The sequence below is a fragment of the Cololabis saira genome, chromosome 6 (genome assembly GCF_033807715.1).
Source record: "Cololabis saira isolate AMF1-May2022 chromosome 6, fColSai1.1, whole genome shotgun sequence".
NCBI lineage: Eukaryota > Metazoa > Chordata > Actinopteri > Beloniformes > Belonidae > Cololabis > Cololabis saira.
In genome coordinates, this window is record NC_084592.1 from 18,674,875 (window position 1) to 18,819,053 (window position 144,179).

At 40.5% G+C, this 144,179-nt stretch overlaps 3 protein-coding genes across 7 annotated transcripts in view; all 3 read left to right on the forward strand.

Moving 5' to 3' along the window:
* Positions 1-53,595: 53,595 nt before the first annotated feature.
* atp5mc3a (ATP synthase membrane subunit c locus 3a) lies at positions 53,596-88,726 on the forward strand. 3 transcript variants are annotated; one of them, XM_061723497.1, is made up of 5 exons: positions 53,596-53,606; positions 86,845-86,926; positions 87,632-87,706; positions 88,147-88,337; positions 88,427-88,726. In XM_061723497.1, exons 2-5 carry the CDS (start codon positions 86,888-86,890, stop codon positions 88,539-88,541), a joined length of 420 nt encoding a protein of 139 aa, XP_061579481.1. In that variant the 5' UTR covers positions 53,596-53,606; positions 86,845-86,887; the 3' UTR covers positions 88,542-88,726. The 3 variants fall into 3 exon arrangements, with proteins under 3 accessions (XP_061579481.1, XP_061579478.1, XP_061579479.1); XM_061723494.1 differs by lacking the exon at positions 53,596-53,606 and adding an exon at positions 86,590-86,658 and having other exon boundaries at positions 86,846-86,926; XM_061723495.1 differs by lacking the exon at positions 53,596-53,606 and adding an exon at positions 86,618-86,737 and having other exon boundaries at positions 86,846-86,926.
* A 235-nt stretch (positions 88,727-88,961) lies between these two features.
* Positions 88,962-110,167, forward strand: atf2 (activating transcription factor 2). Of its 3 annotated transcripts, none has more exons than XM_061723491.1 (12): positions 88,962-89,869; positions 91,442-91,514; positions 92,535-92,631; positions 92,714-92,832; positions 92,929-93,054; positions 93,407-93,585; positions 95,346-95,460; positions 97,482-97,574; positions 101,303-101,536; positions 101,634-101,840; positions 104,236-104,341; positions 108,236-110,167. In XM_061723491.1, the coding sequence occupies exons 1-12, from the start codon at positions 89,820-89,822 to the stop codon at positions 108,472-108,474; spliced, it is 1,638 nt and encodes a 545-aa protein (XP_061579475.1). In that variant the 5' UTR covers positions 88,962-89,819; the 3' UTR covers positions 108,475-110,167. The 3 variants fall into 3 exon arrangements, with proteins under 3 accessions (XP_061579475.1, XP_061579476.1, XP_061579477.1); XM_061723492.1 differs by having other exon boundaries at positions 88,962-89,656; XM_061723493.1 differs by lacking the exon at positions 97,482-97,574.
* Positions 110,168-136,212: 26,045 nt separating this feature from the next.
* chn1 (chimerin 1) overlaps positions 136,213-144,179 on the forward strand; it is an 8,062-nt gene continuing 95 nt past the window's right edge. Inside the window, exons 1-7 of the mRNA XM_061723502.1 lie at positions 136,213-137,003; positions 138,121-138,205; positions 140,710-140,883; positions 141,478-141,555; positions 142,261-142,398; positions 143,198-143,303; positions 143,445-144,179. The exon at positions 143,445-144,179 is cut by the window's right edge and continues 95 nt beyond it. Coding sequence (XP_061579486.1) covers positions 136,752-137,003; positions 138,121-138,205; positions 140,710-140,883; positions 141,478-141,555; positions 142,261-142,398; positions 143,198-143,303; positions 143,445-143,616 — 1,005 coding nt within the window. The 5' untranslated portion in view covers positions 136,213-136,751 and the 3' untranslated portion in view covers positions 143,617-144,179. The remainder of the gene's footprint in view (positions 137,004-138,120; positions 138,206-140,709; positions 140,884-141,477; positions 141,556-142,260; positions 142,399-143,197; positions 143,304-143,444) is intronic.

Sequence of the window (144,179 nt, forward strand, 5' to 3'; positions counted from 1 at the left end):
ACTCACATCTTTTTCATGCATGCACGTTTATGCTGAAAAGGACCATAGAATTTTTTGAAATGTAAAGATCTAATTATACATCAAATTCAAAAAGCAAGACCAGACACTACAAGGAATTAAAATGATTGTATCTTTCCGGTAGACCTAAAATCCCACGTTGTATGTTATCACGCCACCATTCCTCACCCTGTTAAACACACAAGCTGCTGAGCAAACAAGCGCTATTTTGGTTTATTGATATGCAGGAATTAAATTGTCATCATGGTTCAAATGCATCTAATTTCAGGCGAGGGTTTTTATGTGAAATTTATAGGGTTGTGGGAAGGTCGGGTCATATCTTGACCCAACAATATCACACAGCTGCTAGAAAATTAAGAGGAGATTGAAAGCCCCTGATGTCTTGTAATTACTGTTTTATGTTGTGTAGGCTCACTTACCAGCAGCAGTGCTCGCTGATAAATGGGCAGTAAAAGCAACAATGGAGTGAAGACTATTCAGAAGAGCTGAGGTGGAAAGTCATCCTTTTTATATTAAAGGTTGACGTCAGGCACAAACAAAACAGTTGTGTGTCAGCCCGCAAATGAAATTATCCTTTGTCCCGTCCCCCTCCAAGCGGCGGTAAGTGCAGTAGAATTACATGGTTAAATCTGGTGAGACCGCCGTCGCGCATTAGCACAATTAACTACACAATTTTGGCGGTGTAACAGCATGTTCAGCAAAGGAAATGTTCCGCCCAGCGTGTTTCAGGCTGTGATCCAGAGAGGAGGAGCTGAATTCAAAACAGACCGCTCTGTCTGATATCAGCTGGTTAATCCTCTCCTTTTAGTGGCTTTATTGGTTCATTCAAGAGGGTCTGTTGACATTCCCCCTGCCCTGTTAAAAGGCGACTGCATCTCAAGTGAAATCTGGAGTGTTCTTTACACAAGCGGGGAGCCCCATGTGGCTCCTGCCTCCCAGTGGGCCTGTGATTTTCCTGCTTTAAGTGTCTACTGTCAACACTAATTTGTCCCACTCCTCCTCCGCCCCCCTCCTGAGAGGGACGCTCTCCCAAAGTTTTAATAAAAGATCAGCTATAACTCCCTGTTTTCTGAGGGTGAGACAACAGCTTTAAAAGCCACAGAGGCAATAAGATGCCAGGTAATGATTACAAGGCTTGAGCAGAAGCAGTTACCAATACCACATACTGTTTTACACAGCTCGCTGCTTTAGTGTGCGGTGCAGCTACGGGCTGCCGTTTTTCCACAACTCATCCACTCATCATACCTGTAATCTGAGTCTTTAACTGCAACTGTGTTTATTTTGTTGCTTTGTTTTTGTAGGAAACATGATACAAGATATTCTGTGCTTTTTCCAGGCAATCAGGAACTATTATAAAGTGCTATGTTTTTGTTGTTCTTTTAAAACATTTGTTTGGATTTCAATATTTTTTTTTTTTCCAATTAAGAAACTCACCAATAAAGACACCAGAAACACTAGGAACTTTGCTTAAAAGTTATTCTTTTACTTTTATGTCATTTCCTGTGTGACTTCAAGTGTTTCTCTTCACTATTTATGGCTTATTACAACTGAAAATGTGCTGCTGCCCATTTAATCCCTTTGCGTGTTTTCATCTATCCGTTTTTCTTTACGATTAATAAGAGCAACATGATTGCAAATAATAGTTTCTGACATGTTTTGCCTGAATACCATTTCAGAGCCCGATAAAGTTAATTGCTCCATTTCATTTATCTGCCTTTGATGTCTAAAGGAAAATCAATGAAAAAAGGTAATTTCTCACCTGCCATTTAACCAAATTCCAATCTACCTGAATGATAGGTCCCAGGGAAAGCAGTCAGGAGACTTTCTTTTCAATTATGCCTGACTTGTTTTCATAGTGTTTTGTGCACTGGACAAGATGTGAACATACAAATCTCATATGGGTTCTGCTGTTATAAAGAAAGCTTAATGCAATTTCACATCTAAGGTAGGCAAGAACCATGTAGGAAATTGTTCAATATCTCAGTCGAAGCCCAATTTTCACTGCATTGTTTTGTCGCACAGCGTATTGTAGTGTTATGGTAATGTAATATGCATAATTCATACACCTTGGGCCCCCTCCTCATTTTTGATTCTGCTGGCCTGCCTGTTCATCTGAAGCTGAATTAATGCTACATTGTCCATTAGGTGGCCATAAGATAGGGCAATACTGTCACACATTGTGGTTGAACTGAAATTCCCTTGAGACAAATGGTATTCGTCATTTTTCCATTTTTGTATACAGGCTATAGAGGAATTGCTTTGCAAAACACCACATTTCTCATTTTGGGTCCGGACTGATACGCTTTAGACTGAGACTGAGATAATAATTCTGCGTAGTAATTGAAAATGTCATTTTCACAAACAAACGTTTTGTTTTTTGGGTTTTTTTTTTCCCCGTGCCGTCCAGAGATAGAATTTTGCTTTGCTTTGTGCTAACTGTGTTTTAGCTTGCTCTATTCTCAGGTGAATTAGTAGCTGTGAGAACACAAAGAAAGCGTTAGATGTGGCTTGTTATCCTCTCCAGGGTTCACTTAGAGAGCCCCACACTGCCGCAGTTGTGACCTTCAGAAGACACTATCTGCCTGCTGGGAACACACACTCACACACACACACTGACGCACTCACACATACAACACTGAGCACATCCACTCCACAGCCGGTACTCATTGGGTCATCATGGGGCTAAGCAGCCCCATTAAAGCATCCTCATCTAGGCTGGAATCACGTGCACGAAGCGTAGAGATGGACTCCAGCACAGAGGTCTTGGGCCTGTGCTTTCTTTTCAGTCTACAACAAGTGAACCACACTTACAGCTGCAGGAAGAACTGTTTCAGCCCTATAAGATACAGTAAATTCATGTTTGTTGCATCTATGTCAACTTTTTCTCAGGATACCAGTTTTGTGATGTTTCAGGCTGAGTTCGGAGTATTATAAATCCATTTTTTGGACATGCGGTGGTCAGTTTAATGATCATTATGTGGCTCAGATGGAAAAACAAGGGAATATGGTGAATCGATGATCGATTTTGCAACGTGACTTGATTCATGGGTAGTTGCTGTGATAAATGACCATCTTGCCCCCGGGGTAACCGTTGTGAAATAAATTTGTATGTAGCGAGAGGGCGCTCATAAGACTATACTTTTCGTCTCGAGCTGGTCAGTTTTCAACACTCATGGCTGAATTTAGAGTAATTCAGAAGAGTATATTGTGTCTGCTAATGGGAAATGATTCAGAAGTATTCATATGATATTGCTGCTGCAGCCATGCCCTTCAAAATCTTAAATGCACTGACACTACCCCCCCAATATTTCCTCTTCATTTTGTTTCATTAGTGAAATGAGAGACAGAATTGCCCTTCCTCACTGTTACCGTAGCTCCCGTACCAGCTCGGTAAGACGATGGGCATGTAGAATATCAAGCAAGGGATCTGTCTTTGATTCTGGCTGATGGCTGGGCAAGTTTCACCTAAAGGTATTGAAGCAAAGAAATAATGGTATACTACATTGCTTGTGAAGAGCAATAGGAGAACAGAGGGGGGTTCACATTAAAAGTGTCTCTCTAGGTAGCTGGCATGACGCGACTAGTCAGACGTAAATAATGACAGACGGAAACTATCATGAGGTCTGTGAAGCATCCGCGTGCTGCCATCATTTTCTGTCTAACCTTGCATTGCCAGCAGCTCACCATCTCTGAATCATTTAAAAGGCAGACTAATGATGCTGCCAGACCGACGAACAGCAGTCACGTGGATTTGCCTGAGTTTATATCCGTTAAATGGATTTTTTTTTTTTATTTAAGCAATAGCGTATTTCTTTCCAAACTAACACCTTTCACCTTGATTTTCTATCTTTTGGATTCACATATAATTTACCATTATTCATGCAAAATGTAGTTTTCATTCACACAGTGGTGAATGATTTCATTTTTCCATTTTAGAGGGGACGTGAGTGAGCATTGCTTTTCTGTTACATGCATGTTTGCCAAACTACTGCTGATGAGGCAAATAAGGCTCATTTTTTCTCTTTAAGTGGATATGTCACTTTTTGAGTGAGGGCAAAATTATGATGCAAGAGGACTAAAAGTTAATATCAATTCATTGAATGACCTGGTGCCTCCACCGGTTGGCTTGTTAATTATATTCTGTTCACATGACACACAGTTGCCTTACTACCTGTAAATCAAATTTAAATCACGTACCATGAAGGCTGAAATTGAGAAAGATGGGCTTAATTCTATAATGTTTATTTTTGCATTGCATTAAAAGAGATGAGCAAAGTCGTTTCACATGGCCAGAAGGCGTTTCTTCACGCTGATGCACCAACCTACAACACGTGTTAAATAACATTCCTATAATTGCTCTATGGCTCCGATACCTTTATACTGTTTTGTATTTCTGATTAGGTAATTTATTTGCAGCTTCAATCAGTAACCACATGTCCATAATTCATTCAAAGTGCATACAGGATGCGTTGCATTTAAGTGATATAAATAATTTGAGAATCTGCATGCTCTCATTTATTGTCCCTACTTACTGGTTTCTTACTGGAGGACGATAACAATGCGAAACAGGAACCCATTCTGCTATATAATTAAAATCATCTTTGGGGACATGTTTTACGCTGCAGATTTGAGACTTAAAAAATGGCACAGTATCGTATTTGCATAATACACAATGAGTCCCACTCAACAAATTTATTAGTCTCGATTCTCACAAAGCCGTGGCAAAGCAACTTGGGTTCCATAATTGGCATCTTGTGGTTTGCTTTCCTGAGGAGAAAGTGAATTTCATACGCTTTCATAATAAATAGCATATTTAAGCACCCAGGAAATCACTGCGAGACATCCATCCTACGTCGTTTCATTTATTCAAGTGTGTTTAATTAAAGCTGGGAAACTACATGCAATGTGTCTGAACAGTGTTTAATGCGTAGGACTGGTTATTAGATATTAAATTGATGCATAATTCAGGCAATTAAGAAAGTAATCACACAAAGTAATGTAATGGAAGTTAATTATTACTGCATAAGCAAACAGTTCATCAATGCTAGTTAACGCTGCGACTGCATCACTAATATGCTCACCGAGCACGGAAATTCCTCTCCCTCAATGTTTGATGCGCTGATTAAACATTGTAGCAGCAGATTACAGAGGACAGGAAGTGGGACTGTCTCACCTCTATCTATCTATCTATCTATCTATCTATCTATCTATCTATCTATCTATCTATCTATCTATCTATCTATCTATCTATCTATGAATATATGCAGCCTGTGTGCAAGTTGTTTTCTCTGTGTAGAGGAAAGCTCAGTGACAACACAGCCCTTTGCTCTGTGGGTTCAAAGATCCAAAATCACGTAAAACCAACAATTGGGCAGCCAGACACTCACTCCCTCTCTTTTGAAGACATCCGATAAAACAAGACCTTCCAGCCTCGGGTTGTTTTCCTGAGTAAACATGCGTGTCACAGTTGACCTTTCCCGGGGTCAGGCTGCTTTTATATTGGCTGACATGTTTCCAACTTAATAGAACTGTTTAGCACAGATCCCCTGGGCCCCCATATTTATTAAGCTGCAATGAGTTGCATCTGTCCGGATGAATCAAGAGGAGCAATCAGTTGAGGTCAGACACATAGTAGCAGAGAAATATAGACATGCGCTAACACACCAGCACGCGCTTAATGTGGGCAGCACACACACACACACACACACTAAAGATGCAGATGTGTGCAGCCTGCCGCTTGCACATGTAGAAGCAATTACGAGCTGACCTTACGAGAAGCTTATTTCATGCTCTGAAATTGCTATTGTGTTAATTTCAGCCCCCTTGTTGCATAAGTATACGCGTAGCTGTGAATTGTACGTGAGGGATTGTTACGTAGCGGTAGATTGCATGTGAGGGATTGTTAGAGGCGGAACAGCATGTGGCCCAACGTGACACGCTTTTGTCTTGTTTTCTAAGCACTTTCAGAGGTGTATTGATTTATCTTTGTTCAGCCATTGTACAACATCCCATAATGCTGGTCATTTTCTTAGACTGATTTTAAGCCCCTGTCTGGTAATCAGGGATAATTGTCAATTATCACAGGGAGCCATCAGATCAATTACTGCTAAATCAATGCAGCCACTTGGCCTGCACTGCTTCTTGTCTTCCTGCAGAACGAGCACCTGGAATGGTAAAGAAGCTGAACCCAAAGACGCATATAAAACATGTTTCAAAAAACACCTTGGTATTGTTTTGTGTTGCTGGAGAATAATTGGGAGTTAGTGTTTTATAGTCATGTTTTTGAAATAGCGAAGGCATCAGATGCAGGTTGTGTTGCCATTGTTTTTTTTATCCCCCTAATAGAGACAAAACTATTGTTACCTCTTAAACTCAGGGCTGTGTATTATATCTTTTTCCTCTTTTTTTTTTATGAGCCTGCCTGAAAGAGCCTCTATTTCTGGTGGATGAGATGACTTTTGTGATGAAAGTTAATGTTGGGTAGTCTTGATGTTCTTATTTTCCTCTCAGAGACAAGATCCCACTTTCACCTCATGAAGGAAAGACGTTATTCTCTGAATGGCTTCCTCCGTGTATGGAAACAAATGTGCCGCTGTAATGAAATAGCCCGGTCAGCAGCCCTAATGTATTATCTCCTTCTCAACGTATTTATTTACACTCAACTACTCCACAAATTGTCTTGTCATCTAAATGGGCGAGGATTAATCTGTTGCCATGCCGGGTTAGGTGAATGAAAGAGATTGACTTTTTCTTTTTCCAAAGTTTGTGAGCCCAGAGGGTTATTAGTTCATGAACAAAGTTAACACTTTAATGTCCACCCTCTAAGATGCTGTAAAGGGATGTTTATTCTGCAGTTTTGTTCCTGTACCAAAGGCAAGTAAATTGAGTTAATACTTAGAAGGCATATGTTAAACTATTATTAATAGGTTATAATAACTTGAAGATTTGCATTTAATATTTATGGCCTCTTTCACTGTAGTCAAAAAACTCTTGTGCTCAAGGACAAAGCTTAGAATTAATCGATGAGGAAGGACAAGCTATATAAAGATAAATGGTAAGGTCATCATTAAATATATTGCGGTATCTGTATAGTTTAATACAGAGTAGATTATTTTTATCTATTAGATGTTGGATCCTTGTTTAAGACGGCGACACAATCATGTTGTCCATTTTGATATATGTCATTTGTGCTATAATCGTTTTCAGTGAATCTTGCAGAGATTGGCATTTACGCAGTGTCCAAACTGCTCATATTTCATCCTCACCTGAAAGAGGCTGCCATTGAATATAATCACACACACACCCACTGCATCAGACCAAGAGAAAACAGAGTGTGCACTTTGTGCACAGCTATTTATATCAATAAGTCCCGTGCTGAGAGGCACAAAATGAGCGTTTAAGCTGCAAGGCCCAGAGAGCTCAGTAGCAGGTGGGCAGGCTGCTTTTGAGGTGCCTGGGCGGAGGGGGTATTCACTCTTTTACAGGTGTTGCCCATCTCGCTGTGTATCCGCGGTTCTGGAAAGGTTTAGGTCTGGGGAGGCGGGTGGGACAGCTGCAGCTGCAGGCGTTGGGGAGACAGAAAAAGAGCCTCCTCTCACTGTCGGGGCCTCCGCAGGTCAGTGCCTCTACCCAAAGGGACGGCAGAGCGAAACGCCATCAATTCACAAACAAAGGAGCCACTTCACCCGCCACAAAGGAAACATATGTGATGGAGTCGACTCCCGAGCCGCAGCTCACTTTAACATGTCAGCCTCTCCTAATTAGCTTTGTTAACTCCCTCCGCTGTCTGCCCAACTGAGGCCTCTTCCCAGTCACATGGCGGCTTTGTGTTTACAAGGGCAAATGCTTTGGACCTGCTCCCGAAGCAGACATTTCCTTTAATGATACACTGAATTGTTTAATCATTCTTAAAATGAGACACTCGGAGACCATCAACCAAACGACCGCCCTGTTATAGATGGCTCCTATCGACGCAGTATTGATATATTGATCACTGCACAAACAAGCAGAACCTCATAACCCTTTTTAAGGTTTTACTACAGCGCTTTTACACTCGCTTTTTTGTGTGAGTTGTTTCAGATGAAAACATCTGTTCCTCAGCCTTTATCTGGATATTTTGCAGTCAGTAATGATCAGCCCCTCAGACTATGGTCTGCCATGCAGACGTGTTGCAGTCCTCACTGAGGCTCATGTGACCCCTGCTGCTTATCCACTGGCAGTGCACTTTAACCAGGCTGATGACATGCAGCATGACACCCCGCGGAGGAGTGTCCCTCGCTCGGGTCTTCGTCCACCAACCTCAGGATATCTTGCTGACCTCTCTGGAGGACAAATCAATGCCCCCCCACCCCCTACCCCCTCCTTTGATTCAAGAGGAATGTGTTTGCCTTGTGTCATTTTTCATAATATTGACTCCATGAATTGCAGATACGCTTCTTTAAATACTGGGCTTGTGTTAGCAGTAGGGGAGTAAATCAGAAACTTCCTCAACTTAGAGAAATGAAGGGGGTATCTTGTATACATACAGCAGATCATGCTGTGAATGAATTTCATTAACATAAGTTAGAAGTCAGCCATAACTGCATGTCTGCGGCTTGAACGCTAGGTGAGTCTGACAGCTGACACGGCTGCAATATTTATTTCTTCCCTGTGCTTACACTTTGTTATTTTTTGGGTGTTTTTTTTTTTTCACCCCCATTCTGCTTGCCTCCCATCAGGTGGATCTTTTTTTTTTATTTTAGGAAAAAAATAATGAAAAATAGCACACAGCGAGCCTCGATGCCTTCGCACACAGTTTGGTGTATGTTGTTATTCATGAAGCGGATTACGTACGCATTAACATGTAACGAAAAAGCTTGTGAGGTTCCGTCTCCGGCCCTGCTCACTGCCAGGGAGTCCAGCACTTGGGAAGCACTCGGCACATAGCCGTATGACTGTTGCTGACTGAGTGTCGTGATCCCCGACATCTCTTGCTCTCTCTTTTGACAGGAAGGTTTGAAATTCCTGGGTTAAAAGTTCTCTGAGATTATATCTCAAAAGTGAGTCTGCGGCCATGATTCGTGACAGGTTTTGCTTCAAGTGTGGGAGGAAATTCATCAAACTGAGAAGTTTATCGATTAAAAAAAGAAATTGAGAGATTTATTGTTAATCAAATTTTGATAAGGATTAAATATTGATGAAAATTAGGGTTTGGTTTTGCTAAAAGTGTCTTCTGATAGTATCTATAAATGACGAGGTATTTAAGATGGATTTCTCTGAGATAATCATTGCATGTTCCTCTAAGGGATTACTCACAAAGTAGATTAACATCCTCACGAATTTCAGAGTATAAAGTATATATTCATACAATTATGATGGATCTGTTTATAAGTGCACACAAACCCTGTGTCAATCTCAAAAAGTTAAATATTTTTCTGTCCTTTTTAATTAGCAGATTAATTTAAAGCTGCTTTCAGCTCTCTCTTTTCTGCTATCTGGACTTCCAGATTCCTTAAAGGAGTGAGAAAAAGAATATTTACCAAGCAAATGTGAATCAAAATATGCTATTATTCTCTGATAGGTGAAGCATATACTTTGACATGCCTCAGCAACCCAATGTATTCTACACACTCACTGCCTGCCATGACAGCAGGCAGCCTTTTTGTTCTTTTTCTTCTCTTTTCCTGAACACTTAGAATAAAAATCACAAGTACTGTTGTGGAGGAATACCAAGGTAACAGTCTGAAGATGTCTGGCCAAAAGGGATTTGTTCCTCTAGGTACAAGGTAGGGGATAGGATGCCCTACTATTTTGCATTTCTGAATTGCATAGCTGCCCAAGCATGCCTTATGTGGGCCGGGCTCCTGAAGTGTGTCATGGTGTTCTATGACCGCTGTACTGTATGGAAAGCTTGCTGTTGGACTTTACCCAACAAATATGGATTATGTTAAAGCGGGCTGTGAATTGACGAGGATATGCTAATGTGTCCCAGATGGGTATGCGAGAAGCGACGGCGGGGACATGCAGACAGTGTATGGCAGAGCCAGTGTTTGGCAGGTCCATCATTCCGTCATTAAAGGCCACATTATTACTAACAACGAGGCTTGCATGACAATTGCTGGAATAAATGCAGTCCCTCTGAGAGTAGCCTGTTGTGTCCTTCAGCGTCTATATGCTTTTCCTCCCTTATTTGCTTTCTTCGTCTTTGCAAGTGCGCTCTCAGCTGCTGATGCTGTGGATCTCGGTGCTGCGTAAGGTGGTTTGTGCTTACCTTGTTCAAACATCAATAAGACAAGCTATTACTAGCTGAGGCCATTCATTAATATAATGAGATGGTTTTGCTTTAATTGATAACCGATTGGTGCTGATGAGACATTATGCACTTGTGGATACAATATTTCACCACATTTTTCCTAAGCTGAACTGAAGCACCTGCATATTTGTTTTAGAGAGGCAGGTCTTCCTTTGGAGCTATTATTCTGTTGTGCAGTGAGCTACCAATGAGCTGTCCCCTCTGCATTATTATTGAACTAAGGCATTAGGTTTGCTGCTGCACAAGCAGAAAGATAATTGTGGCTTATATGTAAGTGTGCATTTGGGACAGCCTTTGTCTTTTTGATATAAACAGCCACATAAGTGACAGGATTAAACGGAGCTGGGAAATGATGAAAGCTATGATGCTCCACTGAGATAGACACATAATTCAACTAAAATTGCATTAAATCCATTTATCAAAAGGCAGACGTATTCAGAAAAATAATTAATTGTTAAGCAAAATGACCAAAAGTTTGCTGATTTGTCATTTTTTGTAGGCTTCCATGATCGCGAAGTGAAATAGTTTCACCTCAAGTAAAATTTAAATGGTTATCACAAGGATTTATAAAGCAAATGTATACTGAAAATGCTATTAAAAAATGTTTTTGCCGTAACTTTTTTTCATGCGTTGAAAGGTCAAATTGGGTAAGGTTTCTTAGATTTTCGTTATTATTGTTGTTTTATCGGTCTACAGTCAAGACTTTTGTGCCCCACAGGCTCGCGTGGACCAAATGGCAACTGACATCACATCCAGGCACATCAAGGATTATCATCGCAAAAATGAAAGAATTAAAGATGTCAAGATTGACTTTGAAGCTCTCTCAGGAGACGGAGCTGGGTGGGTAGAGCAGGAGGGGGTGCAGGGGGGTGCTGACATTTGTTATACACTTCCACATGTTGTATTTGCTGGGGGCATTGTTAGCACACACCGCCTCCAGCTCAGGATTTAGGCAGGCCCCCAGCAGATGCACACTGGCCTGTATATATGTACACACACACACACACACACACACACACACACACACACACACACACACACACACACTGAGATGGTCTCTCGGTGCTCCCATCTCACCCCGAGAAGATGAGGAGTAGACACCCTGGGGCAATTCAGCTAGTGTGGATCACTTCAGATGAGGCACATTAAGTGGCTAGTGATAAATTTGGCATGACAATTGCAAACACCATCGCTTTTGTCTGTAATTAATTCCATTGGTGCCTGAGGCCTTCCTGGTGTTACTACTGGTGTGGGCCAGCAGTGTTTTCCTAACGAGGACACATTACAGCCAGGATTATAGCCCAGATGAAGGTACTCTTGGAAGTCAGTTTTAGAATGCAGAAACAGAATCACCAAGCTGGAATCAGACAGAAGGGCTATTTTATTCCAATGCTTAGATTACTTATCATCTAAGTTCATACACTGCCTTCAGCAACTTACAGTAAAGGCAGCCTTGGAGTAATTATATTTTATGATGCTCTACATGATAATTGCAGTGAATCCAAGAGAATCAGGATGGCACAAGTCTTGAGTAAAAGAAAAAAAAAAAACGTGATGCTGTTACAAGGTTTCACTGTTTTATAACTTGAGCACAGGGACATACAGTATCTTTGCTGCTGAGATGATAAATTAGCACAAAGTAGTGGAAATTATGAGCCTACAGATTGCACCTTTAATATTTGGTCCAATGGGCCCAACAACTCTGTTATTTTCGTGCAGTGGTAATGTGGAGGCATTAATTAACGGCTTGTACTTCTGAGTAGTTTTATCACAGCTAATGCCCCTCATTAAGTGAAATATAGTTACTCAAGGACATAAAAGAACTCCTCAGCAGCTCCATTAATCTTGATTTCACTTGTGATGGTACTTGGATATCTTCTGAAACTTCCTCTCAAATGCGAGCGCTGCGGTTCTGGCTCAGGCATCCTCGCCGTGTTTACCATCTCCTCTGTTGCCTTCGGCAGGGGGAAGCTGAACACACCACCAATCTGTGTCATTACTCTGTCATTGCATCAAATCACATGATTAGCTTCATGGGGCAGTGGAGGAGGCCCGGTTGGAGCGGCTGGCCGTGTCCGTCCCTGGGTAATGGTCCGGTGGCACCGTGATGGAAGGTTGTGTGCTGTCCCCCATGCAGGGCCAAGGATGCACCATCATTCAGCCTGCTGGAGATGGCCTCAGGGTGAATTGTCTTTTTTATTGTTCAGCCCTTTCGCTAATGTCAGATTGTAGCACTGCACTTCCCTCCTAGAAAATATTGTTTATTGGTATCAGCTCTTTTCTCGGACACACACCGTCATAAATGTGGGGAGTGAGTTATCTGGAAAAGAGGCTGTGTTGTGAATCATTTGCTTGGTTCTTGCCACATGCAGAAAAGCAAGCCTCTTTACAGCAGACGTTAAAATAAATAACCAAACAATTAAATGGGTTAAGGAGTAACCTAAGAGTACCTAGCAGGGCTAGAAGCCTCTGCAGAAGGCTAATCCGACAGTTTGTCGATGCAGCCTTTTATAATGCAAAGGCTTATAATTATCTCACGCTCGCTCATTTCACACTGACATATCGCTTTCCTAAATGTCAGAAGGAACAGCCAGCACACTTCTCTACCCCCCCCCCCCCCCCCGCCTTTAACTCAGGAGAGCTCTCTCTGCACCCTGCACACAGCCATGATGATGGTGGTGCTTTAGCCCTGAATGTGCAGCCCTCCGCCGGGGAATTGCGGTTCAGGCATCACAGATTGTTGACCTGGACTATTGTTGTTTGTGATACTTACTGGTAAACTTTAGCAATCAATACAACATCAGCCAGGAGAGCCCCTGGGAATGAAAACCTGAAACAGCGCACTTAATCTTGGAGCCGGCCCCTGCTCCCTGCTCTGCCGCTAAACTAGGTAGTTGGCCTACTTGATGCGGCATTATTGCCGCAGAGGTCAGATGTGAACTGTCTTACACAGCGTCTGATGAATGGCTGTTTTTGATAAAGCGCCTCTCCCATCCAACAAGAGACATTTAATAATGATGGACCATAACTGCACACAAAAAAAAATCCATGTCGAAAAAAAAAGGAGAGAAGGAAAAAAAAAATCCCCACTACTCCTGCCTTTTCCCTTTTCAGACAGTGAGCAGCTAGCTGTACTGAGGGCTCTTCTGGGCTTTTGAACAGGAGAACAAGAGCACTGTGAAATGTAACGCTGCTCAGTGTGATTTGCACATATATATATGTACAAATAGACAACAGAGTCACATTTCATGCCTTTTTTTCTTAGATCTATTGGTTTAAGTAAGTACACAATTCCTTTACAACTTTAAACTAGTAAATATTAAAGAATATTAAACTGTTATTGCTCCAATATTTCCTCCAGGAAAGGGTTGCACTGCAAAATATCGGTGTGTAGTGGTCTGTTTTATATTGGAAAGTATTCACAAAGGTAACAATGCTAAATGGTAGCATTATGTCCGCAATCATCCAATTTGGCATCCACTCAGGCAGCACAATCTTCCTCTCAACACTCATCTCTGGAGAAGCACATGGAATAATTGAATGTCTTTTAAACTGTGGATGATCATTTAACTAGCTCAGTGGTCAAGGTAACAGCTAGCAATTTTGCAATCTGCCATTGTGATGAGCAATCAAATCAACGCGTATTAAGTGTTAAGTGTGTCTAAGTAAAACATACACCTTTTAAATGGGTACAGTTTGGAAAGTACGTGTCGGAATTAAATGCCATTCTCCAGAAAACAAAGCCCAAAGCGCTGTGACAGTTTTGACATAGACAACGCCTTTAGTGACAAGAACAACAAATTAATTGGAACCGTAACACATTCTCTCTAAAGGTGAGGTAAACACACCTGACTGTATATTTTTCACCATCAGTGAAATCTCAATTGAATCTAAAAATAAACCCCAAGACATTGAACAGTTTAATGGATTTTGACGTCTCCGCATTACGCTGTCACTCCAGTATAAATGAATCATAACTTTGCTCTGCACCAAGGAATTACCATGCATTTTGAGAAAATGCATTGTGCGCCAAGCTGTGAATTATGATGCGAGATCAAAATAAATGTGTAATGACTTTGGAGATGCCCAGAGTAATTTATTGGGTGGAGATAGTTCCATATTGAAAAGAGAGCCTAAGTGGGATACAGAAGCTCCGCTCGCTGACACTGCCCTGCATGTGTGTGGATTTTCTGAAATGTCAGCGGCAGATAGGCAAAGAATCAAGCCTGTTTACTGAAGCTTGGTAAATGAGGGCTTCATTTGAGATGCAGCAGTATTCAATTATATGGTTATTTATTGATCAGAAACAATATACGTCTGTCTGCAGCATGTAAAGATGAATTCAGAGGATAAAAAGGAAGTGTCAGTGAAATTGGCCGATGAAGGATTGCATTTGATCCTGCTGGGAATTCAAGAACGGAGGAAGAATACCCCGGTGTTAAAAAAAAATACGGTCAAGGAGTGTACTTGCAATTAAAGTTCCCAACAAAGAACTGTCAAGTTGAATTTAAACTAAAAGCAAAAAAAGTTGAACAATAGTATGACAAAATATACCAATGGGAGAAACAAGTTTATGAAAAGAGAAAGAAAAAAAGGCTGATCTGCAATAACAAATGTTTTATTAATTTGGTTAGTAAAAAAAAAACATTATTTTCACCTAACTGAAGTAGAAATATTTAGGTTACTTGGCTTCTATTTTATTCATACTGATGCAAATTTGGGTCTATTATTAAACCTAATTAGTGACAAAGTAGTTAAAGAATAACGGCTGCATATTTTGTTTTCAAGACATTTTTTTGAATTGATGATTCAGTCAACATACAACTAATTGGAAGCCATTTTGACAATTAATTACTTATTTTTTCCAAGTTTGATGATCTGGTTGAAGTTTCGCTAATGTGAGTTATCTTCCTTTTTCCGTGTGAAATTGGGAAGATCTCAGAATAACATCTGGAATGTGCGATAACAGATCAGATAACCAGATGGGAACGAGAAAACCGTCTACTTAGTTAAATTAACTTTGTATTTTTGGCTTTAGGATACTATAACTTGTATTTTTCTGTTATGTTCACACATTCGAGCCATCGAGACATCCAAAAGAGCAATCAGCGGATTCACTTTTAATAAAAGTTTGACCCAATGGATGTAATGATCTGCGGAATACTACTTCCAACAAGCACCAGTAATAATAATATTAATAACAATAGTATTTTTTCACCCTGTGATGGTCATCTTTGACCGTCGTGGGCCGTCCCTGAGCTTTTTAGTTGAGTAAAGTATGAAACTTTACATCTCCTGCCCCTCTGTTGGCTCATTTACAGGGCTCAGCTGAAGTGTGCTGGGGTGTGTGATGCACCGGCGCTCTCACTTTACATTCTCACTGTAAACACTGTCTATTACTTTATTCACAACGGTGTCCTCCAGAGAGATGGATCCCGGCGAGGCCCCTCTGAATATGGAACACCGGCTATTGTGCTTACCTGCTGCCCCATATCAGTGAGGCCCGCGGTGCCCCTTAGATGGTTCTCGTTCAGATCTCCTTAGCTGGACTGGAGGGTAATCCCTGGGCAGCCAAGGCTTCTCTGTTGTCTCCTGGTTGTTTTCTGTGTAGTTCATAAATTATAGATGGGCCATGTCGAGGGCCATCATGCTGCCTGATCCCTGTCTGTGCTGACAGCTGTATGATGCGCACTGAGTGCAGCAGATTGGGAGCTCAGAGTTTCATCAATAAATATCACTCTGACCCTCACACTTGGCCTCGTGTCAGCGGTCAAGGTAATGGCTTTTTATTATCGTGAAGGGCAGCCCAGCGTGGGGTAGTCTTAAGGCTGCTCGTCCATCTCAGGTCTGGAGACGCAAAGACAGACAGCGAGTGAGAGGGGGAGAGAGGAGAGGAGAAGCTGGACCAAAGTTTAAATGGACTCGCCTGTTATTATGTGAAGCCTGAGGATGAATGTGGACGTGTTGTGCGTCTGACAGTGAACAGCGGGGAGCTTTTGTGTGCTGCTCTTGAGGAAATAGTGATTTTCATGGACACATTATTGGATTAAATTAACCTTATTAACCAGCCGTGATGAATTCTATTGAGCTCACTGCTTCCCTCAGATCTCCAAAGAAGCTACTTGTGTGAATGCGTAACGAAAGAAATAAAAAAAATAGAAAAAAATCTGTGCACCTGTTTCCATTTTTGTGTGATTGTGTCTGATATGTGGAACCTATCTGTCTGAGTGTGCACGCATGTGTGTGTGTGATAGCTGATGGTTAGCTCTAACTGCCTGGCTCACAGATGACAGGGCTTGAAATGCCATGATAGCGTACTGAAAGCTCAGGCAGCCGTACATGCTGCATGATGTCTTCAGAATACAGCTTTTTAGACAAAACAATATAGAACAGAACATCATTTTGTCTAAAGTTCATTCATCAAAAAAAGCTGCATATTTTGAAAAGGGTAAAAGCCCCACGCAGCCCTGTCAGGGAAGCACAAAGGCTAGATACTATAGATTACTTTAATCCCCTGCCAGATATAAAAAGGATAATTACATATTTGTGGTGGAGGCTTTGTGGTGAAAAAATCAATACAGCCTTTTTTTGTATGACACTTCATTAGTGTGAAAAAATCTTGGAGCTGAGAAGAACTGCACTGCAATTAAATGGTTCTGCTACCTTAGACTTTGTAATGGCTCTATATTATTATCCAGTTTATTTGAAATAGTGGTTGCACTTGTGGAGTAATTGGAAACCATTGATTATGTACTTTTATGTCTACACTCTTGCACATCATTATGGAGAGAAGCAATAGTTAGTTAGCCTCTCTAATGAAGCACTAATTGCACTAAGTAGGTTAAGATGTTAGTCAAACTGCACTCAACTGAAATCATAACACAAAGACTCCCAATTAATCTACATGCTTTGACTAGCAGATGTTGCTTTGGACTGCTTTCAAAGTTTGTTTGCTTTATGTCTGCTTCTGTTGCATTAGTAGAAACTGTACTTGTATCTCTCCATCGGCAGCAGATTAAATTGATTGGAAAGAGGGGAATAAAGGGGAGGCCGGGGAGGAAAATCTAAGATGATGGAATATAAAGTGGCCACTTTGCTGCTGCTTTAAAAAAAAAAAAAAAAAAAAAAAGGAGGACCATTTGTAATGTAGGTTTCCTCCTGATAATGTCAACGGTGTATCACCGGCTGGTAATTGTACTGGCACGTCTGTTAACTCGGACCAACTGTGTTAACATTTATTTAAGGATGTGAGACCCCTTGCACTTAGTTTAGCCCCCGAGCGTGCCCGGATGTTCGGCAGCGTAATGTATGTCTGTTTATAAGAGAGTATAAAAAAAACAGTGATAACACAGTTTGTCATTTTAACAGGCTCACAGATAAACAGAGACTCACATTAGAGTGAGGACGGCGAGAGGAAGAGGGGGATGATACGCAACACGGGCCACAAGCTAGACCTGAAACCACAACATCACAAAAAACATGATTTGTCCCTTTGTTTACCACGGTGCCCTGCACAGTCTTCTTTCTTGTGTTTACTTATTTATATATTTTTCCTTTTACATCATTTAATAACTACACTAAACTCTGCTACCTCTTCTCTTGGAGATGACTACATGATGCAGGAGAGAAGATGTGAATCTCTCACAGTTTTATTCTGCCGCTCGTTCAATGCGACTCTGAACACCATGAAGCAGATCTGATTTCATCAGTGGAGCTCCTTCTTTCTTATTTCAACAATTTTACGTAACATTTTACATTTGCCACAACATGTTTTCAGCTTAATGCGAAGCTGCTTTTCATTATAAGCTAAATATCACACCGTTTGGCCTGTAGACTTGCTTCGCTGTGAACTCGGTATTTGGATATTAACAGTGCATTTTTATAAATGAATTATCCTGTCAGAGCAGGTCTGTGGCACGGAGACAACTGAGGTCATTACGGGAGATGCAGGGCTGCTGCCGGCTCTCTGCAGAGCTGATAGTATTGGGTCCAGGAGTCCACATGGACTGCCCACACACTGTCCCCCCCATCATGGTCCTCTGTAGAGGGGAGTGACGCTGACAGCACACTCGTGGCAATCAGTCAGCTCGCCACCCACCACTATGCGCCATCTGAGATGTGGAGAGCGGGGTCTGTGCCGGTTACAGCTTAAACCCAGCAGCAGCAGGAGGACTTGCCGCCTTTGATCTTTTTTCTTTCAAAGGGCTCAAACGCTCACGCTATTGTACGCTTGAGAGACACTTCAGCCTTCACTACTCAGGAAGGGGAAAAAAATTTTAAAAAAGTGCCGCTTGTTAGAAACACAGAATAATTCAAACCAAGAAAAAAATAATCAAAAAGCTAAACGTCATTAAAATTCACAATATTGACGAGTGGTTTAATGGGAACCATCTGTTGAAAAGGTGTAAACTGGTGTATGAAATGTGGGGTGGAGACCTCTATCAGGACCTCTTATTAAGAGAAGCTTGTTCTTGGAGGGATCTTAAGAAATCTCCGGGCTTTATATGGCTGTCTGGGGAGAGGGTCAAACCCTGTAAGCTGTCATTGCACATGAAAGGATTAATGTCATCTTATAAGAAGGGGGGGGGCAAAGCCGTCTTATAGTTATTTATTCTGTTTCATTCACATTCTGCTGGCTCTGTAAAAGAAAAAGGCTAATGTCAGGTCTAATTTGTAGCCCTTTAAATTCCAGACAGAGATTCTTTACATATCTCTGGAGCTCATAGCTCCTCTCGGCGCAGCCCCTCTCCTCGTCTTCTTCTGGGATTCCTCTTAAACCCGACCAATTTACTATCTGAAGCAAAGTGAAGATTTACATGAGTTTGTACTTGAATGGCTCCAACTCCAGCTTCATGCACTAAACACTCCCACTGTAATTACCATTCGTGGATCTTGCTCTCCGATACCTCTCTCCCTCTTCCCTGCACCTAGGCCAATTGAAGGGGAGAGAAAAGGAAAATACTTATTCCCCAATGCTGATTCTTAGTGCTCCTTGTTCAGGATCTGTAATTGGATCTGTGTTTTCGACTCCCTGCTAATAAGCAGCTTACTTTGGCTCCCTCTAGACTTGACCCACCACATTTTATTTTATGAATTTTAGAAGGGGATTTTAATAGATGCTTTAGGCTATGCAAAACATAGGCTGAAGGGGGAGGCATAATGTGGGAGCCTTGACATAGAGTACGCCTGAGCGGCTGCTTATCATGGCGGACAGGTCTCATAACTTTCATTAAGATTGATGGAAGACAAAAGGGAATGTGAGGGAAGAGGGACATGAAAGAATATTAACCTGTGCTCCTGTAACTAACTATAATTGTTTTGCATCCAGTCTCTCCGCAGGCAGCCGCACTCATTATCCTTTCCCGTACATGACGGCACAACTGATTTTGGTAGCTGAGCTTGTTAGAGGAGATTGGAGGTCAGGGCGAACTGTAATCTACCCTGCGCTATTTTTACAGCAACGTGCGATGACCAAGGGGTTGAAGTGGCGGTCTACTTTACAAACCTTTCATTTTACGGCAGTGCAAAATTGTTCAACCTAAAAAAGTTCACCGCTCGCGGTCGGAGCTGGTTTGAATTTTTGATTTTGCAACTATATTTGTTTCGTCTTTTTTTAAATTATTTTGAGAATTAAATAAAAAAAAAATTGGTCTTTTTTAAAATCTCAAATGATAAAAAGTGGGAGACACTGGGATGCGGTTTACGTCTCTCCAGCTCATGTAGAGTCCACCGTTAGTCTGGCGCTCATTTGGCACAGACAGAATGACAGCATCGTCCATAAAGGGTCACGGAAATGAGAGGAATGAAACAGTGTTAAGACAACTGCTGACCCGCAGCCTCCCCACTGCTTCTTCAATCATTAAAATACTTCCAGAAACCGTGAATGATTCCATAGGACATTATAGCTCCTAGTGTTTAAGTGATTTTTTTGGGGGGTGATTTTTTTCATCATGCCTGTCTACATCTCAACATGAAGCCATTTCATTTGTCTTAAAAAGAAAGAGAAAATTACAGAACGTCTCCAACGTATCAGGATAAATGAGGAAGGTGCGGTCACGGAGGTGAATATTTCTGTGAAGAGGAAACTTTCCTGAAAGGTACTAACTAAGATACTCTGTTGGGTATAAGAACACTAATGACCAACACAATCACCTATCTTGACATGAATACCAAAGATAACAAGGAGAGGTGGGAATAGGTGTGATGCTTTCTTTCATCCTCTCCTCCATTCCTTCTCTCTCTACGGGAATCCACCAAGCGGGCTTTTTTTCTTCATCACAAAACTAACGTGGCATAGAACTTTTAAAACTCGCTTCGGCTTTTGTATCCACCCCCCCCCCCCGCCTTCCATCCACCCGGCCCACCCCTCGCTGGTCCGCACCTCTTCCCTCTCTATCTCTCTCTTCTGGTTGGTAATTCTCCCATCTGGAGAATGTTTGAAAGAAACAAAGAAACAATAAAAGGAAGTTGGGAGAGGGGGTGTCAGGCTGTCAGTAATCTGACAGCTATGGTAACTACCCTCTAATCCAGACGGCTCCAGCCACGCTCCGGCCTGACACCCGTGCCTCTGACTGACAGCTGAAGACCGGGCACATTCCACAGGCAGAAGTGACATCCAGTCTATTAAGGCAGACAAGCACAAAGCAGAGATTTGCCCTGACTGCCTGGTACTGAAGCCGACTATGGGGGTGATTGGAGAGGTCCTGGAGAAGGTGTCAGACTCAAGCTCAGATGATAACCATATTGTAATGATGCTGCTGGACAATGAAGTGCCATGATTGCCCATGCTGACAGCGGAAGTTTATGTCTGGATATTCCACACAACCCCCCCCCCCTCCGTCTGCATTCGTAGGCAGCTCACAACACACACATACACACACATACACACACACACACACATACAGTCTCCAGGTCCCAACTGCCAGTCAAAAGCCTGGCCGCAAACGGGTGCACTTCTTATTCCAGCACAAGAGTGCACCAAACAGTGATCTCTAATGGACTGACCCGAGGCATGCTGTGCTGACAGGGAGAGCGCTATAATTGTTGTTTATCTTCCTCCTCTTTAGATATCTCTCTGAGCATAAAGGGACTTCTCAGCGTCCATTTGTTGCTACAGAATAGCCCAGAATGCTCTACTTAGTTTCTTCATCAGCAAAAACATTGCTGGAGAAAGCCATACATGATTGCTTTTGGAGACTGTCGCCATGGCAGAAAAGTATGTAATTGGTTTCACTTAAGGTTAATTATTTGCACTGGCAGGTCACATTGTTGTAAGGCGTTCATTAGAATACACATTCAACACATGGAGCAAATGAGATGAGCTGGCTTTGCTTTATTGTAGGTTTTGCCTGTAAAGAGTCCCAGAACCAAGGCGAATCTTAATGAAACTCTCAGCAGCCTCTAATGGAACAAGTTTACATAAATTAGACCGAGGAGCTGCATTGGCATGAGACAGCCTGGACTATTTGTATTCAAATAGTTGAGTTAATTCAGATTAGAAAGAAATGGAGTCAAATAAGTGCTCTGTTTCATATCGGGTTCAGAATATCTGCTGCATATATAAAACATTTTCCTCTCGCTTTCCCGTATCAAATGCCTTTGGTTTCAGCTTTATTTTCACACGAAGCCTGATGGTTTAAGAAGCAGATGATTTGATTTCCTCTCCCTGCAATGTATTTTTTGCAATGCCGATGCATGGTAGGAGATTTAAACGGGGAAAAGATGAGCCAGAATAGGGATTTTCCTATGAATGCCTCAAGTATGAAGTAAATCCTTCAAGCGGCCAGACCCGGCATTTCTACAATAGAAATTATATTAACTGTGTGAAGGACACACACTTTGTATCCTCTCACCCTTAGCACAACATTCAAATAAGTCTGAGAGATTTTGGTCCCAGGCGAGTTCACCAAAGGTGGCATTTCCGTCTCTTTTCCAGCCAAAGCCTGCTCGTCTTCCATCTTACTTAGCTCGTCTTGATGGAGGCTCAGGGTGCATGCCTTGCTAAGTGACAGGGAGTTAAGTATACATTCACACCATCCTGGACTGCTGGTTAACTTGACAGAGAGGTTTTGCGACCAGACGGTCAACGTGGAGCTCATTCACACTTCAATCACGCCAATGATAGAGAAAAAGGGGCAGTTTTAGGATTGCACTTACAATTTTGTATTAAAGTGTTTATTTGTTTATCACAATTTTGGTTGTTTCCAAGTAATCAGCGCATGTTCGTGCATGAAGTTGAGACTATGATGAATTACACCCAATCCCATGAAGTGCTTTAATGTTTAAAAAAAGACAAAAAAACAAACAATCTTTGGAAACTTGTTTTTGTGGCTCATCGTCTCTGCTCTTTGTACACGCAGGCCATAATGAGACAGATAATAGTAGATTTTTATTTTATTTATTTATTTATTTATTTCTGTGGCTAGTTAATTGGTTGCCACCAGTGTCCCAGTGAAAGTTAGAGTTATGGTAACATGTCACTAATTACAATACCAGCTGCTTTTGTTCATCAGGAAGAAAAAAAAAATGTAGAAAAAAAAATCATGGCAAAAAGTCAATTTTTTTCTTCTTCTTTTTTGGCGACAAATGACAGGCTGGACAAGAACACGTTACAGCACCATGCACTGCATGTTGTATTTTCTCACAGCCTCTCACAGTTTGGGCTGTGCATAATCTCTGCTCCTCGAGTGTAGAATCAATGTGTGCATAATCAAATTCCTATTGACAGCACTCATATCCTTCTCCCTGTGGCAGAAAAGAAGATCTGAAGTGGGGAAGGATGAATGCATTAACATCCTCTCAGTCAGTCTAGCAGATAACAAAGCTCCTTGCCTCTGTGTTAACACTGCAGATTAGGTCAAGTTTTTACCCCTCTGAGTTTCTCTCCTGTAAATGACGAGATTTGATGTGAAACAAGCAACATGTCAAGGCGAGTTGAAAGATGTAGGCATTTTCTGCCATGTCACAATGACAGGCCGCTGAATATTTGGGCCATTAGGGGCTTATTAGTGAATAAATGACCAGATGGTTCAGTGATGCACAGAGATGGACAGAACTGGATGCTACTAATCAGCAGTGCCTGTAGCTCGGTGTCAAATCACACGACATGGTAACCCATGGCAACGGAATAAAAGTTAACATTAGCAAGTCAATTTGAGATCTGGGTGCTGTAAACAGGGTTTCGAGTAGCCCTGCTTTGGTTGCTTAAAAAAAGGAGAACGTCTGTGTTTCCAGACGGCGAATTGCACCTGAAACAGCTGAGATGTATCTTTTTCTATTTCCACTTTTACGCTCATGCACCGGTATATTCTTATTTGCTCATCTCAGCAGCATACTCTTTTGTTTTGTAAAACAAATACTTAATTATTACTCTTCTTTCTTCCAGTCGTCTAGACGTTACCAGTAAAATCAGTGTTGAATTTTCAAATGATCGAGAGAAAAAAAAGGAAGATTTTCTTTATATTTTTTTTTCAAACCCATTGCAAACACTCATATTTAAAACACAAGCACAATAGGATGTCTCCAAAACATCTAACATTTATTTATTTCCGACGCACCTCGCTTGTGTCTGTTGTCAATAAATTCATTCAGTTTCCACTTTTGAGGTGCTTTGATTAGTTTGATTCCGAGATGCCCCACCATCTTCTTTACAGGAGGTAACCAACAAATTTAAAAAATGGTCGTGTCTGTTGGTTCGGTATAATTGGTGATGGGTTGTTTTGTGACAGATGTGAAAACTAAAAGAAAAAAAAAAGAAAGAGAAAGAAAGAAAGAAACGTTGTGTGCGCTGCATTAGACGAAACACAATACAAGATGCTGCGCGTTGGAGCTGCATATGAATGTGTGTGTGCGTAAACATGCGGGGTCTCTTTAATTGTATGGTTTTCTTCCAGACCCACAGCTGACACAAACAGGCAGCCTGTTTAATGGATGAGAAGAGCCGTTTGAAGACGGTCTGTCACTTCTGATTGCTCTGCCTCTGTTCTACAGCATAATTGATCACTTGTCTACTAATACCCCTCACTTTAACTTGAGTTTCTTGTGCCATTATCCCCAAAAAGATCATATATGAACTAGGGAAATCTATAAGTTGTGGGTAAAGGTAAAAAAAAAGAAAAAAAAAACAAACCACTTGACCCATTTAAATAATAAGATTTGCCAACAGGACTTTGATGTTGCAACTTACAAGTGGTAGATTCCAATATTGGAACAATTAGATCAAGTGTGACTGCGATTGTCATGAAATATAATTACACTAGTCAGGCTTTCTGCAGATAAAGCACTTAGATTTATTACTGTTGCGATATTTCTTGATAAACATTAATTTGAATAATTTATTCACATGCGCTGCGTCCCACTCCATTATACCTATGCACAACAGCGTGGCCCATAAAACACAGATATTGTGAGTTTTATGAACGGTTGAAACAGTGGGATTCCATGTTATTATCCTAACCCCCCCCCCATTACATTGAATGGGTGTGCATTGTTATTATTTGTCATCATATGCTAATTACACATCATTAATGTTAGACCTTAATGGCCCCAAGAGTGGGTAATAGGCTGTAAGGCTGAGCTGGCTGCTTGCAGGGAATCTGGGTGTTTTGAGGGGGGGGGGGGGGGGCATGCTAATGAAGCTGAGACCTTTTATCTTTGCAGATTAAAAGGGAAAAGATCACAACCCTCAAAATATGCGTTTTGACATCTGTAATTGGAAGAGACAACAAGCTTTTGTTCCATTATAGGGAGCAGGAGGCATCAGACTGGGTGTATAAATCTCTCCGGCAAGCTTTACTCCCTCAGTGCCTTCAGTCAGTTAGCCAAATGAAATCTCACCGCTGCTTTCATGCTTTTAGCTGCAGTTAGACAGAAGATGGAGTGCTGCTGCTTCCAAAGCAGTGCGGCGCCTGTGATCAAGCTGCGTACATGCACGAACATGGTAGCTTAGCCTTTCCAAATTAATGGACGCCCATTCTAAGTGGAATGGGAACGCGGAACAACGATTGTGTCGGTTGTTGGACAATATGAGGAGCTACGTTCGCATTCTGGGCTCGTCTGCAGCTGTCCATGATCGTAACATGGCTCCTCGCTTGCTGCAATGATCTTAGCCAAATAATGCCAAAGCCTCGTGGGTCAGGAGTGAGACCCGTGTTGTAGCGAGATGTAGAGGAGTGACTGGGTGTGCGCATCTGGCCTCTTCCAGCAGGGCTGGCTCAGAGCTGGGGCGAGCAGCAAAGCGACAGCTGGTCCAGCATGGCTCCATGTTTGACCCCCAGCACCATGTGCAGTCCTGGGCAGCCTGCAACCACTCCATACCCTGAAGACATGTATGCCACCACGGACACCTGGTGGGAGGGAGCCCACCTCATAGCCTAGGGTCTGGTCGTGCTTGCACCGGGTTAGGGAGGAAGATGAAGAGCGCGAGACTCGATTTTCAAGGTCCGCGACCCTGACACCTCTTCCTCTGACACCTCGCCAGCCCAAAAGGCCCCGAAAGCAGGGAGCCCGCTGACTTGCCCATTTGCTCTGTCTCTGAGGTCCAAGCCCCACAATTCCTGTCATCTCAAAGTGCTTCAGCTGTAGGTCATAGGTGTAATAACTTACATCTATCCTTATATAGCCATACAGCATATGGCATCATCATTCGAACTAACCTTCACAAACTGCTGTAGCACTTAATATCACAGCTCTGAACTCATCTTGTTTATGAGAAAAACCTTTTTTTTCGTTTTAAATCTGCTTTACTCTTTTCAGTGACACTACAGTTAGAAATGTGGCGCTGAGAAACTCTGCTCTTTAATTTATGAAATCCTCATTTTGATAGTCCCACGACTTTTCCCCCTCGTATCTGTTTATGATGATGTTTTATGCATGAAAGCAGAAAATGTTGATCAGGGAAATTGTATGGAATTTGTCTCCATTATGCATGCTTATCATAATCACGGCGAGATTATGCAGTAACAAAGCAACAATGGCGATACAATAAATCTCTTTGATAAAAACAAAAAACAACTAAAGGATTAAATTATGGTATGTTTCGGTAATAAGCAATAGTCACAAAACCTCGCCTTCTGACAGTTTCCCTCTTAAAGAAAAACGTCTGTACAAATCTAGCTTTTATTATCACCGCTCTCCTGCATGTTGACCCCCCCCCCACCCCACCCCCACACACAATAACAGGGAAAATGGTGGTACTAAAATGTCAGTTTGTTTAATTATTGCTAGTTATCACAATTACCTTCTCTTTTACTTAAGCATGTATGTAATATGAATGTTTCTGAGAGCCTCAGAGAAAATGTGAAAGGTCAGGTGTCAATTTTAATACGACTAGAGCACCTCTAATGAAACACTGTTGCAATATGTGTTGAATACGAATGCATTAATTTCTTAAATGTCTTTCATATTTGCCGGCGCCTCAGCCTTTTTAACTGGGATAATTTGACAGCAGCCCCCTGCCTTCCTCTGACAGCTCTGAGGAGCTGGGGCTCAGCACCTGCGTCCACCCAAGCATTAAACCTCAGATCCTGAACTCTCCTCACAAATGAACTGTCAGATCATTACGGCGCGTGATGCAATATAATCTGTCTCAGAATTAGCATTTGGCCAAGTCCACACAGGGTTTTTTTTTTCACCTATCTCTCCCTGTAACCCCCCCCCCCCCCTCCTCCTTAGAATGTGCTGGTTTGAATATGCATCTCTTCACATTTCCATGAGGGACCCACGGGAAGTACAGGCAGAGAGCAGCTTTCCACATTAGCATGTCAGGAGGGAAGGGTCCTTTTCGTTCAGGGTCCCACTGCAGATGCTCTGCCTCACTTGTTCATTACAATTGCATTTCATCAGCTTGATGATGTCCACATGTCAATTGAGTGTGAGGATTTTGCACACAAAGGAGCCTCTGGGAAAAGGACTTCGCTGGCTAATCAGCTGATTATCATACCTCAAATGGGGCTGTAGTACTCACAGTGCGAACGCCAGCCAGAGAACGCGAGGTCCAGTCGGCAGACATGCGATGGGTGAGTCCAGATAGGAAGACAGCGAGCAAAGCTGATTAAACAAGCGCTCTCATGAACGCACACGGAGGAATGCAAAGTAAGCAACCAAAACACAACCCAAGCAGGAAAAAGTAGATAGCGTTGGAATATTTATTGTTGTCATACTTTTTTTCCGCCTCTTATGGGACCAAGGTCCGAAAGGGTGAAATTTGAATGCGATTGCTATAATTGAACATATAATTTATTCAGAGAAATGAAAAATGAGCAAAAAACTGGCCATTTTGTTTGGATTTTCCAGGTTCCCATCATAGTTTGGTTCGTAAACTTCCTTGTTGAGCTACAGCAGAGAGGACCCGCCTCGATGAATACCGGATGATCGTCTTAGTCGTCATATAGGTCCAGTGTCATGATGAGAACAAGCTAAGTTAATGATTTCCCAGCTCTTAGTGTTTGGGCTCATGTAGAGAATGAGGTTGAAAGCTAAGTGGGTTTGATTAGGTGGAAAGGCCCAACTGAGCTGAAACCAGCAACAAACGATGTATTAAAAATTATACGGCCAATTTTGCTGATGCTCACATCTACAGACCAAACATCACTTTACTGAGGATGTTTAGATTTGTGACGAACAAAAGACTGGAATCTTATTAATTATGCCAGTTATTGATTGATTTGAAGATGGATTAGTGGATAAACAAAGATACCAAACAGAGACACTGTTAATTTAAAGCATAAAGAACACATGAAGAAACCAACTGATTTCGATCATTTTTCATTTAAATAAAGCAGTAAAAAAGTAATTTATCCATCCAAATATAAAATAATATGCAATCCAAATTTTGCTGCCTTAAATATATTGACACCAGTGTAGGATGAATGAAACTGACCAATTTTTCAATTGCATGCTGGTGCAGGAAACCAGAAACGGGCCTCGAATCTGATTTGTGGTAGATTTTTTTATTTTTTTGTGCGCACTGGATTGGTTGAGCAAAGTGGAGTTTTACAGCTTACATGTACCTTTTTTTCCTGAGCTATCCTGCACACAAATAAGGCTGCCTGATGTAAGCGTGTTCAGACATGGGGCTTCCAGTGTGTAAAGGTGCTTTTTGAAAATTGGAGTTTGGATACCGTGACTCGCACCTTCAAAACAACTTTTTCTGTCAAATCATCACAATGATCGAAGATAGTCGACATCAGTCGACCTAAGACTAACGAATATGGACAGAATTTCCATTAATCAGTGACCATATCAACTTAATTGGATTAAAGGATTTTTTTCTTTTGAAAATGTCCCAAAGAATTTAGATAAAACCGATCAACACTGCAGTTTTGAAAATAAGTGTTTGTCATCATGGTGCAAGACACCGTATGAATTTATGCAAACAGTAAGTGTAAATGATAATATTACTCTTCTTCAGTGTATCATTTGTTTAGGGTTCTCATTGAGATGCTTATTGATTTATTTTATTTGAGATACATAACGCTTCCTTGAGTGAACCAATACTGCTGGAATTTTTTTTTTTCTTCAGAATATCTAATTGGATGTAAAGCTTTATTATCTTTTTCAGTGGGGTAGTTTTCAGCCCTCCAGTTTTGATTTTTATCATAATCCATAACATCCTCTTCATTCCATGAGCTCAGCGGGAAAGTCTTTTTGTTATCGGCTTTTTTGTTTGAATGGAGCTCACCAGCCATACAGAGTCAAAGTGAAGTCACAAGTGACCTGAAAGCCCAATTATAAAGTCTGCAATCTGCATTGTTCTTGGAGCGAAAAACAATCAATGTGCTGAAGGCATATCCCCATCAGAAGACCTAATGATGTCTTTCTGGACCACAGCCTTGCACACTGCATAGTAATCTTCTGCTAATTAGGTTTATAATGCCTAGGCAGGCCTCCGCATCAGCACAATTCCAGGGAGGACAGTGAACTTATTTATTTATCTTACTGTGGCTCATTGTTATGTTGGCTATAATTAAAGCAAAATTATTTAGATAGGGAAAGGGCTCACTGGTATCGGTGTTGCACGTTGTAAACATGCACTTCAGATGGTTTTTCAATCATCAAGACAGGCCATCTCAGATACCTTGTCCTAGTAGCAAAACCGATTAAAAGAAAGACTTTCAGGATATTAGTTGGGTTTTTTTAAGTTATTATTCATGCAAATGCTATCCATTATGTACATCATTTTTCAGATCTATACATTACTAAAGTGCATGGCTGCCTTTCCCTGGTCTTTTCCTGTTGTCATCATCAGCCTCTACAAACATCCCAGCATCTTTGATTAATAACTGTGATATATAAAACCATCTTGTACTGTATTGTGGTCTGGGGAGCTGCTCTTCACTACACTGTTTGAGAAACAGGAAAGATACTTTCACTTAGCACTTTAAATAATTGTCTTACTCTTCAAATCCAAGCACTTTAAATAGTATATTTAAATTGATGTACTGATCATTATGCTCAAAAGAGCCACCGTGTTCCCTGGGATGTTTTTTGCATTCTCCAACCAGCAGATAAAAAAAAAAAACAGAAAAAAACTCAAAAACTCATCCATGCTCCTCAAAAGTTAACTTTCTTTCTTCAGAAAAAGGCCAAGAATGGGCCGTTTTTCAATATTATATGTTCCAAGATTAAACTTGTGTGCTGGATATTTCATTTTTGTCAAGTTAAGCTCAGGACAATGCACTGTGGAGAGTTGAGAGATGCAGCTCAATGTTTGTGCTTCATGAATGCTTGGGTACACCAAAACATCACAGCTTAGCTAGAGGCTCCCTACATCTCTGAAAAAAGAGAAATAATCTCAGATTGGCTCTATCTTGAGTCCACAAACTGAGAAATGGAAGAACAACATTGTCGCATCAAAACATCATTAAACTACATTCCATTACACAACAGTGGTATTTTGAAGCTGTAACCTCTAATGTTGAACTTTCTCCTCAACCATAACTGCTCCTCGATGATGGAAGATGCACACGGAAGTACTTTACCTTCTCAAGTGCACACAAGTCTCAACTGAATGCATCCTGGACAAATCCGGTAGAGCCAGAACAACTTTCCAGAATGACTTTCAACCATGCTTGGCCAAAATGACTATTGACATTTCTGAACTCCAAAAGTAAAGACAATTAAAGCTGCAAGCAGCGATAAACCGGGCCTCGCGCGTGCAATTTTCACCAATAAAAGTCAAGGACTCAAAACTAAGTCCGATGACACCACCCATGACCCTTTATGTCAAACCATTCAAAAGTTATGGCAGAAAATAGGAACTATCAAATATCAATCAATCAGAAGAAAGGGTGGGGCTAATTTGCACCAATCATGCTCAAGGACTCAAAACCGAGTCCGATGACACCAGCCACGACTCTTTATGTCAAACCATTCAAAAGTTATGGCAGAAAGTAGGAACTATCAAATATCGACCAATCAGATGAAGGGGGGGTGCGCTTTTTGGCGTCTATCGTCGCCACGGTAACGCTTTTGACTGAGAAAAGTAATGCCCATCGTCTCAGGATCGAGACGCACATTTTGATGTATAACACACCTGGGTGCACGTTACGGTTCGGGCCGCATTAACGGCCAAAGAAATGGCATGAATTACACCAAAATGACACGATTAATTCAAAATGGCCGACTTCCTGTTTGGTTTCAGCCATGGCGCCAAGAGACTTTTCTTTAAGTTGCGAAATGATACAGGTGTGTACCAATTTTCGTGCATGTACGTCAAACCGTATTGTGGGGCTTGAGGCACGAAGTTTTCTAGGGGGCGCTGTTGAGCCATTAGGCCACGCCCATTAATGCAAACCATTAAATATCAAATTTTTCGCCAGGCCTGGCTTGCGTGCAAAATTTGGTGACTTTTGGGGCACGTTTAGGAGGACAAAAAGGCCTTAATTTCTTCGGAAGAAAAACGAGAAAAAAAAAATCCTACAGATACAATAGTGCTCAGGCCCTAATAATGGACATTAAGAGATACCAATAGCCATAGAATTATTTTAATATGAGTCTATATCTTTTTCGTCGTCCAAAAGTGAGATATGACGATGCTGATCCTCCCCCACTTACATCCCTGCCCACCAGCAGATGTTACTGGGCTGCCCAGTCTCCTCCAACTTTATAACACTGCAATGATCATTTCTGATTTTAAGGTCATAACTTTATGTTGCTTTCATATGCTCCTTTCCCTTGACATTTAGCTGGTAAAACAAAACTACTGTTATCTTGGCCTCGTTTTATTCCATCCATCTATCCATTTTCTTTGCATCATCCGAGGTCAGGTCGCGGGGGCAGTAGCGTAAGCAGGGACGCCCAGACGTGCCTCTCCCCTGCCACTTCTTCCAATTCATATGGGGGGATCCCAAGATGTTCCCAGGACAGCCAAAGGACAAAGCCCCTCCAGCGTCTTGTGGGTCTTCCTCACGGTGTCCTCCCAGTGGGACATGCCTGGAAAACCTCACCAGGGAGGCTTTCAGGAAAAATCTTCACCAGATGCCCGAGCCACCTCATCTGGCTCCTTTCGATGTGGAGGTGCAGTGGCTCTACCCTGAGCCGCTCCCGGATGACCGAGCTTCAGACACCGAGCCCGGACACCCGGCGGAGGAAACTCAATTCCACCCCTCTTACTTGTGATATTGTTCTTTCGCTCACTACCCACAGCTCCTGACCTTAGGTGAGGGTCGGAACGCAGACCGACTGGTAAATCAAGAGCTTTGCTTTGAGAGCCCCGCTTTCACAAACACTCACAGGGACTGAAGAGACACAGGTGTGAACAATCAGGAGAGATGAGACGCATAGAAGTTTAAGAAAGAAATATACTTTTAAACTAAAACAGGAAGTAAGGCTGGGCGATTTTGGACAAAAATAAAATCCCGATTTTTCTCTCTGAAAACCCGATTTTCGATTTCGATTTTTTTGGTAAAACTACAAAAGACTATGGAATAAATTGTTTAAAATATTTTATCTTTATTTTTAAAGAAAAATAGCAAACAAATTTCCCTATTGGGAATGAAGTGCAATTGAAAAATACTGTAAATCCTCCTTGAGTTTAGTAAAGTGACAACATTTACAATTTTCTTGACCAAACAAAGATAACTAGACGAGCTCTGTCTGTAATGCAGCCAGCTGCAAAAAAGGAAAATCGATTTTCCGATTTTCCTTTTTTAACATCGATTTTGATTAATAAATCCGATTTAGATTTAAAATCGATTAATCGCACAGCCCTAACAGGAAGTATGCAACACAAGGACACAAATAAACAGGATTAAATCAGGAGAAGTAAGAGAAAAGAACCATATCATTAGGACCGTAAGCTCACACATGAAAAGCTTGAACTCATTAGATTTCCACATCAGAACCAGTGCCTGCTTGTCCTCAGTCCATTTGTAGCTCGATGCAGGCAGGCACCAGGCAGGCAGGGTGGGAAAACATCCGGTTTGCCATCTGCACAAGACAAGCTTAACACCTGAACTACCGTCTCCTTGCTTTTGTTTTTGTTTTAACCCAGCTTCTGCTCACTTCTGCTTACAGATTAACCCAGCTTCATTTCATTGGCTCCTCACAACGCATGCAAATTAATTATAAATCTTTGCCATGTAAGCAGTCAGGCTCGGTCTCTCCATGCTCCCGCCTGGAACATACAAGGTTTCTGACCTTGACCTTCTGACACTGAGTGGTGCTCTGCAGATTCAGTGCAGAAATTCACAGCGGCTGCATTGATGGCTGATTTTGCTAATAATTTATGGTAATATTAACAAACCATGAAAAGTTGATTTATCTCTGAAAAGGGAAGCTGCATCATAAATATGCTTATATATTTCACACCAAATCTCAAGGATTAAATCTATTTACAACTCATGTAAAACTAATAAAGCTTAAACTAAAATGTTATATCTTCATACATTTAATTGAAGTTTAATTGATTTGAATATGTTTTGACATGAGGATTTGAGTTGATTTAAAGTGCACAGATCCCAAACCCATTAATCCCAGCACTGCTTCCACAAATAACTGAAATTAGGGAAAAACTGTTTTAAAATGAAATGCTATGTCTACATGTTTGCTCAAAGGAAACATATTGCAAACAGAGTTGCAAAGTTTGGTTTGGATTGATTTATTTTCTTTTTACCAAATGTTTTCATTGATATTTCTTTTCTATTGGATACAAAAAAAAAAAAATATATATATATATATATATATATATATATATATATATATATATATATATATATATATATATATATATATATATATAAAATGAAGATGAAGACGTTTTATCCAATAACCCCATCGCACATTCACTGGTCACTTTATTTAGCATTTATTAAAGGGGAAAATCATGACACTGAGTGTCTTTTTCTTTTTTTTTGACATTTTTTGCATTGCAATTTGTTGAGAATGATATCTTTGAATATTAAATCGCATGTGAAAAATCAGCATCAGTTTAAACTCTAGATGCCAAAACGTTACAGGATGGGTCAACAAGCAGTCAACATCTGTGTGTCACTCACCTGGTGTATACAGAAGCCTTTTGCATGCGTCACAAAACCAGTGCAAAGTGTCTTTGTTGATTGCTGGTTTTCAGATCCTTCTTCAGCTCGATAAAAAGATGATAAAACATAAAATGAAAACCTTAATTATTAATATAATGTTAATTATCACTCATTTACCTTATTGTGGATGCAAACTGATTGACTTAGTGAGTTGAGTACGTGACAATGTCGTCGTAGTCGGGTATAGTTTGGTCATTTTGTGTTTAGAGCCTAAAAAGCTGATTATAGACTTCAATTTTATTTGTTAAAAAAAAAAAGTTTAAATTAAAAAAAATAGGACATATAATGACATATTATGCCTAAGAACAAGTGGGCATATAAACATTGAGTCAACTAGACCAACTTTTGCTCTTGAAGGCTTCTCCTTTTATTCCCTGAGGGGAGGATTAGTCTCCACCCCTCTTTCCTTAAACCCTTCCCTCACTAGAGCATTTGTATCTGTGTAATACAGATTCCCCTTGGGCAGTTTCCGCAAACTTATTTCTTACTGCTGTATTACTTATGCGGATCCCACATGTCAGTTTTCTGTTAGTTACAGACTGACATAAGATGCCATTTAAAAGAGGAAAAAATAAACAGACACACACACAAAGAAATATTACATACAAGCATCGTCTTCAGGTGAGAATCTCAATGATAATAATGATACTTTCAAACTGATCAAAGCTGTTTTCCTCGATATGGCTGAGAAAGAAAATATATACGACTGATAAGGTTATTAACTTATTCTATTACCTTAGGCCTTTTTCACATTTTTCACATTTTTGTCCAGTTAGCCAGTCCTCAAGTTTGTAGACTGACTGGAGGCACATTGAAGAGAGGTTTCTGGATGCCTGCTGGCACTCAGATGTTATGTGTGAACAACTCAAAGACATATCAAAGATAATGAAGGCCACAAAGTCAAACCATCTCCAACTGCCAGTGAGTATCTAGCATGCTAGATATCTGGAGCCGGAGAGACTCCATCTGGAGAGAGTAAGGCCTGGGTTGGTGTCAGTGACGTGCGGTGAGATTCATGGATGGTGAGCATTGGTGGACAGTAACGGAGTAAATTTACTTGAGTACTGTACTTAAGTACATATCCAGAGGATTTGTACTTTACTTGAGTATTAGATTTCTTTGGTACTTATTACTCTTATTTGAATACATTTCTAAGACAAATATTTTTACTTTTACTCGAGTACAATTCTAGGAAGGCTGAAAAGTACTCGTTACTTTCAGGTCTGCTCTTTTTTCTTCTTCCCTAAAATCCTGTTGGACACAAGCTGTTTTTGTCAAAGGAGGAGACCTATCACAGTGCACGCTCTCCACTGGGATGTACGTAAAGCGGAAATACGTCAAGCCTCCTCAAAACGATACCGCCAAAGTAGCCTGCGTTTGTCAAGACATAGCCGCAACAATGGCTACGCCTGCGTCAGGAGAAGAAAGTTAATAAACTCTGCATCATCTGCTGTCCTCTTATGATCCCATTCATTTGATTTGTTTTTGGTGTTTCTGCAGGTTTTATATAACATTGTGGTTCTAAAAGCAGCACATCAGTACAGCTGGTTTCAAAGAGTTAATTCTCAGAAACAACAGTTAAAAGATCCTTAAATTAATTTAGAAAAAATATAGTCATTTACTGATGTGGAAAATAAGAAATTTACTCTTACTTTTACTTAAAGTAAATTTAAAAGCATTTACTTTTGGATACTTAAGTACCTTTAAAAGCAAGTACTTTTCTACTCTTACTCGAGTAATATTTTGACAGAGCTACTTTTACTTGTAACGGAGTAAATTTTGACCAGTAGTATTTGTACTCTTACTCAAGTACTGGGGTCGAGTACTCTGTCCACCTCTGATGGGGAGGCACTGACTTCATCCGTCAGATTTACAAGCATATGAACCCTCCAGAGCAACTTATTCACCATTTGAATGGCAGCAGTTAACTGGTTATGTTTAAAACCTCCTATCGTCATTCACATACAAATGCTTTACACATACAAACTGTAGCGCACAAAAAGCACATTTAATTAAAAAAAAAGTTTTTATGGTCTTACCTTTACTGAAGTCCATGCGCCGCTCCTTCTTATTCTGCAGCCAATGAGTCGCAAGAAGAATCCCTGAGCTCACTAGTGCCCCCTACAGTGAGGCAGGAGAAGTGCGTGCCTCACCCCGTGCCTCTTTTCAGCCGTTTTATGATTTGGCGATTTTGAAGAAAAAATCATCTAAAAATAGTGAAGTTAAATGGAAAATTACTTCATAGTACAAATCAATTGATAAATATAATTTTTTTTTTTTCATTTTACATTTCTTTCTTTCCATGATGGCAGGTGAGGCACAGCATCCCCTGCCTCCCCTGACCGCACGTCACTGGTTGGTGTCAACGTGAGGCAGAGAACTCTTGCAAGACCAGAAATTGCGTAATTTATTTTATTACAGTTTATTTAAAGCCAAACTACTAGCGGTCCACAATTTTTGTCTTTTCATTTTTATTAGAGCTCTGAACAAGTTGTAGTGTAAAGAGTTTGCATTGCTCATTCATCCATTAAACAATTTTTAGTTTTGTGTGTAGTGTTTCTTAATTTCTCGCATGTTTTGCTGACAAAAGGTGGTTTGCAGACCAGTTGGTTAAAGTTGGGTGAGATGGTATAGATTGTGTGACATTGATGTGTTGATTTGTCACACCGTGTGAACGTTTTAAAAGTCCTAATTTCCAGACAGCGAGTTGTGTAGTCTGAACAGCACAGCAACTGGCTGATGCTGAAAGTTGTAGTCTCGTAGAAACCTTTTTGGATTTGAACTTACACGCTTTGATCGGTGTGAAACACATGAAACATCAGATAGATATTTGATGATCATACTATCTGGCAACTGGGTAGATAACTGGGAAGAATAATACTTATCTAAACTTACCTGACATCAGCATTGTTTGACAGAAAATTCCTGCTTCTGCTAGAGACGACACACATTCAATGCATTTTTTAAAATCTTTTTTATTGCTGTGACCTGCAGCCTTAATAATAATAATAATAATAATAATAATAATAATAATAATAATAATAATAATAATAATAATAATAATACTGATGATAATAATAATAATGATAATAATAATAATAATATTAATAATAACAAAAATAATAATAACAATTATAATAATAATAATAATAATAATAATAATAATAATAATAATAATACTGATGATAATAATAATAATGATAATATTAATAATAACAAAAATAATAATAATAACAATAATAAAAATAATAATAATAATAATAATAATAATAATAATAATAATAATAATAATAATGATAATAATAATAATAATATTAATAATAACAAAAATAATAATAATAACAATAATAATAATAAAAAAAAAAAATAATAATAATAATAATAATAATAATACACAGGCAGCCATTCAATTATCATTCTTTCATCAAATAAAATTGAGATACATAAATATAGAGTTAGTGCCCCCCTCATCCTTGTAAAAGAGCTCTGACCCATGAACACGGTGTCCCGTGGTGTCTGGCACAGGAACATTGGCAGTGGATGCAAGTGGATGCAAGGTGGGACCTACATGGACCGGGCATGCTCTGGCGCATACAACGGGTTGTTTCATATGAAAGGGATGTGGTGACCTTGAGGGCCGGGTTAATGTCTTGGCTCTTGTTCTGTTTGAGCTCTTCCAAAACATTTGTATGGCGTTCCAGGCTGTATTATAGTGTCGGGTGAAAACAGCATTCCCCTTTGAACTGGGACGAGTGGGCCGAGTTCAGTCCTGACACCAGAATTATCATTGGCCTCTGTCATATATCCGTTCTTATTATTTCCGCTGACAGGAGAAGTGCTGAATTGATGTTAAATATTTTCTTATTTTTTCATTTTCTCTTACTAACACAGCTGGATAAGATAAAAAATGGCTCAATTTATCCCACCCTCCCCTAATGTGCTTATACTTCAATGAGGTTTGGAAGGTCTAACATGTTGAAATTGATAGACATAGCATTTCATTTCATTGTATATATATATATATATATATATATATATATATATATATATATATATATATATATATATATATATATATATATATATATATACACATGAATGCCTCATTGATAGACATAGCATTTCATTTCATTGATATATATATATATATATATATATATATATATATATATATATATATATATATATATATATATATATATATATATATATATATATATATATATATATATATATATATATATATATATATATATATACATGGGATGTGTTTAAATGGTTTAAATGTGTTTAAATGGATGACTTTTTTGTCACAATAATTGTTGAACTGTTCATGTAGGCATGCCACTGTAATCAGTTTTTGCATTGTGCATAAAAAAGCAATTCATTTAAGAGTTTGCAGCGAGACAATGATGTTAATTTCACTTAGAAAACTCCAAACTTTCTTACAAGCCTTGCAACTTGCTGTTGGTCTTTGTCTTTTCTCTGTGAGGTTAGTAGCTGTCCACCTTCTCCTGGCAAACTGTTAACTGACAAGCTTCAAGCATTTGGCAAGATGTTATCCAGCAGCAGAGCTCATCTAGCTCTGACAGGCCGCAGCAACCTGCCAAAGGATCTTCATACCTTCACTATCTGCGGTGAGTGAGCCACGCTCAACGCTGAGGGAACTGTTTCAGTCTCCCTTATGTTGGAATTTTTCGGCTTGTTCCTGCGTTTCCTTTATCTTTGATTAGACAGAGGAAGTCTGGAGATACTTTCATGGATAATGAGACACTAGACAGAGGTTTTATTTGTTTCCCAACCTAAGGTCTCCATTGCTCTCTTGGCAGACTGACTGAGTCCAGAATGGTAGACATACTGTCATCGTCTTGCTTTTCTAATAACTACATGCTGATTGTTAATGTGGCTATATTGTGTTTTCACTTTGACAAAAAACTGAACAAAAAAAAGTACCTCTGCACAGCTATAGGTGTTTTTTTCACCCTCAAATGATCCTCACTTGTTTTATCTTTCTCTTTTGACTGATGCAAGCTGGATACAGCTGAGGAGGTAGATGAGAAGACTTTAATTTGCTCTCCTTTTTACTTCAGTGGCTGCAAACTTAAGGTCTTATGTCTAATGCTGTCGTGACCATGATGGATAAGCCTGCATAAGTCTACAAATCTAGCTTCAATGCGTTTGAGATTAGCACATCTTCTCTATCTGGAGCTCTGACAGAAATGGGGACAACGCCGGCCCTGGCAGCAGGACAGCTGGACATAAAAGTCCCTTAGAATCCAGGCAGTTCCTCATAAGAGCTGGTGCCATAATTAGAGCCATAATAGCATCTGAATGCAGTGCAGGTTAATGAAACTCTGTCTCTGCAAGGGAACCAGGGGCTTTTGGGTAAAGAAAACAGCAGGGTTCTGCCACAAGCCCGATGATGGCAATTTGCAGAGTGAGTTATGTCCCACAGCCTAGAAGCAGCAAGTACTTTGAGCATGTTCTCTTCTTAAATGGGGTATAGTTTTCCATTTCCCTCCCATTAATATGCATAGAACAGCTAATGAGGCTGAACCAACTAAGATAATAAGATTCTGAGGCTGCAGCACCGCTGACTGCATTAATGGTGTATGACTTTGTGGTGAGGCATTTGTCTCAGGATGCCTTTGGACATAAGCACAAAATGGAAACTTAAAGAAACTGCGTTCAGCAGCACATGAATACTGGGAGGTTTTGATCTGAAATTTAACGTTAATTCCCAGTTGAAATGTCACTGAAACCGAGGCTTTTTTCCATTGAGTTTACCTTTTAATGAGTATTAAAGGACTCATTTCAATATTTCTTTTATTTTAATTCGTGCACTGCTTATGATCTGTAGAACCTGTTGTTGTGAATTAAAGTTCTTTGTGAATTGGGACATTTTTCACATTGTAATCATCATTGTGAGTCGTTCAGCTTGATAAATGTTAAGTTTAAATAATTAAACAGTGTTAAACATTGATACCTCAGCTCTAACGCTTTGTATTTGAACCTGCATCGAGAGCTACTGTTGAGGCTGTCTGGGAGTATATTCACTTACAGTGGGATCTTATTAAACATAGCTATAAATATAAAGAAGTGGAACGTCTTCATGGAGGGAAAACCAACGATTTTTGCCCTCTTCCTGTCAGCAGTTTTCTGCAACGGTGTGTTACTGTTGTCTCCTCTCAGTAAATAATGTGTCCTCATTCAGTCACAGTGAAGAGAAAGAGCATTTGACTACAATGGGCTATTATTGGCTATAATAGGGATGAAGCAGACTCTCAGGAGAGACTGGGAGTCTTGTGAACTGGAAATGTCTGCTGTTCATCACAGCGTTTTACAGCCAACGTTTTCTCTGCAAGAGCAGCATCACTGCCCCAGGATGGCTTACACTGATGCCTCACTTCATTTACACTGAGCAGTTTTGCCTCTGCTTGAGCAGGAACTGCTGTTATGTGCGGGAAAAACTGGACAACATGACCAGCAGACCAGCCTCCTCAGTAGATCCATTGGTACTGGTGAATAGAAACCCGTCTAGCTGCCTCTGAATTTGAACCATCCATCTTTATGAATGAGGAGCCTCGTCACTGTCTCACACCGACCGGGCCATTTTCTTCCTATTTTTCCGCAGTTTAACCCAGGAAGTGTTCTCCTCCTTTCTTATATCTTCTTCAAGTGTGGCACACCCACCCAGAAAGTTTACACCCACCCTCCCCCTTTTAATCAGTGTGTTCTTCCAATCTTACACGCTCTTGCGCTTTATTATCACTGACTGCGTTTACATGCATCAATAACCCTTTTAAAACCCGAATATTGGCAATAACCCGAATTTGCACGGCCATGTAAACACCAATAACCCCTTTGAATAACACGAATTTGCTCATATTCTGGCTTTTAAAAACCTGAATATGACCCCTGGGTTACTCCTTTTAAAACCCGAATATTCGGCCATGTAAACGCCAAACGGAATATCCCCATCAAACGGAACATGGATTTGTTTCCTGCGCATGCTCTGTTCACAAGGAATCCTGGTCTTTTGAGTCCAGGAAGTTCTTATAAACACGGCCAAACGCAAGACCACGCCACACTTTTGGAGTGAGGAGGATATGAACATTTTGGCATTTGTAGATGGTAGAAAGTACCGGGATAGCGGGATTTACAAGAAGGTGAGCGAAAAGTTGCGCGAAGCAGCATTTGTTTTGAATTTGGATACAGAAAGAAGAAGTGGAAATGAAGGGAATTGCGTCATCACGTTCTCCGTGCGTCGCTGGTTTGATCCAGATATCCCGAATGATTAATCACCATGTATACAGGGATAACCTTGTTTGCTCACGCATGTAAACCAAATATTCCGAATGTTTCAGTAACCGGAATATTAGCTATAACCCGAATTTTGACTGCCTGTAAACGTAGTCAGTAACACTGCTCACTATTGCACCCTCTTTAGTTATATCTCACGCCTATCTGCTTTGAAATACCCCCCTCCGCTCCTCTTCCTCCAATACACACACACTCACACACACACACACACACCTCCCCTTCCAGACAACCCCCCCATACTGACCCTCCAGTCTCCACCCCCATGGCTGGACCCCTCTCTCTGGTGCAGGGCCTGGCTGTCAGGCCCTCTCCTGTGAGTGCGGCTGCTGTGATTTCCTCTGGGCTATCAGGTGGGCTGCTGCTAACTAGCCAAGCCTGAGACAGGGTGACCTCAAGCCTCAACATGATGGGTCTGAATCAACAATGTGTTCGCCTAAACAGGGAGAGAGAGACCAAACAACTTAGAGGGCTGCCTGCCAGCAAGCGAATCAATATTGCGGCGTCTCAAACTTATCTACATGCAGAAATTATTTTTGGTGCAAGTAAGCATTTAATTCCTTTCCCTAAAAGTGCCTGTTGGGTTGAACTTATGTCTTTTTAATCTCTACTAAACTGCTTTGGTTTGAGTGTGTTTGCTGCAGTGATTTTCACAGTGGTGCCTCGCAGTAGGTGTATTGTAAATCAACTGGATGCTGCGTGAACTGTCATTATAGTGATCATTAACACTCGTGATATCATCAGCGCATGGCAGATACTTAATTATCGGATCCCTTCTTCTGTTTCAGAGGCCCTGGTGTATTTTTCTCTTTCAGAACAATTTCTGATGTCTGCAAAATCCGTATAAGCCTGTCTGATTATAACAAGCACAGTTTAATGAGTTTCTCCTGTGCCACTATTTCAGATGGATCTCATTAAGGGTAATCATAATGTAGTATGAGTTCTAAGGAGGACTTTATACACAAGCCTAGGCTATCTAAATTGATTTTCCTTCTCAGTGTTGAGTATTTAACAAGTGTAATTTTGTTGCTTATAAGAAAAATGTCCTTGTGCTCATCCGATATAAAGAGTGATCAAGTAAATCTTTCTGTCAAATTCCACCGCGCTGTCACTATACAGAACATTTGCCAGCATTTAGGTAATGATCAAATTTAATGATGGCACTACTGAATAGCTGAGTCTTCCTGCAGTCACTCTTCTCTCTCCTGGGTCCTCCTCTGCTCCTCAAAATGTTTCAAACTTTTTCTCTTCCACAATTCCCCAGAGCTAACCTCCCATCATATCTGAAATGCGCTTACAGCAGTGGCCGTCTTTTGCTTGAGAGCTCTTTGCCTTATGCTTCCATCAGAGGAGACTGAGTCTCACAGATGCACTGCTTAACAATGCCATCCCCTGCTCCCATCAGAGGGGGGAAGGTTGCGGAGCTGCGCCCCGCAGAATAAGGGGGGCAGGTCCCCTGTGATTGGCGAGAGCTGAACATCGATGCCAGCTTCCATCTGTCATGATAGCCTATCTCTGAACCTTCAATCTGTCAAAAGCTTGCTGCCTAGCTGAAGGCTCCAGGAGATTTGGCGTGCTAAACAGATTTGACAACAGGCATTATCACTGTGAGGGGCCCAGCGAAAAACGCCATCAACGTGTTAATTGTGGCTGGAGATGTAAACTGTCACTTCCCATCTCATTTAACAATTTTTTTCCCCTCTCTCTTTCATCCTTTTCTCCATCCTAGTCAAAACATATGGAAAAGTTTGGATTGGCACTTATCATAAAAGGGATATTTACTTCAGGAGCTTCACTTGTGGTTAATTCCTGTAGTAAAACTCATGCCTTTTAGTCAAATTATGATGAACATTTGGAGTGTTCATCCACAGACCTCCAGTCTGAATGCTGCAGCGATGAGCTGCTCTGATCAGCCACTAAATGTGACTAATGGCTGCAGCTTATTTGAGCGAAGCTAGAATCAGATTGCACATATCCATTAACAATCAAGTGAGCCCATTCTTAACCATTAGCATCTAATCACTATAGTTAGAAATAATGATCAAAGAAGGCTGCTCATTTTCACGATGTGTAAAATATTAACAAAGTTTTAGAGGTTTAACACACATGTAGATAACAAATTAGTCAATTAATTAGGAAAAAAAATAACAGTTTTGATTACTGGTATCACTTTAAAAGGTGAAATGATACACATCCTCTATGTGCTCCTTTCTTCTTTGTAGGTGATGCTAAACTGTGTATTTTGTACATTTATTTTGCCCCCCAAAATTATAAAATAATAATAAAAAGATTATATAATATTCTATTGTTTGTTAATAAAAACAAGATTCAGGCTACTAATAAAATGCTGTCGTTTTTTTGATTATATTTTTCTCCTCTCTGGTATATCTCAAAATGTCAAGCCTCCTCCTATTATCACTAATTGATTATCCTCTATCAAAGCACCTAATTATTTGTGAGTTGTAGCGATCAGCCCTATTATTTGTGGGCTTTCCCCTGACAGGCCTTTAATGGTGATGGTTGGTTTAACCCCCAGGCCTTGCTAATAGGATTTAGCAGCAGGTGACTGGTAACACAGACACACACACCCCTCTAACCCCTTCACCCTCAGGAATACGAGACCCTCCCACTGCCTGTTCCCTGAAAGGACACACAAACACAGCACTGGTACAACCGCGTCACTCCGCCTCAAGCCGATTGCGTCCACATGCGGCGCAGCATCGCGGGAGCGGAGTTCTCCGTCTTTTGCTTTCTTGCTCTGTGGAGTTGCGTAAAGCAGCGCAGACGTATGCAAAAAGCCAATGCAAATAAAGCTGAGGCAAACATGGCGCCATCTTAGAGATGACAGACGACAGCCAGACGAAAAGGCCACGGCCCTTACACTCTGCTTGCTTCCTGACAGTGATGTTCTTACAAGCCACAATCCTTGCGGCGTCTTGCAGAGTGGATTTTAATGTGCTGGAAGCTGTGAAAGAAGCTGTGAAAGAGTTAACAGTAAATGGATTTTTTTCCAGGCATAATTTTATTCATGGTAAATAAGGAATAATTTTGTAGACGTACACAGAAATATCTCATCTGAATCTTTCATCTCCGTGTATATGTGGCTAACTGGAGTGTCAGAAGTGCTAGTTTATCCAGGTGAAGCCTCAGTGTCATTATAATGCCCCTGTCCATCAAGATCACACCTGCTAACGGAGTCAGGGTCATTCTCCCAGCTTTTATCACTTTATTTGATGTCCATTCCTCCATTTCCTTCAGACAGCAGTGTGGGCCATTCGTTTTTACCCCAACGCTGATGGGAAGGAAGAGCGCAGGAAGCCTGGGAGGTGGAGGCGGCGGCTGAAGAGGGATAGTTGAACGTGAGGAGAGCAGGACAATGAGGCGCGGGGAGGGGATGGGTTTGTTATCCTGGTAATTAAAGACAGAGTGGCTTCCTCGCCTGGTGTGCAGACAGAATGTGGCAAATTACTTGAATCTTTGTGAGGAAAAGCTGCTCCCTCTCTGCTCCGTCCGTTCTCAAGGGACCTCATCATCTTCTCTAACAGTCAGGATGGGATTTTGTACCCTCCATTCCCTCATCTACCCTTTCCCTCTTTCTGTCTCCCCGTTCATTTCCTTTCACTTCTCTCTGTCACTCTGAGACTCACCTAAAGTAAGTCTAAGGTGACATTGCAGCTTTGCGATGCTGCATTTGTATGCTTATAGTCCACTTCATGGCAAAAGGAAACTTTGGCAGGTATTTGTGAACTGTTTTCCCTTAAATCTTGTTTTCAAAGAGCCTTGTATTTTCCTTTTTTTTTTTTTAAAGAAAATAAAACTGTGATCATATTCACTGAGCTAGCATTCCTGCCATCATGAGACAGATTTTGATAATTAGCTTTGTGTTGCAGGAGGTAATTCTCCTGACACACAGCGAAGGATAAAGAAACAGACAAACCGTAAACAGCAGTTTATGTACATTCTCTCTGTGATACTATGTGAGTCTTTTACTGACAGCAGGGAAAAAAAAGAAAGGTGTTTTGCTACTTTGGTGTCATTGTATAATTTAGGGGGAAAAGAGGATAGTGTGCCTTTGTTTCTCTTGACGTTTTGCTTCGGGACCTCCAAGCTGTGGAGCTCAGGTGGGGCCAAGAAAACAGTGGCGCTCACAACGACACGATACGGTAGCAGCAGCAGCAGCCGCATGGCAAGACAGCTAGAGAACACTCTGGGGTTTAAAAGTACCCAAAGCATCCTGGGTAATTAGCCATTACAGCGCTGTCACAGAGGGTTCTGCAGTCAATACAGAGATAATTTGGGCAATGGTGAATGACAGTGCTGTCCAGGCTTTTGGGATGATCAAGGACAGATCCAGCTGCACCAGGCATCTGTCAGGCCCATGAATCACTCCTCCAGCCAGCAGCTGGGTGAGTGGAGCAGAGAGAATCGCTGGAGAAGCATGTGCAGACACACAAATAAACATGTTCCCCCTCTCTCCCCTCGCCACACCGGGAAATGGCTATTAAAGGTCTGCCGTTACAGAGCACCGAGTGGAAAAGGCTTGTTACCTTCAGTGGCAAATGAATGACATTGGGAATAAGGTGAGGAATAAAAGTCGGACCAAGGGGACATTTTTCATAGTTATTTCAGCTGTGTAGCAAAAACAGAGGAATGTGTTTAGTATGCCAACATGGATCATCTAGTTTATAATGTGTATCATTGTTATCAGTACATATTGTAAACAATCAGAAACACCAAAGTTGTGTGTCACATTCAACAGTCTGGGAACAGTTTTATTTTGTTTTTCTGCAGGCAGCTACGTTCTAGATTTGAATTAAGACCAATACACTATAAGTACAAAAAAAAAAAAATCTAAAAAATTAGTTACCAGTGTTTGAATCATATTTTTCAGCTGTTAAGAACAATAGCGGAAAACATTTTTGATCTCCACCTCAAAATGTTGCTTCAAGGGTACGATGATGCTGCCAAAGTTTGATTGTATAAATTAGAGGTGAATTTCATGCATTATAATCACCTGCTCAGTCCTGCATGGGACACAACATTCAACGAGACTCGTCAGCATCAGCTTCACGTGTCTGCTCATGAGGACAATTATTTCTGATATAATTCTGTAATTCATATAATTCACAATCGTGCCATTGTGTGGTTTGCTAATTAATTGAAATCTAAAAAAGTAATCTCATTTTCATTGATGAATATTTAATCGTTGTGTTGTATCATAATGTAAGCAAGTACACACCTCTTCACTTGGAAATGCTAAATTTTGAACAATTAAAAATGACACAGAGCCTTGTTGCTGTTTTGACATGTTCTGTAAGTATTTCTCAAATAATTTGTATTTGTGGTTTAAAATCAATTGAAAATTTGAATTTTGGGTTTTTTCACATCATATTGAGCACTTTGTGGGTCCTTATCCTCATCTGAATAGTTTTTTCTGATCTTCCTTTGACTGGGAAAAAAAAGATTAGTAATAAAAGAATAAGACAAATACACTATTGGAATTAAATGTCTTATTTACAACTAAAGCTGCAGTAATGCTACTTTTTCTTTTTAGTGGCCAAAATTCAAATGATCTAGAATAAAATCTTTTTCGCCTTTTGAATCTGGGAGTTTAGTTTTCATCAGACTACATGTAGCTCACCATTACATGCAAGCCAAGCAGAAAACTAACACCACGGCTGTGACAGTGGCTGCAGATAACAGTAGCTGCTTCAGGAAGGCTGTGACCAAACGTGGGATGCATTTGACAGTCCGCATTTAAAACAACACTTCAGCAACCTCAAGCAAATGAACAGCGGCGTTCCAGTTATCTGATTATGTTAGGTTCTGGTAGAGCTGCAGAAACCACACCTCCCAACGAGTCTGTCTTAACCCTAGCTCAGATCTTGAGCTCATATTTCTGGAACCCCCCCCCCCCCCCTCTAGAAGTGAGCATAATATTCCATAAATCTAGAAAAATGTTCCTGTTTTAAGCAAAAATATCTTTGTACATGTGGGTTGAACATTTTTCTTGACTTGAGCTCTCAAATAGTCTAAAATAGTCTCCTAATTTTCTTGAAATACATTTTATTCTTGCTTAGTAATGAGGTTTTGCAGTGTATTTCTGCAAGAAGGGACAGAGTGTTGTAACTTCACATCAGCCAGTTCTTTATTTCCATTCCTGAGACAGTGTACAGGGTTAACAACATTAAAGCCCCTTTTAGACATGAGGTTTCAGACATGGTCACTTCTCTATTAATGTTCCTCGTGTTTTATTCAGACTTGGCTGTCAAAGTGCCAGTGAGAGGAACTGTATGCACAGGATATTTCTCCCGTGTGAGATTGGACAGTACTGAGGTATAATAATACAGTCTTCATAGACCCTTAGTCTTCCCACAAAATCAAGTCGTATTGCCATAAAAATTTAGCAACACGCCAAGTATGCTGTAGTTGTATAAATTACATCGGTGGAGGATGGAATCAGCTGAAAGCATCACTTTTCTAGACGTTCAAGCTCATTGACCAGAACGTATGATTTTACAGACAGTGGTGGAGACATCCAGGTCATGGTAACTCTCAAAGAAGGCAGCTGGACCGCTTTTTCTTTTGTTCTTGAAGACGTTTCACCGACCATCCAGAAGGCATCTTTCGTTCATCGTCGGTTTTAAAACTCTGGTTTGTTATTTGCTGGGAATCAGTTGCACTGCTGTAAAAGCTTGATCGTCACCGGAGGTCTCCGCCGTCAACGGCGTATGAGAAGCTGCACAACCACACAGCTCTGTAAGTTAACAAATAAAGTTCACTAGATCCTTCTTGTTGTCTTCTCCACTCACATCATCACCATTCTGGTAGTTATAGTTTAAGGATCCACCTGCTTCTTTAATTCCTCCAGCCTCACCTGCACCTTCTTGCCCTAGACCAGGGGTCGGCAACCCGCGGCTCTTTAGCGCCGCCCTAGTGGTTCCCTGGAGCTTTTTCAAAAATGTTTGACCTTTTTTTTCTTTTTTTCTTCTTTTTTTCATTTTTTTCTCTTTTTTTCCTTTTTTCTCCTTTTTTCCTTTTTTTTCTCTTTTTCTTCTTTTTTTTCTTTTCTTTTTTTTCTTCTTTTTTTCTCTTTTTTTCTTCCCTTTTCCTTTCCTTTTTAATTTCGACATTTCGACTTTTTTCATGAAATTTTGACTTTCCTTGACATTTTGACTTTTTTCTGGACATTTAGACTTTTTTCACGAAATTTTTACTATTTCCTCGACATTTTGACTTTTTTCTCGACATTTTGACTATTTTCTCGAAATTGTACTTCAACATTAATCTCGACATTTCGACTTTTTTTTCTCGAAATTTCGAACTTTTACTCGACATTTCGACTTTTTTCTCAAAGTGCATAATGAAAAAAAAATCTTCCCCCAGTTATAACTAATATAGAAACATGCAGCATGTGTTGCCTTCATTATAAGGCTTATAAAACACTTTTCATTTTTTGCGGCTCCAGACATATTTGTTTTTTGTGTTTTTGATCCAATACGGCTCTTTCAACATTTTGGGTTGCCGACCCCTGCCCTAGACAAACCTTTTTATTAATTGTAACACAGTCCCAAGTCACAACATCCAGTGTTGTGCTCACCCCGTCTTTATCCTTCTTAAGTGGTGCCCAGAACTCACAGGAGCCATCTACGATAGTCTGTGCCTCTACACAAGGCAAGGCAGGTTTATTTGTGTAGCAAAATTCAACAACAAGGTGATTCAAAGTGTTTTACAAAGACATCACATAGCAGAAAATAAAAAGCATGATTTAAAATTTAAACAAAAAGAAATAAAGAACAGAACACCAGATAAAAACAGTAGTTAAAATATACGTTTTGAGACTCGAGCTTAAACGTACCAGTGCAGGTTTGGAGCTTTATTCAAATGCAGCTGAGAACAGGTGTCCTCAACCTGGATTTAAACAAAGTGTGTTTCAGCTGATCTGAGGCTTTCTGGGAGTTTGTTCCAGACATGTGGAGCATAGAAGCTGAACGCTCCATGTCTGGTTCTGACTCTGGAAACTGGTGAAAAGCAAAAACAGATCCAGATGACCTGAGGGGTCTGGAGTGTTCATACCGGGTCAGGACGTCCATTCAGAGCTTTATAGACCAGCATCAGAACAATAAAGTCTATCGTCTGACCGACAAGCAGCCAGTGTAGAGACCTGAGAGCTGGACTGATGTGGTCCACGTTTTTGGTCTTAGTGAGGGCTGGAGCAGCAGAGTTCTGAGTGAGCTGCAGTTGTCTAACTGACCTTTTAGGTTAACCTGTAAAGATGCTGTTTCAATAATCAAGCCATACTAAAGATGAATGCATGGACTAGTTTTTCAAGGTCCTGCTGAGACATCAGATCATTTAACCTTGATATATATCCTTAAGATGACAGTAGGCTGACTTTGTTATTGCTTTAATCTGTTTGTCTAAATTCAGGTCTGAGTCCATCACTACAACCAGACTTCTGGCCTGGTTGGTGGTATTTAGGTTTATAGATTGAAGCTCTGTGGTGACCTGTGATCGTTTCTCTTTGGCTCCAAAGATAATTACTATAAGTTTTGTTTTAGTTTAACTGGAGAAAGTTGTGGCACACCAGTCATTAATCTCCTCAATGCATTTACCAAGAGCCTGTACAGGGCCTTGTTCTCCTGGTGACATAGTAATATATATCTGCATGTCATCTGCATAGCTATGGTACTTTATTTAGTTGTTCTTTATAATCTGTGCCAATGGGAGCATAAACAGAAGAGGTCCCAGGGTGGAATCTTGGGGAGCTCCATGTGTGATTCTTGTCTGCTCATATGTAGAGTTCCCTATTGACATGAACCAGTTTAGTACAGTTCTGGAAAGACCTGCCCAGTTCTCCAGTTGTTTGAGTAAAATATTGTGGTCAACGGTATCAAATGCAGGATTGAGATGCAGTAAAACTAAGACCGACATTTTTCCACTGTCTGTATTCAAGCCTATTTTGTTGTGTAAAAACAACATAGTAACATGTATGTAAAAAGTCTGTATACTTTTTATTCTTATTTTATTATTTATACAGGAGAAGCTCTACAATTTCGTTATACAATGTATAATGACAATAAAAGGCATTCAAATCAATTCAATTCAATTCTATGTCATTAAAAACATTGGTCAGAGCAGTCTTGGTGATGTGGTGCTGTCTGAAACCTGACTGGAAGACATCATAGAAGTGGTTTTGTGTTAAAAAGTCATTTAGAAAACACCTTTTCAATTATCTTAGTTAAAAATTGAAGATTTGAGATGAGCCTGTAGCTGCTCATTTGTGTCTTGTCCTTTTTCAGCAGAGGTTTAATTACAACTGTTTTCAGTGGCTCTGGAAACACACCTGACGTTTAAAGCCGAGGACACACCAACCCGACGTCGCCCGCTGTCGGCCGACTGCTGTGTCGCCTCGCGTCGCCTGTGTCGGGCTGGGTCGGGCTCAAAAAGAAGCACTTGAACACACCGCAAAGACGACACCCAACGGCAACTAGCACGCACGTTCTGCGCATGCGTGAGAGGTAATTCCCCTCCATACCATTAGGCAGTGGTAGTCTGTATTCACTCAAAAACAAGGGAAAACCGGAAGCTCTGGGAAGCCGTAAACAAAACAAATAGGCTTCATATTCACACCTCATTTCCACACCACTCTCGCTACCACAATGCGTAAGAATAAAGAATCACTGGCGTTGTCAGCCCTCGGCCTTCAGCTTGTGGAAGAAGGAAAGAGCTTTTCTTTCTTAGCTTTGCTTTCTTAGCTTCGCTTTCTTAGCTTAGCTTTGCTTTCGTCACTTCCGTTTCTTCGCTACCTGAACAGCCAATCACAGAGTGAGCTGTTTGACCGACGGCCGACGCCGATTCGACATGTCGAATCGGCTGAAAAGCTGCCGACGGGCGGCCGACCTGTGGCGACGTGTCGGACACACCGGGGAAACTAGGCCGACAGACGCGCACCGACGCTCATCGACGGCCCGACGGCCGACAGTCGGCTTGGTGTGTCAGGGCCTTAAAACAAGTTCACGATCTGTAATAGGTCTGACACCGAAATCTTTGAAACTTTTTGTAAAAGGTAGCATGGAGGAGACACTGCTTCTACAAAATACGGGGAACACTTGATCAAACGGGGTTAGTATTCCTGAACACCCAAAGTTTACAGTTTGAGACCTGACTGAGCCAAGATAAGTCAATAGAAAGTGAATAATGGAAGGATGTATAAAATTGTGATTCAGATTTTGATCACTTTCATTTCTAATCTTGAAAAATTGAAAATGTAAAAAAGCCACAGTTACAGCATACTAAAGGCTGAATTTGTCCCAGTATATATTAGTCTACGTGTGACATTCTTTATTCATATTATTAATAGGTTCATGTTTTTTTATGCATTTATGCATATTGGAATCATCTCAGCTGTCATATTTACCTCACACAAGTGACAAAAAGAAAAATAAATAACATGGTATAGGCACAGTAGTGAAGCCATCCAATACTTGCTTTTAAGTTAAGGAATATTTAGCAAATGTTTCACATCAAAAGTGTAGCCACAGAGAGTTTTTTCAACAGCATGAGAAAGACATTATAAGACCTAGAAATGTTATACACTCTCATACGGCATTAGTGCCAGAGCGAATTTGCTGCATATAAAGGCTTCGGTCTGAGATATAAGTTCTAACTTTAATCATCGCTGTGGAAACTCCACCTTGGGACTAGAGCTTTTTCTTATCATGTTTTAATCAATATCGCTCTCACTATGCTAAGACAAAGCAATTGTCTCCTCGCAGTGGAGGTGTAGTGGCCTTAAATGGCTGATAAATCTCTGGGAGAAAAAAAATGGAAATGAAATATCATCCTATTAACTGTACAAATACTATTTAATTTTATTTGTCTGCAATAACATTCTAATTAAGATGAGACACTTTTAAACTTGTGTTTAACAACAACAATTTCTTTATCTAGCTCGTGCACAGAGCATTGTTTGCTTCATTTTTTCACAACTTCCATGGCGTAATGAGTAATAAGAAAAGTACTAACATATTATTATAAAGGAAAACACTTATGTTCAATATTCTTCATTTAAGAATAGATTAACTTCATGATAGACAATAAAATTACCTTTTTGGTTCTTTTAGGTTCTTTTTGGTATTTATGGTACAAGACTGATAGTCAATTAAAAATGAAAAATATTGTATCCCCCACCTTTTGGTGTAATATTCAATTTCACATGTGTGCCATAAATACTCCTCATGATTTTACACCAGTTCTGCCATTTGTCTTTTTTCCATCTTTTTTTTCTTAAGTGGATGAATGTAGCATCTCAGTGTTTACCTGCTTTTTATCAGTGATGGTAGCTCCTTGGTGACAGTTGTAAGACCACATTTGAGCGTTCCTGCGGGGACCATTACCGTATATGTGTCTATAAAGGGAATTTGCAGAGAGCAAAGTGAACATGTTCTGCCGGTCATTTGCTGTGCAAGGATATTTTCCTTCAAACTGCGTTTTAAATGCCGTGTTTCTCCCCATTACTAGTCGCTGAAAAACATTTAAATGCCCTTTAATTAGTGTGTCCTTTCCCTCTATCGATAGGCCACTGGTAATCACTCAGAGGACTAATGACTCCTAATTGAATTGCTTTGAAGTGAAACACAATGGGTCCTGTAATCAATACCCAAGCAGAAACATTTGGGAGCAAATCCAAAAACGCAGGTTATTTTGTTAAGCGTTTCACTAATTGAAGTTAGATATTTTTCCACGCAGGCAGAGAAAAAAGCCTGATGTTGCCGTGGCGATGTCAGATCATATTCTCTCAATACAGCTCTGGAAGGAGTAACTGGATGGGGGTGGCTTGCGGATCATAAAAAATCTCAGTAGATATTGATTTGATCTTTTCATATTGTCAAGGAGAAATCTAATCATAATAGAGCAACATAGCATGATATCTCCCTTTTAACAGCTATTGCAGCTTATTATCCTGTTTGCCTGCACCATGATGCTCCGCTGCAGCTTTAAACACTCTACTCTTGTCCTTTTCTTCCACGTGCCACCGTAGCGTTCATCCCTGATACCAGCATTTCAACATGAGCAGTAAGTAAAGCTGGGCAGTCGCCGACAAGGATGAGACGGAAGTCGTGTATTTCTCTGGCAGGTCAAACCGGTAATCATGCAAAATATATTCACAGGTAGTTATAAAGACTGTTACCTACATCCTGACATTTCTCTGAAACAGAGGTAAGGGCTGCACCTTGAGTTGAGCGGAACTTGGTCGTAATGAAATGAAAAGTTGTAATGAAAAGAGTGAACTGGACGAACAGTTTTATATAGATACGCTGTACGGGGATTTCATATAGGACTTAATGATCCTATTTCCTGTAGAGTGTCATTGGCATCGCAGAAACTTTCTGTCCTAATTATCCATTTCAGTCTGTCTGTTTCACATCTCTGCAGTCCCTCATTATCCCCACAGCCACCTCACAGTCTGCTCAGTGTTACATTAGTATAATAGAGCTTTTGATTTGTCCTCAACAGCACAGACGTTTGAGAAACAGGGAAGAAAATGAGAGTGGAAAAGTGAAGCTGAGACAGGGTAGCGAAAAGCAGAGAAAAGTCCTCTGTCTCAGCTCGGAAGTGGCCTTGTAGCGTTGAATACATTGACCACGTCACCCTCCAGTTTTTAGAGGGGAAACTAAATTCATGCCCACACGAGGGATTTGATGCATCACAGACATAATAGGGTATATTTTGGTTTGCTCTCTGAAGTATGAGAAACATTTTTCTCTCCTCTTCTGATGTAGGAAGTGTGAATTGCCAGAGGGCATTTGTAAAACAAAATACTTTACTTGACTGAAGGAACAACGAATGCCCGCACCCCCCCGTGGCTGTAATGATGCAGTGAAAACCAATCCAGTTGTTCTTTAAACAAAAACTGTCGTTTTTGTTGTTTTTTTTTCCAGAGCCACCCACATGCTTGATACATTATGGTATGTTGTTCAACTAAACCAGGGGTCGGCAACCTAAAATGTTGAAAGAGCCGTATTGGACCAAAAACGCAAAAAACAAATGTGTCTGGAGCCACAAAAAATGAAAAGTCTTGTATCAGCCTTAGAATGAAGGCAACACATGCTGCATGTTTCTATATTAGTTAGAACTGGGGGGAGATTTTTTTTTTCATTATGCACTTCGAGAAAAAAGTCGAAATGTTGAGAAAAAAGTCGAAATTTTGAGGAAAAAAATCAAAATTTCGAGAAAAAAGTCGAAATGTTGAGAAAAAAGTTGAAATGTTGAGAAAAAAGTCAAAATTTCGAGAAAAAAGTTGAAATGTCGCGATTAAAAAGGAAAGGGAAAAAGGAAGAAAAAAGGGAAAAAAGAAGAAAAAAAAAAGAAAAAAAAGGTCAAACATTTTTGAAAAAGCTGTAGGAGCCACTAGGGTGGCTCTAAAGAGCCGCATGCGGCTCTAGAGCCGCGGGTTGCCGACCCCTGAGCTAAACCAAGATAAACTGCAGAAAACTGTCTCTGGACTATGTTTGTGCTGCACGACTTGATAAGACATAACGTCAGATTTGTCAAAGCACACCCTGGACATTTCTGGCCATGTTTCAGCAGGAAGATGACAGCGATAAGAACCTGATCATGTCGGGTCACTCCGTTCAGAAGCTGCTCCTGTCTTTCCTTCCCTTAATTACACCCACACAGCGCCTCTTTCATCTTTGCATATTCCACGCCCGGGACATTGATACTCATTATTTCTTAAGTCTAAACAGTCTAAGACTGTGTCAAGAATGCATCTATCACCAAGCGGGCTGCTGAGACTCAGCATAAATATTTCCACCCTGTCAGCAAATTTAGCCGTTTTGCAGTTTTCTTACCGGTGTTGTGGCGTGTTTTTTTTTTTTTTTATCACCTAAATGACTTTCAAATGCAGAGATCATGAGGACGCTGGCTTGTTAGTATTGCTTTCCAGCCCCTGCTTTAATGACAGTAATTAACAGGCCATATTAGAGAGCCACCTCAGGAAGCCTCTGACTGTTCATTTGCATGGCGTTAAAACAGGAGGATGCCGTGCTGTGAAAGGCTCGGCACGAGTGCAGCAGTGCAACTCTGCCTGTTTGGCAAGCCCTCCTGTTCTTAACAGCACCAGGGCCTGTTCTCCCATTCATTATGTGCCTAAAGCTTGAGTTATCCTCTCCTTGGTACAGGGATGAATGTTATTAAAGGCATAGCTGGCTGACACAACTCTAATGAAAAATAGGATGTTTCTGAAGGTTATGTTGCCGGCAAGCTCAGAAATGCCTGCTTCATTTTTCCCATCCCAGCACAGGGCAGCGTAATTCCCACCTCCTGATAGATATTTCTTTTAAGTTGTTTTTTTTGTGTGTGTGCTTCTGTGTGCAGGAGCCTCATCATAAAGAGACCTTTATTAGTCCTGCTTCTTTCTCAGTAGATGCTCAACAAAGGGCGAGACTGGACTTTTTGGCAGATCATACACTCGTGAAAAACTGCACCCGTGCTTTCTAAAGCAGTCGATGCTGCCCCCGGGGTTAAATTAAAAGGCATAGGAATGTTTTTATCCAACCTTGGATGTCCTATTTTGGTTCATTTGCATTGCATAACCAGATTCTTTTCTTCTTGTCTTTTTATTTTTACCTGAATTTCAACCAAACTCATAATAATTAACAAGCTGATGTCTTACAAGTGGAATGTATAGACACTAAAAAACAGAATCATGAGATGGTCATAGGAGGTCTCCATTTAGATGACGCAGACTTGTGACAGTGAGGGACAACTGCTCAGCTCTGGGGTCGGACTGCACTTTTCACAGCTCCGTGAGAGGTGGCAGGTCACGCTGCAGATGACCCGGCTCGCCCACACTGACGGATTCCAGCTCTGGCCTTATGAGTAAGTGCTCCCCTCCCCTCACCCCCTGCCCCATTCTGGCCTTGCCAGTCCCTAACAGCCCCATCAGAGCCACACGGGAGGCCCTGACAGCCTCGCAATATACCAGGCTGATCCACTTTACCCCAATATTTGAATAAAAGACTTGTCCGCGACGTGGTTGCGTCGACATCTTTCTTTCAATCGGGCTCGATGGTCCATTTCCACGAGCCGACGAAACATTGAAGATGTTGCAGAAACGATCCTTCACCTCCAGATATTTATTGTGTTTTTGCGGTCGTGACTCACGATAACACATGAAAAGTGCATCAGTTGGACATTTTTATCTGGTGGAAGTGGAACTATTTCTTTGATCTTGTCACTGAACGGGAGCATGAGTAAATATCTTTAGCCAGAGACATGAAAAATAAATATAACTATTATTCAATTAATAACCTGTTAAAAAACTAAATGTATACTTAAATAAATTCAACATTAAATTTAAAAAGGAAAAGAAAACCGACATACTTGCATGTTTCCTAGCACTTTGATTGGTGATAACATTTAATTAATAATTATCCAAGTTGATTAAGTTATTCTTACTATTATTATTATTTAAGAGAAACCATTATGATGTTTTCATAGAAATATTAGTTGAAGGAAACAGAAATACTTTTCTCAAGAACTTTGACAAATTCATTTAACTCCCAATTTAGATTATGTGTCACTGGACAAAATTTCAACTGCAAATAAATAAGTCTGCTCTAAATGTATAACATTATTCCTTTTCTCATTTAATAAAGAATAAAGAAAATATGAATATAAAACACATCTATGTTTTGAGGTTAATTTCTTCTTCAGTCAACACACCTTGACTGCAGGTGTCGGATGAATAATTTATTTCTGCATTAGAATTAGAGGCAGAAAGTGTCAAGAAAAATAAAATCTCTTAGAAAATGTTCTTCCTTGATTGTTTTTCTTTTTTTTTTTTCCTTTAACAAAATACAACTCAGATACAGTCCCAGGCTGAATAATGTGACTCTCAACAGTTATACTCTCAAAGTCTTTTATTGTCTTGTGTTTTTTTCTGGATAAACATCCCATTATTACCGGCCACTTGCTGCAGCACAAAGCAAATATTCTTCAGTTGTGGAGGCTCGATCATCTTCCTGCTGCTCCGCATGCTGTGTAATCAGCAGATGTTTCACTGAAAGCCAGCAAGACCTCTGACAACTGGTCACCACGTCATACGGTGTGTAAATCACTGCAAAAGTCAGTGTCCCCAACATCCACGAGTACAGGAGTGTTCCCCTTACGCAAAAAAAACCCCCCCAACAACATGAATAACAGGCTGACGGTGGTGCAAGATCACTTAATTGTTCATGCTTACATTTTTGGGCTGGTGACCCATCCCTTTTAAAACTCTGCGCACGAGCTGGCATTCATGAAATATATGATTGTTGGGCTAATCTTTGATTATTACCAGTTTTTATGAAAAACAGAAACACAAAGAGTTTCATTTTGTCCCCAAAAAGACACCGCTCTAATTGAATTAGACTAATATGGCGACTTGATCACCTGTGGCACATTTAAAAACATGCAACCATTGTCGTTGCTGTCTGGATTCGTGGTTTGTTAGGGCTGTTTTTGAAGCAGCGACTCGCCGTGTCAGATTATGCCACATATCCATTTGACTTTCATGGGCTGTTTACGCTTCAGAAATTGTGGCAATGGCTTCTCTCTTGTGCAAAAGCTTTTACATATGTTGTGTGTCTCAGAAAATGCTGCCCCAGTTATAGCTATCATTCTGAAAAAACAAACCCCACAAGGTTACATGAGGCTTGTCATTTTTGCGTTTTCTGTTGTTATTTGCATCTCGGTTGCAGCTCGAACAAAGCATGCATGGATCATTTGGGCGCAGAAAGAATACTAAAATGAAAGGAGTAATGCACTGCTTTGTTGAGCCGTAAAGAATTTATTTCACCTTATAACTATAAACCTAAAGGGAGCCCCATTATTTCCTCTTTACTATGGAAAACTGGAGCTATCCGTTTATTTCTCCGGGTGTATTTATGGCTTATGTTTTACAGAGAGCTCACTAATAATGAATTTAATGTGAACAATATTGCTTACACATGGACTCTTATTAGTGAGTGGTAGTCTGGTCTCAGGATCAGTGGCAGCATCCTTAAGGGATAGCCTCTCTTAGGAGGAGGATGAAACAAGTGCGTGTATTGAAAGAAAAAAAAAAACCCACCATGAGTCCTTTTCAAAGACACAGACGAGTTCTGACTGGATTAACATTTATTGACCACTCAAGCTTCCTTTTTTCCCACCCCCCCAACCCCTTTTTTTTATTTTCCTTTTTCTTTTTTTCCTCCAGGACAAAGATTCAAACTTAATTGCAGTGGCTGTTCCACCAACTGATCACCAATGTGCCAACAAAAGCCTCCCTAATAGGCGCTTCATTAAGGATTAGAAAGTCTCTATTACAAAACAAATTAAGCATGCTCTGATCTTAACCTATAGGTCGAACAGCATTACAGCAAAGTTTAAGCTGTTAGATGGCTGAAAAACTTATTACGGGTTAGCGCTGAGGTAGCAGTTTGGTATTGATTTTACGATAGCTAGGTATGATGATTTATGGAGTGCTTGTGTCAGTATAACAAGCTGAAGGACACACAATATCATCTCCAACATCATTAAAATTCAGAGGTCTCCAGAGCTAGCTCATCAAGTACTGTTCACCACCTTGGAATTTCATACAGACGTGCACACGCACACTCTCACACAGACACACACACACATACATATATATACATAGATATATATGAGTTCTGAGATAAGGCTTTACTTGGGCTTTTCACCCTTTTTGTGCCGTTTTGATGCAGAGTTTCATTACATCATCAGCACAATTATATTTGTTTTTGCTATAATTACATTGTTTTGCACATTAATTTGCACATTACAGCCTGTTTATATTGTGATTCCTGCATAAGCTTTGTTAATGTTTGCATCAATCGTATAACACGGTGGTTCAAAAGGTCTACCCTCAACACAATCAGTAGCTGTGGTCTCTGAGCTGCAGTTAACGGACTCCGGGCAGTAAAATCTGTGGTACACTAGAGCCCCCTGTGGGCACATGCACGTAATACCACCTAGTGGTAATGAGACCTACTTATTTCTATATGGTTGACGATTTATTGTTGAGAATTTGCCCCAAAGCTGATGATTACCGTTATCTTTCTGTTGCACGTTACAGTTCAGCTTTAGTCGGGCGCCCTTGCGCGTCATGAGTATTCAAGGAATCTTTTTTTTTTTCTTTGTGTGCAAGGAATCACTTATTTCACTAATGATGCAAATATTTTAACACTCTTAGCGTATGTAGTACAAAGTTATGTTTGGATTTAGAATCACATTTGCATAAGTAAGTTACTTTATGTTCTGTCTTATTTTTTTGGATACATTTGAGTTTCCAGGTATTAAGCCTTTAATGTCATTCTCAATTTTAGTTAAGAATTTAAGAGCAACAGGATAAATGTTAAACATCTCTGATAAAAAGAAAAAAAAAGCCTGTAGAATGCTGAGTGCATTAAAGAGGTGGGGAGTGATAATATCATACCGAGCAAATCTCAGCTGCCATTTCACACTAACACCCTTCCTGCTACCCCCCTAATAAACCCGACAAGGAGATTCAGACTACCATATCAGGTCGGGCTGTCCGAGGCTCGGCTTGTGGGATGGAGGCAAAGCTTCCGGGCTTCTGTTTGTTTTTCCCTCAGATTCCTCTGGATCCACCCCCCTCCTAGATCCCAGATTCTCTCCATCATCTCCTCCAACCGTGAGGTCTAACCGGCAGGGCAGGGGCGTGTGGGCGGACATGCTGGGTGCTGGCAGCGTGCTCCTTCTGCTAGTGAGCAATGTGAGTGCAGAGAGGACCCCACACACACACACCCCCCCCCAAACACACACACTCACACACACCTCACACTCCAAAAAGAGAGGGGCCATAGACGGAGAGGCAGGCACTCCTGCTGTGACTTGGCGCACCCCACTGGACAGCTGGAGACTTCAGGAAAGGAGATACTGCCAAAGTAGCCTGACAGAGCACGGCAGCGCTGCTGCGTGGCTGGGCGAGGCCTAAGGTGGCTCCCATACCTGCAGCTGATCACTAGCCCATCATCTGTAATTAACTGCACTTATATACCAGTGAGACAAATGGAAGGATGCTGAACACACACACGCTCCCCTATATCACACACATACAGGCATCTCACACCGCATTACCGATGACCGGCCACTGGAAGCCTTGGATGCCGATATAAATCCAAATAATTATGGTACTCTGATGAGAAAATGCTATTTTCTGACTATTTTGCTTTATTTACTTGTAAATGTGCGATAATCATGATGAGCATCTTTGTTGTTTAACTAATTCTGGTTGAAGTGTGTAATAAAAGCTGGTTTCTCTGAAACTGAAAACTATATCTAAAACTAAATCCAAGACAGCAGTGACATCTATTCGAGCCTCATAACTTGTACCTATTGTGGCTTTGCAACTGAATCGGTGGGGACTTGGTGCTGGAACTTATATTTGCAATCAATCTGCAAATTAATGATGCTTAAGACAAAAATAGTTGGAAAAATAGTCAGAGTAACCTTGCCATCCGATTGATATAAAACAGGCTGCATGAACTAAGATTCTAAAGATATCAGATATTTTGATAAGGGATGCTTAAATCTATAGGATGCCACAGATTTGACTAAACCTCCTCATAATGATGCTGCAAAGCTGGAGCTACTTTACACACTGGAGATGTGCCGTTGGAAAGATCCCTCTCGGTAAAGAATAACACCACTTTCATATTATGAATATTAAGCCGAGCCCTTCCGACATAGCCGTGGCCCATTTTCTCCTGCTTCGTTCTCAATCTAGCTGCCTAATCTTGATTCATCAGTTACCGCATCTTATTACGGAGCCCTGACAGCATGCTCTCGTTGGTGATAAATGACACTGCTCAGGCCAGATTCAGAATGTGAGGCTCAAGTGCCAATTATCCATGCGGACCCGGTTAATAAGGGGATCTCTTGTTAACTATCTGATCTCAGCATGAGCATCATTTGTCAAGAGGGTCCGTGTTTACCTCAGAGACAGGGGTTCCCGAGACCTCCCCATGCCTAACATATGTAAAACCTGGATCTTTGTTCCTTTAATAACCTTTTATTAACAGCCTGACATTATGATTAAGTTTGGCCCAAAACACATGCACAATGAGGTACACAATTACCCTCACCCACTCACAGAGCCGCAGCAGATCACAGTTGGAGAGAATAATGGATATTGAGCTGACGTTTGATCCATTCCACGTCGAAAAGCCCAATTTGCTGGAGCACCTGGAGCTGTGCCACCGCATGCAGTTTTTTGAGGTGATGATGGATACTCATGGGAGCTGATTTCCATGTGCACATCTTCTCCTGATTTGTAAAGATGATAAGTGTTTTGACCTTAACTCATCATTACAGCTCATTAAAGCTTTTGTTTGTTCCACCTTGGAAGAAGAAGCTGTTTTTAAATCAGCCCACAAAGCAGTATGGTTCTTGACTGTTAAGAAGTTGGAGGTGCAGTGTGTCTCTGCTGTATTTTTTTCCTTGCTTTTTTTTTCTTCTTTTTTTCTTTAACTTAGCAACTTCTTTGAAGTCTCAAGGTCTCAGATTAATAAACACTCGCTGTGGTCAAAAGTGCAAAAAACCCATCCTAGAGAGGTGAGACGCCCCCGTGCTCTTTGAAACCGAGCGTTGCTCCTCGCTCTCCTGTCAGTCACATCATGACGTCTGGCTCACAGGTCCGCTGCTTCATCTTAATATGTATTCATTTCCTGGGAAAGAAGCAAATAAAACATTTTTTCAAGGCTGGCTAGCTCAGGGGACTTTTGTCTTCCATCAAGAAACACCTCCAGCTCGTAAGCACAGAAGTTGTAAATACTTCCAGACATTGCTTGGAACATTCCTTTTAACCTTAGTTGTCCGGCACGAGATATAGAACAAACAATTCTCAGAAATGAATAATTAATCAGTGTGTTTTCTATTATTGCTCAGATATGGAGTCGGTAGGAAGCCAGGTGGGGCGATCAGATCTTCTCAGCAGCCCCACTTCCTGTCCCCCCACAGAACGCTAGACTGTCTAAGCAGCATCTGCCGAGGAAAATAAAAACCCTTTTCCTTCTCATGTAGGGAAGATCATTTGCATAATATCCCTCTCTGTAAGGTGAAAACAGAATAATAATTGGTTTGCCCTTTTCTCTGTGTGTGTTGTAAAACAGTTAGGAATTAATTTGAGGATAACTGTGCAATTAATTCTAAATGCTAAAGACGGCATTGGGTGGGGGGGGGTGCTTTGATTCAAAGGAGGGGAAAGGATATACAGACGGAGGTCACGAAACAAAGACTGAGTTTCCGATGCTGCCAGAAGTTACTCCACCACATTATATGGGTGCATATGGGGATTTGAAATGTCTGGGTGAGAAACAAGGACACGCATTTACCCCTCCACTTTTAATATTGCTATTCCAGTTTAGTCTCAACACACTGTATATAGCATGTTTGGAAATTCTTAACGATGACTAATAGTGCTGCGGGATGTGCTGCATAAATATTACAGCTCATGAGCCTGTTGTAACCTTGTTCCACAATGCTGTAAATTCAACATTCATTCCCATTACAGCTAATGAGCAGCACTGTAATCAGTACTGTGTTTATAGTGAGGGAGCGGGCTCCGGCTTCCTCGGGCAGATGCCAATAACGAGCCCTGCGTGCACACAACTGACATCAAAAAAGGGGTTGTACGACATGACAACAGACGTGGCTTGAAATTAAACTTGGAAGGATTGGACATATGCACATGTCTGTTGACTACCCGTTCGGGCCAGGACTGTGACATTAGTGGGTTGTATTATTACTGTAGCAGTAGGTCTGGACACGTCTCCCACCGTGGCTCGTTCTGTTAGCGAGTCGCAGCTTCATCCCTGAGACTTCCACACCGGACAAAGAACATGCCTCACCATGAGCCCCAATTACACCTAATGATAGGGAAAGGATGGCACATATGCAGATCGCTCTGCAGTTTCTTTGTCAGGCCAGGCACAGGCAATAATCATTTATCACAGCAGTCATCTCTTCCACTCCTCCCTGAGCAGAGACTGTGAATCCCAGCACATATCGCCGACGTTGTTATTTCTGGTTAACGTCCAAGAAAAGGAAAATAAAAGCCCATTTAAAAGACGTTAGAAGAACACGGCCGCGTTCTGTAAGCAAATGTGTGAGTCGGGGAGGAAATGCAAGTTCTCAGAATAGATCCATGTGGACAAAGTCTACAAATACAGACAACCGCCATATGCCTTGAGCTTAGATTATTTGGTTTGGTAATCAATCTTGGCTTTGAAATCCAAATGAGGAGCGTGTAAGGTGTATGTGTTACATGTTGCAAGGCGGGGTAGAGCTTAGTGTGAGATTTGGGCGGTGCTGAGTGAGCGTTGGTGCTGCTGCAGCAGAGAGGCGGCTCTGCGCTTGTCAGTGGCTTTCCGCGTAATCCGGGCCTGATCTTTGTGTTTGATCCACAGTGTGGTCCTGAGACAGCATGAACAGCAGCTATTGCTGTAATTTAAAGTCAATATTGTACTCATGATCCCTCTCCCTGGGCTAACTGAACAGCCTCTCACCGCTATGGAGAAAGTCATCTGTGCTGCTTTAAAGGAAATCCTCAGCTTGAGTAGTTCTCTAGTCTCAGATTCTCAAAAGAAACCTGGTTTGTGGGTTGTGTTTGTTCTTAGGAAAGAACAAACACAAAGAAAAAAACATTTTTTTTTCCTTTTTGCTTGGACAACCTGTTCAAGCTCAAGCTGAGAAGGTCAATGATGTGAAAAACATTAGACCTAATTCATTAAATGTTCATAAAACTGTATTTTTGCACATAAAATGCCCTCTTTCTAAAATCCTACTCCATATTCACACACACCACCTAAAACTTAGATTAGATTGTGAGAACATGCGTATGCTCACGAATGCCAATCAATCACAAATTGCCAGCCTGCTTTGATGGGTCATAAATTAGCATAAATCCCCACCCAGGGATCCCCATTTACATGGGGGATAATTACTATATCAAAGTGCATCCTGTATGTCCACCTGTGGACATGATGCATGTTTTTTAAAAAAAGGAAAAAAAGCAGAAAAAATAACATTTCAGACACAGTAATGGAGGTCATTTCAACTGAAGTGGAGCAAAAGTACACATATTTTATTTTACGGGTGTCAGAGCACCCGCCTAGAAAGGGGTCACTAATATAGTTAACGCTGTGTCTAAACAACAAAGCATTCAAGAGGAAAGGAAAATTGGTTTGACGTGAGGTTGGATGGAAGCGTTTCTCTACATAGGTTTGTCTATGTAGAGGAACGCTTCCATCCAACCTCTTTACTGCAGTCAGAAGGGAGACATCCCAAAATAAACTCACTGTTCTAGACCAGAATCAGTGATATTCCTCCTCAGGAGTCACCGGCGAACTCCCAATGCAAACTTATGCTTGTTATTTGATGAATTGCATCAATCTGTGTTGTGGCAGCCACTTAGCTTTTAACATTTTAGGAAACATAGTCAGAATCATAAATATGAGAAATTCCTATCAATTCAGATCAATATTTTATATTTCAAATTTATTTTATCCTTATATTTAAAACACATTTTTTTATGGTATCTGTATAATGTGGAAACAACATAGAGTACCATTCAATAGGTTAATGTTATTACATTTTAATTATAATTAGTATGTATGTGCACCCCTGCACGTGATCGGAGAAAAGTTAGATTTTGTTTGTATCTATGAAATGTTTTGGACTACTAAACTAAACTACTAAACACCGGAAACATGTACACAATGTGCACAAATTCATTCTGCTCATGTTTTAGGAGAGTGCCTTTTTTCCAATTCCTAAAAAAAAACAACACAATTTGCAAACTATAACACAGTTTCCATAATCTTGGATCCATAAACTCAAATCGAACAGATAGGGGGCAGCGTGGCACCCCAAACCGTGTTCGTTTTTAGATTGGATCCCGCTAAAATCGCTGATTAACGTTTTGGGTAACGTAAACGCAAGGCGTATTATTTGCCACCTCGGGCCTGAAGGTAAGTGAAGCGAGGGAAGTTGAGTCGGGTTAAATTACGGTAACCTGTGTGTTTTTGTCGTTTTGTGGGCACTTGTTCAAATTTGTTGTTCAAATTTAAACAAATAAACTTTGCTCCAGCCAACCACCAACGGGAGGAGGGCTTGTGCTCTTCCACGTTAGGGAGGACGGGGACTTGTTTATAACGGGGTGGGATCTCTCAAGGGAGGATGGGACACCCAATTCTGTGTGTTTTGTTGATGTTTTGTTTCATCCAGAAATCCCTTACTGTGCCTTTATTAAGTACAGACTATATGTCCAAGTAAGTGAGGAAGAAAGTACCTCCCTGTTCCAATTTGTTTGCCATCATAGGGTAAATGTTTGAGTTGCCATGATTTACATGCTTCAGAAAACCCATTTTTATTATTGCAAACAAATCTGGAAGATTTCACCGCAGTTTACTAAATGGAAAGACTGCTTGTCTTTCAGTCAAGTGTGGTCAGCAGTACGGGAACAATGCAAGGGACTGTTTTCTTGCCCTCTCTATTCACTTTGTCCACCTCAGACTTCACTGTTAAAACTTGATTGAAGTTGAAAAATTTTAGTTTTTACATAAAAAAACAGAAGAGTTTACTTCTCGAGGAAGCTTAGGTCTTCTAGTTTTGCAGAATAATCTTGTATAATTACAGTATGTGGTGGTGGAGTGTAATTTTACCTGATGTCATGTGCAGAGCTGCAACATCACTCACAGAAGCTGAACATTACGGACAATACTACACATCTGCTGCACAACGCAGTGGTTAAATGACTTTTTCAGATCTGCAGAAAAACAAACAAGTAAAGAAGGTCATTTTTTCCCACAAAAATATGAATTTAAACCAGAATGATTTGTTCTTGCTGGTATGATTTATTCTGTTTTATTTCTGTTTTTTTTTTTCTTCTTGTTTTTTCTTTCCTCTAACAACTAATTTTCTTACTTGATATTTTACTGCATTAATATATTTCCTTTTGTGGAGTAGTAAAGTATTGTTCAGTTTAACATACCCAATTTCATTCCACATTAACCTCAAGTTTAAGGGGTTAAAGTTACAGGTTTACGTTTTATCTGAATAATTTATCAATGAGGTCTCCTCATCTTTGAGAAGCAAATTTTAAATAAAGCTGGTAGGTACATGCTCATTTGGCATATATTTCTTATTAAAGACTATAATTGTATATTAAAAAATAAGTTGATGAATAAAATCTAGTCTGTGACCGTTTTCACTAACCACAACAGAAATTGTTATTGACTCCAGGATCCAACTAACAAGCCTTCAGTGACATCGACAGCTTTCATGATTCATTTGGAAGCACTTTAATAGATCTAAGATTAGAAATGCCAGTCTCATCCACAAATCTTCTCCTGTGTTATTATACCCAGAGCTCAGATATTTATCCTGTATGAACGACGTAAGATATATAAGGGGGACTCAAGGGCCCATTAAATCCATATGTGTCATGATGAGCAGTGTGTTACACTAAAACTTTCTACAAAATGCATTGTTGACAAACACTTTGATAGAGGCTACGCAGAGCTGTAAATTTAAGAGCCAGGGTCAGGGAACGCTTTTTAGAAGGAGGTGAAAAGTCAAAAATTGATTCCTTTGGCAATTTATTCTGCTATAGTGTAAACCTTTTATTGTGAGGTTGTTTCAGAGGGGTTGTCTTTCTTGCAGGTTTGGTTCCAGTTGACACTGCTCCTCACATACAGAAGGTAACCCATATAACCTGATGGCTAAATGAATAATCAGTTTAATTTGGGGTAATAAATTGAAATTTAAGCTGCAAGCAGCGATGAACGGCCCCTCGCGTGTGCAATTTTCACCAATAAAGGTCAAGGACTCAAAACCGAGTCCGATGACACCACCCACGACTCTTTATGTCAAACCATTGAAAAGTTATTGCAGAAAGTAGGAACTATCAAATATGGACCAATCCGATGAAGGGAGGGCGTGCTTTTTAGCGTCGCCACGGTAACGCATTTGACTGAGAAAAGTAATGCCCATCGTCGCAGGATGGAGACGCACATTTTGATGTATAACACACCTGGGTGCACGTTACGGTTCAGGCCGCATTAATGGCCAAAGAAATGGCATAAATTGCGCCAAATTTACACGATTAATTCAAAATGGCCGACTTTCTGTTCGGTTTCGGCCATGGCGCCAAGAGACTTTTCTTTAAGTTGCGACATGATACAGGTGTGTGACGATTTGCGTGCATGTACGTCAAACCATATTGTGGGGCTTGAGGCACGAAGTTTTCTAGGGGGCGCTGTTGAGCCATTAGGCCACGCCCATTAATGCAAACCATTAAATATCAAATTTTTCGCTAGGCCTGGCTTGCGTGCAAAATTTGGTGACTTTTGGGGCACGTTTAGGGCGGCAAAAAGGCCTCATTTCGTCGGAAGAAGGAAGAAAAAAAAACGAAGAAAAAAAAAAATTCCTACAGATACAATGGGGCCTTCGCACAGTCAGTGCTCGGGCCCTAATTAGGAGGAAGGAAAGGTCCTGATGCGTTTCTAATATCATCCTTGTGATCTTGGATTTCGTCACAGCACTTAAGTAAATAAGTTGTGTGACAAGTCTCCAAGATAAAGTTCCACCTTAAAAAGTAATCTCCATCATTCTGTTGGGTAGGGTGGTGTGTTGGCTTGATGCTGGCTAGTACATCCTGGTGTGTGAGGGGATGCTGTCTGGCTTTCCTGGTGTTGCCTATCGGGTTGGGTACTAGTGGTGGGCGGAGGGCGGTGGCCGTCTTGGCCCTTCTAGTATTGGTTGGGTTGCACTTGTTCTTCCATCCGTCCGTCTGTCCCTCTCTGCTGTCTTCTTCTCCTTTCATCTGCTGGCGTGGCAGGAATGGTGCTGGTCTGGTCTGTTGGGTTAGTTCAGAGGTCGGTAACCCGCGGCTCTAGAGCCACATGCGGCTCTTTAGCGCCGCCCTAGTGGCTCCCTGGAGCTTTTTCAAAAATGTTTGACCTTTTTTTCCCTTTTTTTCTTTTTTCTTTTTTTTCCTTTTTCTTCTTTTTTTTCTTCTTTTTTTCTCTTTTTTTCTTCCTTTTTCCTTTCCTTTTTAATCTCGACATTTCGACTTTTTTCACGAAATTCTGACTTTTTTCTCGACATTTCGACTTTGTTCTCAACATTTCGACTTTTTTCTCGAAATTTTGACCTTTTTCTCAACATTGACTTTTTTCTCGACATTTCGACTTTTTCTCAACATTGTACTTCAACATTAATCTTGACATTTCAACTTTTTTCTTGAAATTTCGACTTTCTTCCTCGACATTTCAAATTTTTTCTCAACATTTCGACTTTGTTCTCGACATTTCGACTTTTTTCTCGAGATTGTACTTCAACAATAAACTCGACATTTCGAATGTTTTTCTCAAAATTTTGACTTTTTTTCGACATTTCGACTTTTTTCTTGACATTTCGCCTTTCGCCATTTCGCCTTCATTCTAAGGCTTATACATACAAGACTTTTCATTTTTTGCGTTTTTTGCATTTTTACATATTTGTTTTTGTGTTTTTGGTCCAATACGGCTCTTTCAACATTTTGGGTTGCCGACCCCTGGGTTAGTTGCTCTTGGTAGCGCCGGTCCTGTGGACCGGGACGCAGCGGTCTGGGGAGGTTTGGGACGGGGCTACCAGGTTGCGGGGCCTCCTGTCGGTGCGGGGTGCAGTCCTCGTGGGGGTGGTGGCCCAAGTGTTGGCAGTGAGGATGACAACTACTCCTATTATTGTTTGTAGTACTACTACTAATTATAATACCAGCAATAATGATACAAGGATTGTTAATATTATTAATGGCCTTATTGTTGTTGTTGCTCTCAATGTCTCTATTTTCACAACTATTTTTAATATCACAAGTGCATATTTGTAATAAAACTGAAAAAGACAAACTGAATAGGAACTGGTATGGTATGTGGTATCGTGAGCTTTGGTTGTGGCCACATCCCCAACAGTGCTCTGGACTGTGGGGTCAACTTGACTGTAGTGTGTTCTTGTCATATAAAAAAAAAACAGTCTGAGTGACTTTGAGCTTTGTAATGTGACACGTTATTCTAACGGAATACGGCATCTGAAGATGTTTATGTTGTCGTTACAAAAAAAAGACATGGTCAGCAACAACACTCAATTGTTTGAACAATCTTCCTGTATGAAGGGGCCCCAACACCATCACATCACTGACACTAACTAAAACTGCCATGTAACTGACTATTTAGGTATTTGCATCATGGAGCATTTGAACAGGTACTTGAATGAGTCCATCCATCCATCCATCCATCCATCCATCCATCCATCCATCCATCCATCCATCCATCCATCCATCCATCCATCCATCCTTTTATTTATACTAGTATAACCACCAGTTGAATGTTACATAACCTACTACACAGATAAAAAATAAAGCACATATTCTTCAACAGGATGAACAAATCAAGCTCACAGCCCGCAGTCGTCCTTCTGTGTTTTCATGTATGACCTAAACCGTGCAGTGACTATGAAGCTGTTCATCAAGGCTGACTTAAAACCATTCTTGAATTTATATAGTTGTGGTATTTTCAGTTTTTGATTGCATTCAGAGGCATTTTGCATCAGAAGCACTGACACCCTCATATCTGCTACCTGTTATGAGATTTTACAGTTAATTATAAGTGCCATGTAATTTATGTCAACACTTTTCATTCTCTGTTATTTTGACTTTGATTTGAAAAAAAAAATCGTTATGAAATAAGATTCACTCATTCGTCACTTAAACCAAACCGTTCCTTTGTCAGATACCTCTTTTCTTTCGTGTTTTTTTTTTAACTTTATCCTCGTATATGTTGTAGCATCCTGTTGTACTTTTAAAATCAGTTGCGCATTTTTGATTAGTTTCCTCTTTTCTTAAATAATACTGCCTTTTTCTTCTTTTTCAAACTGTGATTTTTGAGGCAGTTATCTTTTGTTCAAATCAATTATGCAATCCACTTTCTGTACGAGTCAGCATTAGTCTTATCCTTTAGTAGTAACTTGATTTAATCGCCCGTGTGGCCTCAGAGTACATTTTAAATCTAACGCTCACTCACTTAGCTCAAAAGAAGACCACGATATCTAGGAAGACTGAGTGAAGTTAATGCACCATTTGGCTTAATTCCTCTCTGAGTACACAGACATATGCTGTTGCCCCACTTATACACTACCTTAAATGACTAGTTTAGTTAACCTTCCTGCTTAAATCTAACATATTGTTATGACAGTAATAGTGAACTGTATAATTTCCACAGCATTAGCATCAGTCATGGCTCGGCCTGCTATAAATACACCTGACAGAATAACGCTTTCAGATATGCTCTCCGCACAAGACTCCAGAGGTGAGCTACTGCGATAGCAGAGCTCATGAAATATTTGCTGACTTCTGGATCACTTGTGGGACTGCTGTTCTGATGGAGCCAATGATATGTGCCCCCATTACTCTCTAAGGATTTTTTCCTAGCCCACTTTCACCCGATCTGTGCCAATTAAGTAGTAGAATAATGTATATTAGCTGGAGTCACTCGTACATCCATGCAGAGGAATGTGCGTATGGGAAGGATGACAGAGGGAGACCGTTGAATAATTACAGTGAATTTTCAAAGTTCTGGAAGCTCAATCATATGCTGGCATGTACTAACTATTTTTAACCTGTACTTTTCTCCTCTTATAGCCTTTTTTAAACATATATACTGTTGCGGAAGTGAAAAAGCAAAAATAACTCCCTGTGCACACTGCTGTTAATTTCCCTTATGATACTTAATAAAAAACTTGAGATGAAAACTGTCTCATAGAAATAAAAAAATCAAACACAAAAAAGTTTTCTTAAAGGACACATGCAATAATAACAACAAAAACAATCTAATTTCCTCTGCTTTAGAGCCTAAATGTGTCTCAAGTGAGAACTAAGTCTGAAGATGCATCAACTCAATTTAAATGTAAAGGTGTTGTGACATCACTGATATAAATGATAGCATCTCCATCCACAACTTCTCCTCTTGCAACAGTATGTCAGAACAGAAGTAGGTAGCGTGAAGCTATTCGGACGAAAGAGTGAGCTTGTCAAGGACATTTTTATCACCGGTTTGGGAAATTCTTTCAACATTACACATCTCCCTGAAGTTACCTTACTTTAATCACGTATGAATACAAGAACAACTTACATTCTCATGCCTAACTCTCATTTCCCTCCATCAGTGATATGTAAATGGATCCCCAAAAAAGTTACGCTTGAAAAAACATTAATTGAGCCCCTCATGGTTTCCTCATTATGTCACGCTTGGCCTGCCATCCATACAATGTTCACAGAAATTGCTCCTCAGTCTTCTCCCTGCCGCCGGGTGGTTTCTGGAAGAACGGTGTCACCCGCGGACCTCTCCTCCTCACGCAGACTTCCCACAGTTATCAGCATCCTAATGACTCGGCGCCGCCATCCCGGGGTGTTTATTTTTAAAAGATAGGGAGATTGATGAGACGCTTATATCATCCTTAACCACCAACTAATTAACTAATTAGGACATTCAGATGAAGACTTGCTCTTGATGATGCAGTGCGGCTTGGTCATGGGCAAACAGCTCTTGATTCTGACTGACACAGCGAGGAGGAGGTTCACAATCATGGATCATGGGCTCTTGGCCATGTTTGCCTCATTGGTCCCTAATAGCTCTGCTGCATTATTGATGAGGCCAGGTATTGATCAGACAAAATGGTGCTACATCGGTTTGACCGAGGCGGCAGCCATGACACCGATGTTATCAACAGAACATCTTTTATATTCATGTATTCATATACTAATCAGGGCGTGTGTATCATTTCTCACAGGGGTTTACGTGCAGAGGCCACGTCTTGATCACCGGAGGACCATCAAACCCCGACCGATCCTGACACCTTCGCTGTCTGAAACGCTCCTTTTTTATTTCGGCCCAAGATTTCCAATGATTTTCAATCACGGATCATTTAGGCTGACTTTGAACTTTGAACCGGCTACCTCTGGAGGAGAAAAATCCTTGAAAGTTTGCCGTGATGAAAATCATCATCCGCATGATAATGAGTTTCTCTTGTTTCCTCAACCTTTCACCTTGCTCTCACCATATTTAGATCCTTTCTGTATCGTTATCCATCTATTTGCACTGATTGTTAGCCTACGAGGCATAGCGTGTCAGCATTTTGTAGCGTTTAATTAGGAGATGTGGATGATGGCTCACTGCTGATGTAAGTAGGCTATGGTTTTTGAAAAGCACGTAGCGCAGCCATGAACCCGTCTGACCAGCCCTGGAGTCCTCTGAGTTTGATCCAAACAAGACATCTCTTTTGCCCTTTCTTTTTTTTTAAAAGGAAATAGTTTTGACGCTAGCTCTTAAGATTTTAATCCTGTATGGCTGCATTTTAAATGTTAATAATCCTTTTAATTAAAGGATAAGCCCAGTATTGAGCACAACATGTAATCACCAAAGAATTATAGTAAGATGTATATATATCCCGAGCAATTAGTCCAATAATTAAGGCTTTAGGGCTGGACAGAGATGAGAGAGCTATGGTGATGTTCCATGAAATTCAAAGAGTTGTCAGGGTTGCAGCTTTACAACAGCAAGCCTGCACATGCACACCGGAGGTGCTGGTGAAACATGGCGTCCCACCGGATGGAGCAGCAACAGCTGTTCTCACCTCAACCCGGTGTTTTGCACAATATGATCGCTCCATCAGCAAAGCCCACCCTCCTAATAGCCGCATCTGCATTCATCAGACACACTTATCAATAAGCAGCGGCCGTGGTACAATAAATGATCTCTGAGCGGAACAGAATAGCAGGACTGGAAAAAAATGTCAGGCGTACGCTTTAATCACCGATGTAGTTAATCAATAAAGCAGCTTCATATCTTTGAATTAAAGTCTTATCCACAGCAAACCGGTTGCAGGTTCTGTCTGCATGGCTTTTGTTTTTTTTTTCTCCATTAATGGGACCGGTTGGGCCTGCGGGGAGTGGAGGTGGCAGCTGCTGATGACCAGTCACGGTGGGGCACTTGTGTTTGTAATTGCCTTTTGTCACCTACAGAGGGTGTTAAGGATCCTTGTTAAAAGCTGGGGGAAATCTCACAGTAACAATTATTGTCGAGCAAATTACCAGGTAGGCAATATCTGAGCTGTCAGGAAAGGTTAGGAGAAATGAGCGGAAAAAGATGGACTATTCAGACATTCATCATGGCTATAGTGGCCACTTCCAAATTGAAAATTGGAAGGAATGCATCCTTCATTTTCTCAAAATCTGAATGAGTTAGCTCTGATTATTGCTGTGATTGACAGAAGGGCCTGGATAAATAAATAGGATGGTAATTCATTTCAGTGCTTGTGTCTCAGATCCATTCCCACACATCACCCTTTCAGGGTTTTGGCATCAACAATGAATGATGAGCGAGATTCGGCCACGCGAGCACCGAGATCAGGCTGCCCACATGGACGTATATGTGAACAGGAACATGATAGATTCACATGAACATGTACTAATAGATCTAATCTGGCTTTAGATGGTTTGGGGAGGATTTTTGCTCTTTTTTTTCTTCCTTGGCACTGGCTGCAGTGGTACCATTGCACACTGCTGCCACATGAGATTTTCACACCACCATCTGTCTCTTTCAACTCTGTATATTGCATTTACACCACATGCTTGGAAATGTAGCTTTTTCGTTTTAATGGGAATGTGAGGCAAGCGTAAAATAAATATTCTCCCTTTCCGCCAGCGTTGCAGGGTTGCCAAAAGCATTGTTGGTGTTCATTTGCAGCAGCACTGTCCTTTGAATTCCATTTATGGCGAGCCATAAATTGAATTATTGAAAAGCTATTGTTTGTTGCATGAAATCGGTGAAGCAACAAAGGGTTTAAAGTCAAAGAGTTATAAAAACAATAAGCAAGGGCATGAAAAAAAATCCACTCCAATCAGGACTGGGTCAATATTTAGCCCCTCACCATAACGCAGACTTTAATAGGACATGCTCCATATGTATTTATAGATTGCAGACATTGGCTGAAAATGGAAAAAGCTTTAGGTAGTATTGATTCTGGGTTTTTAAAAGTTTTGCTCACTAACACACAGGTAACTAAGTTTTGGGGGGTATATTTTGGGACATGATCTAATTTGGTTGGGAAAGGTGGACTTGAATGTGTAAAAAAAATCCTGTGGGCATTTAGTTGACAGGCTGAGTTTTGCTTGCTCTGTTAAAGTTTGAAGCAATGTATTCATCGCCTCCTCGGTCTGCACTACACTGTATGTGCAGGGTGGATCTGAAGCAAATTAGCTGAGGAGCCAGCTATTAAATTGCCACGTAATCGGTGACTGTTTTATTGGCCGTTTAATTTTAGCTTTTGGTCTGACAGACGGAAAGCACTCTAACATGTTCACCTGTACTTTCAGAAAAAGAATTATAGACATTTCTGCACCATTTTGCATTTTATGGACCAAAATAATCAGTACATTAGCTGACAGTTAAAGACTTCCAGTACAAGAAGGAGTCTAATAGACCTGCCTCGGCTCTCATCATCGTGTCTTAGGCGTTTGCAGGCTGAGCCCATTGTTGATTCAAGGTGAGACCTGATATTATTGCCTTATAGGCTTGTGTTTTTATTGTTGTTATCTTCAAGAATGGGCCCATTTTGTCATTTAATTGAGGCTCATGGGCTCGGCTGTGAGACGGCACACAGGGGAATAAGACATCAAGCGGCTGAATTTCCACAACCATTAACTGTTCCACACTCAATTAGAATGCATAGGATCCTGACATTTCATAACTTATTGGTCTCCAGGCTGATATAAGCTCCTCTATAAAAGAAGCCCCAGTCTGAAGAGCCATTGCCAGAAACGTACATCCTCTTTAGGGTTTCAGCCAATAGCTCTGTGAATTTTTTTGCAGCGCAAAATCAAGACTCCTTGATTGCATGATGTGATAAAAGCCTTCCCGCTCTGTTCAAGCTGCTATTTGTGGTGTAAATATATCAGAAGGAAAGCCACAAATCGCTGCGGAGAAGCTGTTTCATCTCTAACTATCAATGAGATCCAGCTTCATCCCACCCCTTCTGCCTTTTTGCATGTTTAATAAATTGAGCTGCATACCAGCAAAACTAATGCAGGACATACATGTCAAGGCTGTAATACGCCGTAAATATGAAATACAGACGGCAGAAAATTGAACCGCTTAATAAAAAGAAAGGTTTGTTATGCTGCTGTGAGCCATTTCTGCAAAGGTGATGCTGACAATCAGAATTATGATGATAGAAATGTACTTTGATTGCTGTTTAATTTTCTTTCGTGATCTCTCGCCACCACTATAACTCAGTTTGAAAACAGACAGGTTCCATTTGCCAGGTAATTAATAACAAGCCGCTGAGGCAGGGTTTAGCTATTATTTCTAATATGGGGTGTGATTGTAAAAACTACCTTTTCCAATGGTACGATTGCATCCATTTATATCTTGTTATTTTGTAAATGCTTTTCCAAAGCTTTAATTTATACAAAGTGAAGGCAACTTTTCAGCGCAGCTATCAGTAATCTAATTTAAAGCAGAACTGTTGATATCTGAAGAGTTTCCATTTAATTCAAATCGAAATGCCTGGATAATATGTTACAAAGAGCAGTATTAAGCTTTCATTACATGGAGCATAACTGGTTCATCCTTTGAGGGTTTTTTTTACTCATATTTACTCATAACACCTTGATATAAGTCTGACCCTTAATAAAGCCAATCAGTGAATTGCAGAGGTAATGAGTCCTAAGAGACTAACGGCCGAACAAGAAGTCCCGAACACTGGATCAAGACAAAAGCAGAGATTTTATGCCAGAGATTGAGCAATAGATCACGCTTTCATTGGGCTCTCTGTTGGTGGCAAAGCAATAAACTTAAAATAGGTGAGGCCCTCTGTCCCAAACAACAAAGCGCCATCAGCAGTACCTCCAAGGTAGAGCCTCCTATAGGTCACCGCTGCCGTGACTCTTGACAGTATGACAGATTTAAGACAGCAGGTTGAGCCCTGTACTTTAGGCCGCCCACAATCTCAATTATGTCTGTCTTAATGTACACTGAACAGCCCCGATTGCAGGGCCATGGACAGGGTAAACACACTTGCAGGAAGCAGACTAGTGACAGGATAATAAAGTGCCATGATTGATTCAGCTCGCTGTGTGCCAGATCGGTTTATTGTGTGGGCGGAGTGGTACCAGATTGTGTAGGTTTCTGTGATGAGCTATTATTGTCGGGGTGCGAGAGCGCAGCTGAAGCTGGAACACTAAAGCGATGTATCTGCATAGATTTAGTTTCCTATTACCGTCATGTGCTATCACCTGAGGAGTTTTGTTTCCGTGCTTGACCTGGCATAATATTTGCACCCAACAGAAAATGGTCCCATTTGAGAACAAGTATTGTTTTAGTCTGACTATTTTGTTTTATTTTTTTTTTGGGGGGGGGGGGGGGGGGTATATTGTTTAATTACCTCAACTCTCCAAAATCGACCTTTAAAGTACAGTAGAGTAAAAGTGCAAAGTAGCATGAAGTAGAACTCTTAAACTAAGTGTCCTTGGTATCTTTTGTAGCCAAAAATTTTTTTTTGGGTGGTTTTGGTTGTTTTTTTTCATAGAAAGAGTAAAATATCCCCAACCTGCCTGACATGTTGCCAGCAGCAACTGTTTGTCTGTCCCTTTGCCCTGAAAAGAGAGTTAATGCATATTAATGGCACCTATAAAAGCAACTAATTGAGCATTCCGGATCTTGCTGAGTTGGGCATCTGTGAGTGACATTGCGCAGCTCCTGGACCTACACCACAGCGCCTTTATTAGCTCTCTGAACTGGGATGTAGGTCAGGCCATTAAAAGCAGGAAGGGCTCCTTCACTAAATACTGTTGTGACAGCCTCAACCCTGACACCCCGGTCTGTAAGCGGTGGTGTGTTCAGCGGACGCACGGAAGATGCCCGTGCGCACCAAGAGTTTATATAATGGATTGTTGCTACGAAAAGTTAATCCTAGTTTAAAGCGATTTAATTGAGCTCTATAAAACGCGGCCATATGCTTCCCATAAAAATCAACAGTGTTCCATATGAGCGCTAAGTAAACACGCTGGGAAAAAATCAGCTTATGAGTTAACAAGACTCATATCCACTGTTGTTTGCGTAATTTTGTTAATGATTGAAACCAAATCTGCATAAATGTTTACTTGTACAGGGATTTTCAGGCATATTACCATCAGTTAGAGAGTTGTTTCTTAAGAGAAAACAAGCTCGGGGTGGAGTATTATGAACCAATCATTATTCTGAAATACTCATTTGTTTTACTTAGCCAAAGGCTTTGTCAGAACATCACTTTATTCAGGTAAGGATGTATTTAACGGTGAAATGTTCATTAAATCAAAACGTAGTTTGATGCAGTTAAATTTCAGAGTGACAACTGAAATGAACGAAACTATACCACCACAATAAATCACCTTCTTTAAACAGTAAGCAGCAGACAAGTCATATTTCAATAGGGGACGCCCAACTGCCATTTCAGATTGACCTTTAAATCATATTTAATTGCTGTTTTGTGTAGTAGACTTAAACTGCAGCTCGACTGGAGCTTGAGATGCACAGTAGTTCCTAGCTGCTACACTGTGTGCACCATATAGTGTCTGTCGATCAAATCCGTTCTCCATATGTGCTCCTTAACAACCTTCTGTCTGCTAAAGCTATCATGTATACTGTATGTATGTTGCAATCAACAAAAAAAAAAAAGGGAAAAAGGGAAACAACTGCACATCACAGTCATGGACCACAGCGTTAGGTCAAGCAGATTCCTCTAAAGTGGCCGGCTGCTTTTCCCTTCCTGTCATCAGTTTTCGGTGGCTTTCACTAAAGTGTCATAAGCCATTCGATTGTAAATCTCAGCGACCTCCAAGTCACTAGAGAAAGCAGAGATCCGTAAACCAATCATCGCACGGCTGCCCCTGTCAGCCACGCTCCTGTTCACACAACTGCTGACTGAATTTCCTGATGTTGAACAGAAAGAGGGAAGAAGATTAAAGCTGGCCTCGTGCTGGTATTCGTGAGAACAAAATGTCAGTTTTTAAACACTATTTAAATTCCGGCCAACGTCTGCTTCACGAAACCTCAGCTGAGGAATTATTTGATAAAATCCCTGTTCAGCTCCATACTGAATGGCTGTCCAAGAAGATATAGACGGGTAGCAGACTTGGCTAATATAGGCAAGATAAAGACTCATGATACTGCAGGCTTCTACATGTCTTAGAGAGGACTTTCACAAGCAGCAACACAAACATCAGCATTGTTATGGATTCACCAAAAATATCAATTCTATGCTAATATATGCATTCATGTATGTATGGATGGATAGATAGATAAATGGTTGGATACTTTCAATGCATAAACAATTTGATAAAGTGGTATTTGCTAGATGTGCGGATATATAGTGAAATATCGATATTTCCAATACCAGATCTTTATGCTCTAAAATCGATTCTCAAACTAAAATATCGATACTTTTGATACTTCAGTCATTTGTGGTAATGTATATCGTTAACAGGAATACGGTGGAAAGTAACTAAACTATTCAGATTTTGTCTAAATGACATGCTGCTGGTAGGAACTACTTTTTTTCATTTTCCTTTTTATAACAGTTCTTATTTTTGGTTATTGTTTTCTTATTTATTTTAATGGTTTTATTATTTTTACCTCTTTTTTAGTGACGGAAACACCTTTTTCAAACTGGTTTTTCTGTTGTTGTAACAGCTTGGCTGTATTGTTAATGGGGTCGCTACCTCAGTATACTTCTGACTCTGATGTCTTTTATTCTTATACTTAAATACGCAATTTTTTTTAGATTTTCCAGGCACATTAGGTGTATTTGCACAATGTATTAGTATCGAATTGGTATCGCTGATACCAGCCTGAATTTTACTCAATATCGGATCAGAAAGGAAATCATTAATATTTGCAAGACGACTTTCTTCTTGTGGGTGTTTTAACCCAGATGATCTGTCTTTAGTGCCTAGTGTCTAGAAAGAGCCTCTTTCTGTTAGTGGTCATCAAAAATAATAGTTGCAATCGTAGTTATCAAAATTCCCCAGCTGAGTTCAATTATTTGGTTCATGGTTTAAATGAAAGTATTTTGGTAATCTATGATTTGGGAAGAAAAGGACAATTTCTCTCCATGAATCAGAGATGATGAATTGATGTGCATCAAGTTTTCTGCCAAAAACAATGAATACACATGGTGCAGTTGAAGCTAGTTGTGGGGTCTTTCTTTGTTTGCATGAATGCGCTTCGAATGGCTTTCAGGCTTGAGTTAGGAATGAAAGATAGAGGATGGATGAATAGCAGTCCTACACACTGTGCAACCCTGGTTTTGACAAAAAAAAAAAGGAACCTGTGTAGTTTTGTGCAGCACCCAGGAAAGGAGATTAGCATGGCACCATCAGCAGCGTTGCAGTCCCTCCCTTATCTGCTTCTGCTGTCAGACCGCCGCCTCCCTGCTTGTCAGAAGCTCCAACGAGGAGCTGTAAAAACCTTTTCCCCTCTCCTTAACAACTGCAAAACAACACGCACACACCTCAGCTGAGGTGCCTGCTTTTCTGAGGCCTCTGACAGGACGTGCTGCAGGCACAAATTGTAATTCATAAAGGTTAAGGGGGTCAATGCCTTTTATTACCAGTCTGAGTGCATCCAGCTTGATGGGGCGGGCATGCAAATGGAATGTCTCACAGTGTTCTATGCAAGAACTCAGACAGCGAGTGCGTGCCGCCGAACGGGAGGAAGTGGAAGGCGAGGAAAAGGTGGCAGGGTGTGTGGGACTGGCTGCTCTCTCCACCTCCCAGAGCCATGTAGGACCACACAGCCGCTGCCCAGTTAATTAGACAGTGTGACATTGACCTCAGGTAGTTAACGGCCACTTTGATATGTGCTGTCTTGCAATTTATGTATTGTAAATGGTCATGTTTTATTACTTGATTAGCTCTGACCTATAAGTTGCAGCTCTGCACTCGGAGCCTTGTGTTTGCTCTTTCATTTTACATTGTGCATTAGCAGAAATTCTGTGTCACTAGTGGGGGAATTAAATATATCATCCGGTAATTCTGGTTCTGAAAGCTCACTCATGCATAATGCACATACATGATAAAGCAATGTAGGTGACTGGACCAAACCAGGCACTGTATTGCAAAACTGTTTTCCCTGTAGGTGACGTATATACAATTGTTTTATAAAAAAAAAGAGAGAGAGAAATTATTTTCTATTTAGTTCACTTTGAATGTGGTTAAAAAATTCTATAAAAAATTGTGCTTTTTCTCCTTTGTGCAGTTACCATGACCCAAGCAACAAAGGCTGTGCTCACCTCAGACCCGACTGCTCCCTCTGCTGGATGTTTAAGGGAAAGATCTGTCTCCTCCCTCCTCAGGCTGAATCAGGCGGCACCGCTGGCCACTTGAGAGACCAACAAGGTTGGGATTTGTGCTCATGAAATTTGTTATACACAGTGCACTATTTTTTGCAGGATTATATGTATATATTTTTTTATTGTTATTATGGTGCCTTTTTTTTTCTATTTTGATTTGGTGTTTTTGTTTTGTTATTCAATGCAGTCAATTGAAGGGATTTTGAATGGAATTACTTTCAGTCTGGCTTTGGGTTCAAACTCAAATTAACTATAAAGGGAAAAAAATGGACCGAAATGTCTCTGAACTGTGCTGGCATGGCTGTGGTGAGACATCTACTATGGTTCTGCCCAGTAGTCCAACAATTCTGGTCTGAAGTCATTGACATTTTAAAAGCTATTTTGAATATTCATATCCCTCAATGTCCTGTTGTATGTTTATTGGGGAGTGCAGTGGAAAACATACATGGAAAAATTATGCAACGTATCATTGCTCTCGCCTTTCTGTCTGTGAAGAGGTCAATACTTATGAACTGGAAGATTCGCAAACCAAACTGCTTTCACAAATACAATTGGCTGAGGGACTTTATGGATTTATTGTCAATGGAAAAGGCAACCGCAATCCACAAAGACAATGAAAATGACCAATTTGCCCCATGGACTGTCATTAGACAACAGTTGAGAATAATGTAATAATAATATGACCTGTTGTGTTGGTCACATGCTTCTTATTTTATTTGACTTATTCCTCTTTTAGAGCTGGACCTGAACTGACGCTAGAGGCACCATCATTCCTAAAGTTTATCTGTACCAACCCTTCCCTTCCACCCCCTTGTCTTTTTTTTTTTTTTTTTTTTTTTTTGTTATTGTAATGTTTCTTTTTTTTGATTATGTGAAATGTGGTGTTGTTAACCTTTTTTTTTTATTGTCCCTGTCTTCATTTTATAAGGGAACGAAACAGAGACAATTAGAGCAGAAGTTGACAACAAATTAAAGACTAGATGGAATGGAGTTCAGTCGGTTATACATATTATGATGAATCTATATTGAAATGGATCCAAATAGAGGCAGCACAGTGGATTAGTGGTTAGAACTGTTGCTTCACAGCAAGAAGGATCCTCGTTCGACTCCCTGGCCTGGCGGGGTTTGCATGTTCTCCCTGTGCTTGCGTGTGTTCCCTCCAGATACTCCGGCTCCCTCCCACAGTCCAAAAACATGCATACTAGGTTAATTGAGAAGTCTAAATTGCCCGTAGATGTGACTGTGAGTGTGCATGGTCTGTATATGTGGCCCTGTGATAGACTGGTGACCCGTCCAGGGGGTACCGCTGCCTCTCGCTTGCAATGAGCTGGGATAGGCTCCAGCCCTGTGACCCTGCAAAGGATAAAGAAAATAGATGGATGGATCCGAACAGAGAGAAAACCCAAAGTCCAGAAAGGCTTTTTCAAGTTGCTTCAAAAATGTTGTGTGAATATCATGCAATTTTTTTTTTTTTTTTAAAAAGCCTAAAACACCAGGAAAGGATTACTGTACGCAGGTGTCAACATTTCCCAAAGCAGAATTGTAGTGATGCAATTAAATGAACTATAGCACTAACAATGAATATCTCAAAATTAGTTATTTTTTTCTCACTAGTTTAGGAAGCTTTATTGTTCATTGGTTACTATGACAACATGCACATCCATCTATTGGAGAGGCTCTGATGTGATTAAACACACTTCTCAAGTGCAACTAAAACAGAGACACCACTGTTTAGTCTCTTGGAAATCTATTAACTAATAGCATAAATATTCATCATTTTGAAGCTGCAAATGTCTCCAGTGGAACATTTAAGAATAGAGAATTAAAAAAATAGAATAAACCAGAATGAACTGAAGACGACCAAAGCAGAGCAGAGTAGAATAAAACAGAATTACATTCAGACATTGTTTGCTTTCTTAATACATAAGATCTGTCAGTGTCTTCTGCAGTATTTTTCTGGTACATTTATGATGTAGTGGCTGATTCTGCTCACTGCTTATGAGGCCAGACATCTGTGGCTCCATGTTCGTTGTGAAACTGAAAAGATCATACCTGAGGAGCCGCTGGGACTGTTCTCCCTTTAAACCAGCATGGAGCAAAGCCAGGCTCCCTTTGCTCATTACCTTTCCATCACAGACCAGCTGCTGTGGAGTCATTCATCACGATTACAATCCCGTCTGGTGCCGGTAGCTTGCAGTCCCACCATCAACCTGCGAGACGCTAAGACCGAGCCTTGAGCAATCAGCCCCTCTGGACAGGGTGTTAAATTCACACCCCAACAGGTGATGGTGGTGGACAGAGGAAGGCAGGGTTTGGTATGAGAGAAAAACTAATGCTGAAAGACATGCCGAATTTTGCCTCCACCTGTAAATGTGGTCCACTCTGTGCAGGGAAAATTTTATATTTGTTTTCTTTAAAATAAATGAAGAAAAATAAAAAAGAACAGGTATCTAGAATCATTCAAAGGTTTTTTCTACTTCATCTTCCCTATATACTTTTTTTTTTAGTATTATCTGTCAAATATCATATTATCTCTCTCTTTATTATCTCTATGTGTTGGACTTTAATGTGTTGCTCTACTCAGTGGACTTCACTGTGTTACTAATACATACATACATACATACATACATACATACATACATACATACATACATACATACATACATACATACATACATACATACATACATACATACATACATACATACATACATACATACATACATACATACATACATACATACATACATACATACATACATACATACATACATACATACATACATACATACATACATACATACATACATACATACATACATACATACATACATACATACATACATACATACATACATACATACATACATACATACATACATACATACATATTTCCTAAAAACTTGATGCTACAAATGATCTAGTGATAGCGATACACAGTGGCTAGATGTTTTCACTAGTTGGAAAAATAAGCTGAACTGAAAGCTGAAATATGCTTTTGTTTTTGCAATTTTTACTCAAATTACAAAAATAAAAGAACATCATTTTCTTGAAAGGAGATTTAAACTCAGTGATAGATCTGAATCAGAAAACCTAGTTGACTTGGGACCCAGGATCAAAGAATAGACTCTTCATTGGCATGTTGAACTTTAAGTAGGCATAAACCCTCATCTGGACCAAATTACCATCAACCGCGGTCATATACAAGGCATTTTATCACAGAAGGAGCCTCCAACATTGTCAGGGACAAAATCCTGCACACAACATCTTTAAACTTTAAACTTTTCCCTTCAGGTGGAAGGTACAGGTCGTTATACATCACAGGACTGAACCGCCTCATCGTAAAAGCTGCAGTCTTTGCACTATGATTGTGTTTTGTCCATCAAAGTGTTTCAAAACAATTTTGGTTGTGTTGCTGCTCTACATATTCACTGCACATAGTTTACATTTCTGAGGAGGCTATCTAGATCAGTGTTTCCCAACCCTGGTCCTCGGGACCCCCTGCCTGCATGTTTTAGATGTTGCCTTGCATCAACACAACTGATTCTAATTAATGGTCATCACCATGGCTAAACCAAGAAATTGCCAGGGTTAATTAAATAAATAAATGCTATAAAACTTGCTATCTAATCTGCTCATGGGTCCACTTATCCATGTTTAGTTTAGTTTAGTTTAGTTTAGTTTAGTTTAGTTTTATTTATTTTGTTGGTCCATTAGTAAATCAAAACATGCACCACAGTAAAGCTGGATATATAAATAAATGAACCAAAAAAGGTGTAGACTGAAGCCGTAGCTTATATGATGCCTATACCCTTTTTTACATCACATCACAACAAATCAAAATAAAAAGTATTACACAGATCAATTACAACAAAAGCAGGTGATATAGAGGATTTACAGGAGAAGCTGCTCTTGGTCATAGTTTATATTTATCAATTGCCCTAAGTTTAAATTTTTTTTTGAATTTGCAGAGAGAACTACACATTTTTAGCTCATTACAGAGACTATTCCACAAGTTTACCCCTTTAACAGAAACACATCTACTTCTAAAATTTGTCCTTACCTTTATTTTTTTAAACATAGAAGTTCCCCTGAGTTCATACCGACTTTCTCTGGGTGAAAACATTTCCTGAATGCAGTAAGGAAGTAGGTTGTTGTGTGCCTTATACATTATAATAGAAGTCCTTAGCTCAACTAGATCTACAAATTTTAAGGTATTTAGTTTAATGAAGAGTGGGTTCATTGGGTCGCAGTATTTTGAATTATTTACAATTCTTATGGCTCTCTTTTGTAATTTAATTATTGGATCAATGTTTGTTATGTAAGTATTTCCCAATTTCTCCATACAGTAAGTAATGTATGGAACAATGAGTGAACAGTACAGTATGTAAGTGGATTTCTGATTTAAAAGTTATTTTGTCTTGTATAGGATTGCAATGGTTTTGGACAATTTAGATTTAATATTGTTTATATGTGTTTTCCAATCAAGTTTATCATCAATTATCACGCCCAAGAATTTATTTTCACATACTCTTTCAATTTCGACATCATTCATTTTGAGCTTAACTTTACAATTTACTTTTCGGTTACCAAAGATTATAAATTTTGTTTTACTTAAATTCAGTGATAATTTATTGATATCAAACCAACTTTTAAGAACTTGCAACTCTTTTTCCACTGCACTCAAAAGCTGTTCCAAATGTTTACCAGAGCAATATATACTGGTATCGTCGGCTAACAACACAAATTTTAACAGTTTCGACATATTACAAATATCATTAATATACAAAATAAACAGTATGGGACCCAGCACAGATCCTTGTGGAACACCATATGTAACTTTTATCACTGTAACTTTTCATGTAAACTTTTCTTTCAACCAATAGTCAAACCGACAGGAGTTATGAGTTTCAAATTAACTGATATCAAAATCAGAATCAGAATCAGGTTTATTTGGCCAAGTCAGATCAAACAAGACAGAGAATTTGACTCTGGTTGTTTCGCTCACTGTACAGTAAATAGACAAATGACAGCTCTTGTTAAGAGTATAAATTTGTTTCATAATAAATGAAAAAAATAACAAAAATCCTTCTCCTGTTACATAAATCTAAATTGATCATGTTAGGCCTTACTATATGTCTTCTTATATCTCGTGAATCTTAAACAAGAACCCATCTAATTTTCAACTGAGGCCGTTATATCGAACTAATCTGGATCTGAGTAAATCTAATCTGCTCATGGGTCCACTTTTCCATGTTAACTTTTCTTTCAACCAATAACTCTTCCGGACCAGTGCTACCACTTTTTACTCTTTGTGTGTTTTTTTTAATCTATTTTATTTATCCTTTATTTATCCAGGAAAGTCCCATTGAGATACATTATCTCTTCTGCCAGGGAGTCCTGGTCAAGATGGCAGCAGAAAAATAAATTCAATTTCATATAAAAGAAAATACATAGGCCTACAAGGACAAGTAACTTTACAAAAAAATAAAAACATATCAAAACAAGAAACAAACAAACATAAAACATACAAGGATCAGAAAGCTAAAAAGAATTCATGACAAAGAATGACACTTGATTAAAAACAATGACATTGTTCTGTGAAAAATGATTTACTATTGTGTTTAATTGTTTGTTTCACTGTGATTGTATGTGCTTGATTCTTTGTGCTGCCTCTTGCCCTGGTCGTTATTGTAAATGAGAAACTGTTGTCAACTGATTTACCTGGTGAAATAAAGGTTAAATAAAAATGAATAAAAAAAGTCAAACCGACAGGAGTTTAGTTATCAGTTTCAAATAAACTGATATGTTAACAATATATATGTGTTCGTAATAAATGAAAAAAATAACAAAAAAAATGTTTGTGAAGAAATACTTAACTGTAATCCTTTTTAAATAAAGTTTTCATTCCCTGAAATGACCTTCTGTCGTCATCCGGGTCTCTACATACATCCCAACGCGCAGGCGCACTCTTCCACTGTGGTTCGTCCTCTGCAGTCGGTGAGTGTGTAATGGCAGCTTGAGTTTCTCTGCAAATCCCTCTTCATCCTCTCTTGTAGCGTCGCGCTGCAGTGTGCAAGTGAGAACATGGTGTAGAATGGGTTTGAATGTGCATATGAGTGTCTTCATTTTCTGCCTGGAGGATTTTTACACCCGTTTGACCTTAATTCTCCTCCTTCTTCCTCAGACAGTCCCGGGCTTCTTCCAGAAATCTACCCCAAAGTAGAAAATGTACGCCTGCGCAAAGTTCGTTTCCACGCCGGCTCTGGTGAGTTTCTGCTCATTTCTGCGTTTCCAGGTTGCAAGTCCGAGTCCTGAGCGGTTAAAATGACAACTTTGGTGGGAAGGGCCTGCGATTGAACTTGACAAGGGTGAGCAGGCCTGCAGCTTGGCCTCCTGCAGCTAATGCTACAGCACCAAACCCTGCTTAAATGTGCAGATTTACACGGATTTGTGCGGAATAAACGCATGCAAACTGAAGTGGAAGCTCCAGTGTCATTGATTCAGCCATTAGCGGACATTAGCTAAGGTCATTGATACCCTCTGCCTGCTCATAATCCAGGACAAAAAGCTTCCCTCATGTCCTTCAGGTTTATACTCTAATGTTCTCCTTTTACCTTTTGGACCTGGGTAACTTAGAAATGTCCATTCTGTCCTGTTAGCTGCCAAGGTCACATTGCCTTTTGTAGATGGGTGTTTTTCCAGGCTAACTAGCACAGACTGACATTAAGATACATGTTAACCAGCTTTCTTTTAATATTTGAGTACAAGCAATGTATTTGAAGAGCAATAAAGCCTATAATGAATGTATTTGGTGAAGTAAACTCAACTGACAACCATCACAGGTATTCAACTCTGACATGGTTGTGTTGGGAGGAGGAAAATTGGGAAAAGCTCAAAATGATATTAAATGAAATGCTCAAAATGATATTAAATGAAATGCTGATATTTTGTGTTTGTTCTCTTGCTGCAGGTCCGTGCTGGTTCCCGGGCTCTTTACAGACCCCTGTCTGCCTCTGTCCTGTCCAGGCCTGAAGCCAATACAGAGGTGAGAAGAAATGCAAGCTTGGCACACAAACTTCAGGGTTATATATTTGTAGTATAATGAAACTTTGCACAACATGGTGTGTATCATTTATTTTTTTCAGTAGTTTTTGAAATTTATTGTCAACTAAAGCTTTGACCTGATGACCTAATGAGAAGTCACCACTAGCGGCACAATATCTTAACAAGCAGGAAAAATGATTCATCTCCTAAGTGTATTTTTGTTATTAAAATCTGAAATCTTTTATAATTTATTCCCCTTACCGAAAGAAATCAGATTTTTGTTTAATACTGGGATATATTCATCTAACTTAAAAGTTGAAGCCTTTGCTTCAAGCTTGGTTCCCTTGTTCCCAACTATTTCATGTGTCAGCTCTTAGGTGTATTGGATTTAGCTATTTTAATCAAAGGTGAATGCTTACAGTGTGTATTTTGTTTCTCCAGAGCACTCTTGCTGTGATGCCCCAAAGCCCCCTCAGCCAGGTCACACTGAGAGGCTTCCAGACCAGTGCTGTCAGCAGGGACATCGACACTGCTGCTAAGTTCATTGGTGCTGGCGCTGCCACAGTCGGAGTCGCTGGATCTGGTGCTGGAATCGGAACAGTGTTTGGTAGTCTCATCATTGGCTATGCCAGGTTTGTTTAAAATCTTTCTTAAATATATTTGCAAAACTATATTGATGTTGCTTTTCTTTTTTGTTTAATCGCGTGCCTCTTGTTTGCAGGAACCCATCCTTGAAGCAGCAGCTGTTCTCATATGCCATCCTGGGATTTGCCCTGTCTGAAGCTATGGGACTGTTCTGTTTGATGGTCGCTTTCCTTATCCTGTTTGCTATGTAAAACTGCCCTCACACTTTCATTACAGATGTGACTACATGTTTATTGTGGCTACCAAAATTGTTCGGTGTTGGTGTCATGGAAATGTACATTTTTCAAGTCTTTCAGACACTGTCAAAATAAGCAAAACATGTATTGTACAAATATAAGAATTTATGTGATTAAAATACATGTATTTGACTATTTAACCATGGCGGAAACTTATCTCTGGACAAAATGCTAACAGAAAGCAGTGGGCTTTCGTGAATGTCATCTTTTCAGTAAAACAGGTGCTCAGACTTGCCATGAATCAGCCTTGTTTTCTCTGAGCTTTTTGGGGTCCACCTTTTTATGTTAATTCAGCTGCAGTTTAGTTCTGTGATTTAGGCAGCAAGTGAGAACTTGCTTTTGTAAATTGCACTGAATAAAACTAGATTACATCGAGTTAAATAATGGGTTTCTATATTTTCTTGCACCCCTGCAAGTTTAAAAAGACGTAAGTAGTGATAATTAGACATTTTTGTATGATACCTACTATCCTCGGCTCAACTTTTTAACGCTCAAAAGTGGAGATGGCTTCAGCAGCAATGGTTAATATCTCCTGTTAGGACTTAAGTCCTGGTTTTGAATACATTTAGGTGCCGATTGAACTACTGATTTTTCTTTTAAGCAAAAGTCTTCAGCTTTGCATTGGTTCCAGATGAAAATGTAGTTAAAGATTAACAAGATGTACATTGATAAAGTCCACGTGATAAAAAAAAAAAATCTATATTGTGTTACTAATAAATCCAATATGTTAATGAGAAATAACGGTAAGAACGCTTTAAGATCTATATTCAAGATCTTTGCTAGATTGGTCACAAAGTCCCTTCATAGTGTGCTGAAATAAAGCTACCAGTTTAGCTTTTTTTTTTTTAAAAGCAATAATTTAAGAAGTTAGTTATATAAGCTCAAGCTGAAACCATAACACGTATACACGTGTCGATCATTTCCCCAAAAAGTCGGGTAAGGGTTTTATTTATAATCAGATTTGACTTCTGCCCGAGAACACGTGACGTCCCCGGAAGACGAGCGAGGAGTCGCTCTCGCGATACTTGAGTGCGGGATTTTGTACATCAAGGGTTGTGGCTGAGAGAGAGGTAAGTGAGCACCTAAACTGATGGCGAAATGTGTGCGAAGATGTGTTAAAAGGCAGCATTTGTAGGACTGAGGTACTCCAGATCCAAGCAATAAATATACCTAGAAATATACGTTCATCCTCATTCCGTTTGCGATGATATTTAGGTCCTAATATGGCGACGGATGTATGTTAACGCAGGGCTCGGGCTATTGCATGGAGGAGACTGGAACAGGTGATGTTGGCGTGTAGAACTGCGGTGGTTTTAATGTCTTTAGTTTTATTCACGCACCAAAAACTGGCAGCGGGAAAAGTCAACAAAAGCCACCTTGTGATGTTTGTTTCAGTGTTTGGATCAAAGATATCTGGACGTTTTCTGTGACGGTAGTAAGGTGTAAACAAGCTGAGCAGCCGCCCCACGTCCACAGGCTTTTGTCCAAATCTGTCACCTCAGGGTTTCACCTTTACTGTGCTCTTCAAAAACCTGCACTTCATTATCAGCTCTAAGCGATTCCGATAATATGTTTGGTTAAAGCTATAAAAGGTTTACATTCAGAGGGACCAGCAGGAAAATTCACAACACACATACGTGTGTGTGTGTGTGTGTGTGTGTGTGTGTGTGTGTGTGTGTGTGTGTGTGTGTGTGTGTGTGTGTGTGTGTGTGTGTGTGTGTGTGTATACAGGACTGTCTCAGAAAATTAGAATATTGTGATACATTTCTTTATTTTCTGTAATGCAAAAACAAAAATGTCATACATTCTGGATTCATTACAAATCAACTGAAATATTGCAAGCCTTTTTTATTTTAATATTGCTGATTATGGCTTACAGTTTAAGATTAAGATTCCCAGAATATTCAAATTTTTTGAGACAGTCCTGTGTATATGTAACAGAGTCAATTTTCCATTTGTGTATATGTATTTATTTTATAGTTTATAATCACCAAAATCTGTTAATTTAGTATACCTGACATGTCAAACCTCCAGAAACATGTGGAACCTTTGTGTTTTAGTTGGTTTTCCCCCCTACGGACATTTATGTGACCCCCCCCACCTGTATAAATGATTTCTCCCGCCTTTACCTCTCCCTTTTGTTACTGATGTCAATGGGAGAGGTGAGTGATGTGAAGTCTAATAGACCACAGTTTGGGTTTCCCTTGTAGCATGTTAATTTTCTTTGTTATTATCTGTGTAGGGGCTCAACTCGATGCATGTTTTGACTGGAGGTTTTGTTGTTTTATTTCCTTGTCAGGAAATAAATGGAGATCGCCTCCAAAAGAGTCCTGCTGGTCTGAGTCCCGTCTGTTATGAAACACAACGCAGACCACTATAGATCCCACCGGTTACATATATACAGGACTGTCTCAGAAAATTAGAATATAGTGATTTTCTGTAATGCAATTACAAAAACAAAAATGTAATACATTCTGGATTCATTACAAATCAACTGAAATATTGCAAGCCTTTTATTATTTTAATATTGCTGATCATGGTTTACAGCTTAAGAAAACTCAAATATCCTATCTAAAAAAAATAGAATATTCTGGGAATATTAATCTTAAACTGTAAGCCATAATCAGCAATATTAGAATAAAAAAGGCTTGCAATATTTCAGTTGATTTGTAATGAATCCAGAATGTATGACATTTTTGTTTTTGTAATTGCATTACAGAAAATCACTATATTCTAATTTTCTGAGACAGTCCTGTATGTATGTGTATGTATATATATATATATATATATATATATATATATATCCACCCACGTTTGTAGTTTATGTATTTATTTGTTTTTTTGTTTTACTTAAGGGCGAAGAAACAGGAATTTCTTAATATGAGTGATGATAAACCTTTCCAATGTACTGCTCCAGGATGTGGACAGGTAAGTTGTCACTGTTTGAAAATGTCATGAGGAGAAACAAAAAATATTTAAACTGCTCATGTAATATTTGTAAGTTCAGCGGTGTTACACATGTTATCATAGATTAGTGTACATCATGTGCTAGACATATTTAGATTTGATATACCGGTATTCATAATACACTCTTTTCAGGTGTTTATTAGTGCTAAACTGTTATTATCAGCCTGAAAGCTAATTTCACATCCAGAACATTATTATTATTATTTTGTATTTTATTTTTAATTCATATCTCCAAACTCTCTCCCAAAACACAGTAGTTTCTTATTGAAATGGAGAGAGTAGGTGTGTGCAGATGTTTTCACTGGTATACTGTTTGTATGCTCACTGGCTAGTAAGGTATTTACTTTGTTGCTGCAATAAAAACAAAAATAGTATTGCTAAAAGTCATAGTCTCACAAAATTATGAATTTAGGTTTATTTGAAATAATGAAAAAAAAAATTCTGATCTGATTCCAACGAAAAATATACCTTCTGATATAGAAGAAATAAGATATACCTCCTGATAACCGAAAGGGATTTGGATATGGGAAGGGGGTTGCTCTTGTTGTTATTTGTTCTATTTTCAGTAAACTGCACAGAGGTCTCTAAATTCTCCTTTTAGCTTGAGGCGGTTTCAAAGTCAAGTTTCCTATCAGACCACAATTACACTCTCAAAGTATATGACCTTCTTTAACAGGAATTGTTTGTTGTCTAGGCTGTCTTAAAAAAAAAAAAAAAAAGAATTGGCCACAATATTAAATACAGCTTAATTTATCCATGTATTTATTTTGGTTTACACTCTTCTGAAAGGTTGAATTAATGCAGCAACAGACAATGTTCCTTAAATTTAAATAATCTGAGGGATTAAAGGGATTTAAAAACAGTTCACCCAGTAATTAAAATACATTTTGTTTTTGGCACCAAGTGGAAATGTTTCGGTGTAAAGTTTTGGCACAGATCATGTCTCATCATCCTTCCTGAATCCTTTTTGATCTTGCATAGAGATTCACAAATGAAGACCACTTGGCCGTCCACAGACACAAACATGAGATGACACTGAAGTTTGGTCCAGCAAGGACTGACAACCTTGTAATTGCAGGTGAGTCTTCTTGTCAAGCTCTTTGAATTTGATCGATGTTTTACACATTAGTCATTTTCCTGAATGCTTTCTCCTGTTGCAGACCAAACTCCTACACCTACTCGCTTTTTGAAAAACTGCGAGGAAGTCGGCCTCTTCAATGAACTTGCGAGTCCTTTTGACCACGACTTCAAAAGAGCAACTGAAGATGACATTAAAAAGGTTGTATAAAGTATACAATAAGGTATTGTCAGATCACTTGACCCGTGTTTATACTTGGTGCTTTGCTCATGCTGTTTTTTCTACTCCATTTTCTAGTTACCCCTGGATTTGTCACCTCTTGCTACGCCTGTCATACGCAACAAAACTGGGGAATCTCCTGCTATAGATGTACATCGGGGCAGCCCTCTGCCTCATCCCGAGTCCACTACAAACGACGATAAGGTAAATGTTTCAAACGAGCTTGGCGTTGTGTTTTTGCTTAACAATGACAAGCTTGTGATGTCAGATGTTTCCTTCTTTGTGTGATTAGTAAATTACATCCAAGGTGCTGGTCTTAATCTTCATGTTTGAAATTTGAGGACATTGGAATATAATTTTTACACTTCTAATACGATACTAATCTGTGATTTCGTTTGGAAACAAAAACAGTAGAAAAATAGTAACAGCACTGCACAAAAGAAGGATTGTAACCCTCATCAGGACAAAGTAAAGTAGCGGCATCATCTGATAGTAATGAAGTGATCTGGTGTTGATGAAACGGTCTTGCAGCTAAGGTCTTGTATGATGTTTTCAGGACTTATCTTTGCAGCCAGCCTCACTGCCAACATCCACTATAGTCCATCCTGCATCCCTCCAAGTTCCCAATGTACTTCTAGCAACCACAGAGGCTAATGTTGTAATACAGCAAGCGCTCCCATCGCCAACATCTAGCTCTGTTATTACCCAGGTCCCATCCACTAATAGGCCTATAGTGTAAGTAACATAATGCGTTTAATTTTTAAGATAAAATCTTAGTTTTAGTGAATCATGGTTTCTTTTTCAAAATCATTTCTGTGCAGTTTTGTCGTGGTGAGTTCATATTTTATGAGGCATGTGCTTGTTTCTTTTTTATTTATTTATTTATTTATTTATTTATGCTGGAGGAAGTTTTCCACGTGCATTTCACCCTTACAAAAATATCAGTGTTGCTCAAGTAAAATGCTCATTTGACATGTATTTGGTGAAGAAACTAAATTGCTCTTTTACGTAATCATCCCTTTCAGTGCTCTAACTTCATTACCTTATTTTGGCCTTTTGGAAAATGAATAATCATTTAACATCAAGCTCCTGCATTTTTCCTGATTCTTCATCAGAGTTGTAAAATTAAATCGTACCGGGAGCTTTAATGGCTAAACACTACATTTATTATTCCACCTGGCTGAACCACAGAGTTGGTCACATATAACTTTCATGCAGACAGCAGTTTAACTTTACAATATGGACAGAAAATTGAACTACTTGAATCAAAGGGACATTTCCAGAGTTAAAACAACCCTAGGTCTATTATAAGGCAGTCAGGAATGTAAGGAATGTTTCATTAGGGACCAAAACAACATGAATTAAGCAGTTTTGAGTTTGAACAGAATGTGTTTCCCGGGAAAAAAGGGAAGTCATGTCTGAGTGGTAGCGTGGATATTGTCCCCACAGACGAACCAAGGTCATTTTTACTGTGACTGTGTATGAATCAGACATCTCCATCTCAGTAACCACCACATTGTCATGGGTTCGTACAATTGTCTTATCAGCGTCAAAAGGAGGAGAGTTCACGGCCTCTGCTTTGATAGAACGGTATTGATACGTACATATTTACCACCCAAAGGCCTGTAATGGAGTCATAAACCATTAACTCTCTTACTTTTGTCTCTATCTACAGTATTTTCTGCGACATTGGTAGTAGTATTGTACGGCCTTTCGATGCACTTTTGTGTGCACATACAAAGTTAGTTATTCCTTCTTATCTCTATTGTTTGTAGGGACTCTATCTACACTATCACTTAAGCAGAGTGACATCTTTGAGTCACGTCAGAGGCTTAAAAAGTATTTTATTTCATAGTAGATCAACTGCCTCCTGTGCTAATATTAAGTATGTTAATTATAACTCAAAACTGCTTAGATTCAAATTTTTTTGGTCCCTAACGAACGTTTAAGCTCCTCCATAAATCAATAGACCCAGGTTTGTTTTATTTTCTGAATGTTTCTTTAAAATTGTGTATTTTTGCGGTATTTTAAACCAGCAAATTGATCAACTTCTTTTATCCTGTTAGTTCAGGGGATTCTGCTTGAAAGAACCGTTGAATTCATTGCAAGAGAACTTTATATTGGTCTAAATATTCAATATTTAATTGAATACTTGAAGAACCTGACATTAATCATGAAGTATATGCCTTCCTTACATTAAAATCACTTCGCTTCAAGAAAAATAAATTTTTATGGGCAATACTGATATCATTTAATAGAAGAATAATAATCTTTAACTGTCTGTTGTAATAAGTGTTTTAATTTATGTTTGTTCTTTTCTTTTTGGTATTTGGGCTTTTGTCTTTGTTAAACTTTTATCTCCAGTAGTTGTTGTTGTTTGAACATGAAATGATGTTAGAATATGTGTGTTCCCAGTGTTTGTAGTATTTATTATAACAGTTTTGTGTGTTAGTCACAAAGTTGCTTGTTGTGATTTCTTTTCTCTCCTCTTTCAGCCCGGTGTCCGGCACCTTCCCCGTGCTCTTACAGCTGCCTAACGGCCAGACCATGCCTGTTGCTATACCTGCGTCTATTACAAGCTCAAGTGTACATATTCCCACTACAATCCCTGTGAGTGCTCTGCCTGACGTGCGTTTCACATGTTTACTCTCTTTTACAACAAGAACATTTTAACCACGATTTTATTGTAAAAGTCAATGTAATGGCTGATATGGTGTTGTTAACCGCCCCCCCCCCCCCAACCATATAGTTTGTCTCGATATTGACTGATGTTTCCAAAGTTATGAATGACATAATCAAAACTTAAAGGAGCTGTATGTAAGAGCAATAATAAAACGAATCATAAAATGACCCCGATTTGTCAACAGACATTTAAAAATCATGTTCATTTCAAATACTTATGTCACTGACAACAGCACTCAAGCCAGGATATTCCAGTTTAAAAAGAGGAGTTGCAGCCCTCAACTGATGTTTATGTTGTCATTTTTTGTTTTGGCCTGAAGCTCCACCCTCCACCTATCTCCCAATCACCAAGTCAGTATTGTTTCTGAAGCTCCACCCTCCACCTATCTCCCAATCACCAAGTCAGTATTGTTTCTGAAGCTCCACCCTCCACCTATCTCCCAATCACCAAGTCAGTATTGTTTCTGAAGCTCCACCCTCCACCTATCTCCCAATCACCAAGTCAGTATTGTTTCTGAAGCTCCACCCTCCACCTATCTCCCAATCACCAAGTCAGTATTGTTTCTGAAGCTCCACCCTCCACCTATCTCCCAATCATGAAGTCAGTATTGTTTCTGAAGCTCCACCCTCCACCTATCTCCCAATCACCAAGTCAGTATTGTTTCTGAAGCTCCACCCTCCACCTATCTCCCAATCACCAAGTCAGTATTGTTTCTGAAGCTCCACCCTCCACCTATCTCCCAATCACCAAGTCAGTATTGTTTCGGCATCTGGGTTGCCAGCTCGGCTCTAATTATGGCAGCCATGGCAGCCTACGTTCCTGCTGCATTCTGCAGCATACCTGGCAACCTCTGGTCGGGGGAGGAGGGGGAGGGTACACGCCGCTCAACAATATTTTGAAAGTGACTGCAGTACCAGTTTTGGCCATTTCTTACAGACGGCTCCTTTAATCTGATGTTTGGTTCTGCAGCTGAGTAAAACTGAAATTCTGTGATAGTTGTTTCCCACTAAAACTCTCAGGAAACATCAGCAAGGAAACATCAGCGTCACACTTTGCTTTAGTTGGACAGACACGCCGTCTAACTTTGGCCGTCACCTCGAAACGGAGGAGAGGTTTATTGAAATAATGGACTTGCAAGTACATCTTTGTGTCACTGAGCCAAAGATGCAGGGATTGGCTGCGGGACAGCAGGCTCCAAGCCAAAATGCTCTACAGCTATTTGTTGTGGTACAATTAAAAATTGAGGCTCTTTGGCAGAGTTGTTGGTTGATACTACTCGCCTGTCTGGCACGCTGCGAAGCCCATGACGGGTTCTCATGAAAGAAATGTAATTTTTAAATGAAGGTACGGCTGATATTTGCTGGACTCCCCCAGGTAGAAGCTTGTCTGATTGTTCACTACGTGGAACGGTGAGCAGCAGATGATCATCTCCTGATGGCAGCACAGCAGGGAAAACCCTCCATCCTCCAAGTCCGCGAGGACAGGGAAGGCCGCTGACAAGGAGAGGAGAGCAGAAGTAGATGGAGAGCACGAGCCACCAGTGGGCCTCCTTTCACTCGATCATTTCCTCCCCCCCTCTCCTCTCTAACCACCCCCCCTCCTCCTGCATCTCATGTCAGCAGCTTTGAGAAGAGGCCCAAGCCTGGCCTTCTGACTCATGTCTCTCCATCCTCTCCTCAGCTTCCCTATCCATATGCTCTCACTCAGGCGGGCAGAGGTTCATTAGTGTGCACACTGCATCTCCATGTGGCGCTGCCTCCACAAAATAACAGGCCATCCAACCTAATGAGGCTGAGATATGGGGAGAGTCGAGGAGCCTGCCATGACTGTGTGTGTGTTTGCAGGGTTGGGCGGGCGGAGGGGGGCGCGAGGGGGGCGATGTCTTGCCTTTTTACTGCCAAAGACTAATTTTCTCCGTGCTGATCTGCGTCTGTATCTCTGCTGTCAGCTTGTCAGACCTGTCACCGTAGTGCCTAGCGTCCCTGGAATCCCCGGACCTCCCTCGCCACAGCCGCCGCCCGCCCAGACAGAAGCAACACTGGTATTTATGATCTTTTTGTGGATTATCATCAAATGTAATTTACATGTTACATGCTGCTTCCCTCCCGAGAAAAGTGATAACGGCCAAAGTGATGAGAGGACCCAACAATAAGGGAATAATTACAGGATGCCTTTTTACCCGTTAAGATTTTAATCATGGTTTTCATTAATCAAGTTTTCATCTGGATCTTGAGTTAATTTGTTCGGTTAATGAAAAAAGATCTCTTAAAAGGCAACACCGGGCTTATGTAAATGTGACTTCAAAATGAAAATACCAATAAAAACAGTTGTTTGCTGTCGATAACGCTTTAAAATTAAATACTAATAAACCTGGTTTTTGATCAGGTGTTTTTCTTAGATACACTAGGGCGTTATTCAATATTTTTGACACTTAATGGAAACACGATGGGTCAATCAATTGAGGAAAATGGTCAACGACTACCAGGAGTGCAGATTTAACAAAATCAGATGATTTTCATCTTGATTAGGAATCAGACTTAGAAATAAAAGTAACTTGTTATAATCAATGAATTGTAAAGGAGAAAAAAAAATACATTTTAATATGAAAGTGGATGAGAGCAATCAAGCAGCGTTCGCCATGGTAACGATAAACCTTCTCAGAGCTCTCTCCATCACTGCTCCGCCACAAACACCTTGCACGGCCATTTTTCGTTAAATTACCGGAGGTGTGAAATGTCGCGAGGAAATCGGTGGCGCCGTGATGAAGCGTTGGATCACAGGAACCGTAGGAACAGCTAAACCGCAGAGAAGGAGGCGTGTGAGTTGAGGAGTTGGGGGATCAATCGTGACCGGTGAGGATTGGGGGGGGGCAGGAGGGAGGGAGGAAGGGGAATTGTTGAAGATCACGAGATACGGAGATGACAAACACCGAGACGGCGTCGCGCTCAGCACGCCGTCACCAGGGCCGACCCGAGGGGAGGGAGGGGGGCCCGACCAGCGAAAGCCAGCTGGGGGGGGGGGGGGGGCATCCTGGCACATGCTCAGCGACGCACATTAAGTCAGCCTCACCCTGCATGGAACCTTTTGTTCAGCACAATCCCGCCTGACCTGCACCCCCACCCCCCCCCACTCACTCTCGGCGCCTCCCACCGCACTCGGCTCATCAGCAAACACCTAATGAGCCCCGCATCAAGAAAACACACCCCCAGCTCAGCCTGCCCCCAACACAGCTCTCGCGCAGGGAGGTGTGTGTCGACGGCACTTTACAAGGACTGATGATGCTGCAAAGACCACAATAATGATAATTAACTTGCTGAATTTAGAAGATTATGCTGTTAATTAGTTGCAAAATAAAGATAAGTAATATAGTAGCAGATGGCTGAATAACACCCATGAGATGGAGGGTTATTACACTGATGAGGTTTCCATGGCAGAGATGAAATATGAATCTAACTCGCTGTTCCCTCTTTCTATGGGCCATTCCAAGAGAATAATATCTTGTTTCTGCCAGAGAGCTTCTGGAAGGGTATTACACGATAAACTAATTTGGTAGATAGATTGGTCTGGCAAAGGTAGCGGTTAGAATAATGTGATCCTCTGTTCTCTCATGTAAATGTATTCCCTCTCACTTTGTTATTGCCTGGAAAGGCTCATTCACTTTCACCTTGTTTGCTCTGTGTTTGATGCGAGAGGAATTGACCTATGAATCGCGTGCACCAGTCAGCAGAGGAGTAGTTCACGTGAATGGGATGTGTTTGTGTGTTGCACTATTAGAGGGTTATTCAGAACTCTACAATGTCCCATCGGTTTCTACCTTAAAGTTTCCTCAGCCTCTACAAGCCATTCTTTTGATTGCCTGCTGTTTCAGTATCACATTTTATTGCCTTAATTTTGGCTGAAAAAGGGAGTAGAAAGAGGATTTCATGATTTCGAGTAAATGTCCTTGATAATATTGTCAGCAGTGCCGCCGCTCCTCCTCTGCAGATGGACCTAAACTCAGATTCCACATTGTCTGTTCACAGAGTTATGAGTTTGTCTGCTGTTGTCAGTCATCTTTAGAGATGGCTTTCCTTAACTTTTGAAAACACATTTCCTTCGTTTTTTTCCCCACATTTCTAGACAGAAAACACATTTTAGAGTCGGAAATTGCTCTGATATGATACTTGCTTATTTGCATTTTAGGTATCAGTGCATCTTGAATGGGCCTGTGATGTAACCTTGTGTGATTTTCTTTCTAAAATGCGCAAGTGTTCACAGTAGATTCAAACGGCATTCATCCCATAACCAAAAAAAACAAGTTTCATTTTAAAGGTCCAGTCTTTTGGAAGCGGGGAAATCTAGCAGTACAAATAACCCAATACGCTTCACTTACCCACCCAAAAAAATGGTGAACATGAATAAATGAACTCTAGAACCAGTGTTTGACTTGATCTTCCTGAACTATCGTAGTAATATTTGGTGGGACGGTGCCATGCTGACTGTTTAGATATAAACAGGGTTTTTGCAAATGTATTATTTATATATTTTGCAAAATAAGGCCTTTACATGTCTTTATTCTTCTTAAATCTCAATCCAAAAATCTTTTTTTTTATCTTAATTTTAGAGGGAATGTATCCAGTCATCATTGAAAAGTTTATGTCATCGTTTTGAGGAGAATCTCCTGCGGAGGTTCTAAATCTGTGTTGCAGGGTTGAGCGGGTTTCCGCCTGATTGGGCTGAAAAATATAGGACTGGGTGGGTTGATCAAATTTGGGCTGCTTTTCCTGGTTTTTACTAATATTTAAGATAAATTATTAACAAAAAAGTTGCCATTATGGCAGAGAGGAGTCGTACACAATAAACATTTTGTTCTACTGAATTTAATTGTAGTCTTTGTTTGGAGCCTGAACCTTTTTTGACTATTTAGTGGTGGTGTGAAACTTGAAATTTATTACGCTTTTAATCATTTACAGTTTTAACATAGATAATGTATGATTTAGGCTGGTTATTCATTATTTCAGCGGATTTTACATCGCATTTGGGCTGGAACCGGTCAGCCAGATCAGCGATGGTATTCTCAGTGAGTGTCTTTTTGGTCTTAAATTTAGTTTGAAAATGGTATTAAAAAGTCTTAAATTTACCTTGGTCAAACCTGTAGACACCCTGATCAATGGCTCATTCCTAATCATTCTAAACTAATTATTTGTCGCTGCAGGTGTTAAAACATATGCTCCCGAGCATAAGGGTTTTTGTTTTTCCCACATATCCCCTTAAAAGTCTTTCAGCAGAACTTAAAAGTAGAGATTGCATGTAATTGTTCCGTTCACCAGTTATAATATCGTCCCAGGACTAAATAATACTATGGGGGGCTTCTCAATGGCAGGAGCAGGGTAGATGGTCAGAGCGTAAAGATAGAAAAATGCATACTCTCAAGAAAGGAGTTTTTAAGGGAAACGTGTCGTATTGAATATGACAGACCTGCTGTCTGGCTTGCATACACAAAGATTGGACTCGAAAAACACTGACTGCATCAGTGCCCAAGGGCAAATATGGAGTACAGTCCCATATGTCATCGTTTTAACAGCTTCCAGATGACAGTTTGGATGTTTCTATTCAGTTTGATGTAGCGTGAGAAGATCCACCAGGATGAATGGGATGAACTGCCCAAAGTGCGGTGTGCAGAGATTCAGAGACCTGCCTAAAAAGTGCTGCTTTTGAGTTTTTAACTTTGACTAATACGTTCATATTCATTTTCAGTTTAAAATCTTCTTCCAAATTTTCGTTTGCCAGAAACTGAAAGCCACGTTAAGCCAGCAGCTTCCTCAGGTAACCAACGGAGACGGTGACGAGATCCAGAGCAGTGCCATAACTCACACGGCTGCTCCTGCTTCTCCGGCTCCGACGACGGCCCCGCCGACTCCGAGCCCGGCCGCAGTGCTGACTCCGGCTCCTCACCTACCCACAACCGAGGAACCATCCACACATTCCCTTCAGCAGCCAGCCACCTCCACCACGGAGACACCTGTAAGTTCTGGTGTCCACAGTTTCATCGTTCAGCACGAAGGGCCTTTGCAACAGGTTTATTCTTCTGTATTCTTCTGTTTTTTGTTCCACCGAACAGGCTTCTCCGGCGCCCCCTGCTCCAAACCCTCCAAGCACAGGCGGCCGGCGGCGCAGATCCACAAACGAAGACCCCGACGAGAAGCGTCGCAAGTTCCTGGAGCGCAACAGGGCTGCCGCTTCCCGCTGCAGGCAGAAGAGGAAGGTTTGGGTCCAGTCTCTGGAGAAGAAGGCCGAGGACCTGAACTCCATGAACGGATCACTACAGGTGATCTCTCCGGCTTTTCCTCTGAACGTCTGCATGCAACCACCTGCTTCTTTTTCCTGGTTTTGCATGTATTCTCTGATGGATCGTTGTCAGTTCTTGTGCTGATGTGATGTTAGTGCGAGTGTGTGTTTGTGTGTTTGTGTGTATGAGCACAGGCTTTTCTCCTCCGTAGTGATGAAGTCATTAAAAGCGATTAAGAAGAGCCACCATCTGACAGCAGCAGTGTGTGAGCCCTTTACATCGATACGTCCCTGTCAATAAAGATGTATCCTCCAGATGTCAGCCGCACACAAGCGTGTCGCCGCTTCTGTCTCAGCAGTTTACCGAATGGCCTCAAAAATCTCTTAGGGAAAGGTGTCTTTTCTTTTTTCTTTTTTTTTTTTTTTAACCTTCATTTTCACTGGAAGCAATTAGGATCTGATGCTGACAAGTTCGAAACAGTTCATGTGTCTGCTGTCTCTGTTGATAAGTGTGAGCCGGGAGTGCGGCTCATCGCCGTTCCACACAATTAAATGAGATGTGGTGTTTACTTGCTTACCGTCTTATTTTTCAATGAAAGCAGGGTAAGATGCGGATGGTGGAGGGGAGAGAGGGGGGACACAGCAGCGCCAAATAAATTGGCTCATGTTAATATATGGTTCAAAATGAAGTTATCACCGCTTGTCATTGGCGTGCAGGCTCTGAGATTTATTTAAATACATGTAGATGAAAAGGAAAGGATAGGTGAGCGCGTAATGTCATAAACTGAACGAGGATCACTGTTAACTGTAAAGAAGGAACAACATGTGGTGGGGAATAAAAGGCGGTTTTATACGAAGGCATTAATCAGCGGTGCAGTTTTTTGTTAAAACCCCCATGCTGACATGGCCCAGCTGATCAGTGAAACTGCCTCTAATGATGCACAATTATTTTAACATCATCCTTAACTGGCTTTTTAATGAGGTGTCAGACCAGGCAGCTCGCAGGGTTTCCAGCCTCACCCAAGGCCCATTTGCTCAATTACGATTAAGTTAGAAACAAGTTTTAACTCTCAATGGTTCACTTAGGTTTCGCTTGAAATGGGACACAGGATGCGCTTTTTTGATGTGACTTTAGCTTGAATGCGAGGGGGCGGAGCCAGCGTCGTCCAACTGACGTCACCCCCTTTCGGACAAATGTTCGATATGTCGGTAATAAATTACAGAAGAAGGCCCGTGTTTATATTGGCTGTTAAATGGCAGCAGTCATGGAGGAAGCACAGTGAATACTGTGTTGGCTGCGTGTAATACATATGCTCCTTCCAGCTGTGTTTAAATCTGTCTTACAATAGCTCAGCCGTGCCAGCACCAGCAAAACTAAACAGATGGAATCAAATAAATTGGCTGCTTTTAGACTAATAGATTAAGCCACCCGTAGTCCTTTAAAGGAGAGGAGAAGGAGCTTAAATCTGCCATTGGGTGTTGTGCGGGGCCCCTGGCCGCTCTAAATCCAGTTAAAGTCACCTTCAGCGTAATGTGGCTCTCTTTTTACGACATGCAGAAATCCCCGGCTCTCCTGGGAGCCGTAACGACGCGGGAGTGTAAATCTCGGGCAGCATCTACGAAGTTGTACTGACAATCCAAACAGCTCACCTCTGACAAATGTGCCGGTCGGTGCCCGGTGAAGGCCCATAATTATTGTGCAGGAAACTCTACAAATGAATAAATGCTTTATAGTTTATCTTTGATTAATTTACGATATTGTTTCCCTCATGTTTACAGTCTCTCATGGGAGGAAATGGGAGCTTGTCGGCAGTAATGTACTTCACTATTATGCAAAAGGGTCTTGTGAGTTTAATCTTGTGATCCCATTAATTATTGGCTTTAGAGTGTAAATCGAGTAATTCATGTAAAGAGGCCACAACGTCACATACCGGCTGCAGGTTTTGAGTTATATGCATTTACTGTATGCATTTTACTTCGTTAACATGGACCCAAAGGTGTGGAAGGGGGGGTGTAGTGACACCTAGTGACATAAATTGCAAATTGCAGCCAACTAAACAGCCTACAACTCTGAGTGATGCTGAGCTGATAAGGGCAGAGGAATGGATATTGTTATGGATATTATATTCTTCCAATATGTCACACAAATACAGTAGAAGTTTCCCCTCTGGATGTGTTAACAGAACTATCTAACAGAATCCATCAAAAATATTTCATATTCATTCTTTAATCTAAGTATGTTTTAGAAATGAACACAGTATCTGAGCATGGATTTGTAAAAATGACAAAATTGACTCTCTGCATAGTGTGGGAAAGTCATTTCTTGAAAAGCGATGTGCACCTGCCGACTGTCTCAATATTTCCCAACTGACGCAGCGTCTGCCCCAGAGTGACCATTTCACTGAGCGTGTCGTGTGTCTCTTCTTCCCCTCAAGAGTGAAGTCACCCTGCTGCGAAACGAAGTGGCTCAGCTGAAGCAGCTTCTCCTGGCTCATAAAGATTGCCCTGTAACCGCCATGCAGAAGAAATCTGGCTATCACAGTGAGTAATGCTCCATTATTCTCAGCCTGAGGCTGTTAGTGGAAACCCGTCTGAAACCAGCGAGCAGAAAGAGTTATTTACATGATAGGTTTGTTTTTTTTTCCCCCCTTATTTATTTTTTATGAAAAACTTCAGAAGAACTTCAGATGAGGCGTTTGAGACATAGCGTCAGTTTTGTTCCTGCCATTTAAAGTGACCACAGGTGTTTTCTCCTCATCTGACACCAACACGAACATTTGTTTGATGAAGTTAAATGTCTGCTCTCTTTCGTCAAGGAAGATGTTCACAAACCGGATTTTAGTGTTATGGGCTGGGTTTTCGAAGCACGATCCTTCTTTTTGTCACAGCGAAACGTGGTGATTGAAATTAATTTCAATCTTAAGCTTGCGATAATCATCTTCATGAAATGTTGAAGATTCTGCCATTTGCAGGCTCTTTTATTTAAATTTTCCTGTTGTCAGCCTGCTGTTCACAGTGTTATCACATGGTCTCGTTGAGAAGCATATCAACTATTCCTCTTCATTTTCCTCAGACCGGGACTCTGTCATTCCGATTTTGTGCTCATAACTCACCGCCCCTCACAGATGAGCCACTGTGCAACCAGAAAAGGCACGGCGCCATCCCCGTACTGTACTCCGAACGCCTTAGCCGGGCTGCATTGACGATGATCGCCGCTGAAATGAATCTATTAAAGCAGCGAGCCTGAGAAGACTGCAGAACATTCTCACTGCAGGTCGTCCACCGAGCCCCGCTCTCCATTATGCTCCTCTTATTGCCTGTTCCCGCTGACGCACACCTCCCGAGCGTTATCCAGAGAGCCGTTCGAGCCAGCTCTCATTTGGTTTGAGGCAGATGGGTTTTGTTTTTTTTTTTGTTTGTTTGTTTGCTTGCTTGTTTTTTTTTAAGTTGGATCCACAGATGAATATAGTCATCACACCTTGTGTTTGCTCAGATTCTCTGTCTTTTTCTTTTTTTCAAAGGTAATTTGGAGCTAATGTAAGCACTTTAAATGACAAAATTATCATCAATCAAACTGTGTAAAGGATGATACTGTAACCTGTTTCCTGAAAGTGATAGTTTTATTGTTGCCACTTTTCATATTTGAGCCATTAACCCTCTAATGTTTGGCTTTTTACACTTTTTTTTGCAGTAGTTCCACATCAAAAAGTCCAGGGTTCAACCGATTTCACACTAAATTTACTCCTGCTGTTAGTTGTAGCTGCTGGTTCTTGCAGCCTTTTTTTAAGGAACTCTTAAAGTATTGTTTGGATGTATTTCAACTACTTATTCATGACTAATTACTAACCTCTCCCCTTGTTTGGTTTCAAATTTTAATTACTCTGCAGTCTTTCCATTTACCTCCAGCAACAGCAGAGCTACACCCCCCCCCCACGGACACCACCCACTGAAATAATCTATTTTGTTAATTAGTGGAGCACTTTATTTAACTCGGACCAATCCACTGGCGTACGGACCTCATGACGCTCTGCTTTTCTCACTTACATATCCCGTAAGGCTGCACTGGCCTCCAGACCCCGTAATACCCTTCATCGTCCTGCCCAGGCGTCGGCGCGGCAGGTGGAAAGAAATTACCCAGACTGCCCCGCAAACAAGCCAGGACATGGTTTCGCTTGGCACGCCAAGCTGTCCATCTGTTTCGAGCGAAGCCCACTTCAGAAAGCGAGAGAGCGGAAAGAAGCGCTGCCTTTTGGGGAACCGGGATTTTCGAGCATTATGATAAATCAGCTCGCCGCCACTTAGTGTTGTTAGGAGTAATGATGCTCACTTGAACATGAAACAAAACCACCAAACCGATTCATGCCGAGGTCGAGCTCCTCACTTTCAGACATCCAGCTGGGGAAAGAAAAACACAACCTGATCTTAAAACGTGATGGCGTTTCTATCGAGATTCAAACATCGCACCCTCTTGTTATGGAATCTTTATCCTACGTCGTCCAAGACGCCGTCATTAATTACAGAGTGCCTTAACAAGTGACTTCATATCATTAGCAATATTAATCATCATTGTGCTCCTTATTCCTGCATGAAGCAGAGCATGAGAGTGGAGGCTTTTCCTTTTTTTTTTTTTTCCATCAGGATCCAATTAATTCAATGCAACTGCCTAACAGCTGGTGGCATTTCGACTCCAAGTCTTCCTTACTCTCCAGTGTGAGCATCATTAAAATCAGGTGCTGTAATCATCTGTCGCTGCAGTAGTTGGCAAGGTAACAAAAAACAAATGAGAATGCAGTTAAGAGATGGGAAACCCTGCCACATGCCCCAGAATGTAATACACCCTTATGATGTAGGTTTAAATTGACATTGGAGCGTTAATTAAAGAAAGGGGTGCAGAATTAGCATTATGGGGATTAATGAAATGATTTGCATGCACTAAAACTCCCGTCCGCAGATAGGAGTTTTGCATCTGATCAGGCCTGTGTCAAGCCCTCTGGATTGTGTCTACCCAATCAAATCAAATCAAACTTTATTTATAGAGCATGTTTTATACAGTTGTAATGCAAAGTGCTTTACATAATAAAATCAACATTTAACATAGATAAACTCATGGTTAAAAGCACACATCTGGTCATTTTCACACACATCCTCACTTTAATACCCACACAGCACACGTATACACCCCCCACATAGATATTAAAACATAATCACGAACATCATAAAAATAAAACATCCTATATAAATAAATACCTGGCTTGACGCTGAGGTGACGAACGATATCTTGGGGATCCATCCAGACCAGGAGCCCCCCCACCAAAGACCAATGAGACTCCCCAGTGACCCTGAACAGGTCGATCCCCACGGCAACGACCCCACGGGCTGAGTAGTTATAGTCCCCGGTGTGGAAGATCCCCAGGAGGAAAAAGCACTGGAGTTAACATATTAAACAGTAAAAACCACGTTGAAATAAACCTAAGAACAAAAAAAAGAAAATAGCGGGAAAAGGGAACGTGGGGAAATCCTCGACCTTAAAGGGGACCTATTATGGCATGTAATATCTATTTTAAACAGGCCTTGAATGTCTTAAAAACAAGCTTTTGATTGTTTTTTTCTAAATAAATTAGAAATTCAGCCTCTGAGGAATGTCTTTATCTTCCCAGTCTCTAACCTCATTATCTATGCGGGATTCTGAGTGGGCGGGGAGGCTATAATAATGAGGCACTGTGCTGATTGGCTGCCTGAATGACGTGTAGCAGGGAAGAGCACAAAGCATCGCTCTGGGCAGAAAAGCAGCCGACTGCGTACACTATTAAACCGTGTCCTAACTGCATGCGAGTGAGCGTCAGCGACAAAATCAATTCCATTGCTTTATTTTCTATTGGACTGTCCTAACTGGCTGCAGCGACGCAGCGCGCCGTTTTGAGCTGAACATTTGTCGGACGCCCTGTTTATATTTTCTTCCTGTCGCTCGCGTTGAAAGCCGGTTGAAAGCACTGTAGGAAACGGTCATGGATGAGGAATGGCTGATCCAGTTAGTTGAAATGAGAAGTTATCTCTATGATTCCTCCTCATTTCATTACAAAAACCTCAATAAAGTGGCAGCTGCTGGAGGGAGATGGACAGAGAGCGTCTGATGTCACGCAGTGCAACGCGATAGTCAGACGCTGGCATGCAGTTAGGACATGGAGTTTAGTTGTGGGTGTGGTTTGCATTTTGGTTACATAACGAAAATGCGCAGAATCTGAACGGCTTGTAGAAGCCACATGACACTGGATGGCTCATCCGGGCGGCTGTACAGACACTGCAGAATTTGGTTGCTTTCCTCCTTCTCTGAGTAGGCTGAGGGGAAACCACTTTATATACGTTAAAGCAAGAGAAAACGTGTTTTTCATAATAGGTCCCCTTTTAAAAGTGACTATTTTTCTGGTATCTTTACAGTCTCTGACAAAGAGGAGAGCTGCGAGGAGATGTCGGTCCCCAGCAGCCCCCAGAACGAGGCCATCCAGCACAGCTCCGTCAGCACCTCCAACGGGGTCAGCTCCTCTTCCACGACTCCGGCCGTCTCCACCCCGTCCAGCGCCGCCTCCGCCTCCGCCGCGGCCGCGTTAACTCAGAGCACAGAGGAGAGCCAGGCACACAGCGGCGGCGCCGCCCAGTCCCAGCCGTCAGGGAGCTGATCGTCCCAACCTGTGCCCGAGCATCCGTGCCGGAGCACCGCCGCCTCTCCATCATCTCTGAAAGAACAGAGGAAAGGGATTCTCTTGAAGCTCCAGTTCAGACTGTACAGCTTTTAATTTATTCTCGACTGCGTTCTTTTGTGTTTGTCGTCCTTTTTCGTTCTTCATAGGCAACGCTTTGAAAAGATGCAACGTTTTCTCTGAAATCGGTGAAAACAAAAGAACAGGCACTTTAGGTGTAGGACGTAGAAGATTAAGATGTGGTTCTTAACTGTTTTTGTATTTGTGTGACTTTATTTATTGACATTATTTGTATATTTTTATTTGAAAGCAGTCAGCTGAAGCGGTCGATCATTGAATTGTTGGAAACTTTACCAAAGTGTGTTGTGGCTCATTCGAAGTCCAGTTTCTCTCTTTGGGTTTCATGACTTTCTTTCTTTAAAGCACTATCTTTTGAATGAAGTTCCTGAAGGACAAGACACTTTGATTTGTAATTTGCTTTCGTTCCATTTTGCACATATTTGAGGGACGACGGGTTTAGTTTTTACGAGTCCATCAAACACCGGCAGCTTTTTACGAGTATGTTCGGAGACTGTCACGTGACGCCACAGCTTTTCTGCTGTAGTGGCGTCGCACACTCTGAATGTCTGAGCTCACCTCCGCATGTAACCCTGGTCTGACGGAGGTGAGCCGCCTGGATACGCGTGTTATTTCGTTTACATTCCATCCGTAGTCTGATTGTTCCTGAAGCAGTGATTGTAGGGTTGCAGTACCTTTTTTCTTTTTTTTGTTTCCCATCTCAGTGACGTTGGCTTCATTCAGTGCCATTAATGTTTTTTGTACAAACAGATTTCTGTACATTTTTAAAGCGGATTAGCTTGAGTTAATTGCTGTTCTCTCAGATTTAAAGGGCCTCATGAACATAAACTGCTCCTCGCTTCGTCTACCATCTTTGCTTTATAGGTGACTCTTTATGGCTTCAGCGTCCAACGCCGAACATTTAAGGACATTAGGCTGTTTTCATTAGTGCAATTCTAAACATCATTTTTAGAAGACATTTGTAAATTGCATCAATGATACATCGTACGTGATCCTTCTTGATATTATGTATTTTGTTTTTTTTGTAGGATTGTCTGGATTCAGTAGGTGAGCCCTGTTTTGATCACATTGACTCTGTTAGCAGTTAAAAACAGTCTCTTCCTGACTCCGTAGGTCGTCATGTACCATGAAAAACGTTCGGATGTGAACTGGCATCACATCTTGTACATTAGAGGGACACTACTACCACAGCTCCTTTGAGAAATGTGAATTTTCATCACTGAAATATTTGTAAGAAACAAACCATATCCTTGAAGTCAGTTTGCCTTTTCTTCTTAGTCTGTACTGGCTTACTACTGTGTAGTTTTACAAAACGGCTAACGCATTGTTTTCTTAAGATAAAATGTGATTTTTAAAGTTTTGCTGTTATGTGCTATCTGCATGAGATAACAGTTCTCTGCGAGAATTTGATTGTTTATTTAATAATGTCTCAACTAAGGAAAATAAAATGAAGCAAGTTGTTATGACTTGAGTTGTGAAAGCTTTGGTGATTTGTTTTACCCTGGCTCAACCGCTGAAAATGGGGTGTGATACTGTGTTGAAAGTGTACTTGTGACGTGAAAGTTGTGTATAAAATTTGAATTAAGTTGTTGTAATAAACCTTTTAATAACTCTTTAAAGTCCATATTCGCTTCCGTTTAATTCACCACCCATGATTTTATCTCATGATGGAAATGAAGCCAACAAAATGCAAATATGCACAAACAGTCTTTATATAATTTGATGACGAAAGCAGACAGTTGTTGAATCCACCAAGCAGCAAGCTGGGAACCTGAGAGCATCCAGTGTGGGAATGTTGTTGTGTAGACTGCCACCTTGTGGAAGATTGAAGGATATTTCTGTGCAGATGTGAGACTATTATAGGGTATTACCATGTACAGGACGGTCTCAGAAAATTAGAATATTGTGATAAAGTTCTTTATTTTCTGTAATGCAATTTAAAAAAAAACAAAAATATCATGCATTCTGGATTCATTACAAATCAACTGAAATATTGCAAGCGTTTTATTATGCTGATTATGGTTTACAGTTTAAGATTAAGATTCACAGAATGTTCTAATTTTTTGAGATAGGATATTGGAGTTTTCTTAAACTGTAAGCCATGATCAGCAATATTAAAATAATAAAAGGCTTGCAATATTTCCGTTGATTTGTAATGAATCCAGAATGTATGACATTTTTGTTTTTGTAATTGCATTACAGAAAATCAAAATATTCTAATTTTCTGAGACAGTCCTGTATACTGTGCTTCGCTTATTGCATTACTTTCCCCATCACTGACTTTGCTTTAAAGAGAGCACTGTTTGTATTCTTTGTTTTGTCCTTCAGCTGTGTCACGGTTCCTAACGTAGAAGTTACCTGATACTGAAAGTCTGTTTCTGTGAAAATATTAGACAACATCATTCACAAACTGCAGTCCGTGCCTTTGGCAAAACATGTTTAAAAGACTTTAAAATAAATCACTTAAAGGCTTTAATTGTAAATAGGAAAAAAGATTCAAATACAAAGATGCTGAAAAATTATTTTCTGCTAAATATATTTTCAATGTAATCTCAGCAACACACTAAATGCAGGGGCATCTTTATCATCCCCTGATATATATTTATGCAGCTTGATAGTTTGGTGGCCTCCTTTGTTGTATTCATTTTAAAGTACGTCAAATTTTGCATCGTCTGCTGCAAGAAGCAAGAGAAGAATATCTGGATGGTGCTTTTAAAACTGGTACGTTTTTCATTCAGCATTAACAGCACCTTCATTGACCTGCATGACATGAGCATTAATCCACCTCCACACCGTCATGGGTACCACTGGTGGAAAACTACATGGTCCCTTTCCTGTACAGTAGGATGCACTATCCATGACTTACATTTTTTTTTAAGTTTTTAAAGTTCTGTCAAATCTAAAGATGGCAAAAAACCGAAAGAAAGCAGCAGCATTTGAAGACTGTCTTTAAATATGATCGATATATGAGAAATTACAATTTGTCTGTTGTCAGTAGAGTTTTAACTTGTATTTATGTAACTGGTTTTCTGAAGAATGTCTAAAGCCCAGCGATCACCACTTCAGAGTCTGGTCTATTATCGTGTATTTTTAAATGTGTCGACTAGAAGGCCAAACTTCTCTGCACCTTTTAGTGAAATTATGAAATGTAGATCTACCATTGTTTTTTACCTTAATCCTGCTGAAACTATCATCTCCAGTTATATGATCAATGAATCCATCTGTCTCAAAGTTTATTCCAATAGATTTTTTTTTTCAAATCTCTCAATCTGTTTATATTTCACAAAGCTCAAATCATTTAATTACACCAATATGAAAACTTGAAGAGTATAACTTTTCATTATTTTTATTATACAGTAGATATCAATTTCAGCTCATCAGGTGTATATCACAATATACCAAAAATAAGTTGAGCGCAATCCTCTCATTGTTTAAATATCCAAATCATTCTGACATGTCGACAGATTTTCTGTGTTAAAGTGGCTCCTCTGATTATTAAATCATCACATCATCAGAACCAGAACCAACGAGGAGCAACCAACAGGTGGCGCTGCACCCAAACCTAACAGAAGTGGCTCGCTTGAGGCGAAATGCATGTATTTGGTACTCATGGCAACACTGTTCAAATAACAAGAAACAAAAAACAAGAGGAATAAAAGAAATACATCATTTTTATAGTATTATTATTTGCAAAAAAAAACAAAACAGTTTTAAATCAATTAACCAATTCAGCTGTTGTCATTTCAGCCTTAACTTTTTAGTGTGATCTGTAAATCAGTCCAGTGAATGACAGTTTGGAGGACATAGGGTTTTTTTTATGCAACCCAGACTGTATTTTGCCAGCGTACACTGCGGTGGGAGGAACTGTGTCGCTGTGTTAAGCTGCATTACTGGCGCAGCCTTGATTAGCTGCTGATCAAAGAGAAGAGAATTTGATCATATGTAGGTCACAGCATTGGCCAATAGCAACGCTCTCGGCTTCATGTTGCGTATTTACAGAGCAGGAAGATAACTGAGGCCACAGAAAAGTCTGCATCTTTGATGTGTGAACCGAGCACTGGAGAAAAAGGCAGAATTTCTTAGTGATAGTGATCAGAACTATTTCTCCATCACATGCAGGCTATCAGTTCTGATTGTTTGATTAATTAATCTTCCCCTGGCAAACAGCTCTGTGTTATTCATTATTCATTCCATAATGATTTTAATGTAAATTTAATGAGTTTTTTCAGTAATGAATGCAAAGACATTTAGAGGTATCACCATTCTCTGGCTGCTGCAGCAGCAAATCCACCTTAGTAGGTTTCTGCATCTTAAAAAGAGCCTCTCTTTATCACATGAGAAACATGTGCAGTTTCTTCCATATTTCCGAGCCTCGCAGCAAAGATCAGGCAGAGCCTAATTTGGAAATAATACCAACAGAAATAGAAACGTCTGGCATTCAACAGCAGCAAGTAGCGGCGGTGTTTTAACCTCTGGATAAATGAGCAGGGTAATAATGTGGAGCTGATCTGCTGACAGGCCGGCTGCTCCAGCTGTTCTCATAATACCACAGGTTTTACTCTGCGGCCTTTAGCGTTCTGCTGAGGCAGACCGCCACTTAATTAGGCAAGGAGTAAGGCCAAACAGCCGCATATACGTGAATTGTATAATAAATGCTAACTGGCTGCCCTCTCCTCCTTCAGGGGGCATCTGGGGTAAATTTGAGAAAAAGCAGAGGTTGCTGAAATGAAGCTGCTCCAGGCCTTTAACTTCAGATTTCTCAACAATGAGCCGCCTCTCCCCCTGCTGAGGGGTGCTGCGTCTCAACACACGCTTTAACCCCTCAAATCCACGGAGACGGAGATGAAACGGCTCGATTTACATTTAATTCAGATTATGTAAATATACTGGTCGTGTCCCAAACCAAACATGGGACACAATGCAAAGCCGTCTGCAGAAACCTGCTAAGACACCAGCTATTGTCATTCAAATCTGGAGCATCAGATATGTCTTTCCTTCATAACGTGGACTTTTAATTGAACTCTTTATGAGAGGTCACGTGTTCATTCTACAAACACTGATAACGGACTATTCTCAAATGAAACCTCAACATATTGTCACGCTGACTGGTTTTGTTTGCGCTTGTTCTTGAATGAAGGACAACTGGGCATCTGGTTGTGCCATCGGGGATGTGCATCTATTTAATACCATTATAGCATGTATCAGCTCAGCTATCGCAAAATGCACGAGTGGAGGCAAATCCTCAGCGGGCATGTGCACATAAATTGAGCAAGCCTGGCTCTGCCAATCCCTCCCCAGGGCACCAGCTCTCTGGTTTGCTCCGCAAGCTGGAAGAATTAAGAGCTGCGAGTTGTCCTGTGTCTATCTGTCCCCCTGCCCTTCACCTGAAGACAGGTGGGACAGACGCCAGCAGATCCCCCGGCCATTAAATAGGAGTACAGATAATAGATAAAAGATGGATGCACTCTTTTTACTACACTGTAGGATGCATTATGACCAGGTCTGGGTAGATAGACTAAAACACGTTAATGATGTATGGTTTGTTTCTATTGGCCACATTCAGAGTGATTATAACCTGGATGGACCAGTTCATACAAGATTCTTTCCAACACCAAGACGCAGTCTGTGCATTGATTTTCTTTTTTTTCTGCCTGTTTTTTTTGTGGGATATATTTTCTCTGTGAACTCAACAATTAATGCTGATGCTGCCAAACTGTCACTCTGATCAAGACTGAACAATACTCAAGAGTCTCCCTCTCAAGTTGCACCCCAAACATTCAGATCTAACAGTAAGCAAAGCATTTGGTTTTACATTTAATCATTCATAAAATAAAGCATTTTTCTGCAAACAATGCCTGTATTAAGATGCAGAAATCTTTGTTTCACAACATATGAAAGAAACCACAGGGGTCAGAAATCTATGTTGTTTCTAACCCTAGAAATCACATTAGTCCTTTCCAAGCATCCTTGCTGCAGCCTCTGGGTAACTCGATTTAAAAATGATGGATAACTTCCCAAATGCTACATCTCCCAGGCCCCTGCTGACTTCACCGAGCTGTTAACTTCTTTCCTCTGCCTCTCTTTCTGTGCTGCATATCTGATCCCCATCTGTGGCCGTCCTGTCATCCCTTTCAACCAAGTGTTTGTTGGAAACGTCTCATAATTCCTTAATTCATGTCAAACCCACTTCATCCTGTCCCTATTCCAGGGGTTCAGCGAGGCATTTGCAGGGGACTAGTGCATCGCTGACCGAGCCTAGAGCAGATATATTTAGCCTCCAGGAAGAAGCGTTGTAATTTGTTTTCATTTTTTTTCCCCACTTTGAAGTTGGAGAATCCATTCCCCCATTCGTCGATGAATGTGCCATTAGTGGAAACAGTATTTTTACTTGCAAACCTCTGCAAAAAGAGCTCATATAGACTACAGTTGTAATGTTTACATCCGAAAAGTGAGCTTACTGAGCCATCAAAGGAATTACAATGTTATTTTACATGTCTGCGGTAGTGTTTCAAGACCCTGGGGCAGTTCAAAACTGTGCTAAAAAGCTAAATCACATCAACCGTTGATGGCTGAACTTCAGACAAATAACATTTATGTGAGAATCAAATTACCAGTCACGTATTTTTCTGTTCGTATGGTAGCGTGACCTCTCAGACTCAGCACTGTTTGCTCTCTCATACAGTAATGACATCTTCCATCTTCAGTAATGACATCTTATTGAATGCATTTGGTGTCCGAACACACATTAGCATGGGAACTTTTTTTTTTTAGCATGGGATCTCCACTGGAAAAAAGTGGCTGAAGTGCTGAGTGGCTCATATGGTGAAAGGTTTGATTTTCTTCCTCGATTGTTCCCACCTGTGTATGTGTTAATTGCCTCCCATGTTCTGGTTCCCTGGTCTGATTGTTTATTTATTTATTTATTTATTTAAAAGGGACAACGCACATTGATTGACATGAGTTCATCATGTAAATGTGCCAGATTTAGCCATACAGGCTAATTTACATCTGCAGTCCCTGGTTTGACCTGATCGTTTAGTTTTTTGTTGTTTTTTTAAATCAAGTTTATCTGCATGTGCAGCTCTATTGCTTAGACTTTGACTAAAACTTTTTCCTCTGCCTCTGCATTCTTGATTGTCAGGCACAATTCTCAAAGACCTCTTTGTCCCTGTAGTATTTTGATGAAAACACGTCATATATGTGTCATTTAGTGTCATGAATTGTGTTTTGATGAGATGACCACATTGCAGGAGATTGAGTCAGCGAGGGTTCCCAAAAGAGTTCATTAATTTAACAAAAAAATAAATAAAAAATTGCAGAGACTTAGATGGACCAGCAAGAAGGGAGGGATCCTACGCAGGCGGACACAATCAAAACTAACAGGAACACGGAAGGTCAAACTTACTTTGAAATTAAAAACGAAAACAAGAAATAGAGTTTAAAAAAAAAAAGTTTGATTACCAAAATCAACGCCTATTCTCAAGTCCCAAGAACCCAAGCCTGGTCTTGAATTCTTTGGAAGTCCATACTTGGCAAGTACAAGTCGGGACAACGTACTTTGGAAGAAGCGAGAACGTGTGTCTTTCTTTCTACAGTTGGGACGGCAGAGTACATGACATCACAGCTCACAGGCTAGAACGTATTGCACTGCACAAGCAATGTCTATAGTTTAATTCGTTCTAAAAATAAACACCCTAAACATAAAAACACATGAGAATGGGCCATATATTGCTCTCACTTAAGTTTGCCTAGTCATTATTTCATACAATGTCTTTTCATGGATTTTAAACTTTTGTATGCAAGTTGTGATATGAATAAAGTTCTTCTTCTAGTACTTCCACTTGTTGATGTGAAATGCATTCTGGGATACCTGTCCCTCTTAAATCTACACCAAGCATTTAACTTCCAGGTTGATGCTCATGCTGAACTAAGATTAGTTGCAGTTCCTCGATTGGTCCTGTAGCCTGGCTCCAAAAGTGAGTCAATCTCCACTGATTTGTTGTTTTTTTTTTTAGAAGAAGAAGAAGAAATAAACATATTTACGGCCTGGTTAAAAAAAAAATGCTTTGGTCTCAATTGTTTGATTTGACAACCATGACAACTCTAAGGGGGATGAATCTTGTTGTACCACACCAGGAGAACTTATAAGCATTACATTTATTTATAATATGACTGATTGACGGTCAGCTCAGCCAATGGCTAGTGTTATCACTCCAGTAATTTTCCAGTAATCAGAGTTTATTTCCCCCCCTTTGTCTTTATATATATTAATGGTTGATACCAAGTTTGTGTGTGTGTGTGTGTGTGTGTGTGTGTGTGTGTGTGTGTGTGTGTGTGTGTGTGTGTGTGTGTCCTTCACCAGCCCTCTTGACAGTGTACCATATTTTATTGATCCCTAGAAGAAGAAAAAAATCCCTAGATTAGAAAAAAATCAAAAAAAAGAAAAATATTCTGCCAGAGAAGACTAAGATCGCTGACGGACGGTGGGACGTAAAAGAGCAGGAAAGAAAAGACAAGGGTGAGTGGAGTTTGGTGGCTGTGTGTTTTGTTGCAGTGTATGTGAATGGGTGTGTAACGTGTTGTGGTGGAGTAAAAGGACACATCTAAATATAGGACAACCAGGTGTTTACAAACAGAAGAGGGCAGAGAGAAAGGGAGGAGCCGTCCCTGTTCAGTTGTTTAATTTTAGCGTGTAGTGTGTGTGGAATGTGTTTGGAATTCATGGAGGCCTGTGAGTATATTTCAGTCAGTGCAATTACATGAGCATCTAAATCAAGCTAATGGCAACAATCTAGCTAAGGATTAAACTGGCGTTTCAGATAAATCTGAACATAAATGCGTGAGAGAACAATTGATTATTGAGTGAAGTGCGTTCAACTCCGCGACGCTAGGTGGCGCCACACGCACTTTTGCGTTGGCGTTCTTCCGGTTGCAGGTAAGATGCAGCAAAGTCCCCCTCTTTTTCTTCTGTTACCGCGTTGTTGTGATGCCATATTGTTATTCCCGCTCCCACGGCTCGTCACAGGGGGAGGCAGTCAGTAGCTCAGCTACGCCTGGGTTGGTAAATATACCGGAATAACTCGGATTAGGAGCATTATCTGGCACTAACAGCTCTATTTCAAGAGCTTCAGTTCGGTTCGACTACAGCCCGGCTAAGGTGTATACATGGCTTTTAAAAATTAGATATTGGTCGGATTAAGGCAACAATTCAAGTTTCTGTTAGTGCATGTAAACGTGCTGGGGGGAAGCATTGACACATATCAATGACATAAAAATTACATTTGCACAATATTCATGTAAGTATCTTTAACTGCTTGTACATGTGTAAATATACCAATGCAAAGTCAAATACATGCAGTCAACTATTACATATACATTTATTGTGGGGGGAGGGAAAAAATATAAAGAGTGCTTTTCATAATAAGTGTGTAAACATCTATTATACATAATCGTCTTCCATTCATTATCTATTTAGATATTATATATTGTGTGGTCTGTATTATATCACAGTTCATGGTTAGCACACTAGTATGCACGAGTATAGGTAGCTATATTTAGGCATGAAGGCAAAATATATACACACACATACATGTGCTTAAATACATATATACATATATACTGTATGTATACTTTTATATACATACATACATACATTTACACAAAAAAAGAGTCATAGTGATAATTCCAACAATAACAGTGGCAGATATTATCATCATTGGTTACTCCCACCAACATTCTCTCTTTATCAGACGTCCCAGGAATAAACAGTATAATCTACTGTAGACGTCTGACTGCAGCTCTGCAGATATTTCAGCAGGGATCCGCTGCAGGTGCTGGAAGTCAGCTTTGATTGACATGCAGTGGCCGTGTTCCCATCAGCTTCTGAAGCAACATTGCTGTCCCCTGTACAAAGAAAGACAGGCTTCAAAACCGGTCTTCATAAACCAATGGGTCACATGACCTAGTGCGTCGTCCTTCGTTTGTTAAAGTCTGTTTGTCAGCTACGTTGCTCCGAGTGTGAAAAGTACTTCAGCTTCTCAGACATTTCTCAAGCATGTAAGCATGCATAAGAATGTATATTGAGAAACAGCACAGAAGAAAACAAAACCCTAACACAAAAATCCTTCACCACGACAATGAAGTCCTCAAAAATTGAGTAAGCTTGTCAAAAAAAGATCAAATATGTATCCTTTAAAGCTATTCATTGTTTCAGATGAAATGATAAGAGTGTGTGACAAAGAGCTGTAACTGTATATCAGATGTGATCGGCTCATCGTTCATCTGATCTGGCTGTGGTTTAAAAGATAGCACTGTTTGTTACAAACCAACTAAAAAATCCGCAATTGTATCCCCAGCCGTACACATATCCCTGACTGAGACACTGTTCATTTACAAAGCTGTGCTTAAAGCTCAAATCTGATGCCTTCTCCAAATGTTTTCTTTACTTGAGATATTCAGAACGTTGTTATCCATTCCTAATTAATCAATGAGCAGTGTTGAATGCACCAGAACTGTTTCCTGATGTGGAAGGATTCCTTATAAATGTTCTCACACTGGGCCGTCGGTGGGCTGAGGTGTGTTTGGACCGAAGAGCGGATTGACCTTTTGCTTCCACATGCTTACGCTGGAGAATCGTCCTCCCGACGTGCTCATCAGCGCTAAGCCTGATTGATCAAGCGGGATCTGAGGGCTGATTACACCTGCGGGGTGTCAAGGGGAATTCCTGTTAGTTAAAACACATTTCTTTATCGAGCTATTCCCAGTTATTATCAAAAAGAAAGCTGTCATTTCATCGTGACATTAATATTCTTTTAAAAGTTAAAAAACCTGATCTGTGTACTCTTTACTTTGACTTTCATTACATTTCCCTCCCCCTTCTCTGAGCTCCGTCCAGGATTGCTGATTGCTCCTGTATCACTGTAGGCACAGTTGTGTTGATTTATTGGCCCTGCAGAGATCTTGATCCCCCTCATTAGCTCTTTCATTAGGCCGTCGATCATTTCACAGTGGGCCATATTGTTCTCTGAGTTTTATTCAGCTGGCCCTCCTGTGGTTATTGTGGTAGATTCCTTTTTATGTTACTTTATGCTTTATTACTTATGGGTTTTGATTATTTCTGTCAACGTTGTTGCCTTAAATGTATATAAACAGCTGAAGCAGCAGAGCCTTTTTGGATAAAACAGAAAACAACTATTACACTTTCAGGTAATCACATCATTCAGCTTGTAAATGTCTGTACATACATCACACACTGAGTTTGTGCTCATTTTGAATGAAAAATAATGAAAACTATTCAACAAAATCTTATCAAACCCATTGATGAAAGTACAGTTTTATCAGATCATAGTACAAAACACAAAACATTTCCTATTACTGTGCTTTGCAAAAAAGAATTAAAAAATAAAGCAAGTCCCCTCATCTCCTATTTCCAGGGTCTAATTGTATGTGACCACTGTGTTTTATCCCCATGTGACTATAGCATAATACACCTTCCACATCACAAATGTAGTTAGTGAATATTTTTAATGTTTTATGTTTGTTGACAGCAGCACGGTGGCTTGGTGGTTAGCACTGTTGCCTCACAGCAAGAAGGTCCCCGGTTCAACTCCCTGGCCCGGCAGGGTCTTTCTGTGTGGAGTTTGCATGTTTTCCCCGTGCTTGCGTGGGTTCTCTCCGGGTACTCGGGCTTCCTCCCACAGTCCAAAAACATGCGTAGTAGGTTAATTGGTGATTCTAAATTGCCCGTAGATGTGAGTGTGAGTGTGTCTGGTTGTCTGTCCCTATATGTGGCCCGGCCTGCGATGGACTGGTGACCTGTCCACGGTGTAACCCCTGCCTCTCGCCTGCAATGAGCTGGGATAGGCTCCAGCAGACCGTGACGCTGCAAAGGATAAAGCGGGGATAGACAATGGATGGTTGGATGGATGTTTGTGTTCATTTTTTAGTTATATTAAAAACACATGTAATAGTTCTATGTGTTATATTCCTTAATCGAAGCATTATTCTCCAAGATGGATGAGTGTTCATTTGTTTTAGTCAAACTTAAGTAGCTTGTCAGTTATTCAGTTGTCCTAAAACACTTGAACTAAACCTCATGAAACCATAGGGTGATGATGATGATGATGATGATGAGGATGAGGATGATGATGATGATGATGATGATGAGGATGATGATGATGAGGATGATGATGATGAGGATGATGATGATGAGGATGATGAGGATGATGATGAGGATGATGATGATGATGATGATTGTCTGACTTTCCATTAAGCATCATCAACAATAATTTAAAAATACATTAGTCCTATCTCACTTAACATGCTTTTGCATTTTATTGTAATATATAAGATCATCTGAACTAAAATGTGTACTTAAAATTGAAATTAATAGTAAACATGTGATGAACCTGCAGCTTTTATCCTCTATAATGACATGGCAAAGGAGACTTCACAAAATATATCCAGATAAACATCAACATTGTAGTCTAACTGAAGAATATCTATGTTGCTCCATGTTGCCCCACAAAATGTAAAATTGCTGTGATTACAATCATTGCATGTTATTTACATCAAACTGTCACGAATTGAAAACTGAAAGTTGAATATAGAATTACAACTCTGTGAAATCTTTGATAATGTCGCATGCCAATGTTTTCCTTTGCAAACTTTATCACCTGTTTTCTGCTTTCATGTAAGAAACTCATTTTCACGCATGAACTGATGAGGGATACACATGTGGTTTGGGCTCTTTCAGTTAATGTTTACACCACAAAATGTGAACTTTATTCCATATCAAACAACAAGCAAAGCAAAATTATAACGTGTGCTTTCACTGTTACACTTCAAATAATTTGGAAAATGGACAAATGTACTTATCACAAATTTTTCATAGAAGGCTGGAGAACATGAAAACAAGTTTGGATCAGTTGTTTTAAATCTTTGCTCCTTGGCAATTTCATGATCTTTGTTGGAGGATTGGTTGATATCTTTATTTCAAACACAAGCACAAAAAATAAAACAATAAAACAGCAAAAAAATAAATCAATAAGATAAAAAGAAAAAATGATAATCACTTAATAATAAATGTACCTTCATAAACAAAGTAGACGAGAATTAATAAATATAAATACCAAATGCCTTCAGTGTCATGTCATATATATATACATACATGCACTGCATACACACACATACATAATTACATACATACAGGATTAACGACAATACCTCAGCTGACATGAGCTTTGAGTTATGTTAAGTGCTGATTAAATATATGTAGCATGTGTCCTCCTAGAAGTGTTACACTGCCAATATTAAACCCACTAAACTCAGACATATTAGCATTATAGTGTCAGCACATGACCCTGTTGATGTAAGCTTTTAACTCCTCAATAGCCTCACATTTCCTCTTAAGGTACTTAAGAGGGGTGAAGTGTCTAATCCGTAGTAGATGGCACTTTTACTTTTGAAGACGAGGATCTAGGCATGGTGACTCAGAATTAAAGCCATAAAGGAGAAGAATGAAAACCTATTACTTAACTTTAACTGAAATGGGGAGTCTTTAGCTATGATCCACGGGGAGTATTTCCACAATCAAAACACAGTGTACTACACACACATAGGGGACAAATGAGTGGTGTTCCAGTTTAAAACTGATTTGCTGTTATTAAAAAAATAACTACTATATTCCATCTACTTCATCGGAGTTTCTATTTTTTAATTTCTGTGAAATTTCAAACAAAATGAATCCAATTCTCCCTCTACTGTGTGTCATCTTTCCCCCTTTTATCCCACTCGTTCTTTCTTTTTCTTTTTTAAATGGGAGATTACAGTTGAACTTTATTTAGTTCCAAAAACAAGCGCGTCCCCTGTTTAACTAAAAACGAGACAAGTACAACCTCTGCATGTACAAGAGGACGGAGGACGACTGCTGAGCTCATCCACATGGAACTTGAGGCAACAACAGAATTATCAGCATGAATAAGAAATCTGGAGCTCAGCTACATTTGCAAAAATAGCCCCTCTAGAAATAAGCCTCATTTTCCATCACTCTAGTCAAAGTTGTCATATTTTAAGAAAAAATATGTTTGGCCATAGAGGTTAAGATATTTTTTCTTGAACAAATACTAGCAAAATAGCAAAAATAGCAAAAAAAAAATCTTCTAATTTCTTGAAACAGGGTTCTTTTCTTTCTTTTTTTAGTGTAGGAAAACAGACAACTTAAATCCTACTTTTGCTATAAAAATGAATGTTATTCATAGAAACCTTTGTAAATAACACAGCTCTTGTTACTCCTTGATGCATTCATTGTAAAACAAACTAAACACGGATCATGGAAGCATTTAACATTGCTGACTCCTGAAAGCTCATGGACTCCTGACTTCAATGCTGTAATATAAAACAACAATGTTCCACAGATATACATAATAAATATTTATAAAAATCTTTATGTGGTTTTCTGATGATTCAATATAAGAGTAAGTTTTATGGGTTTGATTTGCAAAAATCTGGTATGTAAAGTACCCTTTTCTCTACAGTCACTGCAAAGATTCCTCAGGTATTATACCTGGAGCTACAGTATGTTACAGCTTTGACTATCATAAATATATCACCAGACATGCACCTGGAGGATATTTTGCACTGCCATGTGAATTCTAATGCTGGTAAAAGGACTGTTGTGTACAGGGCCATGTACTGTATGAGTGGAACTCATTTCCCAAACACATCACACAAACAAACAAACAGCATAAGAACATTCAAATTATTAGTTAAGCAACATCTTTTGAATCAGTATAAGTAACAATTATAGAACATTGCAATAGACTCCCAGGCCCAGCAGGGTCTTTCTGTGTGAAGTTTGCATGTTCTCCCCGTGCCTGCGTGGGTTTCCTCTGGGTACTCCGGTTTTCTCCCACAGTCCAAAAACATGCATGCTAGGTTAATTGGTGATTCTAAATTGCCCGTAGGTGTGAGTGTGAGTGTGTCTGGTTGTTTGTCTGTATATGTGGCCCTGCGATGGACTGGCAACCTGTCCAGGGTGTAACTCCTGCCTCTCACCTGAAAATAGCCGGGATAGGCTCCAGCAGACCCCCGTGACCCTGCAAAGGATAAAGCGGGTATAGATAATGGATGGATGGATGCAATAGAGATCACTTAAACAAGCAGCTTGCTGAGACTGATTGTCTGACATGCTGGAAATTGAAACATAGTTGGTTATGACTGTTCTTGAATGTATTTTTTTCTTTCTTTTTTTCTGTATTAGATCGGTTGTGAAGTTCTAGACTGCAAATGAAATCAAATTCTGGACTGCTTTTCAGACTTTTTGACAACCTCAGATGAACTCTTAACTGTGCAGTGTTTTTGTTTTGTTTTGTGTTATGTTCTCATTTCGCTCTCTTCATTTTGTGGAATGTCTCTGCTTTTTTTTATTTATTTTTTTCTGCAGTATTTTTAATTTGATATTCTTTTTATCTAGTGGACATTTATTTGGTTTGCTTTTATTATGTTATGTTTAGTTCTGTATTATTTTAAAATGTTGGCGGACCCCAGGAAGAATGGCAGGTAAAAACTCCCATAGTGGGAGAAAAGCCTTAAGCCAAACAGTGGCAAGGAACCACTATGTGTTTATAACCATACTATACTATAACCATAATGTGTTTCACGAACACTCTACAGTCTCGCCTCAACCGTCTGATACTGTGCTGCAGCATCAGATTTATTCAAAACATTTTCTTTTCCATTTTCGTCACAATAGATTTATCTTTCAGCTTCTGCAGCAGCAACTCAAGTCAGTCACCATTTAATGAGATTTCCATAAATCTTCCATAAATCTTCTAAATAGATTAAAAAAAAGGAGGGGAAAAAAAGAAGCTTTCCCTTGACACGAGTTTCAGAGATCCTGATGTGGACCCCAATATACACACAATTTGACAGAATTAGTTCTCTTTCAGCGAGCTCCCGCGCGGTCTCAACCCCATTTTCTTCAGCAGTTAAGCTGCGGCAGGGCTTGATGAAGCTAATGGGATTACAGAGGAGGCTTCTAACCCAGGATTTGATTATCGAATGTTTAAGAGCAGCGCCGAGCTAATGAGGACACTTCTCATTACACACTGAGGAGAGCGTGATCACGTTTGTTTTTCAGATGACCTACAGTGCTGTGAAATTACTGTGTTTGTCACGGTATATGAGAATATTTGATGCTTATCATTCTCAAGGACAAACTACCAAGGTTACATCAGGATTGTGGCCGACAGAGAGCAAAATTTTAGCTTTTTTTATATCAGTCATTGACGGAGTGATGAATCCAAATGTCGGGCTTTGAGAGGAATAACCATTACTTTAAGACGTACAGTCGTCCCAATTTGTGCAATTAATGTAATGTCAAGGACTTACAAGCTTTAAAAAATATATGTCAAGACATGGTCAAAGTACAATTGATCAGTTGATTAGTTTTCCTGCCAAGCATAGCCCACTCCCCGGTCACTTTCACCCACCAAGACCATGAGTGGGTTATTAGGTAAATCGGATCCAAATTATTTCATGAAGTCAATTTAAGGCAAAAATAATCTGACAAATGTGATTCTTCTGAGACAAATTGAAACTTGTTCAAACAATATTTAAAACAGAGCCAAAGTGGTGTAAATTACAAAAATTGCACGTCTTTCTTTAGTTGATGCTCAAATACAACCATACTAACAGCATTGTCAGGAATATAGCTGGTGTAGAAGAAGGATGGATGTAAGGAATATGCGATCGATAGATTCAGTGTGAAAAAGCTGCAGATATAAGATATAAAAGTGACTGTTATGTCACAAAGAATGGACGAATCCATGGGTAATGTCCACGTAGACAGAAAAGACGTGTCTGTGTAATCGCTCTGACCCTTGGTTTGATTTTTCAAAAACATCTTACCGTTGAATCACAGCTCACCTTGATTAAAAGTGTCAGAAAGCTGTAACTGCGAGCCCAAAAATGACCAGCATCCTACCTGACCTGGACTCCTGTTAACCATCTTCTGTCTCAACTGTTACATTTGTAAGGTATGCTCTTAAAAAGTCTTATCTAACAGGACAGCTGTGTTGTATTACCAGCCTTATTGATCATGACTTGCTGTCTTCCAGCAACATTGACAATGTCATTTACAAAGGGCAGAAGAGCTGTACTGTGCTTTATGATTGATTATGTTTATTTAAGCTCATTTTACTCTTGCATAGATGTGTGTGTAAGATGAATCTTGGGAGTGTGTGTAATTTTGCAGTTGGACATGGGGGATACTGGTTCAAATTCAACATTGCCATGCTGACGAGGGCAACATGTGTCCATTATCTGAGATGCTTTAATTAGATCAGCAGATGTAAGGAGCAAAAACACTCCAAAAAGGGGGGTCAGGGATCACCTGAGGATCACGAACCTCTTACTTTGGCTCTGTATGTGAATTAACCCTCAGGAAGATGCGTTTTATTTTCTGTAACTTCATTTTTAGATGTCTGCAGTCCCACAACCCAAAGTCTGATGAAAGCTCAGGTTCCACCTGCAGGTTATTCGTTGAAAATGTAATCAAACGTTGACATCTCTTCAAAGCTCAAACAACAAAAAAGGATTTCCGTTATCTAATCCCCACAAGTGGGTTAGGAGAAACGGACCTGAGAATAGATTTATTAGATGCATCCAGTTCTGATTTCATTATTTCCCTTTTGACCTATTTAGTTTTTAATTCAGTGAATGTGCAACTTGGAGCCAAATCAGATGAGAATATTAAACGCTGGACCCTTTAATCCCTCTGTGAAGAATGTCAAAGTAATAAAAATTATATATACACTCATTTAATTCAAAGTGTACTTAGAAACTGAAACCAACACAGAGATGGTAGTGGGATATGAAACTATAGATGTAAGAACAGGTTTTCCTCGAGCCTCAGAAGAGAAATTCCCACAACAGTTTGGGTTATAGAGTTCTTTGTATTCCTAAATCATGATTGATTGTTCTGCGCTCTGCTGTATCTCTCCATCGTCCCAGAGCGTCGTGAAGATTGCAGTGTCTTTCTGATTGCAGCGACTGATTACAGCAGACTTGCAGCTGTTTGCTTTCACACCACCAAATGAAATCATCACGACAACAAAGACGAGCTAATCACTGTTTTAACATTTGCCCATTAGATGAAGTGACGGATAATTACTGTTTGCACTTTCAGAAAGGGTTTTAGGAATTAAAATAAAAAAACATTTCTTTGGAGTCAGATGTCTTTTGTGTTGTAAAAATCTATAATCCTCGTCTTTAACTTGTTGTCAGGAATGATATTTTCTGTTTATGTGTAAATGGATACTAAAATATTGTGACTTTCACATCAAGTCTCACGGAAATGGCAAAATATTACATGCACCATGACTCCCTATCAGTTTTTACTTTATTTATGGTAAAACTCTAAAAATGACTACTTAATATTGACATTTTATGCATAATTAGTTATAATAAAGAACCAAAGACCCACAACTGATAGTGAAAGATATCCAAATTAATGTATTAATACTTAACATATGCTTTGTTGCTCTGTTTATTTTCACACCATTTGTTAAAAAGCAAAGTAATTAATACCGTGCATACCACATATATTATTTGTTTAACATGAACACATTAACAGTTTCCCAGGTTCTTTCCAGCACATGTACCCGTTAACCTGGTGCCGCTTCTGTGCAACCATGCAGCTGCAGTAGATGTGACAGATATTGATCAGTCCAAGCTTGCAGTGATATTTTCACCCTTTTATTACATTTGTGTCTCACTGCAGACAAAATCAATGACTTATCATGTGGCAAATCTAAAATCATCTGCCCACCTGAGGTCAGAGAGGAGGTAAAGAGGAATTGTGGGAGTTTAGAGTGCGGTCATTGTAGACGGTGATAAGCAAACCTTTCCAGAGACGGCTAGCTTGGGTCTCGGTTGCCTGGCGGAGTTTTCAGAGCAGCAGAGACTGTTACGAAGCCACGTGGACTTCTGCATTTTTCTTTTTTTTTCAGTTGAAATTATTTGACTACAGATCATTTCAGTCCTGGGCCTTTTCCATTTCCACTGAGGTCAAAAGGGTAATTTATATCAGTCACTCAAACCAGGAAGTTCACGTCATTAACACAATATATGTTGAGGTTAGATCATTCTTTGCAGGTACATATATTTTAATGTTTTATTGCTTTGATTAACTGCTTTTCTGTCATGATTGCAGCTCTCTTGCAGGTCACGGTATATTTTCGTTTCTCAGCTGATCTCAGCTGATTTTCAGTTATGTGTTTGTGCCATGTTGTATTTTCAATGTCTGTGTTTGTTTTGCATAACTAGTTCAGTCAGTCTTATTGTTTCAGTCTATTTGAGTTGCAGCTATATGCTTTTATTTTGAAAGGTGGTGGGCAATTTGGGCACAGCTGATGTTACGTAATTGATTAGAGCACAGTTGGAAGTCAGTGGGCACCAGGGAAGATGTATGGTTTTAACAGCTTCAGATAGCTTCAGTATCAGCCTCAGGACAGAATCAGAGCCAACATTTTAACATCTTGCTGTAATGTTCCAGATCCAGGTTTTTTCCAGGTTTTTTAAATGCCACAAAACGTCGTTGTCTGTCTGGACAATCGCCTCATTCCATCCTGTGGTTCCTATCTGATTTGCATTAGAAACGCTTACCTGGTGCCTCTCGGTGGCCGTTTGAATTAGTTGTTGGTGACAAATAATAACCACTACAAATTCTATATTTTCAAAAGCAACAACTCGTCTATGACACAACTTGAAGTGACTTGATTTGAATTCATCACTGACATTAAATGACAACTAAGACACAAGCAACAAAGTGAGAGTAAGCTCAGAAGTACAACCCTCATATCAGGGCTGCTTCTCCCTGTTGGAAACAGAGGACGGGATGAAAGAAGAAACCCCATAAAAGAAACTATAGCCCCTTTAAGAGAGTCCTGTGCCAGAATGCAGGATTTGTCTGAGGGTGTGCCAAATAGGCCTTCGGCTGGCGTTGTGTGAATGTGTCTCATAGTGAAGAAGAGGCTGCACTGAAAATGGGATTTTAAAGTGTCCTCTGTGAGAGAGAAAGACCTTTAACATTAAAAAGCTACTGAACTAAAAAAAAAGGGAAATAAAAACACCAAATCTAAAGTAGGAACTCTGAAGTTGGAATAAATGGTTGTACACAGAAGCTATAATTGAAAATGAAGCAGCGAGAGCAGCAGGTTATCTGTTACTCCCTCTGAAAGAGAAAAAAAGTTACAGATTGGTCAAAGTTTCCACCCCTCTGAGAGAAAAATGCAGCCCTCTGAAGACAGAGAACCAACCAGGATCAGCTGAGGCAGTGTGATGACAATGAACAAGATTGTCCCGTCTCAGTTCAGCAGCGTGAGATTACACAGTCTCACACAGACCTGGGCGATCTCTGCAGCCGAGTAACATTCGCGATAAATTACTTATTTTCTTCTGCCAGTGTGTATTATGTGCAGGAGCCTCACAAAAATGTTAGATAACACAACTATGGCAAGTTTTTTCTTTTGCAGGGAAGCACTTCAGCAGCAACAAAGAGCCTCTCTGTTAGAAATGTCTGGCAGATTACATTCATTACCTCAGCGCTTGTGTAATGTCTTCTCTGGGTGTTATGTAAGCGAAGGTGCTTATTTCCAAGCGTTCAAATAAAGCTACATTATCATTGCTCAAAGTATTGCTGTTTCCCGTGGAAAGGTGCAATCTTCTCTTTTCTGACAGAAAGATGCATTTGCGTCTTTGATATGCTAACAAGCAGGCAGCACAGCAGCCGAGCAGATGTCCACCAGTCGCTCCGTTCTGCGTAATTTTGAATGATTCTTTATTCATGCCCCGCTGATTTGGAAGCTGCCTCGAGCATAATTCCTTGTTTTCAACAGAAATAAATTCATACGCTTTCATTTCTGCCAGCCAGCTTGTTTGTGGCGCAATCAGTGTCAATCATTTCCTCTGTGCCGACTGCCATGATACCATGAACACCTGAGTACAAGGAGAGACACTGGAAGTTTAACTCTGCTTTATCGTTGGTTATGTATTCCGCTTCGTCTTCTCTTTTCAATCATAAGGAGGCGATTAATCCTTTGGTTATGGAACTTTGTTGCCAAGAAAGTAATAACTTTGACTGTAAACAGAAATGCAGGGATATCAAACCCTGAATTAAAAGAAAAAAAGATGAGCACATAATTTTGGAAAAATTCCCCTGCTTAACGTTGAAAATCCTCTCCAATTCTTGGGATACAAGAGTACATTTGATAACATATAACAAGACAAGAGAGTATTGGATTATCTGATTAGTTTCAAATAAACCAGGAATTTAAATTTAGCTATACTGCACTGGAAACTCAACAAAAATAGAAAATTAAGACAGAAACAGCCTGTTCTTTGCACAAATAGGGCACCAATGTTCCGCTGTCACTTTAATTTCTTCTTCCAAATATCTTAGGGAGATATTAAGGGATTCTTTTGGTCTGTATTTACCATAAAACCAACAAATGACTATTGCACAACATGTTATGAAGCGATGGAGCATGGTCAGCAGAGTTTTGGTCCACGAACATCAGTGTCCTTTAACTTTTAGCCATTAGACTGGTTTTCTTTGCCACAGAAGTTGACCTGAGGGAACAATGTCTTCTTCTTATTATTCATAAAACTGTTATTATTTCCGCCCTCTGAATGTGAATCGCCCTGATTTGAGTTGGACATTATTATCATTTTATTTATTTATTTATGTATTGTCCTTTTGCACGAACCCTGCACAGTATTTTGCTGCTTATGCAAATGCCCACTCACTTGTTTTAAAAATAAAGCACTCACGCTTGCTCACAGTGCACGATGTTTCCAGCTTTGCACAGTAATTAAAAGCAGTAATCAGATCATTCATACTTGAGCACCTCTGAAATATCTATTAACATCACCTACTCATGGGACCGGTCTTTTAAATTCAGCTGGCGAGATAACCAGCGGCTCAGAAATATCGATCTCTTGGGAACCCAACACTCAAAACAGATGCTGTTCTCCTACATAAACTGAAGTCTGCTAAGATGCAATATGGTCCAGACTCCACAGGTTTGTGTCCTCCAGCCGGAGCAGACAGTGAGCAGATTACTGATCAGAAAGTCAAGGCCTTCTGCCAAAATGCAACTCTTGGCCATCTGTCCCTAAACAAGAGAAAGCAACCTTTTCTTTTTCTTTTTTTTTTTTGTTAAATTTTTTTATGTGGTGCAGAAAGCAAACTGTTAGGTTGCAGGAAAGACGCCTACAATCCCTGGGTGTGACCTTGTGTGTGTCCTCGCTCCACATGACGAGACAGGAAGCAGTGTGGCGGCGGGAGCGGGCCATCTACACCAAAATGAGAAGAAAAAGCTAAATGTAATGAAATGTCTTAAAAGCTGCCACATGGCCCTGCCCCCATCTGAAGGTCCTTTGCCTTTTAATGAAACACTGCTTCCAAAATCCTGCGTACAACTGAATAATAGGAGTAAATCGGGGTTTCAGGTCCTATTGTCTTCTTGTATGACTCATGTTTGGGAAGTAATGCATTCAGACATTGAGAATTGCCTGTGTGTGGTTATTTGGAGATAAGTAATATAATGTTTAACCAAGTCAAATCGACTGTATTTATTTAGTTATTTGAATTCTTCTTCTTCATTCATTTTAAATCTATGAGCCGGAGCTGCACATAATTTTAGATGCAGTAAAACAGAAAAGAAGACTTTTATGTGAGTGAAATGACTCAGACTATGACGGGAGATGTTTTGCAATGGCCATGACATAAGAGTTCTTTCATCCGTGGTTCAAAACCGGCTGCACACGCAGTTTGAACATGACGATGTTTCGGGGTTGATAAAGAAGATGTTGACTGAGCTGAGCCTCTTCGTCCTCCAGGATGCTGTAGACTCTGTCTGTCTCCCTGAGTAATGAGGAGGAGGGAGGTACGGTTACATAAGGATGAAAAGATACATATATATCAGCTCTACCCATCCCTGATTATGACAGCACCGTTAGATACATTCAAGATCTGACACAGATATTTGGATTTTACTTCCATGCGTTGGTGAATGACATGTAAAAATGTGTTTTCCTCTCCATGTCTAGTTACAGTAATAGTAATATGCAAACCCTTCATATACTGTAGCAACAGCAGCACGTGATTAGTCCAGACAACCAGAAAAAAAAAAGACATAGCTTGTTGGGCTTATTCAGCATTAAAAATCTGCCTAAATATGAAATATTTCACAGTATTTACTGCTGAAAGTTACATAAATACATAATTTTAGGAATTAAAAGAATCAAACCTGTCCAAAAACGTCAACCTCTAAAATCCTTTGTTGATGGAAAAGCAAATTAAGTTAATCTCTTTATTTTTCCCCAGCCCTGGCTTTTCTTTGTCAAAGACATGAGGCATTGACAAACTCATCCCGTCCTGTTATCATCTCTCTGTTGCCAAAACAGCTCCTGCACGCTGAGCCATTCATCGTCCCCTGAACGTCGGATTGTTGTTTGGGCAGAGCGTTCCCAGCAGAGCCACACAGCAAGATAAAGGACCACTCAAGCTTTTCAATTATTCTCCACAACCCATCTAAAACCCCGTCATTCCTTAAAAAAAAGAAAAAAAAGGAAAGTGGGGGGATTCCTGCCTTTATGGTGTAAGCATTAAAGCTTTAAAGCTGTGATGCTAGAGCTCCACTGGCTTCAACGGAAACATTCTCATTTATTGTTCCTCAGGTGCATTGATCTAGTAAGCAACATTTCTTTAAAATCAAGCATTTTCTGGATGTCCATTCACACATTTCCTGATTAAAATGCACCTGACAGTGTAGCCTCCCACCCTATTGTGCACATCCAGTGTGGAAAGTGCCTCTACGTATGTACTGACCTTGTAGTGTGAATAGCAAAATGTGATAGCAGCAAACCATAAATCACTGTCAAAGCGCAGACTGTTCCAGCTACATCCGGCTAATCTATTTGCTCGGGTAAAATATGGTGTCATTTGTTTCAGATTTCTTGCAGGAACAGCAAAAAAAAAAAAAGAAAAAGGGAAAAAAAGCAACCATCTGTGCAGCATCCTTTGCGTGGTCTCTCCTGGCAGTGATGGTTTCTGTCCTTATGACAAAAAAACAACAACAAGAAAACATATTTTTTTATCAAAAATCTTAACATTCAGTGGGATTATGAATATCTTGATGCTCACCATCCCCACTGTGGAGTTACAGGGGTTTAAAATCCTTATCTCATGGTAAAAGTCTTATTTTTAAATGTTCCCACGACCTAAAACATAATCAATCCACCTTTGAGATAAACAGTAAGTGTTATTTTGGTGGAAGAGTTCATCTGCACGGTCTTGTGGCTGCTTAATTTCTATGAACATTTCCTTTGAAGAATAGAATAGAATAGAATAAGCTTTATTGGCCAAGTATATGAACATGCCAGACAGGGTATTTTTTTTTTTTTTTTTTGCTCACTGAACCCAGATTTAAATAGTTACAAACAGTAATAGAATTATTAACATATATACAATTTAAAAGTCAAAGGTGCAGCAGTATGAGGTAGTCATGGTTATTGAAAGGTGCATTGTCACAGCATATGATTGTGGTTATTAACTTTTAAGATAAAGCTATTTTTTCTTTTTTACCTGAACTCAACTTTTCTTGTTATTTATCATCTCCCGAATGAAAGAAACACCTGCCTGGGTTTTTAAAAACTCTCCTGTTTTGTGCACGTCATTGCCAGAATGCTGCCCTGACCTTTGGGACTGGATTTTGAAATTCACTTTTACATTTACTGCGAATAAGTCATAAAAAGTAGAATATGGTGTGGCACCTCGGTATAATCTCTCTCTGAAATCAAACTCTTGCTTCATCTTTTGCATGACGCCTTCTCTCTCTCTCTCACTCTCCTTTCTACTTCCTCTGTGATTATTCTTACACTGATCTTGCTCAAACTGACAAAACACATGCTTCATATTTAATGTTAAAAAGCTCTTTTCAGGACCAGCTGACTGTCTTCTGACTTTACGTCTCAAAATAAACATTAAACCTCCATACCGAAGGCTTTTGCTACGTTTTGAAGATCATAAAACACTGATATGTCACCCTTTTTAAACCCTACATGACTACAGTTTCCCTTAGGCCTGTTCGAGCTCCAGTTTATGTAACATTATGTAACCACGACCTCTTAAACATTGCTCGAGGATGAGCTTGGTGGATGAGCAGCCTTTTATATTCATTTCAACTGTTCTGGTGTCGTCATTTGCAATGGCTATTAGTGTCTATGGTTTGAGTTTCTTGTCTATCTCAAACAAAGAGAGTTATGTGAGTGTCTGGCAGAGAAACCATTGCTCTGAAAGCTCACTTGTGAGGATGGCTGTGTCCCTTTAATGGGTCTTTATGTCCCTTCAGGTCAGCGGGACATTGGAAGAACATTTCCTTATGTAACATTCCTCTAACCCAACAGAAATACTCCAAAAGCTTAATGGATTTGAAAAGATTGGGGCAGAAAAAAGGAAATAAAGTTCTAAAGAGAGAAAGTTTAGGGATTGTATTGATATACGGGTCGAATCAGAATTAGACTGTTGCAATTCTTACTTATCTTAAATCCACTTTAAAGCCTTTTCTAATTGCCAGTGTTTAATACAGTGAACTAAAGTATGGACAAGTTTCACCTTTGACTTAGTTTTATGAGTCCTATTTCATTTTTCCCTCACTTTCTCTTTGCCTGCATGGTTTTTGTAGATTTTAATGCATTTTGTATGATCTAAAGGCACTCTGAATGAATACATTTGCTTTCCCTGAACTATAAATCAATCGATTAAGTCAGTTTTTATACCCTAAATAATGAGGAGCTCAGTATTCTAACACGGCCCCATTTCCAGGCCGGACATGGTTGGACATTGCAGAGATGTAAAAGATACCACATCCAACGCATCCATCCTCAAGGGTTCCGTCGCTGGACATGTCTGGAAAACAAACAAATCAATCAGTGTCAATTAGAGCTGCGTTCAAAGTAAACCACATCCTGGGAGGGAGGCAGTCATTGTGCACTCAGCAGCAGGCAACACAATTATACTGCAAAAGCTCTGAGTCTGAGAGGATGAGCTGGTGCATATAAAAGGCTCTTACTGGGTTTTCTCTCAGGTTCCCTCCTGAGCGCTGGTTTCCACTGAGCATGAGAGGGGGGAGCTACGCTGCAGTGCTCTGTGTCACGTCTTTCATGTCTTCAGCCTGTCCCTGTAAGGCACCACAGTTTGGGATGCCTCTCCACCTGAGCGCAATGATCTTCAAAAGCTTCTTGTCTGCTCCCCTCCGCAGCTCCATCTCTCAGCCTCCTTCTCCTCCGACGAGGCAGGAGCAGCAAGGCACATTAACAGCCATCGATTTCTCAGTTTTCAGTCTGTACAGTCACATCCTGTGATGCTGTAAAAGGTGAGGACGTCAGCAAGTCGAGTCTGAATTGGGCCGTGAGACGTGGGAGCATAATCACATTTGACTTGGAGTGTGAATAACACATGCGGATTTCAGAGTCTCTCTTTCACATTGCCATCGTGATGCTATATTTGATTCTTAATTTTGTATTCAGGCAACACAAAGGCTTGCGTCAGTGTATAAGTCGGGCAAATGAACATTCAGACAAAGACTGGAAAGAAAAAAGAAAAAAGCTCCTGGCTACCAGATCCCTTGCCTGGTACTGACATATGCTGTTTAATTCTTTATTGTATATTTTATCATAATGAAATGAATAAGCTGCTTATAGTGAATACAAGGCAAAAAAAACAAACTACAGCTGTGGCCTTAAGTTTACGCCGCCTCGACTCCTGCTGAGGCATAATGTTATTGTTCATAACGTACACTTCATAGCTGAAGGACGGCAGAAAACAATTAAAAGTACAAGTATAACACTGCTTTGTGAATTTAATCTATTTTGTCTCTTTATAAGTGCAATAACCAGGAAATACCTCACCTATTTCTGAAAATATTTGTAAATTCTTTGTAAATATTATCAATTTTTTTGGTGTTTACTATTTTTTTCTCTCTTGTACATACTCTTTTTCTACTTTTTATATTGCTCTTTTTATTATTTAACTATTTATTGGTTTTTTCTATTTTAAATTTTTTGTATAAAGCGTGTGTGTATTTTGGCTGCTGCACGACTGAATTTCTCCTCTGGGAGATCAATAAAGTCTTCTATTCTATTCTATTTCTATTCTATTCTATTCTATTTTTTGCACTCTTAAAAAAAGAAGTTACTTTATGCTTCTCTTAATTCTTTATTGTTTTTTTTTTCTTTTTTGTTAATTTAAATGATGTCAATTATGAACTGTGGTTGCATCACTTTGTATGATGACATGTTTTCTTCAAATTCCTAGATCGGTTTGCAGCTTGCAGCTTCCATCTCATTGCTCTTCGTGGCTCCAGTTTCTGTGGCAACATGGTTTTGAAAATAGCTCCTCTTTCCAACGGCCCACTGCTGTCGCGCGTTCCCCCGGCTGCAGCCCACTCTGGATGCATGATTCATTCATTGCTCATTATCATCCCACTCTCATTTCATCCCAGCCAGGCTCTCCTGCTCAGATATCTGATGGGTTGCATGGGGAGGAGGGGGGGGCGGGGTACACGCTACTACAAAGCTGCCGTATCCATGCTGTGATTGGCTGGTGGGATCCATTTAATCTGCTGCCACTACTATAGGGTCCACCTCCACACTCCTCCCCCTCTGTCTCTGCCCGCCCTGACAGCATCCACACACAACAGTGTGCTGTCTCTGCTCCAGGGAGAGTATCAGCTCTGCACAGGGAGGTGAGGATTAGCTCAGCCACTCATCTCATCTGCATATACGTTTCCCAGAGAACCACATGAGCACCCAAGGCTGTACCTGCTTTGTATAAAACCTGGCACTCCTATCACAAGGGCTTCACTTGATCTGCTGTCACTGCTTTGAGAGGATTCAGGGACTACTGTTTTTTTTTTCTTCTCCTTCTCTCGAATTATTTGGAAACTTCGATGCCAGTGATGTCTCCATTTAATTGGGATGATGCAAGTAATACTGTGTGACACATACTTGCTTTGAACATCCAGGAGTTTTTGTTTTTCTTTTACTTTATTAGTTGAGGACTTTTCCGTCTTGATGAGCGTCTACCTCTGATTTGGAAGTTTTGCAGCGCCAGAATGCCATCGCGGGAGTCGTACGATATTCAAAAGAAAGACAAGCCTCTGGTGCAAAAGGCCAAGCGAGAAGCCAATCAGGAGGATGTTCTGGCAGCGGCGCTGGGAATGAGGATGGGGCCACAGAAACCTTCGGCCACTTTCTGGCAACCAATTAAAATATTAGCCTACTCACAGCTCACCTCACTGGTCCGCAGAGCCACGCTGAAGGAAAGTGACCGGACACCCCGATCGGAGAAAGTCCACAACTTCAAGGTGAGACTCAATCCACTCAAAGGGGGCTCTTGTCAGCTGCATAACAGTGGTTTAATGTCATCATGTGTGGCCAAAGGCTGGGGGGGGTGCTCGACCTGCTCCCCTTGAGGAGTCGGGAAGGGGAGGGGTGTGCGCTGCTTAAATGACACAGAGGGGATGAAAAACAGAGCTGTTTTGGTCCGTCCACTGAGCCTCTATCAAAAGAAAATCTGTTGGCCGGGCTGTGGACCGCCGCTGTTACGTAGAGCAGCAGATGGGGGGATTACGCCGCTGGACAAGGGAAACAGCGCGGGAGTGTGTCCCTGTCTGGCTCAATGTTGGGATGGTTGATGAGATGGAGGGGCAGCAAGGGAAACATCACTGTCAAGGCATCCAAAGTGCTGATGCTTGCTGCCCTCTTTCTGCTGCTTTGTTCTCTTGTTTTGCTGAATGTTGTCTTTGAGGCTCCAGGAGAGTTTCTGCAACCAGTGCAGATTTCATCATGTGTCAGAAATATTACACATCAGGGCATAACAGCAAAACCGTACCATTATAATGGATGTTTTTACCTTTAGACTCAAAAAAAAGAGCACTTGGTTAATAAAATAATGTCATTCTTAAGCACTCCAGCCAGATCACTCCAGATAATTAGGGAAACCACTAATGGTTACCTGCACATGGCTTTAGTCACCATAAATAATTCAATACAGTTTTCCTTTCAGAGCTTCTATTAACTTAGCGCAAGACTACACCGTGTGGAGTGTTGTGGTTTGCTCTCGTTCAGTTGGGAGGCCTCCATGATTGGCTGAGCTGTTGTCACCCACCAGAGTGCGTGGGAGTCTACCCTTTCGTCTACCGTTTCCATTGAAAATTGACCCAACAAATGATCCCTTTTCCCGCGGTGAAGTCTCACAACTTGCTGTGACATAACGCCAAAGCTCCACATCAATCCTCCCCCCAACACGCATACAGTCCTCCCCGAGTTTGTCATTTAAGCCGGCAGCAGCCGACGGGTCTCTTGGCAGGCTGGGGAAAGGGAGCTGGGGTAAATGGCTGCAATAACCCACTGTTTTCTCCCTCTGTTGTCACTGCACTTCATCACTAACGTCTGTCACTGTCCTCCTCCCTCTTCGTACAGGTCCACAGCTTTCGGGGACCTCAGTGGTGCGAACACTGTGCCAGATTTATGTGGGGACTCATGGCTCAGGGGGTCAAATGTGCAGGTATGATCTCACCATTGACGCAGCCTTATATAACTCGCTTTAACACTCCGCAGACACCATTCGTTGCATAGATCATACACATGCTCGGCCTCACTCAATGTGGGTTACTTACAGTGCATCTGGAGCTGGATTACGGAATTTTAATCTAAAATCTCAACAGCAATTTGAGGATTACGATTTATACAACAGAGTGAAATGAGGATGTAAAGCTGTGATGTAACAAATACGCAACATTTGTATTTAACTTACTGTACTGAATCGGAGAATACGGGTCAAACACTGAGATGAATCCATTTTTTCAGATCTTCCTCTCATCTCAGGGCTTCACATCCTTTCATCGATATTACAATAACAAAGGTTTTCAGTGCCTCTGCTTGGCTGATGGTTTAATCATGGATAAACAATTGCATCATTCTTGGCCTAAAAGCACGAAATAGGTTTAATGTCAGGTTCTCATCATCTTCATTTATGGAAGACTTCATTATCTAATCCCTTGTGTGAGCATATTCTTAGACAATTCTCATTAAATCTGCAATACTTTCAATGTTTTACATTCGACACATATATATACTGATATACTCTATACTGTTATTGTACATACACTTATTCTATAGTGTGTGGTTGTCAAGGATGATGATGAGATTTCACTTTCACTAGGTTTCTTGTAAGAATTTGTTGCCCTTTCTAGAAAAGCGCCCCGATGCAGTCTGATGTGTCTTTGATGTTTTATTGATGCAACAAAGTGCATCACACATATCTGTGGGAGCTCCGACATACATTATTAATATGTTGTTGTTGGGAGACAACAACAATCCAGATAAAGCCCCTTATGTTAGGAGCCAATCAGCGACGCGCATATACCACCACCATTCCTTCCCACTCAACCCCAGCCAGCAGAATCTGGGGCAGCGAAGTCTCACATGATCCTGACATTTGCATACCAAAAAAAAAAAGAAAAAATAGGTTCTTCTACCCCCTTTTTCTTTTTCTGTGTGTGTGAACTGCTGTTGGCCAAGTGCCAGAGAGCCAGCCTCTAGTTGTGCTGGTTGTGGCACATTTTCTCATCGGATTGCACCCCACACACACACACACACACACCCGCCCCATCCACCCAGCAACCCAACCTCATCCCATCATGTCCGTGAAGGAAAACAAAGCTGGCATGTCTGTTTAATGAGGAGCAGAGCTGGGAGTGTTGGGAAGCGGCACCGTTTTCGCACACATTAAAATTCAGCCAGCTTCCGCCTAAGAGCCGGGTCACACGGCTCAACCCCTGTTCAACTTAAGCACTTGGCAGAAAATGGCGAAGCCTTCCAGCGTCATATTTCTTTCACGTCCACTCAGAAAGAGGTCATTTTCTCCTCCTGGACTCGGTGATAATCTGCTGATATGAATTTATCCACCGGCCGCTATTAAACCGCCTCTCCAAAGTGAGCTGTTAACTCCTCACCGTGGCAACGGAGACAGTGCTGGCGGTGCAGTAAACATCCTCCATCTCCCGGCTCCCAGGGTCCCCTGGGCTCACCTACCCCAGGGACCCGGGGCAGAGAGAGCTCAGCAGGCCTGTTTCTGATGACAGCCTGCCACTATTATACAGCCTGTCTCATGTCCTTAAGAGAATAATCTTTTAAGGTAATTACATTTCTGCCATCAATGCATATAAATTCAGGCTGCTGAATTTCTCCAGGGACCCATATTAATCAAAATATCGTCAGATGTCCTCCAGATGTATAGATTTTCAGCTTTCCAAAGCAGCTTTTTTCTGGTTTTGCTTTTAATAAAAAAAAGAAAAAGGAAATTTAATGTTATTTTACTTTTTTGTAGAGTAAAATCACGTGGCATTTGTCATACAACAACCCTCCAGAACTTGGAGAGGGCTCATAAGATCTAAGCACTTAAGAGCTGCCCCATTTTTTGACTGGGAAAACTAGGTCTCCTGTAGCCCGCAGCGCCTCGATCGCTGCTTCCACTGCTGTTGAGAACGACGAGCTTGGGTTTGAAAGAGAACAGAGCGTGCAGCAGCGTTGACTGTCCCTCCTCTGGGCTCCAGCGTTTTCACTGTTGCAGTAATTCCCTGCTACCGTCTCCGTTACAAAGCAGAGCTGCGGTCTCTTTCTGAATCTGCCGTCCAGTGGAGTCTCTGTTCCCGACGGGAAGGGAATCCTGTCCATAGACGAGCTCTGGCTCATCCAATGTGACTGAAAGCAAAACACAATGTGGGCTTTTATTCCCTGACAAAATACCAAAGTAATGTATCTAATGTTTACACATGGATTTTTTTCTGAAACCAATAAAACATCCCAGCACATATTGATGAGATAAGTCAGTGTCCTAGTACCTGGTTCTTTTACTACTTTTGATTCATTTTTAATGACTAAATGGATCCAAAGTTATGTGCAGAGGGAAGTTGGTAAATGGAGCTACTAATTTCATTGTGCACAAATTAAAGCTTGCAGATTATTTGCTTTTGTTTTGAGAGTGAAATCCTGTCTGTCCCTCTGTAGACTGCGGTTTGAACGTCCACAAAGACTGCTCCGCTCTGGTACCCAACGACTGCAAGCCGGACCTGAGACACATCCGGAAGGTGTACAGTTGTGACCTCACCACCCTGGTTGAAGCTTATAACACGGCCCGACCCATGGTGGTGGACATGTGCATACGAGAGATCGAGTCCAGAGGTCAGTTATCGCTAAGTATCAGTTCATGTCAAGTCCTTGGCACATTTCCTTGATTGGCTGTTATTATTGTGTGATAGGAACCTATTTTTTTAACACTTTTTCTAGTTGTACCTGTTATAAATCACTTTTCATTTTATACTAATCTATCCGAAGCATCTAATACTGGAGATGAGGTGTTTAAGTCTGATTCAGTCTCGGTCTGAGTTAATGTTTTTCCTTGAGGGGGCTGACTGAGAGGAGTGATGAGATTGCTGGTAATTGTAAATGTTTAATTAAGAATATATTACTCTGTTTCCTGCCGTCTTAGGTGGTTGCCTTTCACTTAAATCAATCAGCTGTGTGGAAATCTAGTGGCAACGTCATTGTCTGCCCCCTAATGCATGTCTGTGGCAGCGTTTGATTAATGCCTTTATTATTTTGCCCGGTGATGCAGAAAACTGTTTGCAGCAGGCCATGTTGTTCCAGTGTGCGGCACCGCCGGTGTTTTATTTCTTGTGCATATTTAAGAGTATTTTGAAGGTCAATTTTTCCACATTACTCCTGACAGCTGTTACAATGTCTAAAAGGTTGTTTATTTAATCTTTTCTTCTCAAGGACTGAAGTCGGAGGGGCTCTACAGGATATCTGGATTTAGCGACTCGGTGGAAGACGTCAAATTGGGGTTTGACAAAGGTTTGTCCCGTATGTTTCAAAAACTGCTGTCAACTCACAGAATGGCACTAGAAGGCATCGCCTGTGTAAATATGTCCAAATGAGACACATGGCTGTTTGGATTAGTAAAATATTGACACATTTGTGAAGGATTAGCGTCCATCTGGGAATGCGTATCCAATCCTGACATTTCCCTCTCACGCCGGATTTCATTGTGTCGACAGACAGGGGGGGGACCTTGGGGTTTATGAAGCATGGATGTACTCTCACTGCCTCAAACGTGGCACTGCTGGGAGCCCATGGTCAGCTTAGTGAGAATAAACCTGTCTCGCCTCAGACCGGAGTGAATCTTAACTGTAAGAGAAACCCTTCAGCGGTGGACTGAACTCTGAGGCAGATTCGCATGCAGGAGATCATCCATGACACTGTCATTCCAGCTCACAGCACTGTGATGCTCAGTCTGCCAGCACAAGTAGGCCATGGTCTCCTCTGGAAAGCATGCATAACCGAGAGAAAGTCTGAATTAAACAGGCCAAGGGGATGATAGCTGCTGCACTGCCATGATAAAGGGTCCGAGCAGATTCTATCCCTCCACTGCAACACAGCTATCTCTCTGTTCTTCAGTCCCATTTGTGGCATACAAGTGCTGATGTGAGCCATTTTTATAGTGGAACCACTCTAATTTACTTCCTTCTCCTCCCTTTATTCCATCGCATGTCTGCACAGATGGCGAGAAGACAGACATCTCAGTGAATGCCTATGAAGACATCAATATCATCACGAGTGCGCTGAAACTGTACCTCAGGGATTTGCCAGTTCCCATCATCTCCTACGACGCCTACCCCAGGTTCATCGAGGCTGCGAGTGAGTCACAATTTCACAAATTAGTTTGGAGAAATCCAGCATTGCAATTGGGGGATCAGTCACGTCCAAAGCGTTTTGCTGCATGCATTCATCCAGTTTCATCCAGTTTCATCCAGTTTCATCGTTTACGTGCAGAAAACATTGTGCAGGGTAGACGTAGCAGATGCCGGTCGGCCCGATGAGGGTGGAAAAAAAACAAAAACATAAGATGCGACTGGAACAAATTCAGCAACTCTTAAAATATGTTTAGATGACACCACTGAGGATTTGCTTGGCAAATTTATGTAAATTATCAGGCCTGTGGCGTGTGCTGGTGATGTGACTGTGGTTATTACATCACAACACAGACAGAAGGTGATTCTTCTCATCTGCAGCGACACCTGAGCTGTTAATATCAAGACTTAGCATAACTGCAGGAAAAAACTACAATGTTGTCGATGATTTGCAAAGTACAAAAAAAACCCGTCAATTATTAGTTCCTTCTTTCACATAAAGTGCACTTTTTTATTAAATTCCTTCTTCATTTGAAGTCTTTTTCATCTTGTGACCATTTTTGTGTTTGTTTCATGTTTTTCCCACAACTCTCAGTTCTCATTTTGTGCCTTATTTTTTAATCCCGGCTATTTTCTATCCCTTTTAAATCTCCTCTCTCTAATCGTTGAAGACTTCCCACTAATTTTAAATAAAGGGTTCTGGTTCTTTGGCTGCTCATCTTCTCAGGCCCCTGGGCCCCCTCCGCCCGCCAGGCCCATTCAGTAATCTTTTCATGCTAATCGCGTCCTCTTTTTCGGTTTGCCAGAGCTCACAGAACAAGAGAAAAAGCTGGAAGCTTTCCGCGAGGCTCTCGCTCTACTGCCGCCATCACACAGGGAAACTCTCAAGTACCTCATGGCCCACTTAAAGAGGTGAGAATTGAGAAGAAAGGAGGGGTGCGAACATTTGGAGGAGGTCTCGAACTGTGAATTCATTACTTTGTTCCTCTGGAATCATTGAAACGCTTCCATTACTGGGTTGCTTTGCTTTTCTAACTGTATCACACTTTGCAGGGTGACACAGAATGAAAAATTCAACCTGATGAGCGCGGAGAACCTCGGCATCATTTTCGGGCCCACCCTGATGCGCGCGCCCGACCAGGACGCCATAACGGCACTGAATGACATCCGCTACCAGAGACAGGTGGTGGAGGTGCTCATCAAGAATGAAGAGGCGCTCTTCTGAGCTCCGATCAGGACTTTTTAGATCAGTTCTTTAACCACTCATTTATGTAAAAATACATTGATTGATACTTTTTTTCGTTTTTAATGACTTGTGTATGGAATATTGGTGACCTGGCATCCGTCCTCCCCTGACCTGGGGCTGGATGATGAACCGTACACTTCATATCTCCCCACTTTTGTCGGGGGACTTTCAGTAGCCGACGGACCAGCATGCACGTGGTGCGAGGTCTTTGTTGCTTTTAAGTTGTAACCCAGCATGTGTCGAAGATTGTGTAGCGCTGTGATTTTTTTTTTTTTTTACGCATTCCTCTGAACTGTAGTTTTTTTCTTTGGTCCACATTCCTCATGTCCAGTTGTTTCTGTGAAATTTTGAATAGCTGGATGTTAAAAAAACAAACAAACAACGGAAAAAAAAAGTCCAGCAAATTTTTCTGCAGTCATTTTTTTATGATGATGATGTCATTTTTTTTAGCTTTTCAGATGTTTGTAAGTCACACTCCTTTTTTAAAAATTGTTTTCTAGTTGAGCCTTTCCTCTGAATGCGTAAACACTGGTGCATTTTTT

What these genes read in the sequence shown, in the direction of transcription:
- atp5mc3a (XM_061723497.1), top strand. Translation starts at nt 86,888, where the DNA reads ATGTACGCCTGCGCAAAGTTCGTTTCCACGCCGGCTCTG. An exon ending in TCGTTTCCACGCCGGCTCTG is followed by an intron (nt 86,927 to 87,631) that starts GTGAGTTTCTGC and finishes CTCTTGCTGCAG; the next exon opens with GTCCGTGCTGGTTCCCGGGC. An exon ending in CTCATCATTGGCTATGCCAG is followed by an intron (nt 88,338 to 88,426) that starts GTTTGTTTAAAA and finishes TCTTGTTTGCAG; the next exon opens with GAACCCATCCTTGAAGCAGC.
- atf2 (XM_061723491.1), top strand. Translation starts at nt 89,820, where the DNA reads ATGTATGTTAACGCAGGGCTCGGGCTATTGCATGGAGGAGACTGGAAC. An exon ending in CCATGAACGGATCACTACAG is followed by an intron (nt 101,841 to 104,235) that starts GTGATCTCTCCG and finishes CTTCCCCTCAAG; the next exon opens with AGTGAAGTCACCCTGCTGCG. An exon ending in GAAGAAATCTGGCTATCACA is followed by an intron (nt 104,342 to 108,235) that starts GTGAGTAATGCT and finishes GTATCTTTACAG; the next exon opens with TCTCTGACAAAGAGGAGAGC.